Here is a 117,942-nt window from a genome sequence, read left to right as displayed (position 1 = left end):
TTAAAGAAAACTTGTGAGCCTAACAGACTCTCTTGGAAAGTGGGAGGTCAAGCATGTTTGAATTCCAAGGGCAGGTGTGCCAGCCCCCAAGCCTGACTTGGATCCCTTCTGATACAGGCGCTCCCTGCCGGGGCTCCTGAGGATGAGCTGGTCCCAGGACCTGCATCAATAGGAGGAGGTGTGACCCCTGACAGGTTTTGGTACCCTGCTTCGACTGGATGAAAACCTAAGTCACACAGCTGACAGGGTCTGGGAAGAGGCGGACTCACTGCAGAAGCTGCTCCTGGCTGGGAACCTTGCACTGGATGGTTTGAACGTCTTGCCAGGCTACTTTGAAAAGTACATCCTTAGCCTAATGTTACCTGTAAGCATTTGACATTTTCATCCCATGCAAGGCAGGCTCCTCAGAACCACAGAAGCCGCAGCAAGCACCCCGTTTTCTAGTGCTGGTTTCTAGTTGAGGTCCTCTCCTTCTCTGTTCCCTCGCTCCTCCATGCCAGCCCAGGGCATAGGTGTTTCATAGGTGAAGGCATTGTTTCTCCTTCGGAACCACACCATGTGTGGTGTAGGCAAGGCCTACGGAGCAGCAGGACCCGGGTCTCAGAAGCTGGGAAAGGGCAGCCCTCAAAGTAAAAACAACTACCATCTTCTAAGCTATTCAGGAGACAGCCACGCTGCCCTCCCTCTCAGCAGAGCATGACCCAGCAGGACAAGCAGAGGTTCACTTCGAGAAAAAAATCTGCCCACTTTCCTTTCACTGCTGCTGCTGCTGCCACCCTCAGCCTCCATGGGGACCACACGCTGAACGGCTTCCAGGGTCCTGCCCTCACCTCCACATCCTCCCGACATCGGCCTGAGGTCAGGTGCCTGGGGTGCCGGCACCACTGCCCACAACGTGTCCCAAGTGTAAGGCTCTGCCTGGCTCTCTGTATTTATGCAGTAAGGAGAATGAGGAAGGAAAAAAGCAGAAAATAAAGAAATCTTTATTGTAAAATACAACACGGATAAAAGTGCAAAAACTTTGTTGTAACCACCACCTAAGTCAAGGAGCCAACTCCAGAAGCCTTGTCCATGCGACCACGCCCATCACAGCCTCCCCTCCTTCTGAAAGGAGCCACTCTCCTGACTTAGAGGAAGCACTGCCCAAGGATGCACCCCTAACAATACGGCTCTGCCCTTCGCCTGAATGGCCTTTAAGTCTGAAGGATCCCCCTCCACCCTCTTTGCAGAGCCTGGGTAACCTGAGGAAACGAACATTTCTTGAGTAACTGCTATGTGCTGTCCTGTAATTGTCTCATCACTTTTCAGTCGGGGAACAGGAAGGGACATTCGTCTTCCTTGCTCCCTAGCTAGTGTTTGGGCAGGGATGGGGTGAGAAGATGATTCGGTGCCCAAGCTGTGTTCTTCCTACACACTCCTGAAATTTCCAGTTAACTGATTAGTCCCTCTGACGAAGCTGCCAAGAGAGAGACAGGGAGAGGCCAGAGGACACACGGACTTCTGTGGGGGCCCGAAGGACCACATGGGGCTGTGTGCTGCCGTGCTTAGCCACTCCCTGTGGCGAGGCGGCGCTCAGGGCAATGCCACACTGTGACACGTTCTCCTGAAAACATTTGAAGTGCTCTTAGAAAGCTTTATTAGGTTTCCTGCACAGGTGGAGAGGCCAAGACTTGAGAGGCCACGAGACCAGTTTCAAGGCTGCCGGCAAGGCGCTGGTGGAGACAGGAGCAGAAGCTGGGCTCTCCCAGGGGCCTCATGGAGCCTGAGGTCCGAAGCACTCCAGGGGCCTCCGCTGGCCCAGGCGGCCTCTGCCCATCTCCTGCTGCTCTGGGAAAGCCTTTTCCTTGGCCATAGGTTTCCCATGACTCCAAGGCAATAGGACTTTCCCCAACCAAACCACAAAGGTTCTCTAACACATCACAGCTTTACTACGGGCGAAAGTGGCCCCATAGTGTGGGGAGAGCACCAGCTGCCTTGTTTCTTCCCAAAATGTGGCCCCATTTCAGAAGACTGACTTGGGAGCACAGTCATTTACAAGTTGGGAAACGCCTGTCATGAGAATGGAGTGGCATCAACTTACACATAAGTCCCTCAGGGGGCTCTGAGAGTTCTCAAATGTTCTCAGAAAATAGGAAAACTATTTTCTTGAGAACAGCCACCCTGCCAGAGGCATCGAGGATACCTCCAGAGAGGTGCGCACTGCCCAGCCCCGGGGGACCTCACTCACCTTGCTGAACCACCCGCATAACTGTGCTGGGGGCTCTGGTCTGCACTTCACGCACCTGCTCAGATAGGAGCAGCATTAGAGCAACAGGGAGGAAAACTTAAAGTACCTGAGGTGAGTCCTACATTCTTGGCAATGCAAAACGATCAGAACCTACGTGTTCTGGTGGTGAGGGAAAGTGAGAGTGCAAGTGAGCGGGGACGCCAGAGAAGTGTTCCATAAGAGGGAAAGGACGGCGGGTAGAACGGAAGCAGGAGAAAGGCAGAGCCCAGGTGGCCCAGCGAAGGAAGTGGCAACCCAGGGTCCTGTGACCAGGGTGGAAAGCCATCCTTCAGGGGTTTTCACTGAGGATCCTGAAGGCCCAGAAGGGGGCCTTGGGATGACTGGTGAATAGGCTCCTTCATGGCACACCTCTAGGGGGCACCCTTCACACTGCACCTGTGTGAACAGCACCTCTGGATGCTGTGATGCCATGGAGGGCCTGTCTATGCAGTCTTCAAAATTTTGCTTTTGGGGGGGCCATAGGGACCAACTCCCATCAGATGGTCACAAGGACCTCTAACGTAAGAAAGTTCAAGGAATGCTGTCGACTTGGACTCGGGATTGCACCACTACCAGAGAGGGCGCCAGCCTGGTCATGTCCCCAACCCAGTCATCCCCCCAGGTCACCTACAGGAAGTGCCAGCTCTGGCTTTGGGCTGAAATCTCCATACCCAGTGGAAGAACGAGGCAAAAACTCCTTTGCTGTGACTCTGAGGCACGGGCCTGAGGAAACAGGTTTAAACTGCGGCTTGAGAAAATCTCTGGTGGTGAGCGCTGTGGTGTCCAGGAGAAACCGCTGAAGATCTAGTCCCTGCGGATCCCGAGCCAGATTAAAAGTCGGTCTAGAAAGGTTACAGCCCAGGACATCCAACCATCGCTGGAAAAGGTGGGAGACAGACAAGAGTTGTACTTACAACACCAGAACCTGTCTTAGGGGGTTACTGGATATGGCAAGGACTAGTTTATTATGCTGTCTGGAGAAAAGACCCCAGGGTTCATCCTCTAAACTCCCTGGTTAACCGCAAGGCAAATCTGGGGCTGGCCAGAGAGAATGGCTCAACAGCAGGAGTGAGCTAGGGTGGCCACCAGCCATCACGCTCCCTGCCCTCACTCCTGTCCTGCCAATGTTGAGGGAACGCTCAACTGCCACTTAAGGACATGCCAATCACTGGTCTGCCTATGGTACTCCGTGTGTTGTCCAGCTGTCACAACAGACCCGTCACAGGGATGGAGACAACAGGATGGGCAACCTCCCCATGGCAGCTACACTGATAAGCCAGGGCCAGGCAGGAAGGCCCCGCCTAAAGTCTCAGGGTCCCTCAGTCTCGTGAATACTCATGAGCCCTATACCCAGGGTTAGCCTCTGCTGCCTCCTATACAGATGAAAGCTTTTCTCCCACCCCTTCCTCTGCCAGCTGGGGCGTGGGCCAGAGCAGAACGAGGCAGGAGAACAATATTCACTTTACAGGGTCCCAAGAGCATCTGCTGCTGCTTCTGTGACATCACAAGTAAAACTGTGAACCTGATCAGCAGTTCCCAACTGGGGGCAGCACTGCCTCCTGAGGGTGGCTGAAACTATGGTGGTGGGGGGGGGGCGGGGGGCGGGGGGTTGGATTACTCAACAGCTGGGACATGACTGGCATTTAGTAGGTTGGTGGGGGGTAGGTTTGCAAGGAATGCCAGACTGGCTGCATTCTCTGGAGTCCTACACAAGGAAGAACTGTCTGCCTGAAAAATCATCTTGCTTTACATAGGGAAGCAAACCCACGATGAAGAGAAACCATTGTCTTTCTACGAGTAAAACGACGCACAAACCTCACTACCTCCCCCACTCTTTCTATTCCCACCCAAAGGCTCTCCTCATTTAACCTATGATATTTGGCCATTATAAGAATCAGAGGGGCCAAGGCCAGGCTCCCGACCTGCAGGAGGCCTCCTTACCTGGGCACCTCAGTGTGGATAGAGCACCCGTCATCCGGAAGCATGTCAAAGTCATGCAGACTTTCTAGCAAAGAAATGAGACACAGTTAGAGACAAGGCAAGGAGACCAGACATGCTTCAGGGGCAGCGCAGAAGGATCTCCACTCCACATGGACTGGGCCAGCTTCCCCATTGAGGGAGCTGGGGTTATCTGGAGAGGAACCTGAAAGGGGATCCCAGAGTCCACGTGCTCCTCCAATAAGCTGAGAAAATGGTGAGACTATGTATAACATAGGGGCGTATTATGCCAACCACTTAGAAGACAAAATGCCCCGAATCTGAATAATGGGGCAGCTAAAAGATAGGACCATATATAGCAGGGAGTGATGGTGACCATGACCCATGGCCCTAGGGCCAGTGTCCTCCTGTTAATTAACCAGCTCAGCAGTGTCACAACAGCTGCTGATGGGGGACGGAGGGAGCACAGAATGTATCATAGTCCCTTTGAAGAGCATTAAGGTAATATTTTAATTTTTAAATTAAACATAATATATATGGCTCTTAGTATGTACCAGGTGCTTGCTCTAAGTAATTAGCAAATATCAAATCATTTAATCCTCATACAACCAGATTAGATATTGTCCCTCTGGCCCAAATCACACAGCTAACAAGCCCAAATCACACAGCTAACAATCACACAGCTAACAAGCAGCAAAGGTTTACACCCAGTCTGGGTCCAGAATCCGTGTTCCAAACAATTACACCAAGCTCCTTTTTGATGCCCTGTACAACGAAAGCTATAAACTTTTGCATATCCCTGACCCAGAAATGCCTTTTCAAAGAATTTATCCCAAGAAAATAAGCAGCACCACCCAGGAAGAATTTACATATGGGAACATTCAAGCAGTGGTATAAAGGTTAGAGGTTGGAAACTACCTACATGGGCAACAATGGGGAGAGAATGGTTACTGAAGTCATGGCATATTGCAGAGAAGGTAAAAAATCACATTTGTGGAGAATTCCTCCCACTACACGGCTTTCCAACGCACCCACAGCTGCACTTAAGACCCACGGGCAGAGGAAAAGAAAGCAGTGGTGGATGTTATGCTCCACGCCGGCACCGGGCCCCATACTATGCCACAGTCGCGTACTTTGGTCTCTTTTAATCCAAACACTACGCGTTTATTGGTCCAATTTTACGGATGAACAAAGGGAGGGCCAAGAGGCAGATAAAGGATCCCCAAGTCACAGAAGAAGTGGCGGAGCTCATTTTAGAACGCACATTGCTAATTGCTCTTTCCATTATCAACTTGCTATTTAAATAAACTCATGGGGCCTCAGGAAGGGGCCTTTTCTCCTTAACTATGCCCCTGCTCTGCCTTGAACAAACCACTCTCAAGAGACTCAGAAGTCAAAATAGTCTGACCTCTTTAAAAACTTACACCATTATACTTACATGGAATTATGCTACAGGTACCAAAAATAGTGGATACTGAGGGACCATAATCTGCTATCAAAAAATTGGTCTTTACCTAATTATCTAGAGAAAATTACCTTAAATGTATGAAAAAATTAATTTATTGAAAGCTGTGTGCCAAATGCCGTTTTAAGCACTTTCCAAATGCTGTATTATCCCATTTAATTCTCCTTATAACTGTTAAGGTGGGAATTCTCTTTATTCCCATTTTACTTGAGAAACAGAAGCAGAGGGATTTAGCAAATTGTCCACGTGGTAAATGAAAACTGGACAGTGGTCAACAACAGAGAAGGAGACCAAGAATCTACAGGGCCGGGGTCTCAGAGGCTGGTTGCCCACACTGCACAGTCCTGGAAGCCACAGCTGCTCCCACGAGAAACAGACACGCCCTATGGTTTCATCCAGAGCCTTGCAAGCCTCAGAGCCTTGCTGCCAAGCCTGCCCCTCTCACACTCTCATGTACCTTGAGTTGCTTGGCCCATGCCAACTGAGCTCCAGTGGGTCAGCAGGAGGGCACACGATTCAGCACGGGTCTCAGGGTAAACCACAGAGGGGCAGGCAGACGCTGCAGAGCCTGGAAATCGCTCTTTGCGAGTAGTGGTGTGCAGGAGGAGTTTGGATAGGGGTGAGAAGACAGATCCCTTTGCTTTGTACTTTGAAAACTCATATCCTAGCACAAATCAAACCTCAGTTCCTTGGGGGAACTGGACAGCACTCCTTGACAGACTCCTACAACCTAGACACAACCTCTGCATGATGGTGTGGGCAGCTAGGTCTTTTAGGATTCCGCCCTGCAAGAGACCAACAGGGAAGGCAGGTGATTAACACTGTGGATGCCATCCTGGGTTATACATTGGGATGTGAAGCGCTCTAGCACTGGTCCTGCCCTTTACTCAGCACTTTAATCCTGACCTTGGCAGGCAAAATGAAGGGGCTACGGTGCATATAACCTACAAGACGCTAAGGGCCTGACCTACTTGTGTCTTATCCTTAGCGGTTTCCAGAAAAGTCAAACCTTTGCAGGCCTGAGCTGGTTAGTGGGTGTGTGTGAATGCGTTCTTAGCAGGAGCCCCCTCACTTGCTTACTGTCTTATCCTGGGGAAGATGTTACGGACTAAACTGTATACCCCCAAATTCTTAAGTTGGAGCCCTTCCACCGCTACCTCAGAATGTAACTAACTGTATCTGGGGACACTGGCTTTAAAGAGGTAATTAAGTTAAAATGAGGTCATTAGGATAGATCCTAATCCAACCTGACTCGTATTATAAGAAACGGAGGACAGACAGAGGGACACCAGGGACTGGAGGGCAGAGAGAAAAGGCCAAGGAGAGAGGCATCAGAAGAAACCAACCCTGCTGACACCCTGATCTTGGATTTCCAGCCTCCAGAACTATAAGAAAATTAATTTCTGTTGTTGAAGCCTCCCAGATCACAGTATTTTGGTATATAGCAGTCCTAGCAAACTAATACTACAGAGGGTTACATCCACTTTATACTGCCTACCATGATTCAGAATGATAAGTGAATTAAAAACTCAAAAGGCTGTTTGGTTAATACTTTTAATTACATGATTATAATTATACAATTTCCACTATTCAACATTTCGTATAAAACCAGTTACAATACACAAATGTGACAATATGTATCAAACTATATAGATATGCAAAGTTTACATGCCATTATGAAGCTTTATCTTAAAAATACCTTCAGGAAAATAAACATTCATTCAACTAGTTCTCTCAGCTTTATAAAATATGATTAGAAATATACATTTTAATTTAAAAAAATCAAGACGACGATTGATCCAATACTGATTCATCAGTTACATTTTAAAAGTTTTAATAATCTATACATGAGTGCAGGTTAGATAAAAGTCTGCAAATCATTAATACAAAACTGCAGTAATATAATCAGATGAATATACCTGCTGACAGTTAATTCTACTGGGCAATTAAGGAGGTAATTTCCTACACAGATTAGGTGAACTGTCCAGTCAATTAAAACACATCTGTAGTATTTCCACTTAGTGACATGGCGAATACTCAGATTTAGGAGAAAAGGAAGAGCAGCAGCTAGCCCCACAAGGACAGTTTCGGTGGGAAAGAACTAGGAAAGAATTAAAACATGTTTTTAAAGTTGTCTGTGATGAGCACTGCTTTCCAAAATGCAATAATCACTTTAAAAGCTGTATGAAGAGAAGCAGCTCAGCCACTTTCTGACAAACATCAAAGGAACGCAAGGCCCACTGGTCAAGCAAGGGAAGGGCTCCCGGAGCTCTTGGCATGACGCGGCCCAGAACAACAGATGGTCCAAACGGTTCACCCACGGGGAGACACTTGGGGACTCATGAGAACACTTGGGGACTCCTTCAATCTTGTCGGGGCCCAAGAGGTAGAAATCACCCCTGTGAGAGGCGGAGGAGGGCAGGGAAGGAAGTGGGTGGGGGACAGGCTCAGAGGATCGAGTTCACAGCAGAAAAATTCTGGAGACTAGAAGAGTGGCGGGCCGCTTAGATGCAGCTACATCTTGACAAGTAAGGCTGCTTGTTTTAGTGAGGCACTGCTCAGGATCCGTCCCTCTTCACCGACAGGTTAGAGGGATTTCTAGTTTTTCTGTAGCATTACATAATGGAAGTCTGTCTATATGTCTAAGGTACCCAGTTTGGCAGACCACCCTTCTTTTGGACTGTCCCTAACTCTTGATGGTTTTAGTCCCCAGAAAGCTTCAGGGGCACCTAAAAATATTCATTTCTAATTTTAATTCCAATGGAAACTGTCTTGGTGTACTTTCAAAGTTATTTAAGGCTCTGAAGTTAAAGAAATCTCTCCATCTGACATGCCCTGTTTCATATTCCATAGCAACAAGATCTTCTATAACAAATTAAAAATGAGAATCTGAGAAGATTCTTGGGTATGTTAAAGTTTCAGTTGGGGGCCGGGGGAAGAGTCTACTTTTATTCACAGCAGGAAGAACTTTCCATCCATCAGATCCAGAGACTTCCTAGATTCTAGATGTCCCCAGTACATTTAACACTGTGCTGTATACAATCCATCTGAAACACTATCCCAAATTGTGTGTTCCAAGGAAGGCTTCTTTAACAAATGACTAGTTTGCTATGACTAATTTCAGTGAGCCTGTCAAATACAAGGATTTTTAGAAAGAACCACAGTGACAGCAATTCTAGCTGGAAACTTGAGCAGCCACACAAAAAGGCAATTTGTAAAACAAAAGGTACATTGAAGCCCAAGAGACACCAAATGGCTTATTCACTGTGAGGGTGACGGCACATTTACTTGTTCTGACCAGCAAGAACGGTTCAGACGGAAGTCTGATTTTCACAACTACCGGGATTATTTATGTAGGAGATGGCCTTTAAAAGTATAAAGGGAAGAAGAGTTGCCCTGAGAATTCAGTGTTTAATGCCTGGGCACAGCTTGAATATTTAGTAGCATCTCCCAGACCAACACAGCAAACAGAAGGTTTCCCCTCCCACTCAAAGCTTAATGAAGAGCTGTCTTCCCTCAGGTAAGTAGGTCTTTATATTTATGAACTTCCAGGGATAGAAAAGCACTGTTTTTCTGAGGTCTAGTCCTCAGAAAAAAGCTGACATGGCCCTCATGATGCCGTGAGGAGCACCTCAAACAAATGCTTGTTTGGCCAAAAACAATGGCATCTTCCATCTCCCCTCAAAACTAGGCAACCTTACAATTTACTCCAAGAGAGTAAATACTAAAATAGACCCACCGTCTTCTAATTACTTTCTGCATTAGCAGACTTTAATCTGTTTATTCCAACCATTCCTTGTTCTTCATATTTGTATTAAAAAGGCAGCTTTTTAAAAATGGAATTGCCTACTGACCTGATTCATTCATCTTATAACGTGAAGGCATTTTGCCTTTTAATATTGTATCATCTCCCCATTCTCCAAACTAGGACAGGCAAACACTGGTTAGCAATAACTAAACCATTCACTTCTTATGGAGGTAACCAAGATGATTACAAATAGTTTTTTCTTTTGGGCCCCACTTTTTTTTTTTTTTTTTTAGCAGCAAAGAAATTCTGTTTTGTGATTGTTTTACATTACAGACTCTGCTGTGTTTCTGTGGGGTTGAGGGGAGAAGGCACTCTGCAAAGAGTTATTAGTTGTATTCCCTAACCAAAGGCAACAGTGAGTTTCTTATTTACAAACAACTGAAATCCAGATAGGAATAACTGTCACTGAAACCAAAGGGTGTGTGAATGGCCTTAGGTCGTTCACATAATAAAAAAAAAATCCACAATGCTACAGAGAAAGACCCTAACAAAGTAACTTTTTAAAAAAGTCACCATTATTTGGGATCACTGTTTCCAGGGGAAACACCAACAGTGTGGGGTTTTTTCCTGCATGGAAGGAAATATGATTTTAATTTGTCTGACTGGGCAACCAAATAGTGGGCAGCCTTGGCATTCTTCAGTCTCGAAATGACAAACGAATGACTTAACAACAGTCTTCCAACTCTGAAGCCAGTTTCTCCTCCTGAGTCTTCTAAAGCTACTATTAACATTCTCTGGAAAGTTTTAGGTTACCAAAGTACCGCAACATGCAACAGCCTTCAAAAATGTGGTTTTCACAGATTCTTGTTAATAAAGCACTCTTTGGTGGAAGATAAGCAGCTTGGGTACTTAACAGAGTTAACATTATAACAGTATTACAAATACTAAAGTGAAGATGATTAAACCAAATAGTATCAAATTACAGAAAGTATCATTTCAGTAATGCTTGTTTTATCTTTATAAATTTTGACACCGGGTGAACAGCAAATAAATAAGTAAAAAACCTCCATCAGACCCTCAATTCTTCTGAAGGCCAGCAGCTAAAATGATTGCCATCACAGGGACACACGTGCACCACACAGACTAGTCAGCTCTCCTGATAACAGAGGGCTTTGATATTTACACCTGAGACTAATTTACAACAGCTTTTTTGTTAAAGACATTTCTATAGAAGGAGAGTTGGGCCCTCTTCAAGTCATTCACTTGTACCCAAACTCATGTAGTTATTTAAATTCCAGTGGACACTTTCTTCATTGAATAAACTTCTTAGGTGGAAAGCAGCTAAGGCTTTTGCAATTCTGTTTTGTTTCCAAATAAATTGTGCTAAAGTCCCGTTGTAGTTTTCTGTTCCTAGAGTCTTCCTTCAAGTTCTGGTCACAGGTTTTTACTTAACGCAAGACTGTTTTAGTCCTTGAAATGGAGGGACTACAGGGGGAAAAAAAAAAGGATTTTACCATGAAGGCTTTTAAGTGTCCCATATGTAGTTATCAAAGACAAGGAAGGCAACATAATAAAAATATTGACATGCTAAAAAGTATACACTTTGTATAATTCTTTAATGACAGATACTTTGGAAAAGACAGTACAATATCAACCATAAAGTAAAGACAAACAGGAGAGAAGAGGCAGAGCAGAAAAAGGTTCAGTTCTGCAAAAAATTAAAAAACAATAGAAAAACAATAAAAAAAGAAGGGAGTGCAAAAGCGGCCGAGCAATGAGAGTACCATAATGCCATTAAGGGCATTTGTTGCAAAGCATTCCTTTTCCTTCTTTCCCTCTGAGGAATCAGGCTGTGGGAAAAGTGGAAAGAATGAAAAGATAAAGAAGTGTTACTTGATTATTTCCAAAGCCAGAAGTCGGTCACAGAAAAAGCTGGGGCACAGCACGCAGTTTCCAGTTTAGCAGAGCGCAGCAGGCACCCCTGCACCTGCTCCCACCTTGCTCCGCACTGCTGCACAGCTGCAAGGGGACAGCCGCCGACCCTCTTCTGTTCGTGAATAATGGACCTACATTGATCTTCACCCTACCTCCTTTCTTTCCTTCCCCAACTGATCACTTTAACTTTCAACTAAATAGCAACTTTCAGAGAACAACTAAAGCAAAAGAAAAGAGAGAAACCAATTCCAAACTGGAGGTGACCCTCACTTGCATGATGATAACGGTGCTCTATCAGAGCAGCTCATCTGAATCAAACATTTAGTTTTCCGAGACCCCAATAGAGAACTGAGTATGAAGGTCCAGGTTAGCTGGTGGAGCCAAGAGGGAAAGTATCTGAAATTTCAAAGGGAGATTAATATTTTAAAGGAACAGAGGTAACCAGCATAAAAGAGTATCTAGATACAACATTCTGGGGCTTCTACAGTGATATAGTTTTTAAACATAATGGCAATGACAAAGAATTAAAGCCCAGAGGTGATGGAACAGACACTGAGATCTGAGACTCTAAGGAAGAAGAAGCAGTGACAGGTATGATGATGGCAAACGTCACAAATGAGAAGTCTTAAAAAGCCGAAGTCCTAAATGTAGTTACGCCAACTGAAGGGCTTGTGAAGAGACTCATGGTTTCAGAGGCTGAAGAAAGAGCCTGAGCATTTATCTTCCTCCAAACTATGAATAATTCAGTACAAAATGCCCCAAAGCAATGAACATTGGTTTGGTTTGGCAGGTGGAGCAGAAAGTGATGGTTCCCAATGAGGCAACTTGGAATAAAAAAGGCACTTATACATGACAGTTTTCTTAGAAAACAAATGAAGTTATAATTTTTAAAAAAAAAAACAAAAGACTGCCCCAAAGAAACAGTATAAGCTTACAGAAACATGCACTCAATGGGTGAGCAGTGTAGAGACATGAACCGAACTGAATGACATCAAATGAGGTGGCTACACGTTCTCAATCGGAGGCTCGATGATGAAATGTTCGAGACCCATTCTCAGGGAGCTCTTCAGAGTTGATACAACAACACTGAAAAATGGGCCAGTTCTATTTAGCTGGTTCTTCAGTGGATTAATTATTAAAACAGAAACATTAAAATGGGTTTCTAGCTCTAACAGGAAGTGGGAGGTGTAGAAGCCCATTAATTTACTTCTCTGGACTTAAGAAAGGGGATGAGGAAGGTGCTACACAGACTCCTCTCAGCACCCCATCCGCCACCAGACACTCCAGTGTTTCCGTGCCCGAACTGCCACAGCTGTGCCAGAGCAGAGCTTGTCACCCACGATTTAAGCTTAGATGTGGCTAATATTCGATGGATACATGGGAGAATAATCAGTCACCTGCCATGAGAGAAACATGGTGGCAATTCTTCCCAACAACAAATACTTATGACAACACTCATATTTTTTCAGTCTCCAAATAATTGCTCTTTTAACATGTTTGTGGAAAAGTTCTTCCAAGATGTAAAGCCTCTCAGTAAACTGTCAAAAATCAAAAGAGCCAAATCAATGGAAAGTGAATGTTGGTGAGGTCTTCATCCTGGAAAGCCTCAAAGAGTAGAATAGAACATGGAAATGAAAGGTCAAGCTCTATGGCTCAATAGAGATGATGATGATGACGTACACACAACATCAACCTGCAAGAGAGAAGGCCTCACAAATGGGAGTAACAGCAGACTGGCAACCCTGGCGCCTTGCAAGTGTTTATGAATGTACATGGAAACGGTGCAAAAACGGTGTACTATTTTGTGTGTGTGTGTGTGTGTGTGGTGTACTGCTGTTCAAAGAAAAGATTTCTATTCAATACTTTAAAATTACTCAATAATCTTAGCTCATATTATTTTGTCCTGAATCAGATTATGTACAATTGTGTTAATTCTCTCACTACCCTCCAACCACAAACGAATACTATCCCATAGGACAAAAACTTCAGGCTACAGCTTGGGTGCTGACTCCCGTTATTTCCTAGAAGCAGGGAACGGGACCTGTGCATAACGTATTTGCCTTTCTCTGGTGAGCTGTATGTGGTCACAGTTAAGGTGATGCCAACACAGGTCAAAGCCCAGAAAGAGGTAAAGGAGACCCGGCATGGAGGGCACGGTTAGAAGCACTGTGAAGCCCAATTAACTCTCGCTGTTTTACTTCTTTGCCCCTCCAAATCTCTGAAAGTCCATTTCAGAATTTAAAAGAAGTTTTTTTTGGTTTTCAGCACTATCCCGAATGCCTGAAAACTGCTTTCTTTGGGCCATTTCAATATTTGGTCAAGTTATTCAGTCTGAACTCTACTTTACAGCCCTCAAAGCAACAAGTCCAGGGACCTCAGGCAGATGCTCACCGCAACCAGGAACCACCTCTGCTGAGAAGCACAAGTTTAGATCACTAGACAAGACCTAGATGGAAAAACTACCATACGGCCACACCCTAAGAGGAACGTGGTATGACCGGGCAAGTGCAGTCCCGGCTCCAGGACTCTAGCCAACTCCTCTGAAACCTGCAGAGCGCCATCCAGAAAAGCAGAAAGCAGAATTAAATGTGCAAAACACACCCGGCTGTGATAAAAGTCTGAAAAGAATATGTCCATTCAAAACATGTCTAACTATCATCAACAGCAGGCCCTTTATTTGAATTTTTAATAATTTAATTTCCATAAAAGTGTCAAAGTTTAAAAAACTCACATTTCCCCTCATTTATTATAGAAAAGTTAGAAAAAAAGAAAATGATAGAAAGAAAGAAAAAAAATCCCCAAATGCCCTACCAACTGGAAGAACTGTTAGCGTTACGGCATATTTTTCCTTTATCTTACTTCTCTACATATATATTGGGTTGGCCACAAAGTTCCTTTGGGTGTTTTGGTAAGATGTTACGGAAAAACCCGAACGAACTTTTTGGCCAATCCAACAGAAATGTCCACATCTATAAATATTTAAGCTTATAAATATTTACACATCTATACACTTTTACACACACACACACATATATATATAAAGTATATTTTACATTTACAAAATTAGAGCAATACTTCATAATTTTTATGTGTAGCCCTTTTCACTTATTGCTCCATGAGCAATTAACCCAGGTCATTAACTTTCCTTTGAAAACATGACTCTCGATTCATTTGGCGGAATTCATCAATCATTTCCTATTTCTTACTATTATAAATAACATTTCTGATATTATGTTATAATGTACCTAAATCTGACTTTCTGTCAGTATTTCTCTAATATTCTTCTCAGTGAATTAGAGTACAAAGAGTATGAATATTTGATACCTTTCTAATGAAAAGTTTTGAACCCTAAAATCAGGAGTCAGTGCCCAATTCTCAAATACTTGTATTGAGGCACTATCACGTTCTCTGGCAAGTAAAAGATTGTAGTAAAACTGTACAAAAGAATCAGCAAAGGAGGAGAGTGGCAGAATGGAACAGTTCCTTACAAAAGCAAAACACACAGAGCTCTCTAGATTGTCAGTGAGTCCCTCAGGACACAGGCTGCCGTGGGACTGCACCGGAGACTACCTTAGCACTGAAGGTCAACGCAGGCCCAAAGCCTCAAAGATCTGAGGGCAGGGAAGCCAAAAAGAAGCAAGGAAAACTGTGAAGGACGTTTTAAAGTCTGGTTCAGGTTATCTTCAGCTTGCTCGTGGTCTCTATAAGACAACACTGTGTCCTGAGCACGGTACTGTCCAGGACCGCACGGGTTGCCAGCTCAAGGCAAAGATACACAAACACAAAACACAAAAAAGGTGCCTGCCTGCCTATGCCTCCTGAGATGATAGGAAGTGGGCAATCTGCTCTCCCCTAAAAGGGGATCTGTTTTTGGAATATGTTAAAAATGAAATGTCTCAGTTCATGATAAACATCCAAAAACAATGGTGAGTAATGGATTTGGTCACAGAACATGTCCAATTTTTTGTGAAAGCTTCTATTAATGAAGGAAGTGAAAGATGCTGGGCCAGAAAGTGAAAAGGCTAGCGCCCTTGGGTATATAGAGACTGTGGCCAAGAGGATAGTCGCTAGGTAAAGAAGGATCCCAAACTCACGGGAGTTCTCATTTTTCCACCATCACACTTATTTACAACTAATTCTCCACCAATTATGATGGATCTGATATACAGACAGAAAGATTTCCTCCAAGTCCTGACAGAGAGCTTTGGAAATTCTTAATTTAAGAACTTAGAAGTACAGCATTCTCAACTTTCCCATATCATGACCCAGAGACCACATTTCCAGGGTTGAGAATCACCTCTGTAAACAAAACAAAACCCCAAATTAAAATGGTCCAGATTTTCTTAGATGATGAACAAGTGAAACATTTTTGATTAATTTCCTACCACAGGGACTCTGCTTTCTCCTGTCTTCATTTCTATCTCCAGAAGATTAAACTGGAAAACCAATGCTTAGAACATTTCAGAAGAGTCGGATTCTTTTCTCACCTTTTAAAACTGCTTTTTCTTGAAGCAGATCTGGTGGTTCTTTTAGTAATGCCTGCACTGCCAGAAATGTTAGGTTCAGATGTTTTACAGCTCTGAACACTGGACTGAAGAATTACTCTGAAAACAGTTGGAAAAAGATAACATTATATTCACTGAAGCGATTTGCAAATACTTGACAGAGGAAGGCATTTTTGCACTTTAGTGCAAATTATTTTCTTGAGAACGGACAGGGTTTTCCATAAGCACATTTGCCAAAAAAAGAATCTGAAACACACTTTTACATCAAGGTCTTTTGAAATAAAGCATCTCATTTCCCTATGAAGGTTTACACAAAGATAACCAAAGAACTTTGCTTTTGGAAAATGAAATGACCTGGCATGTCAAGCGATTCCCACACCAAAGAAATCAATCAGTAAGACAAATTTTTGTGCCCCAAAGTAAGAATAAATTCTCAGAATTCTAGTCATGAAAACAAGAAATCATTTAAAAACCCCAAATTCTAAAGAATACGAATATAAATATATATACAGTATTCACTCTTCAGAGCTGGAAGTACAAGCAATTGACATCAAATCAACAGTAATTTTTTATAACATTTCAAATTTTAAAAGTATGTTCAAACAGAATTTTGGGGGCTGGCTTACAACCACTTACAAAGTCACCCAGTACGAGTAAAGTGAAGCTGTTTAAATTTTGTGAAACTTGATTTAATTAAACTCTCTACGTCTCCAAGAACTGAGACCTATGGGAGTAGACTGCCCAGGAGGCAAATTCATGAATCAGAAAGAACACCCTCAGATAAAGCCCACACAGAATACCTGTTCATAAGTAGAGGGTGTTTTAAAATTCCTCACTGAATTGTCAGAGGGACAACAGCAGAAAACACCAAAAAATTTTACAAGCAATTCTTTTCTTCAAGAGATAATGACTAAAACACTGAACTGTATACATACACATCTACATATACTCAACTTTTATTTATCTGTGAGAGAAAATACTTTAAAAAGCTTTCTCCTCTCATATCCAAACATAAAGGTGAGATAGCCAACAACAACTTATGAGAACCCAGCTCGTGCGTAAAAAGAAAGCATTACAACGAACTAGCAGCCAGTCCTACCTCCTATGCCTGTGTTAACACCACTTTAGTTAATAACCAAAGCCAGGTCCTTAAAATGTAGTAAATTCTTATAATCTTAATATTACTCAAACCATAGGATATTCAACATTTAGTAAAATACTAACTTCTCATCATTAAAAAAACAATGGGTTGTACTGCACCAGAGCAGAAGTCTGGAGGTCAGTAGTTTTCGAGCCATTTGGGGGAGAGGAGTAGAAGGCTGAGGGAGGGGAACTCCTAGCCTAGCTGTTTCTCTTTATCCAAGAAACATTTCTGAAAGCCTTATGAATCAGGCCTTCAATCTCACTGAGGGAAACTGATCCTGGGTAAATGAGCCAATGCTTGATTCAGGATTTCTGATAAAGTTTTATCACCCCTAAATGCTGACTGTTTTAACAAAATAGAAAATGTATATGCAGACATAATTATATTATCGAAGAGGGTACCAACTGCCCTAGCATATAAATTCTCTCCTTGAAAACAAGGATTTATTTTTAAATTCTTTCTGATTGTATAAAGTGAAGAGGAAATATTTAGTTGTCCTTGTTAAGAATGTGAATCTAGAATTTTTCATTAAAAAAAACAAAACAAAACGGAAACAAACTGCAATGCTTCCATTGCTATTTCTAAGGCCCAGGCCCAGGGCTTGGTGTTGCCACTACTGTCCCGAGGCCTCTCACCCACTCAGTGAGGTTCATGAGTTTTATCTCCATTTTTTACAAATGGAGAAGATGAGACTCCTGTTGGCTTTTTTCTGAAATACAACAACTACTTTTCAAATAATTTGAGGCCACTTATGGTCAAAAGTATCAACCATCACACTGTAAAATCATTAATATGAGGGAAAAAACAAGAGCCAATATACATTGCCTGCTTAGGAAATTTACCTCCTGATTTCTTAAGTTAGCTAGTATGTTTAAATACTATTCAAAACAAGAAATTACTGCTAAATCATATTTTAGGCTGATAGGAAACATCTTTTTAAAAGTACTTATTTCTCTATAAAATTAGTGTAAACAATTCATGGGAAGTAATATACTATTAATAGCTAATAATTTATGTGCAATTTTGAAAATGAGAGCATGCTAGAGATTTGGAATGCAAACTGGTGACTGATTCAGGTCACCAGTTATTTACATTAAAAACAGAGCAGTTATTACATCTGTAGGTTATGCGTCAATAAAGTGGGAAGGAAACACAGCAACTACACTTAGTTATTACCTGAGATATCCTACAAGTTAACACCCTAAGGTGGGTGAAGCTAGTAAACGTGTGAAGTATTCACTCTGCCACAGGGATGTGGGAACTCACTACCCCCCACCTTGCACACTAGGCCAATCACACGGCTCTGCAGGACATTTAGCAAATGTCGTTTCTCCTTTCCATCTTTTCCTGATAGAACCCTCAGTCCTACCTTCTATCTCTTGCCCATACTAGAGTTCGTTTTCTTCTCTGCAGTATCTTTTGAGGCCCAATATTTTCCGATTTTGGATACAAAGATATCTGCAACTTGAGGCACAGCAAAAAATTGAAAAGCCAGGTCTCTCACCTATCAAGTCACAAAGTACTTTGAAAATAAATGTTCATTCCAAGATGAGAATCCATCAGCGCAGCCATGCACTATTTACACTGGCTGTCCACCACGGATACAAAAAGAGCCTGCAAAATGATGGGCCTGAGGCCCTGCAACCTGCAGAGATGCTTTTCCCACTGTCTAAAAGGTCTGAAGCAGCGTGTGAAGTGCTGTTATAGGGAAGCTCTCCAGGCATGCCAGGAAACAACCTATCTGGTGATGCTACATCATCAGCCAATAGAGGTGAATGTCAGCAACAGTGCCCATGAGTAGTCACCTCAAAGGATAATTATAAGGATTATATCTGTTCAAATTATTGTTATTGTTGAAGGCTTTTGTTTCTGTAAATTCCAAATTAATCAGGGCAGGCTAAAGTGAATACTCTGCTTTGGGCTAGAAATACAATGGCAAATGTTAGTAATAACAAAAAACGTTATGTCTTACATAGAATATTAAAAAGAAAAGAGCCTGATAGAGACCATTTTTTAAACTTACCCTGCAAAAAATAATACAATCATGAAGCGCCTAAACATCATTAGCAATGACTCCACCTGTTTGAAATTGCCACTCGGAATAGTTTGAGAAGGATAAATCTATGCAGTGTGTGATGGCCCTGAGTCCAAATGTGTGAAATCTAGGCTCCGTAAGAGAAGTAAAGGAACAAAACACCTAAAGGGATAATCCGTATCAGAGACATAGTATATGTGCCTATGTAATAAGCTTGTTATTAATAAGATTTTTTTACATGTCATATATAGGTTCATGTTAAGTAGCTTTTCCTTAATTTCGAAAAGAACGGCATCTGCTAGTTTTTTAAAATCTTTTCTAGCCATTTGAAAACATTCAATGAACCACAAAGTACTAGAGTTGGTTGCAATGGAATTTTACTTTGGAGGAGATCCTAGAAGGCACTTTTGTATTCCTTTATAACCCCCAAGTCCAAGTTGGAACAAGACAAGAAATTCTTAAAATTTGAGCTAAAGAAAATGTTTCAGAGAAAAAAAGGATGCAGCCTAGACATAAGAGGGTAATGGTGAACCACAGTCTCACAGGATACACCCTCCTTTCTGTGCTCTTGGTCTTACATGTTCCCGGGAAAGCTTCTTGTCACATTCTTCTGCAGAAAAGGAGTCTCTTCACTGTGAAGGTATTCATTTAATGATGAAAGATATCAAGAGAATACAAATTCTGCCTCTCTTAACCTAATAAAAGCATTCTGGTTACTTTTGGGAAAGAAGGAAAGTGGGAAGGAAAAAGGAGCACAGTGACTGTCATGTGGAAACACAAACATAAACAAAGGACTCCAGTTTTCTCTGCTTTCCTATTTTCATTCAACACCAAGTGTTGAAAACTATACTTAACTGTATTCCCTAAAGGGGAGGAAGTGAAACGAGGTAGAGGAGAAAATTCTGCATACTCAAGACAGAATATTTATTAGGGAAGCAGGTGTCTGCTGAGAGAGCACCGTGTACAATGGCAGAATCAGAGGTGAAAAAGGATGCAATGCTCACTAGACCTCATGGCTACAAAATAAAGTCTTTACTAACAGCAGAAAACCAGCGGGAAAATTCTTTTTGCTAGATTGGAAAGGATATATTAAAAATATTTACTCTAGAAAACCAGAGGAAAGTTGTACAGACAACTGATTGAAAGAAAACCACCCCAATTACCCCAAACTAACTATACATTTTTGATAAGAAAAAGAAACTACGTCATTGTCATCATAAATCGCTATTTCAAAAAATCTGTTAAGAGTAAGCACATCTTAAATGAAGCGTGTTACTTTTAATATCCCTGGTATGAAAGTAACAGAGAAGACTTCCTTCCCTGCCAGCAACCCATGAAGTGCAAAGATTCAGAATAAGAACCTTTGAAAAAAGGCAAATCAACAAAGCTAGAAGAGCTGATAGTGAGAAAAACATGCATCATGGGAAACACACTGGACACCAGAGGTGAGCGCTAGTAGAGAAGTGGAATGGGACACTTACACAGCAGCTATCTGTCAAGGGTCCTGATGGCTACTGTGTTCTTAAACCATCGAGACAGAATAGCAGGATGGGGAGAATGTAGTCACAAACAATCCACCAGATGACAACACTACACAGTGCAGAGGTCAGCACAGCTAGGGAACATCTGGAAAGGGGCGAAGGGGAAAGAACAGATGTTCAAATTGGGAAGCCAAAATAAATAAAATAATAAATAAATAAAGCCACGTGTGAATTTTAGATACCCTGCGATGCAAAGGAGCAGGAAACAGGGATCAAATTTTGCCATTTTACGTTGGAAAAAAAATGCTGTCTTCAGTTTTAAACGGATTTGATATTTGGTAAAGAAAGGTTAGACCCAATCTCTAGTTGGGTAACTACCCCATGTCAACTTAATTGTATGATACTGAGATTAGAGTCGTAGCTATGCGGTTGAAATCCTTCAAAAAGCATAATATGCACACAGAAAACCAAATCACAGAGAAAAAGGAGGCAAAACCAACCAGACAAACAAACAAAAAAAGCCCTGAACTGACACAGGCATGTGTCTGCTTTATAGATTTTCATTTGTTCCTCTAGTAAAGCTCCTGGCATGAGAATTATTTTTCAACGATGAAACACACCCACCTACACTGTACTGTTAAAGGTGGTTTTAAGGGATTTTCAAGGCTAACTATATCTGTATTTTTACCTGTTCCCATAGGATGTGCTTCCACTCTTCATGCATCATTTCCTTTGTCCCTAATAAACCTAGCAGAAATCATCAGCACAATGCAGAAAAATAGGCAGCATGGATGAAGTTACAAAATCTACCCAACCTGTTTTGGCACAGACAATAATATACTTGCCATCATGTCCTGAAGATCACTTCAAGATCATGGTGCTACATAATTTCCTGTCCTCATGGTAGTCAGGATCAGACAAGCTCTCTGACAAAATTACTAATTTTACTGGACTTCCCTGGTGGCGCAGTGGTTGGGAGTCCGCCTGCCGGTGCAGGGGACGTGGGGTTTGTGTCCCGGTCCGGGAGGATCCCACATGCCGCGGAGCGGCTGGGCCCGTGAGCCGTGGCCGCTGAGCCTGCGTGTCTGGAGCCTGTGCTCCGCGGCGGGAAAGGCCACAACAGTGAGAGGCCCACGTACCGCAAAAAAAAAAAAAAAAAGTTACTAATTTTACAATTTCTAACACTTAATTCTCCCCAAATATTGACTGTAAAACAGACACCAATGACTGGATTACTTTACGTACTATAACTTTCTTTTAAGAATCACCAGTACTCATGTATTTTCCATTAACTTTCCCTCTTAACATTTTCATCTGGCTTAGTACCAACAGTGAAGCAAAATAACATGTCCACGCTGACAGATGGGTCAAAATCAGGAGGCAGGAATTGAATTTAGATTTTTCAACCCAAGCTGCTGCTGCAAACTCTCTCAGGGGACTTTTAAATATTTCTAAAATAACAACAAACACTTGGGAAGGAAAGGAAATCTCCAGTTGACCTCCTCTTCTAGGGCCAAAAGAGCTACAAATAGGAGCAAAAATGAGAAGACTGTAACAGCAAAGAGGGTCTGAAAAAGCAGGAAGGGATAAGGAAGGAGAAGGAAGGAAAATCTGCTGGGACTAATCTTAAGTCTCCCAGGGTATTTACGCATAATTGTGTGTATGGGAAGAGGGTGGTTTGGGGACTATTCTATTGTTTGGGGGATTACAATTACAATTAAAGGGAATCTGGAGCTAGCTTTTTTTTTTTTTTTTTTTTTTTTTTAACTTTTACCAAGTAAAGGGAATTGCTTTAGGGAATTCCCTGGCAGTCCCAGTGGTTAGGAATATGCTTTCACTGCTGAGGACCCAGGTTCGACCCCTGATAGGAGAAGTAAGATCCCACAAGCCACAAGGCGTGGCCAAAAAAAAAAGAAAGATTGTTTTAACACATGACAAGAATGCCAAGAGTGCTTCAGAGCAAAGGGCCACTGTTCTTTACTCCTTTTAGGGTAAGGTGGGGTGTAAATAGATAACAAAGCAAATGGATAGCACAGAGGCTGGTCTTTCCTCCACTGGTCTTTGCTAGTTACTATCATTCAGCCATCCATCAACTACCATCCCAGGGAACCTCACATACCAAGATAAATGTCATAGCATCTAGTGTCATCTTCTGGTTTCCAGCAATATTTCTAATTTTAGTCTACATTTATTGTTTTCTTTTATGTTTCCACAAATCCATGAGCTATGGAAGAGACTTTTATAGTCTCATTTTTCTAGAAAGGAGCATCAAATGATTTGAACTCTTATAAAACATATTCACAAGATAGCAGACTCAGAGTAACAAAAGAAAATTTCCTATAAGCCCTATCGAACTCCAGAACCTTTGACTGAGAATTCCCATCCCCGACTCCCAGCTTGACTTTTGAACAGAAGGCAACAAGCTATTGAGAAATAAACTGATGCTGAAGATTCTTAAAAACAGAACAAAAAACCTGGACATGACTAAAAGCAGCCCACAAAATCATCCATCTTCTAGGGCTTGTGATTCCAAGTGTGGTCCCTGGACCCGTAGCATCTTTTAACACCTAGAAGCTTGCCAGAAATGCAGAATCAGATGGTACCCCAGACCCACTGATCATTATCTGCATTTTAACAAGCTTCCCAGGAGACTCAAATGCACACTGAAGTTTGAGAAGCACTGCTCTAGGGCACTAGCTATTTCCTCCTGTCTAAAATTGGCTTCAGAATGATTATTTGGAGGGACTATACTATTTCTAAATAAAAAGGACCATGAAGGGCTTCCCTGGTGGCGCAGTGGTTAAGAATCTGCTTGCCAAAGCAGGGGACACGCGTTTGAGCCCTGCTCCAGGAAGATCTCACATGCCGTGGAGTAACTATGCCCGTGCGCCACAACTACTGAGCCCGTGTGCCACAACTACTGAAGCCCGTGTGCCTAGAGCCTGTGCACCGCAATGAAGAGTAGCCCCTGCTTGCCGCAACTAGAGAAAGCCCGCACGCAACAATGAAGACCCAACACGGCCAAAGATAAAATAAATTAAAAATAAACTAATTTAAAAAATAGTACCTAAAAAAAAACCCATTAAGACCTTAAATGAAGACTTATAATGAAATTTAAAACAAAATGGCATTTGGAATTAAACAAATTATTTAAAGCATTCTAGTTGATTGAATGCACAACTAAACAGCAAAGAGAATGCTTAATTAATGCCTATATCAATACTGATGCCTTTCATTCACATGGCATTTTATTTTGGAAAACTCATTCCTTTACCTTGGGTCTTTTAAGAATCTCCCAAGGCAGTGGCCCATGATGACACATCCCTTAAGTGTAATTCTACTTTGGATTTTAAGATTATGAGAAGATACCAGTGAAGAACTACTTTAAATTAAAAAGGCCTGTTCTTCTCTGCCATAACCATTTACTATGTCATAGTTCCTTGCCATATTACAAGATGCTTACTGAATACTAAGATGACCTAACTCCATCACCAAAAAAAGGGGGGCGATGCAAAATTTGACACCCACCCCACAATGAAAGGTACTAGAAGGAAGGAATCCATTGGTATAGGTGGGAGCATCTACTAAAGAATACTCTAGGAGGGCTTCCCCGGTGGCGCAGTGGTTGAGAGTCCGCCTGCTGATGCAGGGGACACGGGTTCGGGCCCCGGTCTGGGAGGATCCCACATGCCGCGGAGCGGCTGGGCCCATGAGCCATGCCGCTGAGCCTGCGCGTCCAGAGCCTGTGCTCCGCAATGGGAGAGGCCACAACAGTGAGAGGCCCGCGTACCACACACACACAAAAAGAATACCCTAGAAAAAAAGTACAATGGTCAAGTTTTTGATTCTACATATCTTTCTAACAATCCTGTACGTTCCATGAGATTGAATCCCAACTAACACTTACAGAAGCAAGTATAAGTGGACACACACACAACCCAATAACTATAAAACTTCCTATCTCCATACTAAACCTTCTTCTGTAACTTGAAAAATTCTTCCAACGAAAAATTAATACAAAAATATAGTTTAATCAATTCATTGTTGACTTAAAATAATATGACATTAAGCCACCATGTCACCACTAATTAAAGTTTACCATATCAAAACAAATTACGTGTAATACGGTAGTAAATTTAAAGAAATTCACAATTTTAATAACTCTGGACAAATCTACAGTTATTCTACAGTTTAAATCTGCTGTCACTCTGTTGAGGATGTAACATGTTTATGAGAAATGGAATACTGTGTGTCATAGCAGTAAACAAAGGATGTCATGGTCATCAGTGATTATAGCCACAAGCCAACAATGAGCTGGTGAGCCCTGAGGGAACTCAGGAAGGAAAGAATACCTGCCATCGAGCAGCCATCAGACTTCAGCCACTCCCACTCCCCACGGTGAGCCCTGAGGAAACTCAGCATGGATACTGGCCCCAGAGAGCTGAGGTGCATATCAAAGGAAGGATTTCAGTGAGCCCAGACTCCTGCATCTTCCCATACATAGAAAAGTGCTAAATTCCTTAACTTGGGATATCTGTTTTCTCTTATTAACAGTAATCTTTTGACATTCAGAATCTGTTTTCTCTTATTAACAGTAATCTTTTGACATTCAAACTACGTTTGCTGCAAAACTCCTATATATCCTGGCTCCCTCCTCGCCTCCTTGGAGCAGTTCTCTCAGGGTAACTTGAGATGCTGCCTCCCGGGCTTCTTCAAGTCCTAAAAATTTCCGCCAAATGAAACATAACTCTCAACTTTTAGGCTGTGGATATTTTTTTAGTCGACAGTTATTATCCATGGAGAAAAATCACTCGGAATAGTGCTTTCCTATCTATACGAGCTAGCGAGGTTGCAACACAAGACAGAGATAAACAAAGGATAACTAAGAGCTTCTTAGGCAACACCCTTAGATTTTAAATAAAGTAGATATTCATTTCAAAGTGGCATAATGGGCATGCAACCATGGAGAAAATGTACAGGAAAAAATGTTCATGAAGGACCTTACACACGAATTAAATAACTACAACCACACGAAGGAAATCAGACTCACGTGAGGGGAATAGCGTTTGTTTTTGATTGTCTTCTGCTTTTCAGGGCCCGAAGTCTATCACCTTGTGTCACTGCATTGATTTCGTCATCATCACTGTACTGTGTAAGTAGAAAAACACTGAGCTAATGATTTAAGCTGTACTTATTAATGCAGCGAAGCACAGCAGCTACATTTACCCATATAGATCATACACAGACACACATAAATATACTTCAACATTCTGAAGAACTCTAAAATATTTTGCTGCTTTCAAAATAAAGGTACAGGACACAATTCAAGACAACCAAAAGTTGACTTTCATAGACAAAGAACCCAATAGCACTCTTGTTATAAAACATTTTGACAGTGAAGAGGCATAATGGGTTTTCAGTATTGAAAACACTCTCTTTTAAAATCCACAATCTTCTTACCACCACTTAATATGGTACTGCTACCCCCTAAACTCTTGGTTCTCTAAAGTTCCCATCTGAGAACAATTGGTTCCCTAAATCAGCTACCATGAAATAGGAAAAAAATGGGGGAAAGGGGTGTCACGAGGTCCATCTAAAGAGTGTACTTCACATACCTCTTTTTATCACCAGTGCCTTGTGAGTAAACAAAAAATAAACTTTAGTTTTAAGGACACATAACCTTGTTTTAACTATTCTGACTAAAAAGTTTCTAGAGAGGGTAATAAGTACAAAAAATGTGTGATGATAATCCCTCAAAATGTGCTTTATTATTTGTATCTACAATTTTCTCCGTGCCCTAAAAAGTTCTCAACAGCACTTAAAGCAATGACAACAGTGTGATGGGGGTGGTTCGATTACCAGTTCATGTTCTTGCTTGTCTTCATTCTCGACCCCATTGATTGAAATGTCATCAACAGCCAAGAGGAGTTTTGAGACAGCTGCTTTGTGTTTTCCATTATCCTGACCCTTTAACTTTTGACGAAAATAGTCACCTTCCATCCAGAGGCTTGCCTGTTTCCTACAGTATTTAAGTAACAATATCAAAATACAGCCTTCCAGAAAGATACATACAAACAACTTTCTCCTACTAGACTATCTGCTGTTACTGGAGCCTAAGGAAAATTCTACTTCCCATCACTTTCCAGACCCGTGCGTTCCTGAGGAATTACAAAAGCTCTCCATCCACTTACATCATCAAAAATTGTTGCTGAGGTCCAATCACTGAGCCAGGTCTGCAGATTCTGACCCAAGCAATGGCCTCGGTTGCTGTCATCCTGTAATGCTTCATGATGTAGCAGGCTATCAAAGTGCCTGTTCGTCCAAGGCCAGCTAGGAAAAGAAACAAACCAATGAGACCTGGTGTCATGTGCTCCAGAATTTTGTTGGGCAGGTAGGATTTTTTTAAAAAAGCTTCCCATGATTCTGCTCCCCTCAACAGTGGTTCTCATGTTTTGATGCACAGTACAATCAACTGGAGAGTTTTTTTGTTTTTTTTTTATTATTATTTATTTATTTTAGGCTGCATTGGGTCTTTGTTACTGTGTGCGGGCTTTCTCTAGTTGTGGTGAGCGGGGGCTACTCTTCGTTGCAGTGCAAGGGCTTCTCACTGCGGTGGCTTCTCTTGTTGCAGAGCACGGGCTCTAGGCGCCAGGGCTTCAGAAGTTGTGGCTCGTGGGCTCTGGAGTGCAGGCTCAGTAGTTGTGGCACACAGGCTTAGTTGCTCTGCAGCATGTGGGATCTTCCCGGACGAGGGCTTGAACCCGTGTCCCCTGCATTGGCAGGTGGATTCTTAACCACTGTGCCACCAGGGAAGCCCAACTGGAGAGTTTTAATTGGTATGTGATGCAGCCTGGACACAGAGATTCCTAAAATCCCTCACATGATTCTACGTTTAGCCAAGATTGAAAATCACTTTCTAAGCAATGATTCTCAGTAAGTGCAGTGTTTTATACTCTGGGTTTTCAGTTAATGGAACCACCATCTTTCCAAAATTACAGGCTTAAAATCTTGTACTTTCTCCCTCATCCAACTGTTTTTTCTACTCTACTTTTATACCTATTTGCACGTGGACTTTTTTTCCCACTCTATTCCTGCTGTCTTCCTTTACTCTCGTCTAGACTAGTATCATTACCTCCTGTGATGGTTAATTTTATGTGTCAACCTGGCAGGTGTATTTGGATGAAATTGGTAGACTTTGAGTAAGCCAACTGCCCTCCGTAATGTGTGTGGGCCTCATCCAATCAGTTGAAAGTCTGAACAGAACAAAAATACTTGCCTCCCAAAGTTAGAGGGAATATTCTACCAGACAGCCTTTGGACTTCAACTGCACCATTGGCTCTCCTGGGTCTCCAGCCTGCCAGTCCACACTGCAGATTTTATGCTCACCAGCCTATATAGTCACATAAGCCAATTCCTTATAATAAATCTCCTTCTCTCTATATATATATCCTACTAGTTGTTTCTCTGGGAAAATCCCACTAATACAGATTTTGTGAAGTGGCATGCTACTGAAACATTATGTAAAAATGTGGAAGTGACTTTGGCATTGGAATTCTAAAGGCTGGGAGAGTTTTAAGGCACATGTTAGAAAAAACCTAGATAAATACACCATTGTAAAGCAATTATACTCCAATAAAGATGTTAAATAAAAAAAAAGAGAGAGAAAAAACCTAGATTGCCTTGAAGGGGCTGTTAGTAGGAGGAATACAGACGTTAGTGGTGATTCCAGTGGAATCACATGGAAACTGGAAGAAAGGCAATCCTTGTTAGAAAGTGGCAAAAAAAACCTGGCTGAATTGTGTTCTAGTGCTTTGTGGAAGGTAGAACTTCTGTGTGACAACCTTGGATAATTAGCAAAGGAGATTTAAATTCATAAGCAAAGTGTTAAAGGTGCAGCCTGGTTTCTCCTGACTGATGTGAGAAGAGAGAGATGAATTGAAGAAGTAATTGTTAAGCAAAAAGGAACGAGAAACTAAACATTCAGAAAATTCTAGGCCTATTCATTTTGAAAAAAGTGAGAAACTGTGTTCTGGATACCAAGGGTATGATTGAAAAATCAGCTCCATAAAGATATTACCCATGGATTTAATCAGCCATCTTGGCACAAGCTAAAAATACTGATGGGATTACACTGGAAGACTGCCAGTTTGGACTAAAGGGGACAGAAACAGGATGAAATAAAGGAAGGCTTTTACGTTTCAGGGATCCTATATAGGACTGGACAACAGAGGTGACTGGTTGCAAGCATGGCTCATCCTTCAAAAGAAGGTTAGTATGACCCTGAGGGTGATGCAGAGATCAGCTTCCACTGCAGGGGGCACAGGTTCAATCCCTGATCAGGGATGTTTGCATGCCATGTGGTGAACAACAAGAAAAGACAGTTGTTTTAATGTCTTTGCCTAGTAAGTCTACCATCTGGTCTTTCTTTGGGACAGTTTCTGTTGATTCATTTTTTTCCTTTGAATGACCTATCCTTTCCTGTTTCTTTGTATTCCTTGAGATTTTTTGGTGAAAACTGGACATTTGAATCTTATAATGTGTGAACTCTCAAGATTAGATTTCTGATATTCCCCAGGTTTGCTGTTTAGTTTTTCTTCTCCCCAGTGTTGGATTTTTCTTAACAAAAATGTATCCCTTGCCTTCTTAGTTAACTAACAAAAGGAGAAAAGTTAAATAAATCCTAGTACATTCATACAATGTGTTATTACACATTCATTCAATAAATATTTATTAAGTGCCAAGCATTGTTCTAGCTGCTGAAAGCCTAGCAACTTGTTAGAATATAAAGTCCAAAAGATAAGCTCTTGGAGTCTGCTCTGCTCACTGACATATGCCAGAACCTACCAAAGTAGGCACTGAATAGATATTTGATGAATAAATGAATGTGATAAGCCTTTGTAGTATCACCCATGAATACAACTTAATTTACTATACTTTCCATATGAAATTAGGGTTTTAAAAGCATTCTTTATATGTACAGCCTTTTTATGCCAGTCATACCCCCATAAAGTAGTTTTAAGAAAAAAAAGGAAATCACAAAAGGAAAAAAAAGCACTCTATAAAAAACAAAGGCATCTTCATGTGTCCTTGCATATAATCTAAACGAGTATGGTATGTTTCTACACACATATACATTCACGTCCACCATTTCTTAACCAACACTAGAAACATACCTTTACAGTGTACTGCAATGGCACCCTCTGCATTTTCACAAACATCCAGAAATTCTTTAACAATGGCATCAGTAGGCGTGCTGCCATCCGCAAAGAAAAGATCATAGTGATCGAAACCAGCGTTCGTAAAGCGTTTGGCATCATACATCCTTTTATTCAGACGAATAATGGTAGTAACGTTGTGATTCTTAAAATACGGAATATAAGCCTCAGGAGAATGTTGGTGGTAACCTATATAAAGAAATTCACCAGATGCTGTAAAATGCAGAAAGAAAACAATGGATAACAACTTCACTTGTAACTGGGTGGAAACAGTATCTGGACTGGGGATTCAATACCAGTTTGATTATAACTGTGAAAAAAATAAATTTAAAAAGTTAAAATCCAGGCAGAATGATGTGCTAAAATGTCCAAGTACACTTAATGAAGACAGTCGAGCTTTGGCCTCTTTTAAAAGAAAATACTGGATGGATACTTTTAATAACAAAACTACACTGGTCCCACGTATTCGCATACCACTTTCAAGTCTGGTTCTTGAATGAGGTCCACAGAAGGCAAGAAATCGGTCTGGTATTATCCAATTTAAATCTCCATTTTCTGCTTTCTGCAAAGGGAAGACCAAAACAAGATCAATGTATGTGTATGTATATGTGTACCTAAGAACAGGTAAGAAATAAATCAAGAGTTGCCTTAAGATCTACAGGCCAGGCAAGTAACCCAAAACTGATTTATTTGACTTAATTATCAGCCAAGGGAACTGATGAGTTCATTCCAAGCTAAAAGATGTAAGCAGGAATGAGGACAAGTATTGCCACATGTTCTGATTTTGAAGTAAAACCAGAAGTTTGGAGTTTTTAATGAGAAATGTGTGATAGATTTCATTGAATCACAGGCATCACAGATTGTAAGATACATCCTGAATTCAGAGAATTCCTATTCAAAACAGGACAAAATGGGCATTGTGGAATCAATGAAAAACACTAATCCAAAATTTCTAAAAATACTTATAGAGACTAAACAAAGCTACCATGGTGGTCTGTAGCTACCCTGTGTCTCAATGCAGTTTCACTGAAAGTAAAAGACATTTGTGGGTGACCCTGCTACTCTCCCGCAATGCTGCAGTTTCCGCATTAGCGAGAGGGAAGCTAATTAGCACCTATATTACTCCTCAGTAAAAAACACATAAAGGCATCACTGTGCTACACTGAGGGAATACCAACTGGTGTTTTTATTAGTTTTGCTTATCTAAAAAGAGAAAGTATATTTTATTTTACATGTTTAATTTTATAAGGAGAAGCACAAAAAATGGTGTTAATAATTCAATTATATTCAGTAGTTAAGATGGTAAATAAATATTGATGTGTATTGTACTTTATAAATGTATTGCTATTACAGAGAAGTAAAGGCAGGGTTGGCCTAATGAATCACACAATATGCTTTTATATGTTTGGTACATCACAGTAATGACTAGTAGTAACTATTAACCCAATTTATCTATAAAATAGTTCAGTTATACTTAGGAGTTTAAAATAATAGTTATTTTAAAAATTGATTGTGAAAGAACAGTTATCTGAGGATTCAAGATACTGCTGAATAAAGTGCTGTCTGTGGAATCATTCCAGTATTAGTGAGACTGTCTGCTCAAGATAACTATAGCAAGATAAAAAAAAAACAAGACTCCACAAGTATTCTTGGCTGGAAAAGACCTTTAGCATAACATCTTACTCATTATCTACTTGGAAGGTAGAATGGTAGAATCAAATTACACATTAAAAAAAAATACACATTAAAAAACATAGAGGACACCTGCGGTTTTGCCTGCCTGGACTCTCTCCTCTCTGTGCCCCCACCACCCCACCTTTCTTGGGCTGTATGATTTGATAGGGCTGACCCGATTCCACTGCTGTGATGGCCAAAGTATTCTATACCTACTCATCCCCCACACTCACCAAAAACACAACCTAGTTCAGGGCTAGAGACATGATCTAAGCCAGGCCAAGGGGAGGAGTTCGAGAGTCTTCTGCTGGAGCTATGAATTTTATTTTCCAATGAGTTGGGTAAATCAAACGGGTAAGTCAAAGCTGTTGGTAGCCATCTTTATCCCAACTGGGGAGAACTGACCTTGGAACAAAGCTAGCTTCAGCCCAATTTCTGGTAAGTGCTTGAGTACCTGAATCTGGTCATGAGTGAAGTTACACTAGCTCCTGGACTTTTTATTTACGTAAATCAATAAATTTTCCCCACTTTATTTAAGCCATTTGTGTTTACTTTTTGTAATTTGCATCCAAAAGTGTCTTGACTTCACAGAAACAATAGGTTCTGACAAAAACAAATATTTTCCAGAGTTAATCAGATGTATAATGGCTATTCATTTCATCAGCTCCTATGCTAAGGGTTTAACAAACATTATCTCATTTAATCACTGTATGAAAGTCATCAATAATAAAAAAAATTTAAACTAAAAATTAAAGAAAAATGCCAGAGCACACTCATTCACTCTGGAAAGATGTATCAAATGCAAAAATCAATATGAACTAGGACTGCAGAAATAGGAATAAGAGAAAAAAAGACTTGAGTTTTTTTCACTCTACACACATCTAAATTGTTTGATTTTTCAAAAAATAAGAATACTACTTCTGGAAGTAAAACATGCATAAAAGAGTTAAAAACAGTATCCTTGAAAACTTACTTCATAGTATTCATATTCATCGAGGTTAAATGAGTTGAAATTAAGGAAGCCATACTGCATTGCCTAAAATCCAAAGGAAAGCTTTTAATAACAAAGATGCAAATAAGGAAACAGTTTCCAATCCAATTTCTTAACAGTAAGTATCAGGAGGCACCTCAGAAAAACATTCTTATATTTAGATTATGTTCCATTGAGTAGTTTTCAAAGGAGGTGGGCTATGTCTTTTAAATGCTTCCATTATCAGGAAAATTAGTTATAACAATATTTATTTTAATGAAATTTTATTTTTTATTTTCCTTCATCAGTCATCCTATCCATGCAACATCTAAATAATCAAGCCTTCAAAGTAATCCTACTAGTTTATTAGATCAACATCATTCAGGCTTCAAATATAATGCATAACCCAATGGTTGCTAAATAAATAATATAAAGGAAAGAAACCATGTTTATATGGTTTATATCAAACAAATCCCACACATTTCATAAACATCTTCACTTTCAAATTCTGAACAGTCTTGAATTAAAAGATTAATGTTCCCTATACTAAAGACAGCCCAGAGATCAACACTAAAATGCTAAATTTTGAGGGGAAAAACCCTTGTTTCAATAAGGAAAAATATATGAATTTTCTCTTCTACTCTGTAGCCTCACTCTGAGTTGCAATGGGCAGAGCACCATGCTAAGCAAAATAAGCACAATATCTATTTTCTGAGACAAGGACAAGCTGGCAGCCTCTGACAACCGTTCTCCCAGCTTACTGAGCCAGACAGTATGTAAGCAACAATTCTGGATCAAGAAGGTATTCTTGGTTCAAAAGGGGTGATTCTGCAAACGCAGTGTGCAAAATGTAAACTACTGAAATATGAATGAGAAATAAGAAGGCTATAACACCAAACAAAAAAACCCCTCATTTTATAAAATATAGTGGCTTAAGTCCTAACTCCAAGACCAAATCCACGATGAATTTTATTTCTTTGAATTTGGAGTACCCAATATATGTCATATTTGGACTAGAATGATACATAATAATACAACAACAGAGTGACACAATAAAATAACAGAATGATACCATAAAATGTATCAGTTTGCAGGGAATTTCTATTATTTGAATTTCATAAGGAGACCCTATTAGAAGTAGCACTTAAAAAAAAACTACTAAAATCAAGACATAATTATTGATACATTTATAAAAATTTCAAATACACAATAATATTCAAAATCAGTCACAAACAGAAAATGTTTAAATGTAAAATCAGAAGCTGTTGTCTCTTGAATAAAATTAAATGTAGCATGAAAAAAGCAATCTTTGATCTGTAGTTATAGCTAATTAAACTTTGGATATAACATCTGATAAAAACAAAGCCAATGTTATAGTAGACCATCTCCAAGGCTCTCATAAGTGTTTCTTCCTCTTCTTTTCTTTCTTTTTTTTTTAAAGGTGCTGGGAGCAGAGAGAAGGGAGCCCTAGGATCAAGGACAAGTATGCCTGGCTACATCAGCAGTTCCCTGGGGTCCATCTGGCAAGGACTGTAACTGTAACTAGAAGGGGTCATCTATACCTACTGTCTCCCCATCTCCTGATCACCTCCTCTGCCCATGACCTGCCTAAACTGTGGACTCATGGAGCTGTCTCAGAGCCTGCAGCAACTACCTCCATCAGCTCCATTCACCACAGAGCTGCTGGACTCAGTCCCAAAATTAAGGTCCATCCTCATTGCCTTATATAGGAACAAAGATATAATAATTAATCTCTGAAGTTGTATACTAATTAAGTCTCTCAGTTTAACCCCTAAAATTTCTGTCAAAATTCTCAGAAAGCCACCATGTTCCATTATACAAGAAAGTAAACCTGGGTTCCTTGTGCCTCTGAAAATACAAGTCACACAAACTTGAGATGTTTTCGAAGGCTTATTTGATCCAAGGGCTACTGACTGACAATTCTAGTTTCTTGCACGGCCCTGATGTTCAAGAAGTATACCTAAGGGAGTGAGTGTTATAACCAGGGTCTGCTGCATCCCATGACTCCAGGGGACCCTGTTTATTTAGAATGTGGTATGACGGTTGTCCCCTGGAGTCAAAGACAGCAAGTAGCCCTGGTTATAAAACACAGGAGTTATTTTTAAATAGCTTTGACAAAGCAGTAGTGACCTATACTTAGTATTATATAAAACCTAGTAACAAACTAATGGGCTACTCAAATACTTCTGTTGAACTAGAAATTGAATGCTTGAAGATACAAAAACAAAGTATTTGACAGTTACTGTGTTATAGAAATGTCTGTTGTAAACAGAATTGATGGGAATCAGACCCATAAAATACATAAATCAAAGAGAACTTAGAAACCAGTAACCTATTTACTTCTTGTTTTTCTTTGAAATCATAACACATTCAAAACCAATTCTGAATTTAGAACCTAATTACAAAACTGTTTCTTATTGTTCCCTGTGCTCAAGTGGCTTTTCCCCCAACTCATGCACAGAAGCACTCAGATTCAGAATAATCTGTTTTCTAGTTTAGTGTCATTCTAATGTTGGCAGGGAAACGGGATACCTCTCACATCATATACATCTTGGAAGATCTTTGGGGAAGAAGGCCTGTCTTCCTTGCACTGTACTTAAGTTCTCCAGCACAACACTGGGTGTATCCTACGAGTCACTTACCTTCTTTACTGCATAAAAACAGTCAAGAAGTGTAATGTAGAAATTGCAACTCCCATAGGCAGCATCTCTGAAATTCCAAAAGTATTGAAATACATAGCTCAGTTAATTTAATTTTCTGCTGTACACTTATCTCAAGACAAAGTTGATTAGAATTTAAAATCAAACACATACTCAGGATCAGTCTCAAAAAAAACACAAAGGATTCTTGCCTTTTGGTTTTTAAACAAAGGATAAGTCACTGTTAGACAGTTCATTGTAATTTCTACCTATTCCAGTAGATACTGTTTGATAGATGTGGATCAATAATGACCACACCTTAAATTTCAAATGATCTGTCTAGACTGTTTTTGGCTTTAATAGTTGAGCTTCAAAAGTTCCTTCCTGAGTTCAACTTCTCAGTAGTATGTACTCCTCCCCTCAAAAGGGAAAGGCATTTGATCTTTTTCTTCCAACTGGAGAATACTGTGTCAAACTGCTGGCAGGAAAGACTGCTCTTTGATTCTGTATATGCACGTTGTGTGCGCATGTGTGTGTGTGTTTATCTCCATCCACGTAGCAAAAAAAATTTGGAAAGCAAGATAATATTTGAAATAATAGGCGCAAGCTAAAAAGCATTTTGCTCCTCTCATTATGCTCTTATACTTTTTAAAAATTTAACTGGACAACTTCTTTCTGGTTCTTAAAGGACAACAGTACCAATAAAACCACAGAAACTAAGGAGTCAACTACTGTTAGGAGAATCACTCTACATTGGAGAAATTAAGCTTAAAATTAAGTTAGACAGCCCCCCCGCAACACTGCATCAACACCTGTTAGTAATCTTACTACAAATGTCTTATGTCAGTTAAGATTTTGTCCAGAAAAATAAGGTACTCCTCCATTCCCACCTGCTTCTCCTTTTTGGCTAACTTGAGTCATTTCATTACAAAGTGAAAATTTTAAGAATTAGGCAAGATAAAAATGAATTTTATTATGATCATTCTAGGCATGCCAAGCAACTGTGCCTATCAGAATGGTACTCATTTGGTCCCTATGTGGAACCAGGCTGCTACTGGAGCCATAATTAATTGCCTGCCGTGGTTGGGCTTTCACATTGTAATTCACTTACCTGAAAAATTAAGGCACGTTAAAAAATGTTTAGTTCTTGTACAAACTTTAAGAATATAGATTATTATAGCAACATTAACATCAAAGAAAAGGGCATCCTTTTTAGCTAAGACACTTTTAGACATTACTGTCTGAATTGGTTAGATTTACTTTGGTATATGTTAGGCTTCATGAGGACTGGACGCAAGGCCTTACAACGTGCCATTTTTGTTCTGTAAGCTTTTGAATTTAAATGCTGCTCTTCCAAAAGCTAGGAAAGGTCTCAATGCAACCGAGAAAATGATTTTGACCAATAGCTTACTGGCAATATTCAGGAAGGAGAAAAATAAAATGACCTGCAGCATTAGTTCTCAGAATATACTCCCTGGGCAAGAAGCACCAACATGCACCCCACTTGCTGGGTGGGGCTGGGTCCTCCAGGTTCTTGTGATATACGTTCAAGTTTAAGAACCACTGACTTACAGGATCAACACAAATAATGTTTGGTACAAGTAATTGTTTCATGGAATAAGGAATGTTTCTAAGATAAAGAAGCTAAGGTAGGAAAATGAAGTAGTTTAGTCTAAATCAAAATGATCAGTGGAAAGGCGATGAACTCTCAAATTGCATCCCAATGTTTTTCACCATGTCTCCTCAGTTAGCTATGATTATTATCTTCTTAACCTACGATAATTCTTTTCCAATCAAGTTAAAGGCATGTTGATTCAGTTTTTGTGACAACTTGATGCACTTATTCAATGCATAACTTTGAATAAACCTACTGTGGGCCAAGCCCTGCCCTAGTCAAGCTTTGATCTGAGCTTGGATAAAGTTCTGCCACATTATCTGAAGAGACAAGACTCTTTCTTTATTCACTCATGTTTATTTCGTTAACACCTCCAACTTTAAACACATCCACACCTCCTTCCTCTCACCCTAGCAATCAGACTTCTTCAAAATGGTAAACTAGCACTATGAATCTGGATATAAGCCTTTGTGAGGGGGAAAACCTTGTCACAGATCATTTAACAAACTTGGAAAAGCAGATGAGAATCAATAAAGGAATATTGCTTAGAAACTGCAAAACAATGTCAAATACTAGTTTAAAAAATAACAGTTTTCAGAGCAGCTTGCATTCATAACAGCCTAAAACTACAAATAACCCAAGCATCCATCAAAAGGATAATGGACAAACAAACTGTGGTATATTCATAGAATGGAGTGCTACAAAAGCAATAAAAATAAGACAAACTATTGATACTAACACCTGCCATCATATGGATAAATCTCACAGACATTATATATTTAAAACACTAGATCCCAGCTCTCCAAAAATGTATACTGTATGATTCCATTTATATGACATTAAAAGATAAGAAAAACTTTTAGAAAGGGGGCAGAAGAGAATCTTCACGGGGGCTGACAATTTTCTGTATCTTGAACTGGATGGTAGTTACATGTAAATATGTAGGAGTTTATTGTTCTGTCCACGTAGGAGTTAGAGTTTTTAATTGTGTCTAAGTTATACATGGTTTTTAAAAGGAAAAAAACATGAATGTTTAACAAATGTTATCTAAGGATCAGGCACCAAGTGTTTCATAAGCAGGATGCTACTTAATCCTCACACCTCATTAGGGTGATCCTACTATCATTCCCACTTATAGACTAAGAGACCAAGGCTCACATTTGTAAAGAACCACGGAGATATTAGTGGCAGAACGGAGAGTCAAACTCCCATCTGTCTGATGTCAATAGCCAAGCTATTAGCAGCTCTGCAATACTACCTCTCAAGAAAATAAAGAACAGAGCCCTCCCCACTAAAAAACCCAAAAAAACACACACAAAAAAAACCAATTAAGAAGCAAGGAGTATTATAGGTAATACCAAAGAACAGAAGTATATGCTCTTCATATAACAATGATCCAAAAGTATTAAGAAAATGTTTAACTATATTTTATACTTTTTTTTCAGGTAGACAGGTAGAGAAATATCTAATATAACTCATTAAGAAATCATATATAAACATTTTTTTAAACTCAGTGGTTGAAGTATTATATGTAACTTAAATTACATCTAATTAAATATTGCTATGAGCCTAAAAGCAGTTATTAAAGACAAGTGAACACTATTCTTGCACAATCCCTTGTTAGCAGTTATATTTATTCTATGCTCTTGAATTGGCAAAGATAAAAGACTATAGTGTAATTTCTGTCAAAATATTATCAGGTTTTATTAATCCTGATTTGCCTACTTTCTGTTTTTTGGGTTTTTTAAAATATTTATTTATTTATTTGGCTGTGCCCGGTCTTAGTTGTAGCACGTGGGATCCTTGTTGCGGCGGGCAGGATCTTTAGTTGTGGCATACAGGATCTTTTAGTTGCGGCATGCAGGATCTAGTTTCCTGACCAGGGATTGAACCTGGGCCCCCTGCATTGGGAGTGTGGAGTCTTCACCACTGTACCACCAGGGAACCACTGGACCACCCGCCTACTCTCAATAAGTAAGTTCTTCAGAACAGTAAAATGTGGTGAAGCACAGATTTTTAAATCTGTCAAAGGCTGATACTTTTGTAAAATACAATAATATTTGTACTATTACATACCCACAATAATGCAATAATCTTATTTTGTAAGTAAAAATGAATTATTACAAAAATGGAAGGAAAAAAACACATAAATACAAGCTTAAATTCTTCTATTATTTGATTCCACAGACATAAAAATAGTCTATTAAATTGCTAAAAAGTCTGTAAAATCTTACTCGCAATTCCTGTACTTATCACAAGCTGGTAACAAAAAGTTCACAGACTGGCACTAGTTCACAGGCCACACTTGGAGAATCATTAAATGTCTGGCATATATGACTAAAGAGATTCAAATTTCACAAACCTGAACTGCTTCTAGCTAAGTCCTGTTTTTTAGAGAATTAATGATTTTTGTTCCTGGAACCAGAAGCAACTAACTACATTTTTCAGTGCCAAACTTTAAGAATTTAAACATGAGTACAGAAGTAAACAACATTTATTCTATTTTTGATCCCTGTATTTAAATTAACACAAAACTTCTCTTATATTAACAATGCTTCATGGATCCTTACTTAGATTATGTGAAATGTGTAAGCTTATCCCTGTTTCAGGACCTTGCGTTATAAAATTTAAGAATGGCACTATTATAAAGGATTACTATTATAAAAGAAGAGTTCTGTAGAACAAAATTATCACTACAGCAATGTGCCTATGACTCAGGGACCACAAACACAATCACTTCTTCTGAAGGAAGTATACGGTTGCTGTTATAAGTTGAGAAGAAAAATGGAGCACTCTCCAGTTTAGAAAATAACCTTCATCCCTTCCTACCCACCAAAAAGAATACTTAAGATGATCTCTGAGCTAGGAAGAAAGGCAGAGTGATACAGCGTCCAAAGCAATTCTTCTAATTGGCTAAATCACTAATATACATGCAGTCTTTAGTGCAATATACAACTGAACTCTGCAGACTATCCTAACAAAAATCTCTAATTCATGGAGTAAATCCATGGACAGTCCTACAGAGTTATTTAAGAAGGAGACAGATTCTGCATAAGGTTAGGGGCACTCACCCCAAAACTTGTCCACGATTAAGTCAGGTTCATAACCTCCCCTTTAAAGGCAAGCCCACGTCTTCAAAATCAGGCATTTGAGGTATATGCAACAATTCTAAAACTATTAACTAATTTGCAGGCGGAAGAATGCTGCAATATTTGAAATTCTCAATACAGTATGCAATGAGTAAAATCATTTCACACACTTATTATACTTAAGCACCATACAAGTATTTAATTTTACAGCTAAGTCAAGTGTTTTGATAAACAGGAAGAGCAACTTTTAGAACTTCATTTGATTTTTAAAAAAAGAAAAAAAAAACACAAGTTTTTGAGTTTTTTTTTTTTCAAAATATCTTCAACACAATCACCTGGTAACTTTGACATAAGGATGAGGATGTCATTAACTTATATAAAGACATTACTTATCTACCACCTCTATGACACAGCCGTTTTGGTTTTTCAAGTAGTGGTGCTATATTAGCAACCTCACCCACTATTTCTGCTGGCTGTGTCCCTAGGAAAAGGGGGTTCGTTTCTGCCCCAGAAGTAACTCCTGATTATTGGGAAAAACTTATTTCTTAACTCCTCAGGACCAAAACTCCGCAGTACGGGAAAACGGTAGTTTTGCATACTATAACTCCAGGATTCTCATCTGATTACAAAGCACCGTTTCCATCAGTGAGAGTGGTTCTGACTTCTCATGTCGGAGCAATTCACCACCACTACCACTAGCACCACTACAGACATCTGGCAATGTCTGGAGACATTTTTGGCTTTCACAATTAATTTTCTGGGGTGAAGGTGTTACTGACATCTAGTGGGCAGAGGCCAGTGATGCTGTCAAACATCCTGCAGTACACAGGACAACCACCCCCCAACAAAATGTCAATAGCATCACTGTTGAGTAACCTAGATCTATGGTGTTATTTGCACCCACCTCAAAATAACTATTTATGAGGTCTTTTTTCAGAAACAACTACACCAAGATATTTCTGGCAAGGGCCTGATTAAATGAATCTACCATAACATTCTTATATTTACCTGAAAGGAATATAGGATGTATCTCCAAACATTAATATTCTATATGCTTCTTCTGGAGTTTTCCCCAAATATATAACCTACATTTGAAGAGAGAAGAAAAAGGCAATTTACTTCTAAATAAAGATATAGTACTGTCACTGAGAAGTAAGCTTTGTACAGTCTTTAGCCAATCAACTGAGCCTGATTCTCTAGCCTTCCCAAGGATCCTATGAGTTGCCCACTACCCAGTCAGTGAATTCCCCTTTTGTTTAAATCTGCTGTCACAGCTGGTTTCTGCTGCTTGCAGAGCCCTGACCAACAACTTTTTACAACAGCCTTTTGTGGTAAGAAGTAGAGCATTTCAAGAACAGATTTTCTAAATCAAGATATTAGACTGAGCACATGCTTTGACTTCATGTCCTTTCTAAAGATACACCGAAATGATAGTAAAGAAGTGTGTGGGAGATGGGGATAGGGGATGGACTGGGACTGGGACTGGGACTGGGGGGAGGATGAGAGCAACATAGAATCAGGACAAATATTTTTATTAACTCCATCCATTTAGATTTAACAACGTACAATATTGTACGGGTTTCCTATAAAACTTCATTTGTTTACTATTGTCATTTGCTTCTTTTATCTTCAGAACTACGTTATGCTTCCATTTTTATCTGGTAGAATACTTCAAGTGGATTCTTCAGCATTTGAGGTCCACAGTTGGTGGACCTTTTTGTATTTCCAAAGTATCTTGTTTTCTGCCCTGACACTGGACTATGTATATGGTTTCAGGTCTGCAGTCCTTTTCTCTCAACAGTTCATAGATGTTGTTCCACTGTCTTCTCATTTCCAGTACTGCAGAAGTATTTTACTGGTCTCATTCTTTTCTCCCCCTCCTCTTCCTCACAAGCAACCTGTTCTAGAAACTTGGAGCTTGAGAATGTCCACTGGCATCCCTCTAAATAAGTCATCCCCCTAAATAAGTCATCCCCCAGCCCCCATTAAGTTTGCCTCGGACTTTCTGACCCTCACTCTATCCAAAGGCACATCTTTTTCCAACTCAGAATCTTCTTCTGGCAGGACATTTTCCACCCATACATGGAGGCAAGGGGTGAGAGAGGCCACAAGCATTAGATTTGGCACACATATTATTACTCAAATTCAATTCAATTCTTAAGCTTACTTTGGGAGAAAATATACTTTAAATTTTGACCAGTAAAAATAAATAACTAAAAATTTTAATTACAAACTTTTTATCTCCATTACTTAAATTTATATAAATGAGCTGTTTCTTCAACAAAATTCTGAAGTAAGAACCCATGTCTTACGTTTCATTGTAACTCCAGATTCATATTGGGTTGGCCAAAAAGTTCATTGAGCTTTTCCATCCCATCTTACAGAACAACCAAATGAACTTTTTGGCCAACCCAATACCTTTTATATGGACTCAGATTCGATCCTTAATTCATTGAACTTAAATCTACTTATAATAGGAAATTTTAAAATAATTGATAAAAAGTTAATACAAATATATCATTGGATTAAGAAAAATTATAAAAATCAAAGATCCAGCAAGAATCTTTGAAACTTAGAGAAGGATATATCTTAAAACAAGTCAGCTTCCAGACGGCATTTTACCAATTTTGTTTTAAGACTCATAAATGGAAATGTTTACCCTGTTTCTGAAAATGATTTTATCCCATTTACTCTAATAATACAGAACTATAATTAACTATACAGAATCTTCTAACATTTATCTATAGCAGCATACAAACCCACAAAGAACAATCAATCCCAAGAACAAAGGAATGCCTTCTTACCTAGTATCAAACAAATTTTCAAAGTACAATATTACTGACTCAGAGAAGGTTGTAATTTATCATGAATTAACTAATCAAAATCATCTATAATTGCACTCAACATTATATTTATCTATATATTACTTATTTAGATCTTTTAAGGATCAATCTATCAATTGACTTTCTATTGTCTTACTCTTTATTTGGAAATAGAGCATAACAGTTCCTTTAAGAAAAACTAAAAAGTCTTTTAAATCTAGTGCCCCCCTGCCCCGTTCTCTACATTTACTCCTTCTCTTCTAGTCTCCAACCTGCTTCCTTTCTCTTCTAAGACTTAATGAATAACTTTAGGAAAGCCTTTTCATTTCTCCATTCTATTTTAGGTCTTCCTAGCAAGACTCCTCCAAAAAATTTCCTCTAAAAAACAACAACAAAAACACAAAACAAAACCAAATAAAAAAATACCTTGAGGCCAATGAGGGTAAGAATAGGATTTGATTCACTGATGTACGTATATACATACATAACTTAAATAAATTAATTAAATGAAATCCAGAAACCTCATTCAGATTTTCCCTAAATTTCTAATACGAAATTCTCTCAAATTATATAAACTTTTTCTTAAGCACCAGGTGAAAGACAATTCCTCCAACTCAAGATTGCAGTTCCTTGGTTTCTTTAATTACTAAAATTGCAATGGTATTATTTCCTTCTAACTTTCAAAACAGAAATAGTCTCTAATACATTAAATAATTGTGGGTTAGTCTTGGAATACAAGTTCAGTTCAAAGAACCCAAGAAAAATGTAACATTTTTTCCTATGGAGAAACAAAACCTATATTCCTAGTGATGAACTTTTTAAAAACATAACCTTTAAACCCAACTGGGGAATGCTTATACATAGAGATTTTAAGTACAATGTAATAAGTTGAAGGAAATTTACAGATTCAGAATAAGTTTTTTACATAATGCTATGGTCCAAATGTTTCTGTCCCATCCAAAATTCGTATGTTGAAATCCTAACCTCCCAAAAGTGATGGTAGTAGGAGATGGGGCCTTTGGGAGACAGCCATTAGAGTGAAACCCTCGTGATTGGGATTAGTATCTTATAAAAGGGACTCCAGAGAGATCCCTAGGCCCTTCCACCATGTGACAGCCCTCACTGGACCATGCTGTCACCCTGATCTTGGACTCCCAGGCTCCAGAACCGTGAGAGATAAACTTCTGTTGTTTATAAGCCTCTGGTATTTTGTTATAGCAGCCCAAAAGGACTAAGACATATAACAATCAAAGAAATGTTTGCTAACAATCTATAATTCTTAATTTTACACCCACTCATCTTCTCTAGTCAAAAGCCCTTCCCCATTAAAATTATAAATTTGTTACTTGAGAAGAACCCTTAAAATGGCTCCTATATTAGTTCTCAAATTAGTAAACTCTAAATCAATGAGATTTTATGATGCATCAGTGTGATCCCAGCAATTTGGAAGCTATGTGCTTCTCAAATTTTTTTAGTGTATTTTCATGAAAGCCATATATATAGAATGGCCACTCTAATTGCACATTGCTGTCCAAAAATAGAAAACAACAAGAGATGAACAAGAGAGATCCTAAATAGCTGTGGTAGCCAGTTTCCAAGACAGCCCCAACGATGCTCATCTTCTGCTATTTCCACCCTCAATGAATAGGTCACCATTGTGTGAAGAATAGGATACTGCATTAATGGTAGAGTGTGACACCTGAAGCTAGATCACAAGGACGTTGTGGCTTTTGCCTTGCTTTCTTTAGGACTCCTCACTCCAAGAAAATCAGGTTCTTGTTTTGTGAGCGCAGCCCATGTGGCGAGGAACTGAGGCTCCTTGCCAACAACCAGTGCAAACTTGCTGGGCATGTGAATGGGCCATTTGAGCAGTGGACCCTCCAGCCCCAGTCAAGCCTTCAGATGACTGCAGCCCAGCCAGATCCAGAAGCAGACCTCCCCAAGTTAGCCAATCTCAAACACCTTCCCCACAGAAACTGTTTCAGAGAACATTAATTGTTGTTTGAAGTCACTAAGTGTTGGTGTAATCTGTAAGGCAGCAATAGGTAATACAGCAAGTAACACAGTAAAGAGTGAGCAATTGATCATTTCAGTTTGTTGAAAGTAGATAAAGTTTTTAAAAATGTGACAAGTGCAGAGATGTAAAAGTAAGGAAGCCCCGTGGCTTAGGAAACATGAGTAAGGAGAACCTGCTGTCTCTCTCCAGGGTAAGGAATCTCTCTGAAGGAGCAAAAGGCAATCTCACAGGAAAAATAAAATACTGGGATAGAAAATACTTAGGAAGTTGGTAGTGCTTTTCAAAGTCATGACACAAACTTTCTTGGTTTTGTTTTTTGTGGGGTTTTGTTTGTTTTGTTTTTTTGCTGAACAATATTGTAGCCATTAGGATTCCACTGCCCCCATTTAAAAAATTACCATCTGCCTAACCCAGCCCTGTGAAAACTTCTGATCTTGAATTGCTGATCAATGTTTCAAAACCTAGGAGAGCCTCAAGTAGCAATGGATAAATTAGTGGACTGAAACAAAAAGATCACAACTTGATCATGTATAGTTTTAATCTTGACAATTCAGGTCTCAAAATAATAAAGCCCAGTTATTTAGACATGTACTTCTCATTTCTATTCTCCCACAGAACATTTTGAAGTTTAATCTATGTACTTAGAGAAGCCTCTGGTAGAGTTTAAAAAACCAAAACATTGAGGGGGACCTTCAAGATGTTGGACGAGTAAGACATGGAGATCACCTTCCTCTCCACAAATACATCAAAAATACATCTACATATGAAACAACTCCTACAGAACACCTACTGAACACTGGCAGAAGACCTCAGACTTCCCAAAAGGCAAGAAACTCCCCACGTACATGGGTAGGGCAAAAGAAAAAACAGAGACAAAAGAATAGGGACAGGACCTGCACCTCTGGGAGGGAGCTGTGAAGGACGAAAAGTTTCCACACACTAGGAAGCCACTTCACTGGCGGAGACGGGGATGGGCTGGGGGGAAGCTTCGGAGCCTAGAAGGACAGACAGCATAGCAACAGGGGTGCAGAGGGCAAAGCGGAGAGATACCCACACAGAGGATTGGTGCCGACCAGCACTCACCAGCCTGAAGCATGTCTGCTCACCTGCCGGGGCGGGTGGAGGCTGGGAGCTGAGGCTCGGGCTTCAGAGGTCACACCCCAGGGAGAGGACTGGGGTTGGCTGCATGAACACAGCCTGAAGGGGGCTAGTGCGCCACAGCTATCTGGGAGGGAGTCCAGAAGAAAGTCTGGAACTGACTAAGAGGCAAGAGACCATTGCTTTGGGGTGCGCAAGGAGAGGGGATTCCTTCCCTGTCTGCCCACAGTACGCAGGGCACCGCCTAAACGAGCTCCAGAGATGGGCACGAGCCGCAAATATCAGCTCGGACCCCAGAGACGGGCATGAAATGCTAACGCTGCTGCTGAGGCCACCAAGAATCCTGTGTGCAAGCCCCCCCAGCCCACCCTGACCCAGAGCCTGTGCAGCCCGCCACTGCCAGGGTCCTGTGATCCAGGGACAACTTCCCCAGGAGAACACACGGCGCACCTCAGGCTGTTGCAACGTCACTCCGGCCTCTGCCGCCACAGGCTCGCCCTGCATTCCAACTATTAACTACCATACCCCTCCCTCCCCCGGCATGAGTGAGCCAGAGATCCCTAATCAACCGCTGCTTTAATCTGGGCGGGAACAGAAGCCTTAGGGCAACCTACACGCAGACATGGGGCCAAAACCAAAGCCGAACCCCAGGAGCTGCGCGAACAAAGAAGAGAAAGGGAAATTTCTCCATGCAGCCTCAGGAGCAGTGGATTAAATCCCCACAGTCAACTTGATGTACCCTGCATCTGTGGAATACCTGAATAGACAACGAGTCATCCCAAAATTGAGGCGGTGGACTTTGGGTGCAACTGTAGACTTGGGGTATGCTGTCTGCGACTGACTTGTTTCTGATTTATACGTATATATTAGTACAGATTTTAGCGCTTCTTATCATTGGTGGATTTGCTTATTGGTGTGGATGCTCTTTTTTTTTAAATTACTTTTACATTTTTATTTTTTTAATTTTTAAAATTTTCATAATTTTACTTATTTTTAAATTATTTTTTTCTTTCCTTTTTTCTCCCTTTTCTTCTGAGACGTATGGCTGACAAGGTCTTGGTGCTCTGGCCTATGTGTCAGGCCTAAGCCTCTGAGGTGAGAGAGCCAAATTCAGGATACTGGACCACCAGAGACTTCCTGGCCCCACATAATATCAATCAGCGAGAGCTCTCCCAGACAACTCTGTCTCAACGCTAAGACCCAGCTCCATCCAATGGCCAGCAAGCTCCAGTGTTGGACACCCCATGCCAAATAACTAGCAAAACAGGAACACAACCCCATCCATTAGCAGGGAGGCTGCCTAAAATCATACTAAGTACACAGATACCCCCAAACACACCACTGGACACAGCCCTGCCCACCAGAAAGACAACATCCAGCCCCACCCACCAGAATAAAGACACCAGTCCCCTCCACCAGGAAGTCTACACAACCCATTGAACCAACCTCACCAACTGGGGGCAGACACCAAAAACAACAGGAACTACGAACCTGCAGCCTGCAAAAAGGAGACCCCAAACACAGTATGTTAAGCAAATTGAGAACACAGAGAAATATGCAGCAGATGAAGGAGCAACATAAAAACCCACCAGACCAAACAAATGAAGAGGAAATAGGCAGTCTACCTGAAGAAGAATTCAGAGTAATTATAGTAAAGATGATCCAAAATCTTGGAAATACAATGGAGAAAATACAAGAAACGTTTAACAAGGACCTAGAGGAAGTAAAGAGCAAACAAAACGATGAACAACACAATAAATGAAATAAAAATTCTCTAGAAGGAATCAAGAGCAGAATAGCTGAGGCAGAAGAACGGATAAGTGACCTGGAAGATAAAATAGTGAAAATAACTACCGCAGGGCAGAAAAAAGAAAAAAGAATGAAAAGAATTGAGGACAGTCTCACAGACCTCTGGGACAACATTAAATGCACCAACATTCGAATTATAGGGGTCCCAGAAGAAGAGAAAAAGAAAGGGTCTGAGAAAATATTTGAAGAGATTATAGTTGAAAACTTCCCTAACATGGGAAAGGAAATAGTCAATCAAGTCCAGGAGGCACAGAGAGTCCCGTACAGGATAAATCCAAGGAGAAACACGCCAAGACACATATTAAACAAACTATCAAAGATTAAATACAAAGAAAAAATATTAAAAGCAGCAAGGGAAAAGCAACAAATAACATACAAGGGAATCCCCATAAGGTTAACAGCTGATCTTTCAGCAGAAACTCTGCAAGCCAGAAGAGAGTGGCAGGACATATTTAAAGTGATGAGAGGGAAAAACCTATAACCAAGATTACTCTACCCAGCAAGGATCTCATTCAGATTCGAAGGAGAAATTAAAACCTTTACAGACAAGCAAAAGCTAAGACAATTCAGCACCCCCAAACCAGCTTTACAACAAATGCTAAAGGAACTTCTCTAGGCAGGAAACACAAGAGAAGGAAAAGACCTACAATAACAAACCCAAAACAATTAAGAAAATGGTAATAGGAATATACATATTGATAATTAACTTAAGTGTAAATGGAGTAAATGCTCCAACCAAAAGACACAGACTGGCTGAATGGATACAAAGACAAGACCCATATATATGCTGTCTACAGGAGACCCACTTCAGACCTAGGGATACATACATACTGAAAGAGAGGGGATGGAAAAAGATACTCCATACAAATGGAAATCAAAAGAAAGCTGGAATAGCAATTCTCATATCAGACAAAATAGACTTTAAAATAAAGACTATTACAAGAGACAAAGAAGGACACTACAAAATGATCAAGGGATCAATCCAAGAAGATATAACAACTGTAAATATTTATGCACCCAACATAGGAGCACCTCAATACATAAGGCAAATGCTAACAGCCATAAAAGGGGAAATCGACAGTAACACAATCATAGTAGGGGACATTAACACCCCACTTTCACCAATGGACAGATCATCCAAAATGAAAATAAATAAGGAAACACAAGCTTTAAATGACATATTAGACAAGATGGACTTAAGTGATATTTATAGAACATTCTATCCAAAAACAACAGAATACACTTTCTTCTCAAGTGCTCATGGAACATTCTCCAGGATAGATCATATCTTGGGTCACAAATCAAGCCTTGGTAAATTTAAGAAAACTGAAATTGTATCAAGTATCTTTTCTGACCACAACACTATGAGACTAGATATCAAGTACAGGAAAAACACTGTAAAAAAATACAAACATATGGAGGCTAGACAATATGCTACTAAATAACCAAGAGATCACTGAAGAAATCAAAGAGGAAATCCAAAAATACCTAGAAACAAATGACAATGAAAACATGACAACCCAAAACCTATGGGATGCAGTAAAAGCAGTTCTAAGAGGGAAGTTTATAGCAATACAATCTTACCACAAAAAAAACAAGAAAAATCTCAAATAAACAACCTAATCTTACATGTAAAGCAACTAGAGAAAGAAGAACAAAAAAACCCCCCAAATTTAGCAGAAGGAAATAAATCATAAAAATCAGATCAGAAATAAATGAAAAAGAAATGAAGGAAACAATAGCAAAGATCAATAAAACTAAAAGCCAGTTCTTTGAGAAGGTAAACAAAATTGATTAGCCAGTAGCCAGACTCATCAAGAAAAAAGGGAAGACTCAAATCAACAGAATTGGAAGTGAAAAGGGAGAAGTAACATCTGACACTGCAGAAATACAAAGGATCATGAGAGACTCCTACAAGCAACCATATGCCAATAAAATGGACAAATTCTTAGAAAAGCACAACCTTTAGAAAAGCACAAACTTGTGAGACTGAACCAGGAAGAAATAGAAAATATAAACAGACAAATCACAAGCACTAAAATTGAAACTGTGTTTAAAAATTTTCCAACAAACAAAGCCCAGGACCAGATGGCTTCACAGGTGAATTCTATCAAACATTCAGAGACGAGCTAACACCTATCCTTCTCAAACACTTCCAAAATATAGCAGAGGGAGGATATTCCCAAACTCATTCTACAAGGCCACCATCACCCTGATACCAAAACCAGACAAAGATGTCACAAAAAAAGAAAACTACAGGCCAATATCACTGATGAACACAGATACAAAAATCCTCAACAAAACACTAGCAAACAGAATCCAACAGCACATTAGAAGGATCATACACCATGATCAAGGGGGTTTATCCCAGGAATGCAAGGATTCTTCAATATATGCAAATCAATCAATGTGATGCACCATATTAACATACTGAAGGATAAAAACCATAAAATAATCTCTATAGATGCAGAAAAAGCTTTCGACAAAATTCAACACCCATTTATGATAAAAACCCTCCAGAAAGTAGACATAGAGGGAACTTACCTCAACATAATAAAGGCCATATATGACAAACCCACTGCCAACATTGTTCTCAATGGTGAAAAACTGAAACCATTACCCCTAATATCAGGAACAAGACACAGATGCCCACTCTCACGACTATTCTGGAAGTTTTAGCCACAGCAATCAGAGAAGCAAAAGAAATAAAAGGAATCCAAATCAGAAAAGAAGAAGTAAAACTGTCACTGTTTGCAGATGACATGATATTATACATAGAGAATCCAAAAGATGCTACCAGAAAACTACTAGAGCTATTCAATGAATCTGGTAAAGTAGCAGGATACAAAATCAATGCACAGAAATCTCTTGTGTTCCTATATGTTAATGATGAAAAATCTGAAAGAGAAATTAAGGAAACACTTCCATTTACCACTGAAACAAAAATAATAAAATATCTAGGAATAAACCTACTTAAGGAGACAAAAGACCTGTATGCAGAAAACTATAAGACACTATGAAAGACATTTAATATGACTGAAACAGATGGAGAGATATACCATGTTCTTGGATTGGAAGAATCAATATTGTGAAAATGACTGTACTTCTCAAAGCAAACTACAGATTCAGTGCAATCCCTGTCAAACTACCAATGGCATTTTTCACAGAACTAGAACAAAAAATTTCACAATTTGCATGGAAATACAAAAGACCCCGAATAGCCAAAGCAATCTTGAGAAAGAAAAACAGAGCTGGAGGAATCAGGTTCCCTGACTTCAGACTATACTACAAAGCTACAGTAATCAAGACAGTATGGTGCTGGCACAAAACCAGAAATATAGATTAATGGAACAGGAAAGAAAGCCCAGAGATAAACCCACGCACATATGGTCATCTTATCTTTGATAAAGGAGGCAAGACTATACAATGGAGAAAAGACAGCCTCTTCAATAATTGGTGCTGGGAAAACTGGACAGCTACATGTAAAAGACTGAAATTGGAACACTTCCTAACACAATACACAAAAATAAACTCAAAATGGATTAAAGACCTAAATGTAATAAGGCCAAACACTATAAAACTCTTAGAGGAAAACACAGGCAGAACACTCTATCACATAAATCACAGCAAGATATTTTTTGACCCACCTCCTAGAGAAATGGAAATAAAAACAAAAATAAACATATGGGACCTAATGAAACTTAAAACCTTTGCATAGCTAAAGAAACCATAAGACAAAAAGATGGCCCTCAGAATGGGAGAAAGTATTTGCAAACAAAGCAACTGACAAAGGATTAATCTCCAAAATATATAAACTGCTCATGCAGCTCAATATCAAAAAACCGAACAACCCAATTAAAAAGTGGCCAGAAGACCTAAATAGACATTTCTCCAAAGAAGACGTACGGATGGCCAAGAGGCACATCTATTAAGATGCTCAACATCACTAATCATTAGAAAAATGCAAATTAAAACTACAGTGCGGTATCACCTCACATGGGTCAGAATGGCCATCATCAAAAAATCTACAAACAATAAATGCTGGAGAGGGTGTGGAGAAAAGGGAACCCTCTTGCACTGTTGGTGGGAATGTAAATTGATACAGCCACTATGGAGAACAGTATGGAGGTTCCTTAAAATACTAAAAACAGAACTACCATATGACCCAGCAATCCCACTACTGGGCATAAACCCTGAGAAAACCATAATTCAGATAGAGTCATGTACCACAATGCTCACTGCAGCTCTATTTAAAATAGCCAGGACATGGAAGCAACCTAAGTGTCGTCGACAGATGAATGGCTGAAGAAGATGTGGCACATATATACAATGGAATATTACTCAGACATAAAAAGGAACAAAATTGAATTATTTGTAGTGAGGTGGATGGAGGTAGAGTGCGTCACACAGAGTGAAGTAAGTCAGAAAGAGAAAAATAAATACCGTATGCTAACACATATATATGGAATCTTAAAAAAAAAAAAAGTTCTGATCAACCTAGGGGCAGGACAGGAATAAAGACACAGATATGGAGAATGGACTTGAGGACATGCGGAGGGGGAAGGGTAAGCTGGGACGAAGTGAGAGAGTGGCATTGACATACATACACTACCAAATGTAAAATAGATAGCTAGTGGGAAGCAGCTGCATGGCACAGGGAAATCAGCTCAGTGTTTTGTTACCACCTAGAGAGGTGGCATGGGGCGGGTGGGAGGGAGGAGATATGGGGATATATGTATACATATAGCTGATTCACTTTGTTATACAGCATAAAGTAACACAACATTGCAAAGCAATTATACTCCATAAAAATGTTTTTAAAAAATTACACAAGTCATCATATCTCAGAGTTAAGTATAACAAAGGATATTTAAATTCCAACCCAATAAACCAGTAAACTAGCTTTTTGACAGAATTTTCAGTATTTTTATTTTTTAACATCTTTATTGGAGTATAATTGCTTTACAATGGTGTGTTAGTTTCTGCTTTATAACAAAGTGAATCAGTTATACATACACATGTGTTCCCATATCTCTTCCCTCTTGCATCTCCCTCCCTCACAGCCCCCCATCCCACCCCTCTAGGTGGTCACAGGCACGGAGCTGATCTCCCTGTGCTATGTGGCTGCTTCCCACTAGCTACCTATTTTACGTTTGGTAGTGTATATATGTCCATGCCACTCTCTCACTTCAGTAAACTATTTTCAGTTATTCTTCATGGAGAAATGTCACAACGTTTCCCATATTTAATTATTTTCACATCAGCTAGATGACACAGTCATCCCAATGCCAAGAACTTGATTGATCTTTTTTTAAAAAAAAATCACTCTATCCAGATTAACATAGAATTTTCATGAATCTATGCAAGTTGGAAACAGGCTTAAAGATTCAACTGCTGAATAAAAAAGGTGAACAGGGAAAAGATTATACATAATAAGCAATTTTATGTGATAAATTAAGTAAATAAGATAAAATCACTCTCACAGCTCCTGCACAAATACCAGTAAGAAAAAAAAAGCATAAATCTCTCTAAAAAATTCAGACGGCCTTATATTTCAATAGTTTTAACTTCTCAAATTACTTTTATTTGTATGTATAGTATGCTGGTATAATGATGCTCAATTTAGGTAAAAGGAAAGTGGAACTCTAGAGTAGCAAACACATCTTTACCAAGGCCAGACTAATAAACGTGAGGGAATTGGCCTTGGGTATAAGCACACATGGATATATTCTATGTGAGTGGCAGGGACTTTTTTAAGACAAAGCAAAAATCTTGAATATTTAAAATAAAGACACCTCATTTGTAAACATTGGCAAAAACAAACTACTAATTATAAATACTCTGAGTTACATAAAACTGGCAGGCTACTACTTTCTAACCTCTGGTGTTAACTGCTCACCCAAGATCACACTGCTTGTTATTGATGGAAGAGGGCCTACTGCTCAAGCCTTATTTAAAGATAAGAAACCACACTGTGTAAAAGAAGCACTGAAACAAGAATAGGATCCAAAATTACACAGAACTTAACAGATCTGCAATCAAAGATCATAAATGGTCAGAGGGGCCATTTCTCTTTACTCTTTCCCAAGACTTGTTAGCCCCTAGCAAGTCTCACAGGCCGCTGAAATATCAGATAGGCTCAGTAAGGTGAAAAGCGAAGTAAAGTTCTGATGAATGATGGTGACGACAGCCAGCTGCCTCCACCACAGGGCCTTTTCCTATGGCAGGGGGCCATGCTGGCCCCTTTCTGTGGCTCTGGTGCACCTCACACTGCCTGGTGTCTGGATGCTATTTACCTCTGCCTGGTTGCTGTTTGCTCTGCCTTTCACAGGTACCCAGGAAGGGTGTTTGCCCAGGGATGGGTGTTTACAAAGACTTTGGACATCCCACCGGGTTCTGTCTTCCAGTCTCTGTTGCCCTGTCTAGACTGCTATTTGCTGAACTGGATTCCCACCCACTGCTTCCAGATGCTCTCCCCTCAGCATTCCTTGTCTTAAGTTCTTGTCTAATGCCTTCACCCTGTAGCTACCTTAACCCAGCATTGAGTACTCTGAGTCCAAAATAATTAAATCATTAAGAAAAATGGACAACAGGTTCAAAAGATCATCGTTAAGTAACAAATTAAGCCCCTGAGCTCTTATTACAACTGTTGAAGCAATCTCAAATTCAATGCAATTTAGGATTCTACTCAGATTGCTGAGTTAATATATTCCTAGAATTTAATTAGTATCACAGTTTTTAGTATAAGTGTTTACAAGGTAAACCATTCTGAAGGCTATAAAAATTGCTTAAAATAAAAATATAATACAGTGATACATTTTAAACAGGGAATCTATATGTTACCACAATTAGCTCTACCAAAGTAATCTATTGAACATTATAGGAGGGCAAATTTGCAAATTATGTACCAACAGTTTGCTTGTGTCATTTATTTTACACTCAGGATGCTTTAACCACAGAAAACTGTTAGAAACAATGGTTAATTTCCCAGGCAAGCCCTCAAAAGTACATTTAACCTATAGAAGAACTAAGTACTATGTATCTATAGGAAAATATAAATGCTGGGGCAGTAAGATGTAACCAAAGTTGATAATCAGTAAGATACAATGGTAACTTTCTTGTTTTTTAATATAAAAAGCAGATTTAAGGTGTAATAATGGTAGACAGAACCAAAAAAAGAGAAAGAGAATGACGTTTAGTAAATGCTTAATTTGTGCCAGATAGTCTACCAAACTGAAATTAAAAGCTAGCTCAATCTGAACATAAATCCCTAAACTTCATCCCCTATACAATGGCCTCTTCCAAATAACTGTTCGCAACTAGGTATTAATGTTTGCACCTACTGGCGCAGTGGTTAAGAATCCACCTGCCAATGCAGGGGACACGGGTTCAATCCCTGGTCCGGGAAGATGCCACATGCCGCGGAGCAACTAAGCCTGTGTACTACAACTACTGAGCCTGTGCTCTGGAGCCTGTGAGCCACAACTACCGAAGCCTGCGTGCCTAGAGCCCGTGCTCTGCAAGAGAAGCCACCGCAATGAGAAGCCCGCTCGCAGCAACGAAGAGTAGCCCCCACTCGCCGCAACTAGAGGAAGCCCGCACACAGCAACGAAGACCCAAAGCAGCCAAAAATAAAATAAATATATAAAAATAAATGAAAGTCTAGTTGTAAGTTCAGCTGTTTCAATTCTTGATTTTAATGGCTGCTGTAACTAAAAAAGATACATTACCATGATACGTAAATGTAAATGCAGGAATGATTACACTTACTTTTTTAATCCCATTCAGCAATGATGTGCATTTGGTTAGTAAATTTCCAACTTCCCAAATGCTAATCAGGTGTTGGGAAAGTGCTGCACATTTTTAAAATGTTTAGCAAATGAGTTCAAAACCCAATGAAACATTATTTAAATGACTTTAAATAGGGTTTTAAAATTCTGTTTTGTGGCTATTCATGTAATACTTCAAACACTGGTGATTAAAGGGAAACGGCCACTCTTTCTGCCTTCTCGGTAGGAAAATTCGTTTCAGGGTAACCAAAGAGCCCCAGCTGAATGAGGGAAAGCTCAATTTCCATAAAAGTAAGCCAGCTGATAAGTGAAGGAGGAATGAAATATTAGAAAAATGTTATGCTGAAACCCTAATAAAATTATTGATTCAGGCAAGCAAGATCAATTGTTGTTTAAAACACCAACATGCATGGTTGACGGGGAACTGAATATACAAACAGTTCCAAAATAACACCACACAGAATGCTTAAATCATAAGGAGAAAACAATATATTGAAGGGATTTGATGGTTGGCACCTAATCCAGTGGTGCCATTTTTAGCACCACTAATGGTAATTTAGGTATTACATGTCTTCTTATGGGATACAACATATACTACTAATGCACAAGCCTATAGGTAAAACTTCCAGTTCACAAGAAATACAAAGAATGGAGAAACAAGTTAAAAAATACCACAAAGAAGAAACCAGAGAAATTCAAAAGGTGGAACTTTCTACAAGAAAATAGTGTTAGCTATTATAAAAAATCAGTGTTAGTAAAAAAGGACCATGTGTGAGAGAGATTAAGGACACTACCACCACATGCAATGTGTGGTCCTGGATGAAATATTGGTTTGGACACTTTGGATCAATTGAGAAAGACAAATACAATCTGGGTATAAAGATGATAAAACATGTACTAAAGTGAAAGAACAGATCACTAACTAAAAAAAAATCAGGTGATAAAATTATACTGGTGAACGTATCCTGCTTCTATAAATAAATATAAAAGTATTTTTTAAAGGAAGTTTTTCTAAATTTCTCAAGGGTCCAAATATGGGTTTTGCACATGACATTTTTTTATAGCAAAATGACCACGTTTCAAACTTTTATTTTAGAAATACACTCTCCATCGTGAATTTGTTTTGAAAAGTGCTTACTTTGCCACTTAGAATTTCACCTTTACTTGAAATGACAGGTTAAGTACCGCCACCCAAAATCTGGCTAGGAAACAGCCACTGACTTCTCACAACAGGGTAGCAAACTTATTATTTTGTAAAATGATATGGTTCACTTACCTTTTTGTTAAAAAAACCCAAAAAATCCAGTTATCTTTTATGTCCCTCAACTCTTTTATGGTGAGTGGTAAAAAAAGATTTTTAGTTGCACCCTAATTTGTTACCCAAGAATCTACCATTTCAGATAGTTGGCAAATCCATTTGCCAGGCCACATAAACTAATATTTAGAAATACAATGTATTTGAAAAGTATGGGCATGTCAATCCTATTTTAAGTATTTGAGTATTTTAAGTATTTATAAAGCCTAACCTCTTCTGTTTTTAAGGTAAAAAAATAAATATAATTACTAACACTTTATTCTCTCACTCTCTCCACATCCCCTATTAGGTCCTTTTGAGTACATAAGAATGAAGGGAGAGGGCTTCCCTGGTGGCGCAGTGGCTGAGAGTCCACCTGCCAATGCAGGGGACGCGGGTTCGTGCCCTGGTCCGGGAGGATCCCACATGCCGCAGAGCGGCTGGGCCTGTGAGCCATGGCCGCTGAGCCTGCGCGTCCGGAGCCCGTGCTCCGCAACGGGAGAGGCCACAACAGTGAGAGGCCCGCGTACCGCAAATAAAAAAAAAAAAAAAAAAAAAAAGAATGAAGGGAGAATGATTCCTTTCAGAGGCCCAAGGTTGAAAAGGACAGAGTCAGTCCTTTTAAACAGAATCAGTCCATTTGGAATACTTCCATCCTGTCTGTACTTCCTCCAGACTTTGTTTTTGTTTTAATATTACTACACCATCCTCGAAGTCAATAATTAAAAAGAACTTCTTATCTCCAAAATTCCTCAAACAACTCCAGAAAAGGTCATCAGGCCTGAAGATCAATTTTTGGGGAATTCTCACTCATCTCTACAAATCTTTAATCAGAGGATCCAATAGACTTCAACCAGATTAAACCTACACTACTTACTTACTTTTGATGTTTAATCTTTTGGGGTATCCATATCACGTCTTGACACTCCTTTCCTCCTATTAATAAACCTCCTCTTCTTAGAAGTTTTTCTCCTGTTTCCCCACCTAGCATCATTACAGCTCCAAGCTCCCACTTTAGCCAGCCAGTCATGGTGCAAAGACATTTACTACAGCCAAGAGCTGTACACCTCTTGCCAACCTGGCTTCTAACTGAACAGAGGAATGAGCTCAAGTTCATTCCTTGAGTCCAAATCGCTTACCTGGCACTTTCCTAACCAATCAAATCAGTGCTGACCTGGGAGTGTAAAATCCTGGAAGGATTTCTAAATGTAAAATATATTAACTGTAGAAAAATAAACTTCTGCATGCCAAAATACAACCATAAACAAAGTCAAAAGGCCAACACCAAACTAGGAACAAGCATGCTAACACATTTTCAATCAGTATGCCAAGGGGTTACTGCTTTTTCACTAGCTATAAAAAAACAACAGCAGCAAGATCTAAAAAGAGAGATTTCTTATCTATAAAATTAACAAGTGTTTTGTTTCTGAGACAATGCTTGGTTTGCATGATGCCCACAGCTACCCTCTAAGGGGTTCTTTCACACTGAACTTACCATACCTGGCTACTCAAGACCCCACCGTTTTAGGGACATCTCATCTAACAAAGAAAGACAAATGACTGACTCCAATGCAGCCCAGGCAAGCTCTGTGTGCTCTGATCAGGAGAACATTCTCTTAGGTGGAACTGCTTCAGTCATCCAGATTTTCTCCTGGGCAGTGTAATGACTTTTACTGTTACACCAAGGGCCATTTCTCCACAGTTCCCTTTAACACTTTATGAACACCAAGAATTCTGGCCGTGTCCCTTTTCCTGTAAAGCTGTCACAGTTTACTCTAATCCATGGCATTCCTCTCCCCAGTGACTGGCCAAGTAATGGGACCAATTACCCCAGTTAAAACAGCTACCTTCTCCATTCTTTTTCTTGGGACCCTGCAGAGGCTCTTTCCACCCACCCTCCCCCACTCAGGATTTTTGCTGCTAAGTACAATAAACATCAGGAGAGATGACAAAAGCCAACAAACAAACAAAAGGCCTTATCTGGGTAAGCTTAAAAAAAAATCAATTTTTAAGAGATATAATCTACAACCTGTGTTTCATACAGAGATGATAATAAAACTTAGTTATCTCAGAAACATTTCTCTCAGTTACTTTTGTGAGCACAAATATAAAAACAAAACCCAAAAAGGCCTTAGTCATTGTTAATGATATACCTTAAACGTAGAAAAGGAAACTACCCAACTTTGAGGTGCAATTTCAACTAGTACCACCAAATTTTGGTCTTATCATTGTAAATTCCAGACGTTCAAACTACACATCAGAAAATTTTAAAAGAAAGCATGACAGAACCAAGTAGCAACCTGGGACAAGAACTTACCTCAAGAACTCCAACACCAATCCTTTTTTTTTTTTTTTTTGTGGCACTCGGGCCTCTCACTGCCGTGGCCTCTCCTGTTGCGGAGCACAGGCTCCGGAGGCGCAGGCCCAGCGGTCATGGCTCACAGGGCCCAGCCGCTCCGCGGCATGTGGGATCCTCCCAGACCGGGGCACGAACCCGTGTTCCCTGAATCGGCAGGCGGACTCCCAACCACTGCGCCACCAGGGAAGCCCACCAATCCTTTTTTATCTGGAATAACTACTCGATATTCTTCTCCACTGAGTAGAACAGCTAGCTTCCACACCACCAAAAACATGAGGACCACCACTCTGGAGGACCTCTTAGCTTATTCAGGAAAACCTGTTACTTAGGTACTCCTGAAGATGAATGCAGGCACCAGATAAAATCTGCCTCTAAATAATCACTTTCCATGATATTTACAAATAAATGGAATTCATAACTCATGAAATACTGGCTATTCCAAAGCATACTTCCAATGACCCAAAAAGACCAGCCACTCAATGTTGTATGTAATCTACACAGTATGTTACCCATTTTCCTACAGTACCGACATGCCATGTCCTTATGGCATGTTTTGGTGCATTTAGAATCACACCTTGTTTAGGAAAACATTGCCTGTATTCAAATTATACAGCACTCTTACCTCATGTGATACACTTTTGATGTTTTTTGTTTTTGTTTTAAATCAGTTATTGGTCCTGAGTCCACCTTCACAATTTTACTAAATGGATCATGAGTTAATAAAAACACAGATTTGGGGCATTATTTTCTAACCTTAAGTGCCGTAACGCATAAAAAGGTTTTCACACTAGTTGGTCAATTTTTTAAAAAATAGACTTTTTTAGAGCAGTTTTAGGTTCAGAACAGCAAAACCGAGTATAAGGTACAGAGGTCTCCCATATACCCCTTCGCCCCTCCATAGCCTTTCCCAGTTGGTCAATTTTTATAAAGCAAAACATGTTCTTTCTGGAAAGAAATCAAGATGTCTAAGAAAAAGTAATTTCAAAATTTCAACCACAAATTTAAAGTACCACTGTTGTATGTATTTTCACTAATACATTAGAAAAGTAGTTAAATACTTACCATATAACATCCAACAAGGAAAGCAGCATTTGCCTGTTTTCTCTGATCAGGGCCAGTAAAATGAATAATTTTCTTCCTCATCATTGTAATGGACTGCATAAAGATAAACAGCTGTTAGTATTTCCTTTCTCATTTCAAGTTTTCTAAAACTTTATTTTGTGATTAAAATAAATTCCAAACCTCATAATGTTGAAGCATTCATATTAGCAAGACTTAAAAAGATAAACTTTGATACCCAAAAATACCATGTACCTTCCCACAGAAGACACACCCTTGGAGTAGAACAAATGTACAATTAAAGGGTGGGAGAGGAGAAACCTGAAACTAATATGATATCATAAATCAACTACACTTCAATTTTTTTAAAAAGGTAGGAGAGAAGCTACGAACAGATACACTTTAAGTATAGACTACCTCTGAAAGAATCCATAAAAAGCTGGAAAAGGTAGTAGGAGAGACCTTTTCTTTCCTTTTCCTACTGTCTGACTTTTTTTGTTAATCTCTTCCCAAAACCTTTCAATTAACATCAAAGGGTATAAGAACGGGCAAAAATAATTCATTCTGTTAGAAATCAGGATAGTGAATGGGGTAGGGAGGGGTGGAGTGAGGAGGGTGGTACAGAGATAACCAAGAGAGCACAAGTGGGCTCTTCTGGGGTGTTGCTAATGTTCTGTTCTTGATCTGATGATCCAGATGACTATCCATGTATATTCAGTTTGTAAAATTCATTGAGCTGTATATTCATGATCTATACATATTTCTGTATATACATTGTGCTTCAATAAAAAGTTAAAAATAAAAAGGATATGGAATTTAAAAACCAAAGCAACACATGATTTATTAGCTCTTCCTCACCTGTACTTCACTAATGTGAGTAGACACGTTTCAAGTAAGGGTAAGAAACAGGATATATTCAGTTGAATAAGCACAGTATTCTTTTGCTTCTGTGAGCCAATGTTTGGGTATTTCAATGATGAATATTACATATTTTCTTTTAGTTGTTTACATAGAGTGAGAAATCCAAGTTGATTTAAAGAAAAACAACAGCCCAACCAGCCCTCAAGCAGCATACACACAAGACACTCTTAATACAAATTCTCAACACACTTTTACCTCTATTAATTGAATGGGAATTAAGTTTCAGTCAGGTGGGATGGTCAACACTGCAAGCTGTTCTGGTAAATAATTTTTTTTTAAAGTTTGAAAAAAGGACAAATATATTCTTGGTTGACCCAAAGGATAAAAGGATGGCCAAGTATGTTTAAAACAAACAAAAAACTTTCAAAATTAAAGTAAAGGAACACCAGTAGGGGAAAAGGAAATTATTTTTAGCTTCTCAGCCCTGTATGAAACAAAAAACCTGCCACTGGCAACTGGCAAAACGGAATGGGGGGAACATAAATACCCAAGGCCACAAATGCTTATATTCCTGTTCCAGGGAGGAATAAAGTCCAGAAAGAAGAGTCTCCATCTCTGTATACATCTCTAGTGAATACAAATTTAATAGAAAAAAGAAAAAGCAACGCTGCAACTTCCTTTTTACATATTAGTAACTTCTGACCGATGCTTCTAGCATTTATGGTGTGGAATTTTAAGTTTGATGTTCAAGGGGAAATAGATCTGCCTTACTCACCCATAAATTTTTAGTATAACTTAATTTTTAATTGAAAATGAATTTTATTTCTGTGTAGTAGTTTAATAAGTAATCAGCTGAATAAACTTGTTTTTAAAAAGCACCTGCCCCCCCAAATCCAGTATTTCTACTTGAGAATATACAGTGACTCTTAAATTGCTAGCAGTATATGAATACCTTTTATTGTACATGACCAACAATTCAGAGTTTTTTAAAATAAATGAATAAGGTCTAAGTTCAAACTAATAGTAATACACTCTTACAATTCAGTGATACAGTCTTAAAGACTGTATGCTGTCTGCCCTTGCTTCTCTGCTCCTTAATCCTATGCGTAAAGGGTCATAGTGAAGAGTCACAAGTAGTACAATACCATGCGAGCTTCAAGGCATAATGAAATAAAGTAAGATGAATCCAATTTCCCTTAGTCTTCCTAACACTCCCTATCAAAGTGAAGGCAGAAAGAACAATGACCAAAGGAAGGAAAGCTCCTCTTGTTAGGTGACAGTTCCACTGGCTCAGACAACAAGAGGTTCACTTTATTGACCATCTGAACTTTGGCTTTTCAAGTATATGAGCATCACCAATCCAAACCAGAACCAAATGACCCAAACTTAAGCCATTCATCAACACTCTGGAAAACAAATAGATATACTATGACTTTATAAAACAATAAACCACATGTATGTCTCAAACACCACTCCAGTGAAAAACATTACATTTCCTTTTTAAAAACAGATTTCCCTTCCTCCCTGCAAGATCAGGCTAACAATGATTACTTAAGTGAAATCTTCCGTAAGGAATACTTTACCTTTAATTTCTTATTAATCTTGCAGCAATATCTGTAAACCATTGCTAGATTGAGTGGTCCAAAATCTGCGTAGAAGCTGCAAAAATGAAAAACAAAAATGTGTATGTATATTCCAGATGCTTTGAATATAAATGCCTTTTTGTAGCTACAACATCAAAATAAAGCAAGAAAGCACACACCAAATTATTATAGGTCACACAACTTAAAGGTACTGCCTTACTAATGGAAGAAATACTCTGGTAAAAGATGACTATTAAAATACCTGACAAGTGTTAAAATGCCTAAATCTAACCTCAAATAACAAATAAAAATACTTTCTGAATAAAAAAGCTGTTTTTCCACACATTTTTTTCCACTGGCAAAAACACAACATCTTAGTACTCCAGTTTATATCTCATTATACTGTAAACTGTTAGAATTTCAAATGTAAATTGTTAAATGTAGGAAGGTTCTTTCATTCTGATTTTTTCCCCTAAGGATCTATTTTATTACCAAGGGTTAAAGCAAAAAGTATCCTGCAACTAACAGTCAACAGATTTGTAATGTTCCAATTTTATAAACATACCTTTAGATTCTTCAAAATAAAAAAACGTTACTAACAATCTTTGAAAAAGCAATACTTACTTTTCATATTCAAGTTCATTATCTATGCTGAAATAATGTACATTTGATGAACTCTTTGGTCTGCTGTAGAGAATGGCAAAACAAAGGCGATCTGAAATGGAAAAATTGTAATGTTCCTTCCTTCACATCATGAAAAAACGTTTCATATATCATGTTGCAACTCTTTTCAGATGAAGTCAAATTTTTATTTTTCTCCCATGCATGTTTCAGATGGTAAGGTTATCAGTGAGTAACTTCAAAATGTTCTGGCTATTGTGGTGGGTAATAATAAGTAAGCAATTTTTAAAAAGGAGAAATTGCCTTTAATGTAAGTTTCAACAGCGGTAAATGACTTTTCATACAGCGATACGGCTTGATTTCTGGAAAACTTTACCCTGGACTAAGAAATTTTGGTAAATGGCAGCACGCATTTGATAGCTAGACCACCAGCCTGGATGACTTTCCCTATGTTTCGCTATGTTTTCAAGACATCCTGAAAAGTCATTTCAATAAGAAACTATGTTTTAAGTAGAGAGAAAACGCTTTCAAAATTGCTTCAAAATTAATGTTTACGGCTATAACACACAAAACAAACCACATGTTTATCCAATGTTCTTAGGGGTCGCTACTTATTTTTTGATTCGGAATCACTACTTTTGTAATGATTTTTACAATCGGACCATTATAGCAGAGGCAAATGAGAGTATTCTGCAGGATGAGTATGAGATGAACCGGCGTTGCATAAAAGCAGTTAGGCTGCTGTGAGGTTTAGCAAGAATGGTAACAGGGTAAGGTTCAGAGGCGCCACCCTTCTTCTCCTGCCCCACCCCAAAAGGAGTTGCCTAAAAATCCTTGGTGAAGCAAAGTCATCCTTAATACCTAGCAGTAGTAATACTAATAATAGTGCTAGTAGAATACTTAGATTCAAATTGTGGCAAAATTAAGTACAGCCCTTAAAATAGTAAGGAACAAAGGACGCCAGCTGGCATCCTTTCCCCAAATAGTAATTTAAACAATTTTTTATAATAGTAATTTAAACAATTCTGTACACACAATTGCTGTATTTATTTCCCTATAAACGCCTCAACTTAAATGTTCTGCAACCACAGACACCCAAACGGATGACGGGGCTGACTCCTTTTCAACCAAAAATGACCCTTGATCCCCATGCAGTGACCACGGATTTTGCTCCCTGAGGTGGAGAGCCCACCAGCCATGGTGTAAGGACACAAGGGTCCGAACTGCACACATCTGTGCGGATTCGCCCCAAGGCAGGACCACGCCTGGTGACCAGGAGTCCCAGGAGGCCACCCACTCCCAAGAGACAGCATCGGCCCTGGCACCGAAGTTTAAAGGCACATCTTGGTCATCAATGGGGGCCTCCTCGACCCCCGTGCACTGCCCGATGCCCTCTAAATAGGGGGTGTCCCGAGGGCGCGCCCTCCACACTAACCTTTGATCATCTCGGTCACCAGAGGGGTCCCTGCGCCCTTCAGGCTCATGATCCACAGCATCTGGACGGCGGGGCAGAGGGAAGGACCGGGTGGCCAGGGAGCAAGTCGCAGAGAGAGGAGGGCCGTGACTACACCCCCGAAGTTTAAAAAACAAAAAAGTTTAAAGGGACACGCCCAAACACTGGGCACAGCGACGCCCTTCGGCTGGCCACCACACCGCAAGCCCGGGAGAGCCAACCCGGAAGTTCAAAACTTCTCAAACTCCCCAGACGGGGTAACGAGGGAGCGGGGCGCGGAAACCAGCCCCAGGCGCCAGGGCTGAGCTTCGCCCCGCCTCGGGGACACCTGGCGGTCGTCTGCAGCGCCAGGGCGCTCTAGCGCCGCAATTCTGCGCTCAAAGTCGGCGTGTGCGGCAAAGGATCAGACAGGCAAATGCGAAGAAAGCGGCTCCCCAAGAGACTAAAAGGATTTCTCGGAAGAGAAGGGTTCAGCGGTGGATCTGACCCTCAGCCTCGTGCTTGGCCGCCCTTGCCTCCGCCACCAGGGGGCACTGCAGCCAGGCTGGGCTGAGAGGCCAGCGGCCAGGCTCGAGGACCCCGGCCGGCCTGGAGCTCCGTCCTCTCTGGAATCGAAACCCGCTGAATGTCGGGCTCGCCTGAGTGCTGGTGTCTCATTTAAAATGCAGCACTTTAAAACTGTTCAAAATTTAAAGGTATGCCTAAAGCCGAGGTCACTCATTCCTTTAAAGGCCTCAGATTTCGCCTCAGAAAAATATTAGGATGGTTGAAAAAAATTCTGACACCATGGTAAACGACAATTTATTTTCTAAACCTAAGTTCCTACGTTAGTATCAAGTGAGAAAAAAATAAGTTGCAGTATGAGTACGGTCCCAATTTTGTTATATATAATATGGTAGTGGGATTATGGTTGATTTTTATTCCCTCCTGTATTCTTCTAAATTTCCTACAGAAAAGTGTTACTTTAATAATCCGTGAAAAAAATTTTCAATGACTCTTCCTTAAAACGAACAAGCAATACAGTAACAACTCTTTCCCAAGAATTACACTTTATTTATCATCTCAATACAATATACACATTATATATCACAATATATACATTTTTGCCTCAAAAGTAAAGCTGCATACCTACTACCCTTATTTAAACTTCCAGATCAAAGACTTTAAAAGTAAAAAAAAACAAAACCATTAATTATCTTTTAATAAAGAATGCCTTTCTAAATGAAACAAAATCTAAAAGCCATGAGAATCTGTTAAACTAATAAGCATTTTTTAAATGGTCTTCATGGCAATAAACACAAATTCAAGGGATAAACTGGAAAAATATTTTAAGTACATCTCAAGAAGATGCCCAACTTCAATTTTATGTTATTGCAAAAATGCAAATTTAAACTACAAGGTACTACTACTTTTCCTTCAGACTGGCAAAAATGAAAGGAGTTTGATAAGGCACTGTGTTGGTGAGGTGGGGAAACAGGTACTCTCACTGCCTGTGGGTTAGAACATAAACTGGGACAACCTCCATGAAGGGCAACAAAGGGCAATTTGGCAGAAATTTCCAAGACTGAAAATTGAACACGGGCAAGATTGCCAAGATGGACAGCATTATAGGTGTTTACAGGCTGGATGATTTATAGGTATGTATTTAAAACACAAATGTATATGATTGTATATGAAATCTTGCATATCTCTGGAAGGAAACACAAGAAACTGGTGTTTGCCTTTATAAGGGGAAACTGAGTATCTGTATATAGGGAAGGGTAAGAAAGATTTATTCGTTTTTGTAACTTTTGAATTTTGTAACATATATTACCTATTCAAAATTATGAAGCTTTTGAAAAGGGAACCTGTGGGCTAAAAGTGTTTTTCCAAGGCTGACTCTTCATCAAGAGATGAAGCATTCAGTAAATGTAGTATAAGACAATATGGAAAATGTCCTTTGCACACATTTAAATAACAGAACTTCTTAGTAACCTCTTGCTTGCTACCATCTCTTGAAATCCAGTTTCTTTTAACAAACCCAAATAAAACTGGAAGGAAATGGGGAGAGGTTTTCCCTCCAAGTCCAAACCTGAAATTCAGTTCCCTAGGAAATATTTTATATATTACAGGTCGGGGAGGAATCACTGATATTTTATGTCCAATTATCTCTGCACAATATATTCTCAAAATTCTATTGTTAGAGTCATATTGTGATAAACCACAACAGAGGCTAGAGTGCTGGGATGAGAACTATTTATTAGAAACCTGGAGCTAGAAAACAGGTCTCTTTACGTTTTGCTTAAAAGTTCGTGATTAGGGCTTCCCTGGTGGCACAGTGGTTGAGAGTCCGCCTGCTGATGCAGGGGACGCGGGTTCGTGCCCCGGTCCGGGAGGATCCCACATGCCGCGGAGCGGCTGGGCCCGTGAGCCATGGCCGCTGAGCCTGCGCGTCCGGAGCCTGTGCTCCGCAATGGGAGAGGCCACAACAGTGAGAAGCCCGCGTACCGCAAACAAAAAATAAAAATAAAAGTTCATGATTAAACTTATAATCCTATTGTAAACACACGTATCCTCCCTTTAATGTGTTTGTTGTCAAAAACTGAAGTGGTAAACTCTCTTCCCTCTATACCCCATCACATAATGTCACCATTCCTGCTTCTTTGACTGATATAATACAGTAGAAAGAAATGAAATCTCATGGTTTTAAAATACTGACAAAAACATTCAAAATCCATCCTTGTGCCAAATTTGTCTACAGTTCTGATTTGGCTTTTGGGCCTCCAGTTTACTACTTCTTTCTTTAATAAATACTTGTTAAATAAATGAATAACATTTTCCTGCATAACAACTAGCTATCTGGGGGACAGTTAATCATAAAACAGAGAGAGGTATGTTCTAAACCAGAGGTCCCCAACCCCCAGGCCCTGGACCAGTACTGGTCCGTGGCCTGTTAGGAACCGGGTGGAACAGCAGGAGGTGAACAGCTGGCAAGAAAGCAAAGCTTCATCTGTATTTACAGCCGCTCCCCATTGCTGGCGTTACCACCTGAGTTCTACCTCCTGTCAAATCAGCGGTGGCATTGGATTCTCATAGGAGCGGGAACCCTACTGTGAACTGCGCGTGGGAGGGATCTAGGCTGCGCGCTCCTTATGAGAATCTAATGCCTGATGATCTGCGGTGGAGCTGATGCAGTGAGCTGGGAAGCGGCTGGAAATACAGATTATCATTAGCAGAGTGGTTTGACTGCACAGAGACCATAATAAATCAATGTGCTTGAATCATCCTGAAACCATTCCCCCCCTCCCCCACCCCATCCTTGGAAAAACTGTCTTCCACGAAACTGGTGCCTGGTGCCAAAAGGGTTGGGGACCACTGTTCTAAACCAATTGAGAAATATATATAGCAGTCAGGTGGCAATGATAATACAGTATCTACGTTTTAGTAGAAATGATTAAAATAACTCTACTATGGACACAATGAACTTCTCACTATTTCTGTTCCCCCCTGGAACTAGACTGACTTCACAAGTCCTGGCAGAGGAAATGGAGAAGTGCAAGGCTTCTCTATTGGATAGGGAAGTCTGCCCTTGGTGAGCTAACTGTAAGACAAGCAGAAGGGAGAATCACACCCCTCGGGAACAAGAGAGAACAGGCCAAAGAACAGGCTCCACCTGAACAATGACTGTCCCTCAGAGAGGGTCAATAGCCATCGTTCTCATCTATTATTAGTCCCTCATTCTTTGAGATAAGTAGTGACCAAGGGGAGCAGAAGAAGAAATGTTCATAAAACTACTGATTAATAAAAAGAAGCAGTACCCCCTAAAACAATGGCAGCTAACAATTATTGAGAGTTTAGTGCCAGGTATTATATTAATAAGCTCATTACAACCTACAAAGCAAATACTACTACAACTATCAATATTTTCCCAGAAAGGAGCCCTAACCTTAAAGAGGCAAAATGACTAACCTGAGCAGAGTCACAAAACTTGTACAGTAGCAGAATTAGGATCTGAACACAGGCTATTTGGGTGAAGCCTGAGATTTTTAAATTCCTGCCTCAGAGACTTGCCTTAATATAAAGCAAGAGTAATTAAAACAATACTATTTTAGCACAGCAACATAGAAATATGAACCAAGGCATATATGAAAACCTAGTATATGAGAAAACTGGTTTTTCAAATCAGTCACAAAGAAAGCCATATTCAATAAGGGACAAATGTCTAAGTATGAAAAGAAAATGAGGTTCCAATCTCACATACTATATAAAACAAATACCAGTTGAAATAAGTTTTTAAAATCTTTCAGGTAACTATAAAATTATAGCAAATAATTTTACAATTTAAATGGGGTTTTTAAGCATGACACAAAACTCAAAAGTTATAAAGGAAAAAAAGCAACAGAAACTTACAGAAAATATATAATAAAGGGCTAATCATCACAACTGATAAAAAGTATCTGTAAAGCAATATAACAACCCAACAGAAAATAAAAATCTATAAAGGCTACAAACACTCAATTCAGAAAAGAAATTCAAATAGCCAATAGCATATTAAAAGAAAATTAATCTTACCAGTGGCTCAACATTAAAAAGTCCAACATCATGAATAGATTACAGAAGAAAGCCACATAATTATGTCATTAACTACAGAAGTCATTAAAATCAACTCATTCCCAATTAAGCCTTTATACAATGGGACTAAAAGAGAACTTCCTTAAACTGATAGATTATCTTCCAAATACCTCTAGCAAAATATAATACTTCATGCCTTAACTTTGTATCTCCCTGAAATGAAAAGCAAGAAAAAAATTCCTACTACCATTACTCCTATTTAATAATGTAATAACTGGAAATACTCACTGATGCCAAGATAAGAAAAAGAAATGAGAGAAGACTTAGAAAGGGAGAAACAAAATTGTCCTTATTTACAGACGATTGTCTGCCTAGAAATTACAAAAGAATCTGCAGACAAACTATTAGAATAAATAAATAAATGTTTGTAAACATTTATTTATTTCTGGATATAGATGATTAACACAAAAATCAGGAGTTTTTCTATATACGACTTGTAATAACTAATTTACGAAATATAAGTGCTTAATTATTTATGGACATATGGAAAGATAAAGCAGGGTTTTTCTAAAATTTTATTTTATTTATTTTTTATACAGCAGGTTCTTATTAGTTAGCCATTTTATACATATTAGTTTATATATGTCAATCCCAATCTCCCAATTCATCACACACACACCCCATAAAGCAGGTTTTTAATGGGAAGATTCAATGTCACAAAGATGGTAATTTCCCTCAAACTAAATGCAATTCTTATCAAAATCCCAACAGAGCTTTCCACAGAACCTAACAAGCTGATCCCAAAATTAATCTAGAAGACCACAGGGCCAAGAAGAACCGAGACCATTTTGAAAACAAACAAGAAGGGAGCCCTTGCCCTACCAAATATTAAAACTTACAATAATTTAGGCTTGTAGAATTGGAACAGATATACTAGACCTTTATCTATTATATACAACAGCCCAGTAAGAGACTACACATACACAGAAACTTCCCTTATGACACGCATTACACATCAGTGGTGACAATTGGTTGTCCATATTGTCTGGGGTGGAAGGAGGGGGGAAATTCACGATCCTCATCTCATACCACAGGCCACCAACCCCCAAAGAAGAAAAAAATCTCAGGTGGATTAAAAGCCTAGCTATGAGAAGAAAAGCTTCGCCAAGTCTTAGAATATAGAAAAATAACTCATAACAGTGGAGTAGGGATGGATTTTTTTCTAAACAAGACTTAAAAAGCCCAAACTATAAAGCAAAAAGATTGAGAAATTTGATTATATGAATATGTAATGTTTCTGCTCAACATAAGACCCCAAAAACAAAATTTAAAAAGATAACTCACAGACTAGGAAGACAGGTACAATGCATAAAAGCAACAAGGATTAGTATTCAGAATTTACAAAGAACTATGAATCAAAGAGAAAAAAGCTAACACCCCAACAAATAAATGGGCAGAGGATGGGAGTAAGAAATTCACAAAAGAAGAAACCTAATTGTCCTACCTTGCTCCTCTTTTTCCAATCTACCTACAGTGAGTATGGTTTTGGTCTACTCTATGTCCTGTGATGAATTGAGTTTATTAGTCAGAGTAAGGTATGTAAAAATAACCCTGAAATCTTAGTGATTTAATTTACAACAGAGGCTATTTCTTGCTGGGGGGCTATGTTCAGCCCAAGGATCCAGGATGATGGAGGCTCCACCAGTTTGCAGATGCACCATCTGGAATTTATCCCTGGGGTTGCCAGTGACTGCTTGTGTAAGTAATTCCACTTGCCTACAGATCTAAATGTACACAGGTATAAACCAAGCCCCATAATGTTATCAGTAATAAAGCTTACATTTTAATCTTTATCTGTTTAACTCGTATGTTCCTCAATTAGTACAGAATTAAGGTGGGGAAAAGAGTAATCTTGTCTAAAGATGCTCCAGACATCCTCCCCACAAATTATGTTAGTCTCCAGATTCACCTATATTTCTAAAATATTTTACAAATGAATTTTTTAAAAGGGAGCCACTAAAAGAATTTTAATAGTTTTCATACCTTTCAAATCACTGGAGCCAGTGAAAAATTAAAACTAAGAAAACGTGATCAAGGCACCAAATAGCAAGAAGAAGCATGGCAAAGAGAAAACAAAATAAGTCCAAACATATCAGTAAATATAAAACATGCAAAATATTTAAATTCACCTATTAAAATCTTTTCAAATTGAGTTAAAAAAAATTCAACCTATATATTGTTTAATAGAGATAATTAAAACAAAACCATATAGAAAATATTTAAATCAAAGGATAGAAAATGGTATGCTATACAGTTGCCAGGAAAAAGAGCAGGTATATTAATATCAACAGCAGATGAAATAGAATTCACAGCAAATAACAATAAAGACAAAGATGTTTCACGATTATGTAATCTAACAAGAGATTACAACAATCACACACCTTATGACAAAAGATTTTAAATCTATAACACAAAAACTAGTGAAAATAGGAAAAATTAGTAAACCCATAATAATAGAAGGTTAACACACCTCCAAAAAATAAAATAAGTAATTTGAAGCCTGATCTAGTAAATACAGAGAACCATTTTCAACAGAGAGCACAAACTTTTAAAAACATAGGATATTTACTGAAGTCATCACATATTACGTCACAAGGAAATCACAACAAATTCAGGAAAGCAAAGATCATACATACAGATCATACAGTTAACACAATACAAAATTTGAAATTCATTGATGAAAATACAACAAGCAAAAATCTATCAACATGCAAATGTTTTAAAACCCATTTCTAAATAACTTGCAACAAAGGGAAATTAAAAGAGAATTCAACAGGGCTTCCCTGGTGGCACAGTGGGTAAGAATCTGCCTGCCAATGCAGGGGACACAGGTTTGAGCCCTGGTCCAGAAAGATCCCACATGCTGCGGAGCAACTAAGCCTATGCACCACAACTACTGAGCCTGTGCTCTAGAGCCCACAAGCCACAACTACTGAGCCCACGCGCCTAGAGCCCAGGCTCTGCAACAAGAGAAGCCACCACAACGAGAAGCCCGCGCACCGCAACGAAGAGCAGCCCCTGCTTGCTTCAACTAGAGAAAGCCCACACAGCAACGGAGACCCAACACAGCACCCCCCAAAATTAATAAAACAATTCATCACAAATTATTTTAAAATTAATCTCAATAAGAATTCACGTTAAAATCTGTGGAATATGCTTAAACAAAAATCTGAAGAAAATCATCTGCCTAAAAAAAGGCTCCCTGTCACACCATTCACAAACAAAATTAAATTCTACCTGTATTAAAAAGCTGAACATAATAGTTCTGGTTCCCTACATTCCAGGCCATGGTAGGATTGTCCTGACTCCTCTGAGATTAAATGAGCAGAGGTGAAATATACGACTTCCAGGCCAGCCCATTTAATTGATGGTACAAAACCCTATAGAACTCTGACCAGCAGCAATCGAGATAATAGCTGAGGGCTTCCCTGGTGGCACAGTGGTTGAGAGTCCGCCTGCCGATGCAGGGGACACGGGTTCGTGCCCCGGTCCGGGAAGATCCCACATGCCACGCAGCGGCTAGGCCCGTGAGCTATGGCCACTGAGCCTGCGCGCCTGGAGCCTGTGCTCCGCAACGGAGAGGCCACAACAGTGAGGGGTCCGCGTACTGAAAAAGATAATAGCTGAAATACAGCCATTTTAGAAAACTGGCCATATTTATAACAAATGAACATCACACATCTTTTGACTCAGTAATTCTACTTCTAAGCATATATACAACAGAAATGCATACACATGTTCATCAAGAAAGGTACAAACAGTGGTTCATAGAATCATTATTTGTAATAGCCAAAAATTGAAAACAAATCGAATGTCTAGAAATGGTGGACTGAAACACTGTGGTACTTTCTCACAGTTGAATATTATATACCAGTAAGAATGAATGAATGAACTTTGACCATGCACAACATCATGGATGACTCTCAATAACACACTGTAGTGAAAGAAGCCAAACAAGAGTATGGCTTCATCACACAGTCTGATTCCATTCAAATAGATTTCAAAGGCAGACAAATCTATGGCAATTAAAAATTATGATAGTGTTTATTCTTGGAAGGGGAGTGATGTGAAAGAGCACAAAGGAGTAGTTTCTAGGGTATAGTGATATTCTCTTTCTCAATCTGTCTGCTAGTTACTTACCCATGATGTACAAAGCTGTCAATCAAGTTCACTTTGGGCACATTTCTGTGTATGTATGAATCATTACAACACATTACAGAGATCTGTGTATATTATAAAATAAATTAGACTTCAGTTATGTTACACTGAATTAAAAGTTATATGTGTAGTAGTTATGCTCCACTAGCTGGGTCACAAAAGTAAGAAGATTTATAACAGTTCTTACTAACCAGTGATAGACATGTGTCATAAATAAAAAATAAACCTTTACTTGTTACATGCCACTAAGATGTTGGGGTTGTCATCACAGCATAACCTAGCCTATCCTGAATGATACATATCTTTAGATATTTAAGTCTTAAACTAAGACACAAAATGCAAAAGCTATAAAAAGAAAGGATTTGATAAATTTACAAAAGACACCATTAAAATATTTTTAGAAAGGGGGTGGGAAGAAAGTAGAATACAGGATCCAACCTGAAAAAACTCCCAACAGCCAAAGCTGGAACACCTTGAGCAATGAAGTAAGTACATAATATTGGATTATAATTGAAAGTATAAAATAAATATGGGGACTTCCCTGGTGGTCCAGTGGTTAAGACTTTGCCTTCCAATGCAGGGGGTGCGGGTTTGATTCCTGGTCAGAGAGCTAAGATCCCACACGCCTTGTGGCCAAAAAGACCAAAACATAAAACAGAAGCAATATTTTAACAAATTCAGTGAAGACTTTAAAAATGGTCCACATCAAAAAAAAAATAATCTTTAAAAAAATGTTTTTAACTAAATAAATATGCATGAATATATGCTGATATAAAAAAGTGATTGAATAAATAAATGAAGAGACCAATCTTCCTTATATAAGAATTCCAAGTAATATATACAGATACTTCCCTCTAAGAGGTAGAGCTTAACTCTCCTCAACTTCGAGTATGGGTTGGACTTACTGACTTGCTTCCAAAGAATATACTGAGTTGGCCAAAAAGTTCGTTCGTTTCCCCCATAACATCGTGTGAAAAACCCGAATGAACTTTTTGGCCAGCCCAACAGTATGGAAAGGGAAAGATAGTAACTTTACAGAGGAGAAACCTGGCCAACACTACTTTAACCAGGTGTTCATAATTCATCAGTGATGTTATGCGGATGTCATGTACCCCCAGATGTGATCCAACAAGAAGGGTGCTTCTCCTGTGTGGTATTTTATTCCAAAAATCCAGTCTAGTCATTAGAAAATATCAAACAAAATTTGAGGGACATTCTACAAAATACCTGACCAATACTCATCAAAACTGTCAATATCATGAAAAACATAACTGAGAAATTCTCATGAACCTTAGTGGCTAAGGAGATGACAACTAAATGCAAGGTGGTATCCTAGATTAAATGCTGGAATAGAAAAAGGACATTAATGGGAAAACTGGGGAAACATGAATAAAGTCTGGAGTATATGTAACAGTAACATACCAACCAGTGTTGGTTTCTTAACGCCACATGGTAACGCAGGATGATGTTATGAACCGAATTGTGCCCCCCCTCCCCACAAATTCATATGTTGAAGCCCTAGCCCTCAGTGTGCCAGTATTTAGCGATAGGGCCTTTAAAGAGGTAATTAAGGTTAAATGAGATCATAAGGACAGGGCCCTAATCCAATAGGACTGGTGTCCTTACAAGAGGAGGAAAAGACGCCAGGAATGCATAGCACAGACTAAAGGCCACGTGAGGTCACAGCAAGAAGGCAGCTGTCTCACCAGAAACCAATCCTGCTGGCACCTTGATCTTGGAATTCCAACCTCAACAATTGTGAGAAAATAAATTTCTGTTGTTTAAGCCAATGAGTGTGTATATCTTATTTTTGGCAACCTGAGCAAACTAATACAAATGATAACATTCAAGGAAACTAAAACTGGGTGAAGAATATACAGAAACTCTCTGTAGTATCTTTGTAATGTTTCTGCAAATCTAAGTTATTTAACCTAAAAGGAAATGGACAAATTCTTAGAAAGGTACAATCTTCCAAGACTGAACCAGGAAGAAATAGAAAATACGAAGAGACCAATCACAAGTACTGAAATTGAAACTGTGATTAAGAACTTCCAACAAACAAAATTCCAGGACCAGATGGCTTCACAAGTGACTTCTATCAAACATTTAGAGAAGAGTTAACACCTATCCTTCTGAAACTGTTCCAAAAAATTGCAGAGGAAGGAAAACTCCCAAGCTCATTCTATGAGGCCACCATCACCCTGATACCAAAACCAGACAAATATACAAAAAAAAAGGAAAATTACAGGCCAGTATCACTGATGAACATAGATGCAAAAATCCTTAACAAAATACTAGCAAACCAAATCCAACAATACATTAAAAGGATCATACACCATCATCAAGTGGGATTTATCCCCAAAATGTAAGAATTTTCAGGGACTTCCCTGGTGGCGCAGTGGTTAAGAATCCGCCTGCCAATGCAGGGGACACAGGTTCGAGCCCTGGTCTGGAGAGATCCCACATGCCGCAGAGCAACCAGGCCTGTGCCCCACAGCTACTGAGCCTGCGCTCTAGAGCCCACGTGCCACAACTACTGAGCCCACGTGCCACAACTACTGAAGCCCGTGCACCTAGAGCCTGTGCTCCGCAATAAAAGAAGCCACCACAATGAGAAGCCCATGAACTGCAACAAAGAGTAGCCCCACTCATTGCAACTAGAGAAAGCCCATGCGCAGCAATGAAGACCCAATGCAGCCAAAAATAAATAAATAATAATTTTTTAAAAAAAGAATTTTTCAATATCTGCATATCAATCAGTGAGATACGCCACATTAACAAACTGAAGGATAAAAACTATATGATCATCTCAAGAGATTCAGAAAAAGCTTCTGATAAAAGTCAACACCCATTTATGATAAAAACTCTCCAGAGGGCTTCCCTGGTGGCACAGTGGTTGAGAGTCCACCTGCCGATGCAGGGAACATGGGTTCGTGCCCTGGTCGAGGAAGATCCCACATGCCGCAAAGCGGCTGGGCCCATGAGCCATGGCCACTGAGCCTGCGCGTCCGGAGCCTGTGCTCCGCAACGGGAGAGGCCACAACAGTGAGAGGCCTGCATACCGCAAAAAAAAAAAAAAAAACTCTTCAGAAAGTAGGCATAAAGGGAACCTACCTCAACATAATAAAGGCCATATACGACAAACCCTCAGCTAACATCACACTCAACAGTGAATAGCTGAAAGCATTTCCTCTAAGATCAGGAAGCCTACTCTTGCCACTTTTATTCAACACAGCTCTGGAAGTCCCAGCCATGGCAATCAGAGAAAAAAAAGAAATAAAAGTAATCAAAATGGGAAAAGGAAAAAGTAAAACTGTCTCTATTTGCAGATAATATGATACTATACATAGAAAATCCTGAAGATGGTATCAGAAAACTACTAGAACTCATCAATGAATTTGGTAAAGTTGCAGAATACAAAATTAATACACAGATATCCCTCACATTTCTATACACTAACAACGAAAGCTCAGAAAGAGATATTAGGGAAACAATCCCATTTACCATCGCATCAAAAAGACTAAAATATTTAGGAATAAACCTACCTAAGGAGGCAAAAAACCTGTACTCTGAAAACTATAAGATGCTGATGAAAGAAATCGAAGATGACACAGATGGAAAGATATACAATTTTCTTGGAGTGGAAGTATCAATATTGTCAAAATGACTATACTACGCAAGGCAATCTACAGATTCAATGCAATCCCTATCAAATTACCAATGGCATTTTTCACAGAACTAAAAAAAAACTTTTTAAATTTGTATGGAAATACAGAAGACCCCTGAATAGCCAAAGTAATCTTGAGAAAGAAAAACGGAGCTGGAGGAATCAGGCTCCCTGACTTCAGACTATACTACAAAGCTACAGTCATCAAAACAGTATGGTACTGGCACAAAAACAGAAAAGTAGATCAATGGAACAGGATAGCCCAGAAATAAACCCACGCACCTATGGTCAATTAATCTACAACAAGGGAGCAAAGAATATACAATGGAGAAAAGACAGTCTCTTCAATAAGTGGTGCCAGGAAAATGGGACAGCTACATGTAAAAGAATGAAATTAGAACATTTTCTAACACCGTGTTCAAAAATAAACTCAAAATGGATTAAAAACTTAATGTAAGACCGAAAACTCTTAGAGGAAAACATAGGCAGAACGCTCTCTAACATAAATCGCAGAAATATCTTTCTGGATCCACCTCCTACAGTAATGAAAATGAAAATGAAAACAAAAATAAACAAATGGGACCTAGTTAAACTTAAAAGTGTTTGCACAGCAAAGGAAACCATAAACAAGATGAAAAGACAATGCTCAGAATGGGAGAAAATATTTGCAAAAGAAGGAACTGACATGGGATTAATCTCCAAAATATACAAACAGCTCATGCAGCTCAATATCCAAAAAAACAAAAACAAAAACAAAAAACCCCACAATCAAAAAATGGGCAGAAGACCTAAACAGAAATTTTTCCAAAGAAGACATACAGATGGCCAGAGGTACATTGAAAAGGTGCTCAACATTGCTAACTATCAGAGAAATTCAAATCAAAACTACAATGAGGTATCACCTCACACCGGTCAGAATCGCCATCATCAAAAAATCTACAAACAATAAATGCTGGAGAGGGTGTGGAGAAAAGGGAGCCCTCATGCATTCTTGGTGGGAATGTAAATTGATAGAGTCACTCTGGAGAACAGTATGGAGATTCCTTTAAAAATTAAATATAGAACTGCCATATGATCCAGCAATTCTACTCCTGGGCATATACCTGGAGAAAACTGTAATTCAAAAAGATATATGCACCCCAATGTTCATTGCAGCACTATTTACAATAGCCAAGACGTGGGAGCAACCTAAATGTGCATCAACAGAGTTGATAAAGAAGATGTGGCACATATATACAATGGATTACTCAGCCATAAAAAGAATGAAATAATGCCATTTGCAGCAACATGGATGGACCTAGAGATTATCATACTAAGTGGAGTAAGTCAAAGAAAGACAAATACCAGATGGTATCACTTATAGGTGGAATCTAAAAATATGATACAAATGAACTTATTTACAAAACAGAAACAGACCCACAGACTTCAAAAACAAACTTATGGTTACCAAAGGGGAAAAGTGGGGGGGAGGGATAAATTAGGCATTTGGGATTAACATATATACACTACTGTATATATAATAGATAATCAACAAGGACCTACTGTATAGCACTGGGAACTCTATGCAATATTCTGTAATAACCTATATGGGAAAAGATCTGAAAAAGAATGGATATATGTACATGTATAATGGAATCACTTTGCTGTACACCTGAAACACAACACTGTAAATCAACTATACTCCAGTATAAAAATAAAAATTAAATTAAAAAAAATAAATAAAAGTTATTTTAAAAAAGCAACTGACTGGGAGAAAATATTTGTAATTTATATAATAAAAAATATACATATTATACAAATATTTTTTAATTCCTATGAAAGATCTTAAAATTGCAAACAGTCCCATAGAATATTGAGTCAGGTATAGCAAAGGTAAGTCAGAAAAATAGAAATGACAAAAGGTGAGATGTTTAAACTAACTAGTAAACAGAAAAACGAAAAGTATAAAACAATGACATTGTATTTCACACCATCAAACTGGAAAAAAATTTAACAGTGCTATCAGTTAGGGAAAGGTTGTGGGGAAATTGTTACCTTTATACAAGGAAGATGGGACTGAAAATTGGTAGAGGTGTTCTGGAGAGCAAGCTGGCAGAATCTGTTATGCATGTATCCCTTGACCCAGCCAGTCCCCCTTCTTCACATCTCCCACAGAGAAAAAGTAGCACATGACAAGTAAGAAGCTGTAAGGATGTTTACTGCAGCACTGCCTGTAGTAAAAGTAAACTGAACTAACTGTTAGCAATAGAGGAATAATTACATAAAACTGTGGCAGTCATACCATGACTTAAAATGAATGAGGTAGATCAATATGAAATATTTCCACAGTAATACAAATTATTTTTTTAAAACTAGTTGTTCAACAGATACATGTAAAAATGATAAAACAAATCTAAGCCACAGGCAAATTTATTTGTATGAAAATAAACGGAAAAGCAACTGAAACAATATCCCTACCAAACTGCTTATGGAGATGGCACTGGGATTGGGGGATGGTGAAGGAAATTTTTACTTTATCAGTATTTACTTGGGTTTTTAGAACATCTTGGTGTTCATTTATAACTGAAAATATACTCTTCTGGAGAGTAAGGGAGGGATGGGGAATGAAGTCTTTCAAGACTGTCTTCCCCTCAACTTGGGTACCCTACTCCCCTGATAATACGTGTGGTAAAACAACAGCTATTTCCAACCAGGACAAGATCTACCACCACAGTGCAGACAGTTTAAATAAAGCATCAGCAGCTAGTAATTTTTTTTTTTTTTTTTTGCGGTACATGGGCCTCTCACTGCTGTGGCCTCTCCCGTTGCGGAGCACAGGCTCCGGACGCGCAGGCTCAAAGGTCATGGCTCACGGGCCCAGCCGCTCCTCGGCATGTGGGATCTTCCCGGACCGGGGCACGAATCCGTGTCCCCTGCATCGGCAGGCGGTCTCTCGACCAGTGCGTCACCTGGGGAAGCCCAGCAGCTAGTATTCTTAAATGGAAAGATGAGTTAATAATCCCAGCCAGTTACCTTTCACGATCACAAGCTTTCATATCTTGGTCTATCCTTCATCCCTGGACAGGAGATTCAAAGTTGTTTGACTCTCAGTACACTTTAAGGGGAGTAACTGAGGAGTGGGAACAGTAAGAGAGCTGTAGCAGCTGTTTGGCCCTTCTCTTTCAAAACAAGAGTGAAACCTTCCTGTTGAAAAAAATCATAAAGTACTGGGACTTCCTTGGCAGAGAAGTGGATAAGACTCCACGCTCCCAATGCAGGGGGCCTGGGTTTGATCCCTGGTCAGGTAACTAGATACCACATGCCACAACTAAGAGCCTGCACGTCACAACTAAAAGATCTCACATGCCGCAGCTAAGACCTGGCACAGCCAAATTAATTAATTAATTAATATTTTTTAAAAATCACAAAGTACTAAATATTCTGATGAAATTTACAACTGGTAAGTATATTTTATCATTTTTGTTTAAATCGAACGGATATGTGCAAGCATTCTCCTTATGCTTAATCACACAACCTAAATTTTCTAAACAATTCTAATTTCAAACATTCTGTTCCATTCCTAAGAGTAACCCTTATAATTGTCAGATGCATTTATTTGCTTAAAATACAGGTAAAACATTCTCTGAAATCTGGATTCTTGATTTCCAAGAGCTTAATCAATTCCAGGAAGAAATACCTACACAAATAACAATACTAAGATTAGTTTGAAATAGAAGTAGATGTGAAACTGAGTTTTTTACAACCATAAATTCCTTTTGTGATCTTTTGATCACAGCATAAAACAGCATAAAATTTATCATCTTAACCATTTGAGTGTAGTGTTAACTATATATATATATACCTTGCTGTGCAACAGATCTCTAGAATTTTTCATCTTGAAAAACTGAAACTCCCCCCAATCAAGATAGATATTTTCATTACCACCACCATTTATTTTCTGTTTCCAGGCAATTGGCTACTTTAGATATGTCATAATTGGAATCATACATTATTTGTCTTTTTGTGACTGGCTTATTTCACTTGGCATAATGTCCTCAAGGTTCATCCATGCTGTAGCATAGGACAGGGTTGCTCTTTTTTTCTTTAAGACTGAATAATATTCTACTCTACATATATACCACATCTTCTTTATCCATTCATCTGTCAATAGACATTCTACCTCTTGGCTGTTGTGAAAAATGCTGCAATGAACATGAGTGTGCCACTATCTCTTCAAGAGCCTGTTTTCACTTCTTTTGGATAAATACCCAGAAGTGGGACTGCTGAATCATATGGAAGTTCTATTTTTAATTTTTTAAGAAACCTCTATACTCTTTTCCATAGCAGCTGCACTATTTTCCATTTCCATCAACAGTACAGAAGGGTTCCAATTTTTCCACATCCTTGCCAACACTTGTTACTTTGTGCATGTGTTGGAGGTTTTTTTGTTTTTGATAGTGGCCATCCCAACAGGTATGAGATATCTTATGGTGGTTTTGATTTGCATTTCCCTAGTAATAGTGATGTTGAGCATCTATTTCATATGCTTGTGTGAGATCTTAAAAAAATTATATCAATATATGTGTGTGTATATTTAGATATACACAGATATATATATCTGCCGCCAGTTTTTGGCACAGAGTTCCTAAAACCCTTGCAATTTCCTAAGTGATGAGAACACTAGGAGTGTCTTTGATTCTAATATTTGGTCTCTGACCCTGGTTCCTGACACCAAGATACCAAATCCCTTAGAATTTCCTGGGTAGCAGGAGAGTCTCTTGTTCTAATGAGGTGACTCTGGTGGGCTCCAGGATGTATATGGTACCCAGAAAGACCAAGTCATATTAGAAGCTTGAAGTTTCAGCCCTGCCTCAAATTCTCTAGAAGAGAGAAGGGCTGGAAATGAAATTGATAACTGATCATACCTAAGTCAGGAAGCCCACATAAAAATCCTAATATTATGGGGTTCAGGGAGCTTCCAGATTGGTGAACACAGAGGTGCTGGGAGAGTGGTGGGCCCAGAGAGGGTGAAAAAGCTCTGTGCCCCTTCCCACATACCTGCCTTCTGCGTCTCTTCCATGTGGATATTTGTCTATATCCTATGTTACACCCTTTTATAATAAACTGGCAAAGAGTAAGTAAACTATTTCCTAAGTTCTGCGAGCCACTCTAGCAAATTAATCAAACATGAGGCAGGATCGTGGGAACCTCTGCTTTATAGCTGATTGGTCAAAGCACAGGTAACAACATGGATTTTCGACTGGCATCTGAAGGTGGGGTGGGTAGTCTTGTGGGACTGAGCACTAACCTGTGAGATCTGACACTATCTCCAGATAGATAACGTCAGAATTAAATTGTAGAACACCCAGCCGGTGCCACAGAATTGCTTGGTGTGGGGAAAACCAGAAAGGTCAGAAGTAAAGTGTTCTGTGTGAGAGTAAAGGAGACAACACAGGAGGGAACACTGGGAAATATCTTCCCAATACAATCTGTTGGCCATTTGTATATCTTCTTTGGAGAAATGTCTATTCAAGTTTTGCCCATTTTTTTTTAACATCTTTATTGGAGTATAATTGCTTTACAACGGTGTTAGTTTCTGCTGTATAACAAAGTGAATCAGCTCTACATATCCATATATCCCCATATCCCCTCCCTTTTGCGTCTCCCTCCCATTGGACTGTTTATTTTTCTGTTGTTGACTTGTAGGAGTTATTTATATATTCTGGATATTTAACCCCTTATATTAACTCATTTATCAAATACGTGGTTTGCAAATATTTTTCCGATTCCATAGGTTGCCTTTCACTCTATTGATTCTGTCCTTTGATGAGCAGAAGTTTTTAAGTTTGATATAGTCTCATTTGTCTGTTTTTGCTTTTGTTGCCTGTGCTTTGGTAGCATATCCAAGAAATCACTGCCAAGTCCAGGGTCATGAAGCTTTTTCCCCATGTTTTCTTCTAGGAGTTTTATAGTTTTTGGTCTTAACTTTGGACTTTTAATTAATTCTGAGTTAATTTTTGTATATGATATAAGGTAAGAGTCCAACTTCATTCTTCTGCATGTGAATATCCAGTTTTCCCATGACTATTGTTGAAGAGACTATCCTTTCCCTATTGTGTAACCTTGGCACCTTGGTTAAAAAGCATTTGACCATACCCATGATGGTTTATTTCTGGGCTCTATTCTGTCCCGTTGGTCTATGTCTGTCTTTAAGCTAGTATAATACTAGGTTGGTTTTTTTGTTTGTCTGTTTTTACTTTTTAAAATAGCTTTATTGAGATATAATTTATGTGCAACAAAGTGCACATATTTAAAATCAACTTTGACATACATATACACAATGAATCAAGATAGATATTTTCATTACCACCAAGTTTCTTCTTGCTCCTTTGTAATCCATCCCTCCTTCCATTTCCATCCCCAGGCAACCACTTATTTATATTTTGCCACTTCAGAACAGTTTGAAGATTTTTAGAATTTTATATAAATGGAATCTTAAGAGTATGTGCTTCTTGGTGGAGTTCGTGTCTCCCCACAACTAGGGCACCTGCCAGATGCTGGTGGGGAACCTCGATGCCCAAGGAGATGGGATGAACCCCCAAGTGACCGGGTAGGATGTGGTGGAGAGGCAGAGGGAAGGAGAAGTGGGGGCCAGGCAGGACCAGCACCCCTGAGGGGTGGCTGGGAGAGGGGAGGGGTTCCCATGCCTGGAGGGACCCTAGAGGGCTCAGAGGATCAAGGGGGAGTGCAGCTAGCATTTCCCCTGCCCAATCAAGCCCTGGGAAACCTGATGAGCCCCTGGGCCGGGTCCTCCGACCTCGGAGCCCCCTCCAGCCTCATTGGTCCCAGGGGTGTAGGAGGGAGGTGGGGGATAAGAGGAGAGGCAGACCGGGAAGGGACCTCCAGGATCAGAGGATCAGGGGAGAGCATGCCTAGCATTTCCCCTACCAACTCAGGCTGGGGGAGCCGGCTGGGGTCCCAGGCCTGGTACTCCACCCTCCAAGGCCAGAGGCACTCGCACTCCTGGGCCCCTCCTGCCCCACTGGGCCTAAGCCCCACCCCCACCGCCACCCCAGGGCTTTTTCCAGCCCTGTGGGTCCTAAGCATAGGCCCTGCCCTCACCTAAACCCCACCCCTGCCTAAGCCCCATCCCCCACAGCCAAGCCCTTTTCCGCCCTTTTTTTCTTTTTCCTCTTTTTTGGTATTATGGTTCTGTTTTACCTTCTGGTTGTTGTTTCACCTACATTTTTATTTTTTTCTAACATATCTGTTAGTTTTCTAACCTTATTTTATTTTTTACTCCCTTATTGTTCTGCTACTTTTTTTCTTTTTGCAGCCCTGCACAGCTTGCAGCATCTTGGTTACGAGCTGGAGGTCAGGCCTGAGCTCCTGCGGTGGGAATTCCAAGTCCAAACCACTGGAAAAACAGAGGACCTCAGACCCCAGGGAATATTCATCAGAGTAAGGTCTCCCGAAGGTCCTCATCTCGGCACCAAGACCCACCTCTACCCAACAGTGTACAAACTCCAGTGCTGGAAGCCTCAAGCCAAACTGTTCCTGTCCAGTAAGACAAGAAAACAATCCAAACCATCAAAACAAAGAAAAAAAAGAGAGGACAAAAAAAATATATAACAGATAAAGGAGCAAGGTAAAAACCTAAATAACCAAATAAATGAAGAGGAAGTAGGCAACCTACCTGAAAAAGAATTCAGAGTAAGGATACTAAAGATGAGCCAGAATCTCGGAAATAGAATGCAGGCACAGATTGAAAAAATACAAGAAATGTTTAACAAAGATCTAGAAAACAGAAGAACAAACAAACAGAGATGAACAACACAATAACTGAAATGAAAAATACACGAGAAGGAATCAATAACAGAATAACTAAGGCAGAAGAACGAATAAGTGGGCTGGAAAACAGAATGGTGGAAATAACTGCCGAAGAGCAGAATGAAAGAAAAAGAATGAAAAGAAATGAAGACAATCTCAGAGACATCTGGGAAAACACTAAATGCACCAACATTCAAATTATAGGGGTCCCAGAAGGAGAGAAAACGAAAGGGTCTGAGAAAATATTTGAAGAGATTATAGTGGAAAACTTTCCTAACATGGGAAAGGAAACAGCCACCCAAGTGCAGGAAGTGTAGAGCATCCCATACAGGATAAACCCTAGGAGAAACACACCAAGACACATATTAATCAAACTAACAAAAATTAAATTCAAAGAAAAAACATTAAAAGCAGCAAGGGAAAAGCAACAAATAACATACAAAGGGATCCCCATAAAGTTATCAGCTGATTTTTCAGCAGAAACTCTGCAGGCCAGAAGGGAGTAGCAGGATATACTTAAAGTGATGAAAGAGAAAAGCCTACAACCAAGGTTACTCTCCCTAGCAAGGATCTCGTCCAGATTCGACAGCGAAATCAAAAGTTTTACAGACAAGCAAAAGCTAAGACATTCAGCACCACCAAACCAGCTTTACAACAAATGCTAGAGGAACTTCTCTAGGCAGGAAACACAAAAGAAGAAAAAGACCTACAAAAACAAACCCAAAACAGTTAAGAAAATGGTAATAGCAACATACATATCAATAATAACCTCGAATGTAAATGGAATAATGCTCCAACCAAAAGACACAGATTGGCTGAATGGATACAAAAACAAGACCCATGTATATACTGTCTACAAGAGACCCACTTCAGACCTAGGGACACATACAGACTGAAAGTGAAAGGATGGAAAAAGATATTCCATTCAAATGGAAATCGAAAGCTGGAGTAGCAATATTCATATCAGAAAAATGGACTTTAAAATAAAGGCTGTTACAAGAGATAAGGAAGGACACTACATAATGATCAAGGGATCAACCCAAGAACAAGATATAACAATTATAAATATTTATGCACCCAACATAGGAGCACATCAATACATAAGGCAAATGCTAACAGCCATAAAAAGGGAAATCAACAATAACACAGTAATAGTAGGGGACTTTAACACCCCACTTTCACCAATGGACAGATCATCCAAAATGGAAATAAATAAGGAAACACAAGCTTCAAATGACACATTAGACCAGATGGATTTAATTGATATTGATAGGACATTCCACTCGAAAGTGGCAGAATACACTTCCTTCTCAAGTGCACACAGAACATTCTCCAGGGGAGATCACATCTTGGGTCACAAATCAAGCCTTGGAAAATTTAAGAAAATTGAAATCGTATCAAGCATCTTTTCTGACCACAATGCTGTGATATTAGATTAGACTTTTTCAATTGTGGGGGAAAAAACTGTAAAAAACACAAATACACGCAGGCTAAACAGTGCACTACTAAATAACCAAGAGATCACTGAAGAAATCAGAGAGGGAAAAAAAATACATAGAAACAAATGAAAATAAAAACACGATGACCCAAAACCTACAGGACGCAGCAAAATCAGTTCTAAGAGGGAAGTTGACAGTAATTCAATCTCACCTCAAGAAACAAGAAAAATCTCAAATAAACAATCTAACCTTACGCCTAAAGCAACTAGAGAAAGAAGAACAAAGAAAACCCGAAGTCAGTAGAAGGAAAGAAATCATAAAGATCAGAGAAGAAATAAATGAAACAGAAACAAAGAAAACAACAGAAAGATTAATAAAACTAAAAGTTGGTTCTTGAGAATATAAACAAAATTGACAAACCTTTAGCCAGACTAATCAAGAAAAAAAAGGAGGATGCAAATCAATAAAATTAGAAATGAAAAAGGAGAAATCACAACTGACACTGTAGAAATACAAAGCATCATAAGAGACTACTACAAACAACTATATGCCAATAAAATGGACAACCTCGAAGAAACGGACAAATTCTTGAAAAGGTAAGATTTTCCAAGACTGAACCAGGAAGAATTAGAAAATATAAACAGACCTATCACAAGTAATGAAATTGAAACTGTAATTAAAAATCTTCCAGCAAACAAAAGTACAGGACCAAATGGCTTCACAGGAGAATTCTATCAAATATTTAGAGAAGAGCTAACACCCATCCTTCTCAAAATCTTCCCAAAAATTGCAGAGGGAAGAACACTCCCAAATTCGTTCTACAAGGCCACCATCACCCTGATACCAAAACCAGACAAAGGTATCACAAAAAAAGAAAATTGCAGACCAATATCACTGATGAACGTAGATGCAAAAATCCTCAACAAAATATTAGCAAACAGAATCCAACGATACATTAAAAGGATCATACACCATGATCAAGTGGGATTTATCCCAGGAATACAAGGATTCTTCAACATACACAAATCAATCAATGTGACAGACCATATTAACAAATTAAGGAATAAAAACCATATGGTCATCTCAAGAGATGCTGAAAAAATTCTGACAAAATTCAACACCCATTTATGATAAAAAAAAAAAAAAACTCCCCGGAAAGTAGGCATAATAAAACCTACCTCAACATAATAAAGGCCATATATGACAAACCCACAGTAAATATCATTCTCAATGGTGAAAAACTGAAACAATTTCCACTAATATCAGGAACAAGACAAGGTTACCCACTCTCATCACTATTATTCAACATAGTTTTGGAAGTTTTAGCCACAGCAATCAGAGAAGAAAAAGAAATAAAAGGAATACAAACTGGAAAAGAAGAAGTAAAACTGTCACTGTTCACAGATGATATGATACTATACATAGAGAATCCTAAAGATGCCACCAGAAAACTACTAGAGCTAATCAATGAATGTGGTAAAGTTGCAGGTTACAAAATTAATGCGCAGAAATCCCTTGCATTCCTATTCACTAACAACAAAAGATCAGAAAGATAAATTAGGGAAACAATCCCATTCACCATTGCAGCAAAAAGAATAAAATACCTAGGAATAAACCTACCTAAGGAGGTAAAAGACCTGTACTTAGAAAACTACAAGACAGTGATAAAAGAACTCAAAGATGACACAGATGGAGAGATATACCATGTTCTTGGATTGGAAGAATCAATATTGTGAAAATGACTATACTACCCAAAGCAATCTACAGATTCAGTGCAATCCCTATCAAATTACCAATGGCAGTCTTCACAGAACTAGAACAGAAAATTTTACCATTTGTATGGAAACACAAAAGACCCAGAAAACCAAAGCAATTTTGAGAAATAAAAACGGAGCTGGAGGAATCAGGCTCCCCACATTAAACTATATGACAAAGCTACAGTAATCAAGACAGGATGGTACTGGCACAAAAACTGAAATAAAGCTCAATAGTACAGGATAGAAACCCAGAGATAAACCCACGCACATATGGCCACCTAATTTACGACAAAGGAGGCAAGGACATACAATGGAGAGAAGGCAGCCTCTTCAATAAGTGGTGCTGGGAAAACTGGACAGCTACATATAAAAAGATGAAATTAGAACACTATCTAACACCATACACAATAATAAACTCAAAATGGATTAAAGACCTAAATGTAAGACCAGACACTATAAAACTCTTAGAGGAAAACATAGGAAAAACACTCTTGACATAAACCACAGCAAGATCTTTTTTGACCCACCTCCTAGAGTAATGAAAATAAAAACAAAAATAAATAAATGGGACCTAATTAAACTTGAAAGCTTTTGCACAACAAAGGAAACCATAAACAAGAGAAAAAGACAACTCTCAGAATGGGAGAAAATATTTGCAAGCAAAGCAATGGACAACGGATTAATCTCCAAAATATGCAAACAGCTCATGTATAGCTCAATAGCAAAAATACAAACAACCCAATTAAAAAATGGCCGGAACACCTGAATAGACATTTTTCCAAAGAAGACGTACGGATGGCCAAGAGGCACATGAAAAGATGCTTAACATCACTAAATTATTAGAGAAATGCAAATCAAAACTACAATGAGGTGTCACCTCACACCGGTCAGAATGGCCACCATCAAAAAGCCTACAAACAATAAATGCTGGAGAAAGCTTTTGTACTGGGAACACTTCTGTACTGTTGGTGGGAACATAAACTGATACAGCCACTCTGGAGAACAGTATGGAGGTTCCTTTAAAAACGACAAATAGAACTACCATATGACCGAGCAATCGCACTACTGGGCATATACCCTGAGAAAACCATAATTCAAAAAGAGTCATGTACCACAATGTTCATTGCAGCTCTATTTACAATAGCCAGGACATGGAAGCAACCTAAGTGTCCATCGACAGATGAATGGATAAAGAAGATATGGTACATATATACAATGGAATATTACTCAACCATAAAAAGGAATGAAACTGGGTCATCTGTAGAGATGTGGATGGACCTAGAGTCTGTCATACAGAGAAAAGTAAGCCAGAAAGAGAAAAACAAATATTATATATTAATGCATATATGTGGAATCTAGAAAAATGGTACAGATGATCCTCTCTGCAGGACAGGAATAGAGACATAGACGTAGAGAACGGATATGTGGACACAGTGGGGGAAGGGGAGGGTGGGATGAATTGGGAGATCAGGATTGACATATATACACTACCATGCACAAAATAGATAGCTAGCGGGAACATGCTATAAAGCACAGGGGTCTCAGCTTGGTGCTCTGTGATGACCTACATGGTTTGGATGGAGGGGGGTGGGAGGGAGATCCAACAGGGAAGGGATATAGGTACACATATAGCTGATCCACTTCATTGTACAGCAGAAACTAACACAACATTGTAAAGCAAGTATACTCCAATTAAAAAAAAACAACAAAAAAAGAATATGTTTGTCTTTTTACCAGTGTTCGTTCACTCCACCTAATGACTTCAAGGTCCATATGGTTTGTTGCATTTATCAATAGTTCTCTCCTTTATATTGCTGAGTAGTATTATTCCATTGTATGGATATATGAAAATTTGATAATCCATTCATCTGGTCATAGACATTTATGTGGTTTCCAATTTTTGCCTATTAGAAAGAAAGCTGCTTTGAACATTCATGTATAAGTCTGTGTGAATATGTGTTACCTTTTCCCTTTGGTAAATACGTAAGAGTGGGATCACTGGGATATGTATGTTTAGCTTTCTAAGCAACTGACAAACTGGTTTCCATGGTGGTTGTATCATTTCACACTCCTTATGGCAGGGTATGAGAGTTCTAAATGCTCCACATCCTCCCCAACACTTGTATGGGGAGTTTTTTAATTTTTTGCCTTTTTTAATTGGTGAGTACCACACTGTTTTGATTACTGTAGCTTTGTAGTATGTTTTGAAATCAGAAGTGTGAGGTCTTAGCTTTGTCTTCCTATATGAATTTTAGGATGTTTTTTCAATTTCTACAAATATGCCATTGGGACTTTGATAGGGATTGACTGAATCTGCCCGTCGCTTTGGGCACTATGGACATTTTAACAATATTAAGTCTTCCAATCCACAAACATGGAATGTCCTTCCGTTTATTTGTGTCTTTGCTTTAATTTCTTACAGCAGCGTAAAACCCTAAGGTTTTTTTTTTTATGTTTTAGCTCCACAGAGTTTGTTTTTATTAATTTATTTATTCATTTATTTTTGGCTGCGTTGGGTCTTCGTTGATGCACGCCAGCTTTCTCTAGTTGCAGCAAGCAGGGGCTACTCTTTGTTGCAGTGCGCGGTCTTCTCATGCAGTGGCTTTTCTTGTTGCGGAGCATGAGCTCTAGGTGCACAGGCTTCAGTAGTTGTGGTGCGTGGGCTCAGTAGCTCCGTGGCATGTGGGATCTTCCCAGACCAGGGCTTGAACCCGTGTCCCCTGCACTGGCAGGCAGATTCTTAACCACTGTGCCACCAGGGAAGTCCAACCCGAAGTTTTTAAAAGACCATTTTGCTTCTCAAGCAAATTCCTACTCACTTATCAAATAAAAAAATCTATTCAATGAATACAATCACTATTAGCCATACTAACTTACTCTACATAGTTCAAAAACAGGTAGCTAAACAAGGATATAATAGAGTCTTATTTACAAGGGGTAAATAAGAAAATAGCAACAAGATCAAAATGATCAATCCCTAAACTTTAATAATTAAAAACAAAGCCATGAGGTAATCATCTACACTGTAAATGTAGTATTAATGTAGTTACAGTAACTCCTCAGTCTTTATTCTAACATCTGAACATTGAACTGCCACTTCTACTTTCCAAACCCTTTGGTAGGTGCTGTGGAGTCAAAGTTAAATAAAATTAAAATATTTTCCATAAAGAGTTCAGCTAATTGTTCAGAGAATTGTTAATATGTGAAATAAACAGAAGACCAAAAAAATCACATTCATAATAGTAACAACAAAGATTAAAGTACCTAAGAAAAAGTTTAACAAGTAAAGTGTAAGACACTGTATGGTATGAAATCTTAACACATTACTGAGCTACCAAAAAGAAGACTTGAGCAAACAAAAAGATATACCATGTTTGTGGACAGGAGAGCCATCATCCTAAAGATTATTTTTCTCCAAGTTAATTCATGTAAGAACTAGCAGGAATTTTTGTTTGTTTATGGAATAGACAAGTTGATCCTACAATTCATATGGAAAAATATGTAAGAATAAACAAACAGGAATAGCTGGAGGAAAAAAAATTTTTAAATGAATTCTAAGAAGGAGCTAGCACTACCAGATTATTGCTCCATTACTAATACAGAGTGTTCCTAGTGTCTGATAGACATATATACAACAGAAGTTCTGAAACAGACCCAGCCATATACAGGAACTTAATGCTTGATAAAGATGATAAATCAAACCAGATGTCGAGTAAATAAATGGTATTAGGTAGCCATCTGTAAAAGTAAATAAAAGTGGTCCCATGACCTTACAGCAGAATAAATTTCAAATGGAGAAAATATTTAAATGTAAGAAAATGAAACATAAAATATATAAGAAAACACATGATTTCCACTGCTAGCCAAGATAGAATAACAGGGACCAGATTTACCATTCCTCCTAAAAAACATTTTTTTTAAACAGACAAAATACATTAAATAATGGTTTTCAAGACTCTGGATATCAGGCAATGGAGGACAGTGATCCCCAAGACACAGTAAAGAAAAAAAGGCGAGTCCCGCAATTACCCCAACTTACAGCCACTGCACAGAGAGGGTAAACCAAGGCAGAACCCAGCAGACTCCATGTTGAGATGAAGCTGAATCCAGGGAAACCAAGCAGCAAAAGTTCATAGTACAGAGTACCAAAGAGAAGGAAGCTGCACAGAGAGGGAACCCTGGAGATTTGTAAAAACTCTCAAGTATTTGAGCGTACAGAACACGCATGTTAGGAAACCACTGGAGCCCATCTGAAAGGATTACAGCAAACGTGTCTGGCATTCACACAGGCTGGGAGAGCACTTGTTTTCCAGGCCATTTTGTGAAAACTCCTAAATTACAGGGCATTGGATAAAACTCAGGAAGGTCTTGCCTCAATAATGAATAATTAGTCCTCAAATGAATACTGATCCAGGCCCACCTAATAAATCATAAAAGCAAGAACTGAAAGTATGACACTAGTAACTTAACTGCATCCCTGAACAAAACTCAAGAAGATTTATAAAAATACAAAAATAGGGCTTCCCTGGTGGCGCAGTGGTTGAGAGTCCGCCTGCTGTTGCAGGGGACACAGGTTCATGCCCCGGTCCGGGAAGATCCCACATTCCGCAGAGCGGCTGGGCCCATGAGCCATGGCCGCTAAGCCTGCGTGTCCGGAGCCTGTGCTCTGCAACAGGAGAGGCCACAACAGTGAGAGGCCCACGTACCACAAAAAAAAAAAAAATCCAGCATCCACTAAGGTAAAATTCAGCATTCAAAGATTGCCAGGCATGCAAGGAAGCAGAAAAGCATGACACATTATGAAGAGACTACTCAGTGAATCAAAATAGACTCAGAACTGATGCACAAGTTAGAATTAGCAGAGAAAAACATTAGAAGTTATCATAACTGCATTCATATGTTGTTAGTAGATGAAAATATATGTCCACATAAAATATATGTCCACCTAAAGTTATATATACACACATATAAGTTTAATGTGATCTAGTCATACAGTGGAATATTATTCAGCCATAAAAAGGAATGTAGTATGATACATGTTACAACATGGATGAACCTCAAACATTATGCTAAGTGAAAGAAACTACTCACAAAATATCAATAATAGTATAATCCCATTTATATGAAATGTCCAAAATAGGAAATCTATAGTGACAGAAAGTAGATTAGTGGTTGCCCAGGGCAACCCAGGGCTGGGATGGAAGAGAAGGTGAAGGGAATGGGGAGTAACTGCTATTAGGAACAAAGTTTCTTTCTTGAATAATGAAAACGTTCTAAAATTAGATTATGAGGCTAGGCGCACAACTCTGTAAATATACTATTTATCCCCCCCAAAATACTATTTTTTAAATATTTAGTATTTCAATACTACATAAAATGTACTATTACAAAAAAATAAGCCACTGAAATGTACACTTTAAATGGGTGGATTATATGGTATGTGAATTACATCTCAAAGGGCTATTATTTTTTAAATAGAGTAAAAATTGTAGACATGGAAGATATTAAAAAAACACCCAAATCGAGTTTTTCTAAAAATGAAAACTACAATCTGAGATGAAGAATACATTGGATTTGATTAATGGCTGATAAGAAAATAGAAGAAAATATTAGTGAATTTGAAGGCATAGCAGTAAACCTATCCAAATGAAAGTGAGTGAGAGAAGGAAAAAAAATCCCACAAAACTGAAAAGACCATCTGTGAGCTCTTGGACAGCTTAAAATGGCCTAATATACAGGTAATTGTATATTAAGGAGGGGGAATGGGCAGAAAAAAAAATTTTAAGAAATAATGGTTGAAAATTTCCTGAACTGATAAACTCTTTAAACCCACAGCTCCAAGAAATTCAAGTCCTGAGCACAATGTGAAGAAAAATATGCCATAATCAAATTCTCAAAACCAGTGAGAAAGAGAAAATCTTAAAAGCAGCCAGAGGAAAAAGTACATATTACATACAGAGAAACAAAGATAAGGACATCAGATCTCTTGTAGGAACCAACGTAAGTGATAAGACAATAGAACAATGTCTTTACAAGTACAGAAAGAAAAATGCCAAACTTGAATTCCATAAGAAGCAAGAACGTTTCAAAAATGAAGCCATTTTTAAACATTCAAAATGTTTTTTACCTTTTTTACAAAAAAGGTAAAAGAGACCCGACTATAAGAAATGTTAAAAGACAGAAACAAAACAAAAAAAAACACCATCCTTCAGGCAGAAGGAAAATGATACCTTTTGGAACTCTGGATCTACACAAAGGAATGAAGGGCACTAGCAATGGTAACTACATGGGTAAATATATAAGGTTTTTCTCAATTATATCTCTTTAAAAGATGATTGTTTTAACAGAAGTAATAACAATATATTGGGTTGGCCAAAAAGTTCGTTCGGGTTTCGGTAGCATGTTACGGAAAAACCCGAATGAACTTTTTGGCCAACGCAATATTGTGGTGTTTATAATATATGATATGTGTGAGTAAAATGCCTAAGAACAACAGCATGCAGGCCAGTGCAGGAGAAATTAAACACATGAGAATTCCTTAATAGCTTTGTTGAGTCCAACTATGACTTAAAATCCAGAAGCCATAAGAGGAATGATTAGCAGGTTCACCTACAAACTTTGCATGGTAAACACACGTCACAACCACAACTATAAGATAATCAAAAGGCAAATGGCAAATAGAAAACACATTTGTAAATCATCACAGATAATAATTTCCCTAATAATATACACAGGGCTCCTGGAACCAATCCCCGACGGATACTGCGGGACAACTGTATTTACCTATACAAAATATCAAGTTTATGGGAATTCCCTGGTGGTCCACTGGTTAGGACTCCATGCTTTCACCGCCAAGGGTCCGGGTTCAATCCCTGGTCAGGGAACTAAGATCCCACAAGCCTCGCGGTGTGGCCAAAAACAAAAAACAATACAAAATACAAAATACCAAGTTAAAAAAATTATAAAATGGTACTTTATGAGGGGACAAAGGGGATGAAGAGAGGTTATTCTAAATAGCACTTATATTTACAACCTAGAGACCATGATAGGAATCCAATGCTTGGCTGGGGAGGGTCTACAACCTCTAAATATTTCTACCAATTTTATGGAAATTAAGGTACATTTTCCTTAGGAGAGGAGCCACAAGGAAATACATTATTATATAGGCATATAATAGAATAATATGCATCCAAAAGAGATACATATTTAGACACATACTTAGGACAATGAAAGATTCTGCTATAACATATGAAGTGGAAAAAAGGAATGATAAAATTACTTAGTGTTTATCTTATTGATATAAAAATACATCTCTCTATCGAGATATCTATGTATACAAATATACACTGAACAATCTAAAAGGCTAACTGCGGTACTCATTAATGCTGTTCACCTAACAGGCACATTCCTGTCCCTCTGTGGTTGGGTGGGACCACACGGTTAATTCCGGCCAATGAACTGTGACGAAAATGAGCATTTAATTGTTGATCAAGACCCTCCACAGCATTCTTTTCCCCTCTGGCACAGGGACAAGCAATATTAGAGACCACTGCTACTTATAAGCCTAGGTTCCCAAACAATTACAGGAAGCAGAAACCCCTGCCGACCCACAGTGGCTGTGAAACAGAAACAAGAATTAAATCTTTATTTTAAACTGCTGAGATTGGGAGGGGGCTTGCTATTACAGTATAACCAAGCCTAAACTAACTGATAGAGAAAACACCCTTGCTAGTAGCATCACTGATCTTTTTCTTTATGTGTTGTCTTTTTAAAAAATAATGAGCACCTATATCTTAGAAACTTTATTGGAGGTGGAGGACAGACACAGGTTTTAGCATGGGCCTTAACATGGAGCATACACCGACTAACCCAGAGGCTATTATCATCACATCTTAATCTAGAGCATCTTGAAAGCATGGCCCACTAGGATCCTCCAGCTCACTTTATTCCAATTCTGGGCTCAATGAGCAACCAAAGAGCAGTGAAAAAAAGCAAGGTAGAGATCAGTGGAAACAATGGACCATAATTTGTATGAGAGGATACAAACACACAGACATCTGTATACACATATATACATATATTTGTAAATACATAGAAAACCTCTGGTAAGACACAAGAGGTCAGCTTCGTCAACTGATTCTGAAGAGGGGAAATAGGCAGCTAGGTGACAGGTGAAAGTGGGAATCTTACTCTGTGCTGTTTACTCTTTTGTATCTTTTAAATTGTGAACCATGTGCATGTATTATCTATTCAAAAAATAAAGAAAAGAAAAATCATAAAAGAAAAGCAAGCAACTCTAGTTGAAGAGTATACTGAGTGTTGTTTAGTGGGCCGCATTTCAGAAAAAGAAAGCCTAATAAAGGGGCTTGCACGGACCAATGTCAGGAACCCAGGATCAGGAATGCACCTCAAGAACATGGAACAGGATTATAGGGCAGGAAACATCACCAGCACTAGTTTTTCTAATAAGTTCTAAAAGCTGCCCACTCATATTTAGGAAAATGATGAAAAACTATTTCTAATGTCTCCGAAGTCAAGGCTTTTATCACTGACTCTTGATCCCCTGTGAAAGCTTCAGCATTGTTAAAGTCTACCTCTCACAAGATTAGCAGTATGACTATCTTCCCCCTCTGTTAAAGAGACAGAATTATTGTTTCCAAAGAAAAATGAAAAGGGACTATGCAAAGCTTTAATAATATGGGAAAAGCATCCAAAAGGCAGGAAAATAACTCTTACTTACACAAGGTAAACTGTGATTTCCCTACTTTGTGTAACACTTTGTACACGCATATGATACATCGATTATAAACTCCTGAGCAATTAAATCAGTAGATTTATTTATCTTGAACCACTCACAAGAGTACCTAATGCTTGTTATCTGGCCTTATTGGAAATAAATGACATAAGGTGGCTGACTTCACATGTATGCATAAACTCCATTTAGCTGGGGGTGAGGAGTTCTTGGAAATGGTACTTGCATGGAATCCAGAGTGTCCAAGGAGATCAGTCCTGGCATTCTACATTGGCAATGGCTCAGCTCCTTCCAGTCACTTCACATGTGCTGAAGTCAGGATTGTCTCTGGCCATAATTCTTCTAGATGCTAATCACAACTGTTAGTTAAATCTCCAAGCTACAGTGATCTTTATAAAGCCTTTCATAAAAATCAAAGAACTTCCAACTATCCTTAACTGCACACACATCTTTACCTAGTTTCCTTAAACAATTCCTTGCAAATGGTTCATTAAGTTCGCATCATAAACATCCAGCTTAGTACTCTCCCACTGGTTCTTTCTAACAAACCCGCCCTGTCACGTGTGTGCCTTCTCCCAACATTTGCTATCAAAATTGCCTCACCAGGACACAGCACAGTGACAATAACACACTCAACTTGGGAAAATGGTTGAGGGCTAAATAGCTAAAAAAAAAACAAAACACTAATAGCACTAAGAGCACACAGAAAAAATTTAACCATACTATGACCGACTGCAGGAGTCACCGCTCCCACCCTCCCCTTCTCAGCACACACTGCAATTATACCGACATTTCTTTCAGGACTTTCTCCCACCTGCAGAGCCCATTTGGGCTGCCCTCACAGCACTTCAAAATTATCACTCACCCTCTGAGTTACTAGTGTACAAATATCCCAGCCCCCTTCCATCCTCACTTGTTCTACACTGGCTCCCAGATTTCCCCTGTGGGATCAAACTACAGCTACCACAGTAACTTGCTTGTTAATGAGCGGTCTATGGCCTGCACCTCCTGATCCTCTCACTTACCTACTTCACTTTGGGAGTTGCCTGGGACCGTCTCCTAAAGAAAGTGCTTGCCTTGGAATCCTTGACTCAGTCTGTTCTGGGGGAATCCGAAACAAGACATTGACTGCAGTTTTATACATGCCTATTTATTCTTAGTAAAATGTTCTGAAGACAATACAATTACAACAAAGCAGCACTGCCTATGGTTATGTTAAATGGGGTGTGTAAAAGGTACACGAAAGAAATTGGCATTATTTAAAAACTGCTTTTGTGGCATAAAACAAAATTTATTAATCCTTTTCATAAATCTCTATATTAGAATAATACTTGTTTCTGAAATCATTTTAAAATACAGTCCTTAATCCAAAGCATGGATTTTTTTTTAAAAATCCAAGTTTATTGCTTAGCCTTTGGAATAGCCAACATTTTTATTTTGGAAATTCGCAAAAGTGTTCCACAAGAAAAAAAAAAATTCCTTTAGCACTGTGCCTGGAAATGATTGTCTTCTGAATCCACAAATTTAGCCTCTAAAGATGTATTTGTTCAAAATAATCTGAATAGGTCCTATTAAATAAAGAATGTTTTAAGGTTTATCTTCCATTTCCTGCCCTCTTGAGTAAGAGAGATTTCACTAAATAAAGTATTTTTCCATTTTGGAGCAAAGTTATTATTTAATTCAGGTTAACTGCTGAATACAAGAACAGGACAGGTCGGGGAGGGGGGGTATCCCATGCTGGGATAGAGTCTATCCCCAATCCCAGCAATCACCCTTCACACATACAAATGCCACCACAGTAGTAGCAATGGTATTGTCAGGAGGAAGGAGAAAGCAAAGACTACTGTGTGTTACTGTGATCAAGAACAGTTCCTGCTGGTTCTGCAGGGGAATAGAAGAGAATCTTTTAAAACATAGCTCAAGCCTCCTTTCCAAGGATCACATTCATTCAGAGGCATCTATCTTTGAGTGTCCATGATATTCACAGATAAGTTCCTCTGTGTGATACAGAAGATATATAGATATCACCCAGTTCCATGTACTAGTGTCACTTTCCAGAGATCTGGGGTCAACTATGAAATCTCTATCGCAGCTCTTGCAGCACCCATTGCAAGGATGAGACTATAATATGCACTCAAACATACCCTGAATGGATATGTTTTTACTTCAAGCCCTTTTAGTCACAATAGTTTAAAATTAGAATATAATAGTGGAGTTAAAATCCCAACCTCAGTTGTGTTTGCTAGCTAAATTCTAAGCTTTTTTGACAGTACACTGTCAAAAAGGAAATAAATGAATGTTAAGATGCTTGTTTCGTGTATTAAGTGCTTCCAAAAAGCTATCTAATGACAGCAGTACAATAAAAAAATTCTAAGAGCAGATTGAGAACAGCTCCCCAAAATGTAAAACCATAATGTTAATTCTGCTACACATTCGTGTCAAAGCAATTCTTCCTCAGCACCTATAAAAGAATGTGAAAATCAGAATGCTTTTCGGTTTAAAAGTCACACATACCAAATATAGTTCTTAAAATATTTAGCCATCTTTAGTGCCTCCAATTTAAGAAGCAATACTCAACTTAAAAGGTGCTCTATAATTACTTCTTACCAACAAATAAGGTATTCTTAAAAATAGAACAAAGTATCTCATTTTAAGTTATGTCCCGTGGGATACTTTGACATTCAAATTAGTGATACAGAATTAATTGGAATTCAGACCTTTCACTTTGGCTCTGTGTTAGTAGAGGGATAGTTTCCAGGATATTATTAACTGTATGCATATATTCATATCATACATATATATGCTTAGTTATATACCAAAATGAAGCTTTTTCTCATCTTTTAAAGGTTAAAACATACACGCGCACACACACACACACACACATACACGAGAAAGACACCATAAGACAGGTCATTTTGACCACATATTGAAAAAAACAACTCACTTTGTGTAGGAATTATCAAGTAACATTTCCATCACAAATTTCTCTCAAACTGACACTGTTTAAGAGAGCAAAATTACATAATGACTGATGCCTTCACTGCCTGTCTTCATTGAGATGATGACTTAAGAGTGTATGCCTTCTCAATCTTTCAGTGCTAATGAGCATGTTGTTATTAAGTCTTCATATCCCCTCCTCCCTTCCTCAGTAATACTTGGCCCCACTGCCTTGTTCAAAGTAGTTGCTCAATAAATATTTGTTGAATAAATTCCATAGCACAATTCATACGGATACAAATGAGCATAAATGAGCAAAATGCAGAGAATGATTCAGCTGAGATGGTCCTAAAATAGAGGACTTTGCAGAATTCATAATCTGTAATGATATTATAGCATTACGGATTGGGTATAAAAAGATCAATGTCATAAATTGCATAGCAGTGCCAAGAAAGTAATTTTACTGTCAAATTAGAACTTGAAGGAACAACAAATATCACTGACATCAGGAACAAGATGTTTTTCTCTTTTGTGAAAAGTGCACTGTCAACCACATTTTAATGGTGTAAAAGTAAACTACCTGAGAAATGAGATCAATATGCGATATTATGCAATTAGAATGAATTTACCCTGCCTAGCTTCCTCAGCTTTTCAGCCTCAAAGACAATGGGACCAAACCTTTGAACTGACTGGTGAATAAAGGACTCTTAAGAGAATTGCTCCTCTAGAATATAAATGATACTAAGAATTAAAGGAGCTGAATAAAAGATGAAGAGGATAAAGTCAGAAATTTTTCAATTGAAAATAATAAGTATATGGGGCCATTCAGATTTGTTCTTTTGGTAAATGGCCTTGGTTGAGGAGCCTGAAAATCAAAGGGAATCAGAATATTAAAAAAAATTTTTTTTAATAGGATACAAAAGAACTCCCCTGTTCCCAAAGTTCAGGTTGGCATTTCATGAGATTTCCCTCTTACCAAACACAGTAAGTGAGATATATGCCTGTCCACTAAGCAAAGAAATGCCTAGAAATAACTAAAGTAACGGGGGGGGGGGGAATCAAGAACAGCTGTCTTAACAACTCATTCTAAGTATCCTTTCGGCAAGTGCTTACAAAAGTGAGATTTAATTAAAATAAAAATTTAGTATTACCAAAAATATCCACCATACAAAACATAGCATTCATAATTAACTCCATAAAATATCACAGAAACTACTTCCAGCATTACCTGTACACAGAAACCAACAGAACTTTTCATATAAAGACAGATTTCAACTTAAGTCGTAAACATATGAAAGATACTCTACAGTTATAGAAAACTAAAACTGCTACCTAAGACTAAAATTAAGACAAGCAAACAGGAAGAGACGGAACCAAGAATCACAACTAACAGATTAAATCTACAATTTTAAAATCATCAAAGAACTGCAAATAGAGTCAATGATCTGAATACCTTTGTTGGAGCAGTATCCATGAAAAGCTATAGAAAAAAAGAGAGAGAGAGAAGGGCGTAAAACTTTCAAATAAACTAGAGAATTCAGATGAGATGTACAAATTCCAGTTAAATAACCTTGTGTTTCAGAAGTTAAAATCAATTTTATTTTGGAAATTGTTTTCTAAGGTAATCCCTGGCTAATATGGTAGTCAGCACTTCTACAAATTAAGTGACTAACCAACCTTGGAAGCTAAAAATCAAAAAATGTAAAGAAACAGTATTTGAAAATTGGTTAGCTCCTGCCGCACCACTTTCTTTGTCTCCATACAATCTCTCCACTTTTGGCCCAGAGCAACCCCTGGACCTACTTACCTCACTCATAATGGTACCTGACCTAAGTGAGGACTGACTGGCTTTTAAATACTCAGATAAACCAATCTACCCATGTTTTCATTTCTTTTTAAAGACAATTATAAAAGTAATTTTAGTGTGAAGGACCTTAAAGGACTTACTAAGATTAAAATAAAAATATTCTGTAGCTAGGATGGGAAGAAAAACAAAATACTGGCTACTAAAATTATTTTTTCCCAGTGTAATAAAGAAAATAGATTTAAAGATATCATTTCTTATTTATCTTATTTTCTAACTCCCACCCCTTCCAAATAAATTGGGTCTCTGTGCCACACATTAAACATTAGAAAGGCCTTTTGAAAGGTAATTTGTTTTACCCAAAACAAACACCCTGTCTGCCAATAATATGCACCACCAGTGTCAAAGCTTTTGGATCTGTGAAATACTCTTTTAAAACGGATGTACTAGGGCACAGTCATGCTTTTAGTTAGCCACTCTGAAAAATTTGTATTTTATCAGTAAATAACTTAACACACTTTTTAAAAATAACCTTCTACCTGAGGCTCTCCCATGAGGACTTTGCATTTTTATGAAGAACCACCCCCCATAAACTTAGCTGCAATTTAATAGTAGCAACATACAAACTCTTCAGTATAATAAAAGCATGTAATAATAGCCTCCGAAGAGTTTTGGTTTATTCTTCCTCTTACAAGAAATCTTTAAAGTGAAACTGTAACGTTTTTCCCCAAGGCAGAAAAGATTATCAACACGGCGCCAAACCTCCTCCACGTCTCTGACATACTGAGCCAGCCTCATGTGCAGCGTTTCTGCCCTGAAGATTACATTCAGAAGCAGGGAGAGGAACACACTGCATTTTCACTGTTTTGATTCACCGAACCTTTTGTGCAAGTACACATATGGGGGAAATGTTTGCTTCTGAGCCTGAAACCCTCCCAACCATGATGACTCAGTGTGCCCTCTGTACCCCCTGGCCTTGCCCACTGCTGGCAAACTTGTAATACCAGAGATCATTTATGGAGCCCCGGTTGTCAGCGAGGCACCAAGCCAGGCACTTAACATGCATCCCCTTCATTTCATCCTCCCAACAACTCTGCAGACTTTTTATTTTTAAACAGATGAGAGAATCCAGCCTCCAAAAGGTTATTAAATCTGGCTGTGTTCAGCCCCTGTGTGGGGAGACACCAGCTTTCCCTGGTGTCCTCGAGCCTAACTACCAGAATTAGCTCTTCAAAAACGCTACCATCAAAGTTTTTCTTCCCCAAAGATTTCAACCAAGATATGGTTCCTCTTCAGATTAGTTCTCCTTCAAACCCTCCAAGTTTTATTTTCTCAAGTAAAGCAGAGAACATAACCTCTATGAGAGCAGGGACTATCTCCCAGCAGTGGTCTATTTTATGCACTTGAAGGAGGAAAAAAAAAAGGCTGGCAGAATAGATATTCATTACATGTTTGCTGAAGGAATGAAATATCTGGAAGATCAGGGGTGTAATGATGGCCAACTTGGAAAATAGCATGAGCTCTGAAAGACCTGAATTGTGTAGTTAGTTTGCTCATTTTTCCAAATTCACTAGATAATTATTCATCTCTCTAAATTCAACTTCATAGATACTACTTACGGAGCATCTACTATGACATCATCTACTAGCCAAAGTAGCAAAGGACTAACTAGTAGATGTTCAAGAAATCATTTATATATAACTGTGAAGCAGCTTTATCTGTCAGAAAGAATAAAAGGCAGGTGATCATGACTTTCCCAAAAAGAAACTGCATTAATTTGCAGTTTGCAAATTTGTAAACTTATTTTACAAATTTGTAAAATTACTTATCTCTGGTCTTGGCTTCTTCACAGGGAAAAATGGACAACTGTGAAATTCCTAGGGGATTTCTTAAAAGTCTTTCAAAAAATACCAGGTCCATCAATTCAGAGTTCCCAGGAGACTATCTCAGAAATTTCCAAGAAATGTCATTGGTATGTGCCAGTGCCTTCTTTCCATCCTAAAAATCCACAAAGTGGTTTCATTCCAGCTCTCCCCAACCCCAACAAAATTTGGAGAAATTCATTCCCATTCTAAGGCACAGCGCAATCAATTTGTGCTGTCAACTCCTGGCATTAATACCATCTCTGTGGGACTTCCCTGGTGCTCCAGTGGTTAAGACTTCGCAGTCCCAATGCAGGGGGCCCAGGTTCAATCCCTGGTTGGGCAACTAGATCCCGCATGCCTCAATGAGGATCCCACATGCCGCAACTAAGCCCAGTGCAGCCAAATAAATAAAGAAATATTAAAAAAAAAAAAAAAAACTATCTGTGTAACCCAGTTATTCCACCTCCCCCTCATCTTTATGCCCAAACACTCTTTATGTGGCAGCAACACTGAAACTGTGTTAAGTTTTTGCCTTTTTATTGGTGCCTAAGGAATGAGACTCAAAGCAGATGACTAACATAATGCCATCAGAAGTAAAGATGTTGAAGAATTAAGCGAGCACATAAATCAAGAAAGTAAATTCACATTACGCAGAGAGTAAGTATAGACATAAGTCATAAGTAAGAAGAAAAATGAACACTACAGACTTTGATGAGTTTCAGTTACTGAAGCTCAATCTACTACATGAAACCGTTGAAGAAAAATTAATTTATTTCCTCCTTGAATCAGTGCCCCAGGTTAACAGCATTCCTTTTCTATCAAGAAAAATATATTTCTATCCCTGCAAACAATGAATACGCATGACTATTTTACATAGTAAGCATTCAAAAAATACTTCAATTAATGAATAAATTTCCCCTGTCTAATGATGTCTAGCGTGATTTTTAAAATCCTAAAAAGAAGGGGGGAGGGGTAGTGCTGTATCTGTTTCATTTTATTTGATGAGTATCCAATACACCATTAATCAATGCTTTTAAGTAACAATCCTGACCTCAATTAGAGCTTCTCCAATAAAATTAGTTACTGTTATAATATAGACACTCTTTAAAAGGTAGAACATAATGGCAGACACTGAAAAAAAGTATTTTTCTATTTAAGACAAACCACCAAGAATATTTTTTAAGCCAACAGTTATTGACAATTTTTGTTACTAGTCAGAAATTTTTTTAAAAAAGTAAAATAAATTGAACTTCTGTACCAACTATTAAATCCTATAAATTATCAAAAACAGATTATGCAGTAATGTTATAATCTTTAATTTTTTTTCTATATTAATAAAGAGGAAAGGAAAATGTGCAATGTCATTTACAGAGGGCCCTATTTAAGGGACAGGAATGTATAGAGATCAAAAAGATTCAGACTTCTGGCCACAAGGAGGTTCCTAGGAAAATCAAAAACCTGACTGTGGGGAATTTCCTGGTGGTCCAGTGGTTACGACTCCGCTCTTTCATTGCCAAGGGCCCAGGTTGGGGAACTAAGATCCCGCAAGCCGCATGGCCAAAAAAAAAATACCCAAAACCAGACAAACAACAACAACAAAACCTGACTGTGTCCAACATTTTTTCCCTTGGTATTTCTCTCATCTAGATACCTAGTTCCAAATCCAACTGAAAGCCCTCCTCGCTTCCCTTCTTCCCCCTGCTTCCTGACTGATAACTCGTTAGGATCTTATCTTTACTCAGTTGTCTCTTTAGCATTAACATACACAGTTTATACTGTATTTATAACCTTTCTTTCACATGGTGCACTGGAACTGCACCAGGAATACAGGTAAAATTCCATGTCATTGCATATGGCAAGAACTGAATGAATGGTCAATGAGAGGTTGATGGGGTCTGCTTAGGAATAAAACCTGGGTCAGTCTGCTCCTAGTAAGAGTAGTGTCCAGTATATCGGGGTGGCAGGATAGACAATAAATAATGACCACATAACAAAAGAGAGAGGAAGAAAAATAGGAATTAGGCCTCCTATGTTAAATGTACACACATGAAATGCCCTGGGATCTATGGGAATTCAACCTATAGATATAGACTGCAATAAAAATGTGAAGGGACCAAAGTTTAAAAAAAAAAAAGTAATGTATTTAAAGGCAGAGTGGGCAGAAGTAATAATGTTTACAAACCAACCCCACTGGGAAAGAAACTTCACAATCCTATAACAAGTGTTAGTGAGAATGTGGAATAATCCATACATTGCTAGTGAGAATGCTGGTGGTACAGCTGCTTTGGAAAAAAGCCTGGCAGTTACCATGTGATCTAGCAGTTCTACTCCTAGGTATATACCCAAAGGAATTCTACTCCTTGGTATATACCCAAAAACTTGTATGTGAACGTTCATAGCAGCATTATTGATAATTGCCCCAAAAGTCCACTCACAAATGGATAAACCTATATATACTTTGGCCTGGCCTCTTAACTTCAAGTTTACACAGTTACACATGTAGGTAGACATGTACACTGATGCTACTGCAGCCATTTGCAGTAGGGATTGGAAAACCCCCAAATAACCATTTATTTATTAGCATTAAATAAATCACAATTCAGCCATACAATGCAACAACATGCAGCCATTAAAAAGAGGACCACTCTTACTGGTATAGTACAATTTGTAGAAACTTGAATATGAGTAGAAAACTGAAGGGAAAGAAAATATTACCAGGCGAGGGGGACTAACTATATTTATATATCTCCTTTAGTAATGTTTGACATTAAAAATGTGCATGCACTGCTTTTAGAAAACAATAACTGAGGGAAAAACAAGTTGGGAAGGATGCTACCAGGTTGCCATTTGCTGAGGATGAGGCCTCAAGCGTTTCCTACAAGCCCAGTAAATAGAAATCCCCACCTTGCATCCAAAGTTACTTTGTCTTGTATATCACACCAATCAAACTGATTAAGTATTATTATTCCCAGGAATACAAGACTGTCACTAAGGGACATCTGGAGAAATCGTAGGGGAAGTTGATTTCCTTAACTCCCCTGGAGTGGTCTTACACTGAGATCGGACCCTTCCATTATCTAGGCTTGTCATCTAAATAAGAGTATTATGATTTTATATAGTGCACCAACTATTTCCTCAATATTCTGCTTGGTGATGTTTTCTGAAATTAATTCATTGATCACTAACTACCTCAGGAAAGCCAGCCACATTGCATCTTTTTTTCCATAAAGAAGCAAGATTTACCCCAATGACTTTGTTGTCAGACTCTTCCTTTTTGATTGGAGACAAGTGTCTCCAATAGGGAACTATCTAAACGAGTCATAAAATATACACATATATATAAACAAGTCATAAAACATATACATATACATTTAAATCCACGTACACCATTTTATGGTTTTATACTTTTAAACCATATCTATTTTGGCAGAAGCAGTAATTAAAACCAAATGAGGCAGTTCTGCATGTACTAATACAGAACAATCTTTCTGCTAAGAAATACTGTGAAAACAATGTGCAAAACAACGCATTGTATGCTGCCGTGCTTATGTACGGTAGAGAATGTATACGTGTAACCATGCAGTCTATTTCTGTAAGGATTCACAAGAAACTAGGAACATAAGTTGCCTCTGGGGAAAAACACCCGGTGGCTGAGACCAACTTTTCACTACGTATAATACTCCTCTTTACCTTTGTAATTAAGAATTCTGTACCAAGTAAGTGTGTTACTTGCCCCCAAATTAAATGCTATTCAACAATGTCCTTCGAAGAGGTATACATAACAAGGCATAAGGCCTGTGTGGGTCCTGCACCCGCGGCCCTCCTCTGCGGGGCCATCTCCCCGGGAGCACACAATGTGGTGGGATCTGGTCTCAGCCTCAGCAAGTGGCCTTCACCTCCTAAAGCGCCAGGCGCTACGGTGGACCTGGGCTGGTGCCAGCTGGAGACAGGTACTTAAGGCAACCCCTTCCTGCCTACCTCCTCTGTCGCCAAGGTCCATCCACTCAACGCCGAGATACCTTCCGCTCTACTCTCAACTTTCTGTGAAACGGACCTTAGTTCCAAAACAACTATCCATCGACCTAGAAAATAATTTCTACTAAATTTCTGTGTTTGAGCATCTTCTTAATTAATGTTCTGACCACTCCAGCTTACCTGGTTTATCAATGGGCGGGAAGCAGTTTATAAAAATCCAACACACCGAGGTTTACACACTCTGCGCCACAGAAAACAGACTGAAAAATCCCTCAAAATTGTAGACAAAGCGTTTCCACAAACATCATCTCATTTAATGCCTTCACACGCTGCAGTGTCAATCCTGGCAAACCCAACGGCTCCCAAATTGGATTTATAAAGTCTTCAAGAATTGTAGAATAGGCACTAGTAATAAAGCAGTTATCAAACAGCTACCTGTGATTTCTCAAAAGTGACAACTCTGGGCATTCATCAAGCTGACCGGTTCAAATGCCATCTAAGTGCCATTCCAGAAGCAAGGCAGGGGAATTATCCCTAGGAGGTCTGGGGCGTGCTCATACGCGCGCTGGGGAGGGGCCGAGTGCAATGAGGACCAGGGCAAGGATCTGGCTTCCGCGCCGGGCCGGGGAACGCCGCCCCAGGCGGGAGGGACTCCATTTCCCACAGAGCAGCGGAGGTTTGGCAAACGCCAAATAAACACTGCAGCTCCCGCGCCGGCGTGTTCAGCGCGCTCGGGGAATCCTTTGGAGTGATTCGGAGGTTCATACTCCTTAAGGGCCAACCGAGCTTGCAACCCGGGAGGCGGTATCAACTCGAATTTAGGAAAATCCCGAGGCGCCGAGCAGACGCCCGCAATTTAGAAAGGTGACCCCTGGGGCCATCTTGCTGGGGTAGGAGGGTGCAAAACGGATAAAGTTACAGCTTGCAACAAACGCAGAAGAAAACTCGGGGTAGGGGGGCGCTCCCAGGGCCCGGATCCTGAAGGGGGTGTGGCCGGCTCTGGCTTTTATGGGGGTGGGGGTGGAGGCGTGTCAGTCTGGCCCGGGGAGGCGCCTCTACTGCCCCGGGTGGGTGGGCTAGGACCCCCGCGCCGGGTGCCGCGTGTCCGGGGTGCCCCGCCATGCGATCGCTCGCCGGCTCACCGGTGATGTCCAGGTACAGGTCGTCCTGCTGGTCCAGGTGGTGCAGTTCCTGCGACGTGGAGCTGCGGCTCTTCTTCACTCCCGGCGAGGACGACGAGCACCGCCGCGAGCAGGGGGGCGCGGCGGCCCAGCTCGGCCGCCGCTCGCTCTTCCGCTTCATGGAGGCGGCCGCGGCCCGTCAAGGGACCACGACCATGGCCTCGCGCGCCCGCTAGCCCGCCGAAGCCCCCGCTGGCCCCGCGCGCGGGCGCTCAGGGCTGCGGGCGCGGAGCGGCGCTGCGCCGACTGCAGGCGCCGGCGGAGCCCGGCGGGAGGTGGCCGCGCAGGAGCCGGAGGAGGGGCCTGGCCCACCGCGGCTGTCCCGCTCCCTCCTGCGGCCGCCGCGGGACCCGCGCCACAGCCCTCGCTACAGCGCCTCCTGCCGCTGCCGGCGACCCCCAGCCCGCCCCCAGGTGCCTGCAGCCCGCTGGCGCGGCAGAGGCGACGGTGCTGCCGCCGGCGCCTGGGGCTGTCCGGAGTAACCGTGCGCGCCCACCGCAGCCGCGGACGCTGCCGCCGAGGCGCCCGAGCACAGCGGGCCGCGGCTCCCAGGGACTCCAGGAGGGTTGGTCCGTAAAGCTTCATTCACAAAAAGGGGCCCACAACCCTCCTCGGGGCCCGCAGACTGAGGCCTTTCATTGGTCAGTGAGGCGTGACGTCACAGAGACGGAGCTTTTCTACAGGCAGGTAGCCGGTGACGCCATAAAGAAAAGTCTGAGTGATTCCGCCAATCAAAGATAAAAGTGTGCTCGCCACCCTACGCAAGACCCCCAACTTTTTTGTTTCTTCTGTGTTCCCCTAGTGCCAAGACCCCAGTTCACAACTTCATTTAGTGAGTCACCAAAGCTTTACACAGCCCCACCCTGGTAACTTAACTCCAGTTCTTTGGCCTGTATATTTTTTTAAGTATTTCTTGGTTTTCCCAGTAATAGCGCCAAGTGAAAGGGACTCTTGCCATGGCTGCTGGCTTGGAAGAATATGGACTTCTTAAATTGTCTGCTGTTATATAGACTTAAGGTAGAGTTGATGTCAGAACTTAGGAACTATCTAAATCAGCTACGGTCTTTTTATTGACCTATGCCCAGGATTCAAATAGACCAAGCAAAGCTTCTTAAGGAGTCAAAAAAACTACCATGGAAACACGATATACTGTAAAGGTTTGCACCTCGAAGTTCTTCATCTCGGAATCCTGTGCCCGAATTGACTCAGTAGTTTTATACACCAGTTGCTATGTTTTTCTTACCTAAGGTATTGACAGGTCCAATTATTGAAATATTGAAGCAAGTGGCGAATTTAATCCTTTAACTTTTATCTTGCAAACTGTATAATCATATTTCTTTTTTTTTTTTTCTACTGGGTTAAAATAATGCCTGATCTTTCTAGAACTTCACCAAAACTGTCATTTTGGAAAGCTTTTAAATGAATTTCCATGGTGGCATAGAAAAGGGTGTTAAGACTGGAGGGCAGTATTTAGATCTCATACCCCAAAATTCTACATCTTGCAAGCTCTTCCTAATTTTTCACCAGTATTTTAACGTTTTACCCTGCAGTTCCGCAGTTACTGCCAACCTCTAGAAGAAAAAGATGAATTTGAGTCAGTCACCCAGGAAACCTCTCAGAAATGCACATTTCAATGGAGCACCTGGAGGGGGAGAGAGGCTGTTTGACTTCTATTGTTGAAGGCCTTTACCTTAACACTACCAATTAAGGAGGAATGGGGGCTGGGGGAAAGAGGGCTCTGCATGACAGTGGCATTTGAACAGTCTGGAGCTAGAGATCTGACACTTAGACCAGAAATTTAGTAATCATGTTCATTCTTCCCATTTCCCATAAGGAAATCAGTCAGTGAAGGCCTTAAATTAAAAATGGAAAAAAAAAAAAAAGGCCTATGTGTTGTCTGTAAGGGCAGCAAAGAAGCAAGAGACTTGGGAGACTGTGAAGTGCTGTGCAAATGAGTCTAGGTAAGCAGAAACCTACCCATCCCAGGTCCTCCATTCTGAGAAGAGGAGGCCTTTCACACTGGCCTAGAGGCTCAGCGGTAGAAAGGCTGCCATTTCCCGGACTATCTGGCATTTTACAAGAGTAGGTCTTGGTTTTTGTTTTGTTGTGTTGAGGTATAATTGACATATAACATTATATTAGTTTCAGTTGTACAACATAGTGATTTGATATCTGTATATACTGCAAAATGATCAAAATAAATCTAGTTAACACTGAGTAGGTCTTGTTTTGAATAGGTAATACTTGGGTGTTGTCCACTTGGCTCCTTAGATTAAAGAAATTCAAGTACACTTTGACATTGTATTTGTTTGAGAGTGACTTATCTAAATGTCAGAGTAAGACTAAAGTGCCAAGAAGTTCACCTATATCAGTTTGTTTTCTCTCACCTTCAAATACAATGTTTGGGCTAGAAATTCTAATGAAATGTATATGATTTAAATAAAAGAAAAAGTGTTATAAATACAGATAACTACACCGTTAAGTATTTTCACATTTTAAAAACATTAAAATTTTATGGTTTTGTTAGTATAACATCATTAGGAGAGAAGTTATATGATTACACTTTGAAATTATGCAGAAATATCTTCCATTTTGGGGAATAGATAGTCCATATGCTAAGTATACATATTGAAGTTTAAAACCTTATTTATATTTTGTTTTTAGGTCATGTTTAGATAGTGGCAGAAAAGTGCTATTTCTTACTCATACTTGTTTTGTGTGTAGCATGTCTTTTGAACAAATTGACTCTTCCCACTATTCAATAAGCTGACCTCTGGGCTCCTGGGCTCTGAGAATTTGGCCACAGGAAATATAGTTTAGTTTGCTTGGTTGGTTGGCTAGTTTGTTGTTCAGACTGACCATTGATCATAGAATTTTAGAGCTTGAAAGCACCTTAGACAATATTTGGCGCAAGGCTGATCTTTTACAGTCAGGACATGGGGACCCACCTAAGTGGCATTGGCAGCCCTGGGGTCAGAATCCAGACACTCTCCAGGATTCTGATCGTCTTTTGGTTGTTTCCTCAACATCATGGGCAACACAGTGAAAAGCTAAATAAAAAGGGAAGGTGTGGGGCCTTTAGGGACTTTCCACCCCCTCACTTGTTCCCGTAAACCAATTCTTCTCCCTATCGTGCGCCACTCCTTCTCCCTATCGAAACCAATTCTTCTCCCTATCGTGCGCCACTCCTTCTCCCTATCGAAACCAATTCTTGGAGTTTTTCAGTTGACGGGGACTTGCCAGACAGCGGGTAATTTTCCAGTTGCCCGTAACAGGTATACGCCCTAACCGCCACAATGAACAAACAACTATAACGGCCAGAAGGTGGGACAAAAGTTCCTAAGCCAATGAATTCAAAAGTCACCACATTTACCCAATCATTGTGAGAATATACCAGCCCTATGAGTAAATAAACCTATAAAAAGTATGTGATTCCGCTTTTAGGGGTTCCCCATCGGCCTCCTGCGTGAGGTTCAGGGAACCCCGGTGCATCGGCTCCTAATAAACCTCTTGCGTGTTGCAGCGGCTCTCGACTCTTGGCGGTTCTTGGGCGAGTTGGAATCCCTCGTAGACCGTTTGGGTCTAACATTTGGGGGCTCGTCCGGGATCCCCACTCGCCCCCGGGTCACAAGAACATCGGGAGTCGGAGGTATCGGGTAGGCTCGAGCCCAATTGTCTGTTTGTTTGTCGTTTGTTTGTTGCTAGCCGCCATTAGGAAAAAGCCGTGCGAACCGGCTTGCTGTGGAATCTGTATTGGACTCCTGGCTAGGCAGACGTGCCGAAAGCTGGTGTCCACGGGCCCCGGGGGACGCCCTGGTGGTCCATCTGGAAGGAGAAACAAATTTTGTCTCCCCTTCATCTGGTTCTGGCAGGTTATATAAGCTGCCATCTGAATTTGAGTTGGTTTCGGGTTTAAGTTCGCGGCGGCAATATCAATGTGTGTCTTTTGAAATTTTATTGTTTTTCTGTACTATTATCTTTCTTTTGACGGACGACAATGGGACAAACTATGACGACTCCTCTTTCTCTTACCCTAAGCCACTGGACCGAAGTTAGGGCTAGGGCCCACAACCTTTCGGTAGAAGTAAGGAAAGGAAAATGGCAAACGCTGTGTACCTCTGAGTGGCCTACATTTCAGACAGGGTGGCCACCCGAGGGATCTTTTTTGTTAGATAAGGTTGGGCTAGTCAAGTCTAGGGTCTTTAACACAGGACCCCACGGACACCCAGACCAGATACCATATATCCTGGTCTGGGAAGATCTAGTTCTCTCCCCGCCTCCGTGGGTCCGGCCCTTTGTTTCCTCAACAGGCACGTCTGCATGCGCTCCAGCACAATCGGAGATATTGGCCCTGAAGAAAACCCCAGACACGGAAAAGTCATCTGCTGCCCCGGACCCGCCAAAGGCGATATATCCTGACCTGCAGTCTGATTTGCTTCTTCTAGATTCCCCACCTCATTATCCTCCGGCCCTAAATCCCATGTCGCCCCTAGGACCCCCAGCTTCACAACCCTCCGCACCAGTAGGGCCACCTGTTATGGCGGAAAGGGGGGATCCCTCGGCGGGCACCAGAAGCCGGAGGGCTGTTTCCCCGGATTCTACTGCTTTACCCCTTAGAGAATATGGCCCCCCCGATAACCACGGGAATAGGCCCCTTCAATACTGGCCCTTTTCCTCTGCAGATCTTTATAATTGGAAGATGCATAACCCTACTTTCTCTGAAAACCCACAGGCTCTTACTGCTCTAATAGAGTCTCTTGTCTTCTCCCACCAACCCACCTGGGATGATTGTCAACAGCTCCTCCAGACTCTCCTCGCAACTGAGGAGAGGCAACGGGTTCTCCTGGAGGCTAAAAAGAATGTGTTAGGCGCCAATGGACAACCTACCCAGTTGCCTAACGAGATTGATGCCGGGTTTCCACTCGTCAGGCCGAATTGGGACTTTAATACCCCGGAAGGTAAGGAGCACCTGAAAATGTATCGCCAGGCTCTGGTGGCGGGTCTCCATGGAGCGGCCAGGCGCCCCACGAATTTGGCTAAGGTAAGAGAGGTAACTCAGGGGCCCCAGGAATCACCAACCATGTTCCTAGAACGCTTAATGGAGGCTTTTAGACGATTCACTCCTTATGATCCAACCTCTGAGGAACATAAGGCCACCATAGCAATGGCCTTTATTGACCAGGCGGCCCCTGATATTAGAAAGAAGTTACAAAGGCTGGATGGCCTACAAGGTTTCTCCCTTCAGGACTTAGTAAAAGAGGCAGATAAGGTATATAATAAGAGAGAGACAGAAAAAGAAAGAGAAGAAAGAAAGCAGAAGGAACAAGAGGCTCGTGAGCTAAGACGAGATAAGAGGCAAGAAAGACATTTGAGTAAGATACTGGCCACTGTAGTCAGAGGAGGAAACAGTAGAGACAGAAATAGACAGGAAGGGCGAACAACGGATAGAAGGCGGCCATTAGACAAGGACCAATGTGCCTACTGTAAAAAAAAAGGTCATTGGGCAAGAGAATGCCCTAAAAAAAGAAACGGGGGAAGGATCACTAAGCCTTTTCATCTGTACGTGGCCGAGAATAAAGGTATTGCAAAGGGAGTACTAACTCAGAAACTGGGCCCCTGGAATCGCCCGGTTGCGTACCTATCAAAGAAATTGGATCCTGTGGCAGCAGGATGGCCCGCCTGTTTAAAAATAATCGCCGCGGTGGCCGCTTTGGTCAAAGATGCTGACAAACTGACTTTGGGGCAGAACCTAACGATAACAGCCCCCCATGCATTAGAAAGTGTAATTCGCCAGCCACCCGACAGATGGCTAACAAATGCCAGGATGACTCATTACCAAGCCCTGCTGTTAAACTCAGATCGTATTAAGTTTACCTCAGCCACAGGACTCAACCCGGCCACCTTGCTACCCGACCCTGACCTGGAAAGCACTACCGTCATCCATGATTGTCAGGAAGTACTGGCTGCAGCACACGGTAGCAGACCAGACTTAATGGATCAGCCCCTCCCCAACGCCGACGTTACCTGGTTTACTGACGGAAGCAGTTTCCTAAAGGAAGGTAAGCGTCGGGCGGGAGCTGCCGTGGTAGACGGGAAAGAGGTCATCTGGGCAGCCGCATTACCGCAAGGGACATCGGCCCAACGGGCTGAACTAATCGCCATGACTAGAGCATTGGAACTAGCAGAAAACAAAAAAGTAAACATCTATACGGACAGTAGGTACGCATTTGCTACCGCCCATGTCCATGGGGCCATTTACCAACAAAGAGGGTTACTCACCTCGGCGGGCAAAGAAATTAAAAACAAAAAAAAAAATAGTGGCACTGCTAGCTGCCCTCATGCTCCCCACTAAAGTCAGCATCATTCATTGCCCCGGACACCAGAAGGACAATATCCCGGTGACAAGAGGCAACAACATGGCAGATAGGGTGGCACGAGAAGTGGCTCTACGGGAAATCATACTAGAACTATCAGATGAGAGTCCTGGGAAACCAAATGATAGGGGAACAATTACCCCAGCCATAACTAAAGGAACATTATCTCCTCAACAAACAAAATCCATGCTACAACAGATTCACAGATGGACACATTTGGGAACCAAAAAGATGGTGTCCCTACTACACAAGACAGGTTATGATACCCCTGGACTAACTAAATTAGCTGAGCAGATTGCACGAGAGTGCATTCCATGCCAACAGGTAAACTCCCCATAAAGGAAAACTTGAGGTCGGAAAAAGGCTCAGAGGAGACCGCCCAGGAGCCTATTGGGAGGTCGACTTCACTGAAATACGCCCTGGAAGGTACGGTAACAGGTATCTTCTAGTTTTTATAGATACCTTCTCAGGATGGGTAGAAGCTTTCCCGACGAAGAAGGAGACAGCTACTGTGGTGGCCAAAAAGATCTTAGAAGAAATTTTCCCCCGGTTCGGGGCACCAAAGGTAATAGGATCAGATAATGGTCCCGCCTTCGTCGCCCAGGTAAGTCAAGGTGTGGCCAAATACCTGGGGACTGATTGGAAATTACATTGTGCCTATAGACCCCAGAGTTCAGGACAGGTAGAGAGAATGAATAGAACTCTAAAAGAGACCCTAACTAAATTGTCCATAGAGACTGGCGGTACAGATTGGACGGTGCTCCTTCCCTTAGCCCTGTTCCGGGCTAGAAATACCCCCTCCCGCTATTATCTTACTCCATTTGAAATACTATACGGGGCCCCACCTCCTCTTTTTACGCTAAGGGAGAAATTAAGTCCTGACTGCCAGAATAACACTGACTTATATGCTAGGCTGTTGGGACTCCAGTTGGTCCAAAAGGAGGTGTGGTCCCAGCTGGCAGAGGCTTACCGACCAGGAACACCAGCAGAGGCTCATCCCTTCCAAGTCGGAGATTCCGTGTACGTCCGTCGGCACCGAACCCAGACTCTAGAGCCTCGGTGGAAAGGACCATACATCGTCCTGCTCACCACCCCCACGGCTATAAAGGTAGACGGCATCGCTGCGTGGATCCACGCTTCACACGTGAAGGCCGCACCAGCATCTACAACATCGGAATGGCGAGCCCAAAAGACCAGCAACCCGCTCAAGCTCAAGCTTCTGCGATCATCAGACTTATAACTTTAACTTTGTTACCCCTACTGACTGTGAGTAATTTTAGTCCTCACCTGCCCCAGCATTTAACCTGGCAGGTAATTTCCCAGACTGGAGATGTAATATGGTCTGTTAGCAATATCGCTCCCCCATAGACCTGGTGGCCAAACCTTTTTCCTGATGTTTGTAAACTGGCCATAGGGGCTCCCGGTTGGGATTTAAAAGACTATTATGATCAACATAATGTTCCAAAAATTTTATCAACTAGAGCTGATTCCTCCAGAAAGGGTTACAAAAACGGGATTCGGAGGACTGGGCTCAGAGCTCCTGCTTTCTACATATGCCCCGGGTTCCATCGCCACAGGTCCCTTAATTATAAATGTGGAGGAACTGAAAACTTTTATTGCAAAAGCTGGGGATATGAAACCACAGGAGACACCTATTGGAAGCCCACCTCTGGCTGGGACTTTATTAAGGTGACAGCCAATTATACACACCCAACCAACCCCTTAACTTATAGGCCTGAATGTACTAAATGGTGCCATCCCCTTAAGATTTCTTTTAGTGAACCAGGAAAAAAAGATAAAAAACTGGATAAATGGCCATTCATGGGGAATCAGGTTTTATAAAGAAGGATATGATGATGGATTACTAATGACCATCAAACTAAAAATTGAAACCCCTACTCCAGTTCCTATAGGCCCCAACCCTGAGATAGGGCACTCTTTGCTACCTTTGGCCCCTCCCACAGCGTTACCAGAGATAAAAAACCAAACTTTTGAGCCAAAAGGAATGACAATCAAGCCCAAGACCCCCCCCGGGACCGAATGCTCTCATTGGTCCAGGCGGCTTTTGAGGTTTTAAATGCCACAAACCCGGAGGCTACCAAATCATGTTGGCTTTGCTATGCTGCTCCTCCCCCTTATTATGATGCTATAGGATATAATTCTAATTATAATAATGTTAACACTCCAGATCAATGTCGATGGAAACAAGAAGGAAATAGTAAATTGACCCTGGCCTCAGTATTAAGAAACGGTACATGTGTAGGAACGCCCCCCTTGTCCCACCGACATCTTTGTGCCAATTTAAGCCTCCCACAGGGCTCAGGGTATCTCCTCCCTCCTCCGGATGGATGGTGGGCATGTAACACAGGATTGACCCCCTACATTTCTTTAGAGGTCCTTAAAGCTTCAACCGATTTTTGTGTGTTAGTTCAGCTAGTCCCCAGACTCATTTATCATTCAGATTCATCCTTTCTAGATAAATATGAGGGCAGAAGAAGGTTTAAGAGAAAACCCATAACACTCACCCTGGCTGTACTCCTAGGACTAAAAATGGCAGCCGGGGTAGGAACGGGTACAACAGCCCTCATCCAACAACCCCACTATTATGATGCCTTAAGACAAGCTGTAGATGTTGACCTCCGGGCATTAAAAAATTCCATAACTCAGTTAAAAAAATCCCTCACCTCGCTTTCAGAGGTGGTAATGCAAAACAGGAGGGGATTAGATCTGCTGTTCCTTAAGGAGGGCGGACTATGTGTTGCACTAAAAAAAAAATGCTGTTTTTATATTGATCATTCTGGGGCTATTACCAAAACTATGGACAAACTTAGGGAGTGTCTGGACAAAAGACAACAGGAAAGGGAAAATCAAAAAGGATGGTTTCAATCATGGTTTGATAAATCTCCCTGGCTTACTACTTTAGTTTCCACCTTGTTAGGGCCCCTCATTATTTTATTGTTGCTTTTAACTTTTGGACCATACATTCTGAATCGCCTGATAGCCTTTATTAGAGAACGCATTAGTACGGTACAAGTTTTAATGCTAAGGCAACAATACCAAAACTCGCAAAAAGAAACTGAAATTCCATGATTGAAATTAGTTACAAA

General features: G+C 39.8%; 1 protein-coding gene across 5 annotated transcripts; it reads right to left on the bottom strand.

Annotated features, from left to right (window-relative positions):
- Positions 1-3,070: 3,070 nt before the first annotated feature.
- CDC14B (cell division cycle 14B) lies at positions 3,071-108,753 on the bottom strand. Of its 5 annotated transcripts, none has more exons than XM_065878716.1 (14): positions 108,423-108,753; positions 63,057-63,147; positions 62,433-62,508; positions 59,992-60,084; positions 40,749-40,825; positions 35,040-35,106; positions 32,380-32,442; positions 30,207-30,294; positions 29,691-29,921; positions 26,709-26,847; positions 26,377-26,536; positions 25,568-25,665; positions 15,840-15,956; positions 10,787-10,902 (listed from the first exon to the last, which is right to left on the bottom strand). In XM_065878716.1, the coding sequence occupies exons 1-14, from the start codon at positions 108,580-108,582 to the stop codon at positions 10,866-10,868; spliced, it is 1,497 nt and encodes a 498-aa protein (XP_065734788.1). In that variant the 5' UTR covers positions 108,583-108,753; the 3' UTR covers positions 10,787-10,865. The 5 variants fall into 5 exon arrangements, with proteins under 5 accessions (XP_065734790.1, XP_065734788.1, XP_065734792.1 ...); XM_065878720.1 differs by lacking the exon at positions 108,423-108,753 and adding an exon at positions 64,489-64,537 and having other exon boundaries at positions 10,866-10,902; XM_065878718.1 differs by lacking the exons at positions 10,787-10,902; positions 15,840-15,956 and adding an exon at positions 3,071-3,143 and having other exon boundaries at positions 108,423-108,582.
- Positions 108,754-117,942: the final 9,189 nt, after the last annotated feature.

Source organism: Phocoena phocoena, chromosome 6 (assembly GCF_963924675.1).
Source record: "Phocoena phocoena chromosome 6, mPhoPho1.1, whole genome shotgun sequence".
NCBI lineage: Eukaryota > Metazoa > Chordata > Mammalia > Artiodactyla > Phocoenidae > Phocoena > Phocoena phocoena.
Note: the sequence above shows the minus strand (reverse complement) of the source record. Positions and strands in the feature narration are given on the sequence as shown.

What these genes read in the sequence shown, in the direction of transcription:
- CDC14B (XM_065878716.1), bottom strand. Translation starts at nt 108,582, where the DNA reads ATGAAGCGGAAGAGCGAGCGGCGGCCGAGCTGGGCCGCCGCGCCCCCC. An exon ending in AAGAACCAGACTTGAAAGTG is followed by an intron (nt 29,922 to 30,206) that starts GTATGCGAATAC and finishes TTCTTTATATAG; the next exon opens with GTTACCACCAACATTCTCCT. An exon ending in AGAAAAAGCAGTTTTAAAAG is followed by an intron (nt 10,903 to 15,839) that starts GTGAGAAAAGAA and finishes TTCCCCCTGTAG; the next exon opens with TCCCTCCATTTCAAGGACTA.